Raw genomic sequence first — 144,179 nt, 5'->3', positions numbered from 1 at the left:
CCAAGACGAGCAGTGTAATGAAGAGGAAGCAGCAACGGCATGGATTGCCACCTCCTATTCTAACAGCCGATCAGCAGGGGTGCACTGATCAGATATTGATGACCTATCCTGATGATGGGGGGGGCTGTCATTTCAGTTTTTGCCTCAGGCAACAGAAAGGCTAGGTGCTGCCCTGGTTAGAGCCTTAGACACATACCGGAGTCCGAGTATTGACCTTGTGCATTGCCACCTCTGTGCCTGTATGAGGAGTAAGATATGAGGGGCCAGTATCGTAACTTCGCATCTTGGACTTGCTGCTTGTCTAAGCTTCTTAGGACAGCAGGAGAGCCTGTGTGGATGCGGTGAGTGGACCTGCAGCGCATTTTTCCTGACATCTCCACAACGGCACTACGTGGAGGATTACCCCGCTTTCTTCAGGGACAGGAAACAGCTTTCGAGCCCAGCCAATAAAGGGCTCCCTCCCTCTTACCTTGTCAGTTGTTTCCTGTCCCTCAGAAGGATCGGGATCTCGAGCACCAGCATTATTCTGCGCGGCCTTTGGTTTGTTGTCCCGGCGCTGCCGGAGGGCCGTCGCAGGGGAGAGGATCGCGGGACCCGACAGTTTGGTCCTTCCTTCCCTTGGTGAAACGTCAGCTGCGCTGGTCACCCCGGGCTGTTTCTCCACTTGCTATGGGAACCGGCGTCTCTGTGCGGCTTGAGGGGGCGTTCCTGGGCCTGGGCACGCCCCCATATTCCTCCAATAGCTGCGGCGCTTGCCTCTATGACACGGAGGATCGCGTCATCAGAAGGGGCCGGCGTGACGCATGGGGGGGAGCTTCATACATAAGGCGGAAGTACTAGCGGTCGGTGTTCTACCCAGATTTTCTGGTCCTGCAGCTTTTAAAGTGGTAGCCTTCACGAACGAACCGAGGATGCAAGCCGAAGATTACTCTCCCAAAAAGCCCACAGAATTCTCCAGGCCTTCTAGCCCGGTAAGCCTCCTCCCTACTCCATGTATGGGGGTATTTGTTTGTCAAAGCACTTGTATGTACTTGCACCCGGGTTTCTTCTGGTGGTGGTTCCTAAAAAAAAAAAAGGGAGATAAATAAATCTATTCTTGCTGTTTGTGTCTCATAGGGAAGAGAATCTTCTAAAAAGGAGCCATCCATCAGAAGAAAATGTGCTATGTGCAAAAAAATCGCTGTCTGGCTCTCATAAAAAATCTTTATGCCAAAAATGCTGCGACAAAGTGGTCTCAGAAGAAACCCCTTCCTTGGTGGAGACTCTGAGAAATATCATTAAAGAAGAAGTAGGGTCAGCGGTAGAAGCAACGCTATCTACCATACAGCCCAGACCTTCTACCTCTAGCACCCCCGTTGTGGAGCAAGATTCTGATTTGGATGAAGGACAAATTTCATCCGGTCCAGACTCTGATATTTTGGAAGACACCTATGGTCGACCCATGTGTTCTGTAGAAGAGACAGATGTCTTACTAAAAAATATCAGAGCTACGATTAATCTGGAAGAAGCGAAAGAGCCACTATCTGTGCAAGATCAGATGTTCGCAGTTCTAGGAGACAAGAAAAAACGTGTTTTTCCTGTCTACGCTAATATTAAGTCCTTAATCCAGAACTAAAATTTTCAAAAGGAAATATCCATTTAGGGAAGGGGACTCGGCAATTAGAGGAGCATATTGAATCCGGCACGTCTAGAGAAGACTTCCTTGCTTCAATCCCTATACTGAAGCAAGCTGCAAATTTTATCGCTGATGCCTCAGCAGATATAGTAAAATTATCGGCCAGAACAGCCGCCCTATCAAACGCTTCACGGAGAGCTATTTGGTTGCGTACCTGGTCAGGTGATACGGCGTCAAAGAATAAACTTTGTTCTCTACCGTGTGAAGGAGACAGAGTTTTTGGCACGGCTCTAGATGACATCCTGGAAAAAGCTTTGGATAGGAAAAAGGCTTTCCCACTGAATCAAAGTTTTTTTTACAAAAGACGTTCCTTTCGTCCCCAGAAACGTGGTAGATTTGACCAAAAAAAGAAAGATTCAGGACAGTCTTGGCAGTCTACCAGAGGTAAAGGGAGAGGGTTCTTGTTTAACCCCGACAAGTCCACCCGCACATCCTCCCAATGACGCCAGTAGGGGGAAGACTCAGGTTTTTCCACTCTGCCTGGGAGAACATTCAAGCTTGCCCCTGGGTACTAGAGGGGATAGAAAATGGATTCAGTCTGGAATTCAATCTTTATCCCCCAAACCGATATATGGAGAACATAAAACTAAAAGCGGAGAATCAAGAGGCTATGGACCTACAGATATCGCTCCTGCTGGAAAAGAGGGTCATCGTTCCAGTACCAGTGGAAGAACAAAAGGAAGGGTTTTATTCACCGATTTTTCTGATAAAAAAAACAAACGGCTCCTTCAGAGCAATTATAAACTTGAAAGCCCTGAACAAGTACATAGTGTACAAAAGGTTCAAGATGGAGTCAATAAAGTCCGTGACCAACCTCCTTCAGAAAGACTGTTTCATGGTAAAATTAGACCTGGCAGACGCCTATTACCATGTTCCAATCCGAGAGAAAGACCAGAAGTTTTTGAGGACGGCAGTATGGTTCAAAGGATCCCTATGTCACTACCAGTTCCAGGTTCTTCCATTTGGCCTCAGTTCAGCTTCAAGACTATTCACAAAGGTCATGACAGAAGTGGCAAAACATTTTCATCTGGCGGGGATCCTATTGATCCCATACTTGGACGATTTTTTGATTGCGGCTCCATCGAAAAACCTCTTGTTTTGTCATCTTCAGATTATACAGAAGACCCTGACCAACCTAGGATGGATGATCAACAAAGAAAAATCATGTCTACTTTCCTCAAAAAGAATGAAATTTTTGGGAGTTCTACTGGACTCAATACTGATGTATTCCTTCCTTCCAGAGCAAAAACAGGACACCTTGATTTCCAGCATCAAGAATTTCCGGAGACAGGAACGTCCCTCCCTCCGGAAAATAATGACAATCCTGGGTCTTATGACCAACAATTTCATCGGTAAAATGGGCCCAGCACCATACAAGAGAGCTCCAGTCCTTTCTTTTGGAGAGCTGGGACAAAAAACAAACTTCCTTAAACAAAAGAATAAAAATTCCATCTCGTATAAAAATATCCTAGTCTTGGTGGATGAATCGAACAAATCTTTCCCAAGGCGTGGCCTGAAAACCGAAATCAAGTAGTCATCGCTACAGATGCCAGCCAACACGGGTGGGGAGCCCACATGGGAGAACGGTTGCAGCAGGGTCTATGGGATTCTCACCTACGACAAGCCTTGAGAGAGTTGACCGCAGTATGGGAAGCCCTAAAAGCCTTTGCCCCTTTCATCCTCCTGAAGAATGTAAAGATCCTATCAGACAATTCAACGACTGTAGCCTACCTTAACAAGCAGGAGGGAATAAGGAGTCGCTCCCTTTCCTTGGTGACGGCGAAAATCCTAAGATGGGCAGAGAAAAACCTACTGTCTATATCCCATGTGAGGGGAAAAGAAAATTAAGTGGCGGACTTCCTCAGCAGAGACCGACTAAGGGCAGGAGAATGGACTCTGAACAAACAGGTCTTCAAGCAAATCTGTTCCAGATGGGGCACTCCAAGTGTCGACCTGTTTGCCACAAGGTAAAACACACAGGTCAGGGACTTTTTCTCCCTCTCAATCCTAGATAGCCCCTTGAGTGTGGACACCTTGTCAACACCTTGGCCCCAGCAACTACTCTATGCCTTTCCCCCCTTTCCCCTGATACAAAGGGTACTAGGAAAAATCATGGAAGAAAATGCCCAGATCATACTGATAACTCCGTTCTGGCCCAGAAGATCGTGGTTCCCAGTCCTAAAGAACCTTGCAGGGAAAGACTTTTGGATCCTCCCTTCCCAGCCGGATCTATTGTCTCAGGGCCCAGTTGTTCATCCCAGAGTCACCCAGCTTCACCCTGGAGGCTGAAAGGAGTATGCTAAGAGGGAAAGGTTTTTCAGAGGCAGTAATATCCACCCTTTTGCAAAGTAGAAAACCTGTTACATCAAGAATATATCTGAGAGCTTGGGAAGCCTTTCTGAAGTTTAGTGGCGGTAAATATGACCCTTCCAGAGAACTTCAGGTGGCGCTAATCTTGGACTTCCTTCAAGCGGGACTAGATAAGGGACTATCTGTAAGTACCCTAAAAGTCCAGGTAGCAGCTTTAAGTGCGTTTTTAAATACCAAGATATCAGACATAAATGTTATCAAAAGGTTCCTTAGGGGGGCAAGTAGAATCCGCCCAAAATTAAGATCTTCAGTTCCGCCCTGGGATTTAAATCTGGTACTATCCAGATTAATGTAGAAAACCCTTTGAACCTATAGCTGAAATCCCCTTGAGAACATTGACCCTCAAGACAGTTTTTTTGTTAGCCATCACCACAGCAAGAAGAGTAGGGGAGATTCAGGCCTTTTCCATCCTACCTCCTTATCTTAGGATTCTAGAGGATAGAATCATATTGAAACATGCTCCTGAATTTCTGCCTAAAGTTGTAACAAAGTTCCACTGTCAACAGGAAGTTACTCTTCCCTCCTTCTGTTCCCAGGCGTCCTCGGAGATGGAAAGACTATTTCATAACCTAGACGTTAGGAGATGCATCCTACAATATATGGAGGCCACAAAAGATCTAAGTAAATCAAACCAGCTACTCGTGCAATATCTGGATCTACATCGTGGACAGGCAGCTAGCAAGACTTCCATCTCAAGATGGATCAAGGCCTGCATTGTCCTAGCCTATGAAACAGAAGGGCTAGCCCCTCCACCCTTGTTGAGAGCACTCTCCACCAGGGCATTGGCCACATCCTGGGCTGAAGGGGCCTCGGCCTCGATAGAAGAAATATGTCGGGCAGCCACATGGTCCAATCCTGGCACCTTTTTTAAACATTACAGATTGGACGTCCTTTGGACGCAAAGTCCTGTCGGCAGTTGTCCCACCCTGATCATGTCTTCTATATTATTCCTTCACGTAGTGCCGTTGTGAAGGTGTCAGGAAAAGATAATAATTACTCTTACCGGTAATTGGATTTTCCTTTAGCCTCCACAATGGCACGAGGAATTCCCCCCCCCCCCAAAAAAAAAGAGGGGATAATTTTGAATATTTAACATTTTCATTTCCATTACGCTCAGGAGAATTAATCCTGATCTTGTATGTTGAACGATATTGTTATTGATATTATTTACTTCATTAAATTTGAATTGTTGCATCTATCTTTGAGTACTAGGTTACTAATCGACAAGGTAAGAGGGAGGGGGCCCTTTATTGGCTGGGCTAGAAAGCTGTTTCCTGTCCCTGAAGAAGGCGGGGTAATCCTCCACGTAGTGCCGTTGTGGAGGCTAAAGGAAAATCCAATTACCGGTAAGAGTAATTATTATCTTTATCATCTGGATGAGTATACTATGACTCAGTCTGTGTGAATCTGTTATAGTATGAGCCTGTGTTTCTTAGTCCCCTGTGGACTTGCTCGGCAAGCTGGCCAAGTAATACAGCTTCAATGGTCGTGTTATGGACTGGAGTTGGATGCAATGATCTGATTGTATGACCCTGTGCTGTCTCGGCTGGGGCCTAGTGAGAACTCAAGCCCTCTATCCTTCTTAGATCGTATGATTTCAGATTCTTCTAAATGAGCAACATAAACTAACAGCATTAACTGAGTTAATTACACTAACTCCATTGAGGCGTAGTATGCTGCTGTTGTGGTGGAAAAAGAAGACGGGCAGCTCCTAGTTACTCACCTCCTGCTTATTGCTATCTACACGTTGCTCTTGGAGTCTCATATTGATTTGTGGGTAGAGAGCCACCACTGGGACTGAGGACCTGAGAGAGTACTGTCTTGACTTTGGCCTACGTGTTCTAAAGTGTACTGCCGATGGTGACTTATCCCTTATTGAGGCCATGGTGGCCCATGTTGGCAGAACTTTGTGACTGAGAGGATTTGATTTATCGAGCATCAACCATGTATTATTTATTGGCGAAGGGCTGGTGATCCAGCCTGATCATTATATGCAGATATTACTAACATACAAACACACTAACCTGTTGTTCAATAGATTGACTCTGAGCAGTCATAGCCACTGTCTTTTAAATGGCGTTGATTGAACCACGCGGTGAAAGTTACTGCTCCTGCAGTTTGCCTGGGTACTCGGTATACCTTTAGTTGATTGGGATTAGACTTGAGGTCAGCACACATCATAGACACTCTCTATACTGCTTGTATTTTCTAGTAATTAATGTGTTTAGTACCATTTATATCTACTGCATGTAATTTTTTTTTTTTTTGTTTATACTATAATTTTGTTTCTATGTTTGGGTGTAAACGGAAAAGAGTAGCCAGAAACGGGTACATTTGGGCAAGATGCCACCTAAATCATACAGCAGAAGGTCGGGTGGGACAGTGTCACCAAAAGGGAAAGGGGTGAACAGTCCTCAAACTAAACTAGAGAAATATCTTAAATCCCCTCCCCCCAAGACTAAAGGGATGCAGAGGGCTCTAGTTCGGACGGAGGATAGAGAGGACCCCGAGGCTGGGGGACCCAGTAGTAATAAAAGTCCCAATAGTCATATGGAAATAATAGACAGGAAACTAGAAGATATACTGGAAGCTATAAAATCTACCAATCAAGCCTTAGGTTCTTTAACTGTTACAGTAGCTGCCCTACAGTCTGATAAATCCTTAATAAAGGATGATATTTCTAAAATACAGTCTCGAGGTAAAGATACGGAATCCGATTTTGTAGAAACAAAAACAGAATTGAGTAAACTGAAAAATATGGTAGTGGAGATGGATACGGAGCATAAAATATGTGACAAACTCATAGATCTGAAAGACAGATCTAGAAGAGGGAATCTCCGATTCATAGGTTTCCTAGAAGGGGTAGAAGAAAAAGATTCTGGAGGCTTCATTCAGAAATGGATAATAGACTCGTTAGGTATAGAACATTTCTCTCCGCTTTTCACAGTGGAACGCGCCCACAGGATTCCTAGTAAAATAAAAAATCCAGCTGGCGGCCCTGCTCAGGCCTTTTTAGCAAAAATGCTCTGTACAAAAGACAGAGATCTAGTGATGAGACGCAAGAGAGAAATAGGAGAAATATTATATAATGGTAACAGGATTGAAATTTATCCAGACTTTTCCAAACCTACACAAGATAAAAGAAAAGAGTATAGGGAATAGGGATATTAAAAAACTGTTAGCACCAGCTAATATTAAATTTGCCATGCCATACCCAGCTAAATTGAGGATTATATACAAAATACTCTGTATGTTTTTTTTCTGATTCAGCGAAGGCGCTAAGATGGCTAGACTCTAGGGGCATTGGAGATGGATGATGTACTTGAGATATATTGCGTATATTATGACTATGCTCGGATGTGGGTGGTGGAGACGGGGGGTGGAATTGGTGTTATGTAAGAGGTTTATGAAGATTATTTCTCCATGTGAACCAAGTAGGGGGGTGGGGGGAGCATCATAGTCGGTGGACTCAACCGGACAGCTATAAAACCTATGATAAATCAGGCTACTCCAATATTTATTTTTCATATCATAGGGATATTACATGGATTGTGCGGGGAATGGCGGACAAGATAAAAAAAATCGTAATCTATGATTTAGCGGCGAGGCATCTCCCCGCTATAGTAGGGTTGCTAGAAACACACTTTATTACTTAAAAAAATGCTCTCTATAAGAAAAAATGGGCTCAGTATGAATACCATTCTTGCCATTCGTCCTTTTCACGAGTGGTTAGTTTTTATATCCACAGAAACGTTGAGTATGAACCTCTAGACCAGCTTATAGATCAGGAAGGCAGGTTTATTTTCTTATATTGCCGTTGGAATCAAATGACATGTATTCTAGCTTTTGTATATATCCCCCCCTCCATTTTCATCATATGTTCTTATTAAACTGGCTTAATACATAGGTCACAGAGGTGGTTATGGGAGATTTCAACTGTGTTTTAAAGGATAACTGTCACATTTAGACCCTAATTTCAATTTTCATATATGTAGTTACTAATAACATGATATTCCAGAATCAGTTACTATTAGACTGACTTACCCCATATTTAATAAGATTCAGCCCTTAGCAACCAGTCTGCATAAAACTGCAATTTCACTATTCAGTTAAGAAGGCCGCCACTGCCCTCACCCTGAGGCTAATCCCGCCTGCCCTCACAACCCACAATGCATTGAGCTCCTCACATACACTAGCCAGTAACAATAGCCCCCCAAAAGTGTCAGTAACCAGAGCCCTCCCCTAAAGGGTTAATCTCCTGCAGCACAAAGGGGTCCTCTTACTACATGTTGCTTTCATTTATACACTGAGCAGACGGCAGATCTCCCTTCCCTGTTGTGCGCTGCTTCAACTCTGCATTCTCCAGCTCTGCTGAGTGAGGGAGCGTCTGCCAAGCGCATGGACAGGGAGAAGTGCACACAGCCCAGACACTGTTATCAGACCTGGCTTTAATCATTTACTTACAATCCCTGGCTGTCAGTAATGTGACCTTGCACGCAGCCTGCTTCTGCAAGCTCCGTCTATCAACAGATAGACGGACCATAGCTAGCAACCCTATTTTAACCCCTTAAGGACTCTGACCTACTTCACCTTAAGGACTTGGCCATTTTTTTGCAAATCTGACTAGTGTCACTTTAAGTGCTGATAACTTTAAAACGCTTTGACTTATCCAGGCCATTCTGAGATAGTTTTTTCGTCACATATTGTACTTCATGACAATAGTAAAATGAAGTTTAAAAAAAAACATTTTTATTTATAAAAAAAATACCAAATTTACCAAAAACTTGTAAAATAAAATTGCAAATTTCCAAGTTTCAATTTCTCTACTTCTATAATATATAGTAATACCTCCAAAAATAGTTATTACTTTACATTCCCCATATGTCTACTTCATGTTTGTATCATTTTGGGAATGATATTTTATTTTTTCGGGATGTTACAAGGCTTAGAAGTTTAGAAGCAAATCTTGAAATTTTTCTGAAATTTTCAAAAAACATTTTAGGGACCAGTTCAGTTTGCGAGGCTTACATAATAGAAACCACCCAAAAATGATCCCATTCTATAAACTACACCCCTCAAGGTATTTAAAACTGATTTTACAAACTTTTGTTAATCCTTTAGGTGTTCCACAAGAATTAATGGAAAATAGATACAATTTCAAAATTTCACTTTTTTGGCAGATTTTCCATTTTATAAAAAAAAAATTCCATTTAAAAAACAAGGGTTAACAGCCAAACCAAACTTTATATTTATGGCCCTGATTCTGTAGTTTACTGAAAAACCTCATATGTGGTCGTAAACCGCTGTATGGGCACACAGCAGGGCGCAGAAGGAAAGGAATGCCATACGGTTTTTGGAAGGCAGGTTTTGCTGGACTGTTTTTTTTGACACCATGTCCCCTTTAAAGCCCTCCTGATGCACCCCTAGAGTATAAACTCCAAAAAAGTGACCCCATTTTAGAAACTACGGGATAGGGTGGCAGTATTGTTGGTACTAATTTAGGGTACATATGATTTTTGGTTGCTCTATATTACACGTTTTGTGAGGCAAGGTAACAAGAAATAGCTGTTTTGGCACAGTTTTTATTTTTTTGTTATTTACAACATTCATCTGACAGGTTAGATCATGTGATATTTATATAGACCAGGTTGTCACGGATGCGGCGGTAACTAATATGTATACTTTTTCTTTATTTATGTAAGTTTTACACAATGATTTCTTTTTTGAAAAAAAATAATCATGTTTTAGTGTTTCCATAGTCTGAGAGCCCGAATTTTTTCAGTTTCTGGGCGATTACCTTGGGTAGGGTACGATTTTTGCGGGACGATATGACGGTTTTATTGGCACTATTTTGGGGTGTGTGTGACTTTTTGATCACTTGCTATTACACTTTTTGTGATGTAAGGTGACAAAAAATGGCTTTTTTTACACCGTTTTTATTTTTTATTTTTTTACGGTGTTCATCTAAGGGGTTAGGTCATGTGATATTTTTATAGAGCTGGTCAATACGGACGCGGAGATGCCTAATATGTATACTTTTATTTTATTTATGTAAGTTTTACACAATAACAGCTTTTTTAAAGTGTTTTACTGTCTCCATATTCTGAGCCATCTGAGTTTTGTTTATTTTTTGGGCGATTGTCTCAGGTAGGGGCTCATTTTTTGCAGGATGAGGTGACGGTTAGATTGGTACTATTTTGGTGGGCAAACGCCTTTTTGATCGCTTGCTGTTGTACTTTTTGTGATGTAAGGTGACAAAAAAATGGTTTATTTAGGCCTCGTTCACACTTGCGTTGTCCGGATCCATCGTGTACTCCATTTTCCGGAATTACACGCCGGATCCGGAAAAACGCAAGTGAACTGAAAGCATTTGAAGACGGATCAGTCTTCAAAATGCGTTCAGTGTTACTATGGCAGCCAGGACGCTATTAAAGTCCTGGTTGCCATAGTAGTAGTGGGGAGCGGGGGAGCAGTATACTTACCGTCCGTGCGGCTCCCGGGGCGCTCCAGAATGACGTCAGAGCGCCCCACGCGCATGGATGACGTGTCCATGCGATCACGTCATTCATGCGGGTGGGGCGCCCTGACGTCACTCTGGAGCGCCCCGGGAGCCGCATGGACGGTAAGTATACTGCTCCCCCACTCCCCACTACACTTTACCATGGCAAACAGGACTTTAGCGTCCTGGCAGCCATGGTAACCATTCAGAAAAAGCTAAACGTCGGATCCGGTAATGCGCCGAAACGACGTTTAGCTTAAGGCCGGATCCGGATTAATGCCTTTCAATGGGCATTAATTCCGGATCCGGCCTTGCGGCAAGTGTTCAGGATTTTGGGCCGGAGAAAAAAAAGCACAGCATGCTGCGGTATTTTCTCCGGGCAAAAAAACGTTCCGGTCTGGAACTGAAGACATCCTGATGCATCCTGAACGGATTTCTCTCCATTCAGAATGCATGGGGATAATCCTGATCAGGATTCTTCCGGCATAGAGCCCCGACGACGGAACTCTATGCCGGAACAGAGCAACGCAAGTGTGAAAGAGCCCTTAGCACAGTTTTTATTTTTTATGGTGTTCATCTGAGGGGTTAGGTCATGTCATATGTTTATAGAGCCAGTCGATACGGACGCGGCGATACCTAATATGTATACTATATTTTTCCCCCTATTTTTTACCAATTTTTTTTTTTTTACTTTATTTGGCGAAAATGACGTTTTTGTTTATTTTTACTTGAAACTTTTAGTTTTTTGGGGGGAAAACTTTTTTTTTCAACTTTTTTTTTCAACTTTTTTTTCACTTTATTTTTTGTCCCACTTTGGTACTTGAACTTTTGGGGGCCTAATCCTTTACAATGCATTCCAATACTTCTGTATTGGAATGCATTGGCTGTATGAGTAATACTGTGTGCATTACTCATACAGCTTCCAGCCTGTGAGATCCAGGGGCTGGATCTCACAGGCTCGTCATCGCGCTGCCTTTCATGCCATCGGGTCCCCCCTACAGCCGCATGGTCTGAATTGCCCTGCGGTTTTCGGCGCCCCCCGGCGTTGTGACAGGATGCCCGCTGAATGATTTCAGTGGACATCCTGTTCCTATTAACCCCCGCCATGCCACAATTTAGTTTTAAAGTTATGACGTGGGTCCTTAAAGACTCGGGAAACATGCCGGTAAGTCATAAGTTCTTAAGGGGTTAAGCACAGGTAAAAATAGGCAGTACAGGGAACAAAAATGTGGAATTAAGGGGTAATTGAATACACAGTGAAAAGTTGAAATAGGGCCACCAAGGAGATATTAATCATCACAATCCAATACTCAAAAAAAAAAAAATATACAACAGTTATCCTTTTAATAAGGAAAAGGACAGATTGTCTTCCTCTCCCCAAAGTAGTGCAACAACCGGAACCACTTCTCTTGTACGGAGACAAAACCGCCTACCCTTGTTATAGTAAATCATACAAGGCTATGTCCCGAATAGATCTAGCTTTAACTAGTACAGATTTTTTAGATATGATTAAAAAGATGACATATGAAGCCCATGGGATCTCTGATCATTCACCAGTATCACTTTTAATCTAAATGCCTGGTCTTAGGAATTTATTTACAGTGTTTTGACTTAATCCTCATTGGATTCAAGTAATAGGTGATCAGGAGAGTATGGGGAGAAAAATCTCAGACTTCTGGGAGCGGAATATTGGTTCAGCACATTTTCACTATGTCTGGGATGCTTTTAAGGCATTTTTGCAAGGGCAAACTCAGTAAACATTAAGGAAAAGAAAGTGTCCTTCTGTAAAACGGAGAATGCTCTAGAGGGAAATGTAAAGAGACTAGAGGCAGAAGTCCATAAAAATAATAGTGTGGATAGGTAACAATGGTTAATGTAAGCCCGGGAAAAACTACAACACTATTTATTTCAGAAAGCCCAACACAAGATCTTTTTCTCCGGGCAAAAAGCCTTTTGTGAAACAGGAAAGCCTGGTAGACTACTGTCTTCTATGATATCAAATCAACGAGGGCACAATAAAGTCAGATGTCTTAGATTAAGAAACAGGAATATAACGTCTAATCAAGATATCAATAAACTTGAATTCTCCAGACATTTCATAGCTGTATATCAGTCAGAATTGGATGAGGAGGATATAATAGGTCCCTATCTGGATGGTATTGCGTGCCCTGAGCTCTCCGAACTGGACAGGACTATATTAAATAACCCCATTTCTCTCATTGAATTACAGGAAGCATTAAAGAGTATTAAGGGGAGTTCTGCTCCCGGTAGAGATGGACTGCCATTTGAAATCTACAGATGTTTTGGGGACGAGATTCTCCCATTCCTGTTACAGGTACTAAATGCTTCTTGGAATTCAGGCAGCCTTCCCTCATAGTTTATGGAAGCCTCGATCGCCCTTATTTAAAAAAAAAGATAAAGACGGTATGGAGGTTGGCTCTTACCGCCCAATTTCACTATTAAACACTGACTATAAAATCTTAGCCAAACTCTTGGCTAACAGGCTTAAAAAGGTGATACATAAACTGGTCCATCCTAACCAGACAGGTTTTATCGCTGGGAGACAGACAAGATCTAAGAAATAAAGAGTATTCACTAATATTCAGTATGGGGGAGGGGGGGACTGCTCCATCCTATCCTTAGATGCGGCGAAAGCCTTTGAAAGGTTGGAGTGGCCCTTCCTGTGGCGGGTACTGGAGAGGATAAAATTAGGGACCAATTTTATTAAATGGGCCCATATTCTTTATCAGCTCCCCTCGGCCAGTATTAGTATCAATGGATTTAGTTCGAAGACAATTTATTTACATCATGGTACCAGGCAGGGATGCCCTCCGTTCTTTATTGTTATTTTCTCTCTTCCTGGAACCTTTAGCCTGTAAAATCAGGGCAGCAAAGACCATTGAAGGATTTGGAGGTAAAGGGATGGATGACAAGATTTGTCTATATGCGGACGATATTATAATTTTTTTGAAATTGGGATGGAGGGGCCTATCCTCCGTGATTGAAATTATTGACGATTATGGATCCCTGTCTGGGTATAAGATCAAATTTGCGGTGGGGCCCTGTCACATCTCGAGAGTACGGCGCTCTAGCTTTCTGACGTCGGGGAGCAAGGAGGAGATTCTGAGGATGCGGGGCGGTGCTGGGCTCCTTCACGCTGGACTCATCTCAGGGACAGGACAGATCTCAGGCTAATTTGCATATGCATCAAATCGTTTTTTTACACAATAAAAGCACACAGAGCTATGGGGACTGGGTATTGCGGATGTGCTAGCAACCCATGTGCTCAGCTATATGCACAAAATCCCGGTGACAGGTTCCCTTTAAGCTGTAGAAAGTCTTCAATCTTAGAAGAAATAGTGATACCCAAATATTCAAGTGCATCAGAGATCCTAAAATTGCTAAATAAATTCTCAGTAAGAGGTTCTAAGCTATCTAAGGGCAAAAGAATAGTTTTAGACCAATTAATATCAAGACCTGAAACTTCACCAAAAGAGTTAATAACTCGAATAACCCTCCAAGGAAATACACCTTGTAAGCATCTTATTAATATTCAACCTCGCCTTAGGGGATTTATACAAAAGCTTAACCATATTTATGAACTCAATACCAAATCCCATCTCCTCTAATACCCTCCAGAGGAATCTCCACTCCACCCTGTCAAAGGTCTTAGAGGCATCCAAGGACAGGATGGAGTGAGAGGCCCCCCGGGAGGACTGAATATTGGCAAAAAGACGGTGCAAATTATAATGAGTACCCTTATTGGGAATAAACCCATTTTGGTCAGGATGTATAATAGATAAAATGACTTTAGACAACCTAGTAGTAATCCTTGAAAAGAGCTTAACATCTGCATTAAGTAAAGAGATCGGCCTATATGAACCCATATCTAGAGGATCTTTGCCTTTTTTCAGTATTAATAAGAAATAATATAAAAAAACAAATATGAAAAAATAAATATAGTGATAAATATTCCACAATACGGGATATGATAGTACTGTAGGCAAGGTTGCGGTGATAGAGATAGGGCCTTTCCCTGATTCTCACCCTACTCTATGTAGCCCTGCCTACAGAACGGAATAGCCCCCCCAATAGGACTGATCCCGTGTTCTGGAACCTCCTACAAGCCCTTGGATGGCCCTGAAAATGGATTTTAGGGGGCAAACCTGGATAGGGTGCCTTAAAGCGGGTCTATTCAATGCTAAGTACATAAGAATAAATAAATGCTGAGTACATCAAGATGGATACATGCTGAATACATCACAATAAATATATGCTCAGTGCAATTACTGTCATGTCGGGTTCAATAGTTATATGCCAAAAGACATGCTTCCAATGATCATAACATTCAAAGTATAGGTCCCTTCTCCAAAACACGTTTCGCCCAATACATTGCATGGGCTTATCAGGGGACACACATGCAGTAAGTAATCCGACCTAGTGTCTAGCGATTTCTTTGCAACGCCAGTTAGTCATGAAACACTGATTCAACAAATAGACAACAGTGAGGAAGTTGGGCCAGTCAACCAGATCTCAAGTGCGGATAAATAATATACGTCCTCACATGAGGTGCAAAATAGATACTGCTCAGTCAATTATTGCCAGAGTAGAAGATACTTGCGTGCCCCTTATGTTTAACCAGAAGTGCTGGGAAAGATAGTCAGCCAGTATGGTTGTTGTTCGGTAGCATCAGTGGGCCGCTGCAGCATACTGTCTATGATGGAATAATAAAGACTTATAGTCAAAGGTATGTCAGGTGCACCAGGTGCGATTCAGATATCTGTAGCAAAATACCCACCTGCGTCACATGGTGGGTCTGTATAATAAAGTGACAGGAGGGTATAGCTTTGCACAATTTAAATGGGGCGCCAGATATACGTGGAGCATTTGTATTGGATGTTTGATAGGATGCTATCCTGAATACCAGGACTCACATCCTGCCCCCAACTATGACGTGGTGCAGATTACGCGCCGAACCAATCGGTCACATGATCGCGCTCACGCCCCCAGTGGTCATGCAGTGCGAACCATGTGATTGCACAAAGGTCACATGACCGACGCCACGAGCTAAGTACAATAGCACCGTACTGCTATGCTCATAAAGGTGTAGTTAAACAAATCACAGTGGAATTTATAGGGTTACGAAAAGTTTCAATATAGACATCACAGAGAAAAATGACTTTTCATATAAAACATAACTTTTACTGTTGTTAGTTAAAATAATACCCCTTCTTAGTATATATATTAGGCTACGTCAAATAATTAGACAAGGCCTTACTTGGACGTATCAGGATAATGTAGTCCGATGTAGAGAAAAATTTGCGGCAACTTACAGTTAGATGACTGTGGACCTGGCCAAACGGTAGAAAGAGTTGGTGGATAAGGGGAAGGGAACAATATCCCTAATACAACCCTCAATGTACCCCTGCCTACAGGCGGAGCACCCGCCCCGAAAGGGGCGACCCCACCTCTCGGTGGCTAAACCCTCACTGTCGCCTATTGATACCCTGCCTAAACGGATCAATGATGTTCGTCCCTTCTTTGGCAATATGTCCCGACGCGTTTCCCCAGACGTAGTCAAGGCTGGTTCATCAGGGGACTCAGGATAGTTGGTAAATTCTTGCAGGTTTCAATAGATAGATGCCCAACTGATAATAGTGGGCAAAGCTCTGATAGTTGCATAGCAGACCTCCTGGTGTAGTAAGGTGCATAGGTATTGCTCGATAGGTGATTCAAATACCTGGTTTTGGCGCCTAGATTTAAGCCCCGCCTCCTGGATAACCCAATTAGTGCCTGGGATTGAAAAAAACTCCACTTCCTGTCTTTGGAACGCACGCGGCACCAGGTGGAACGCACCTGTGCCTCCGAAACCGGAAGTGAGCCGGCATTCACTCACAACATCATATCCTGCCTGTGAAACGCATGCAGGGAGGTGGGAGGAGATAGGAAACGGCAGCTAGATGCTGTCACTATGATTGAAAAAGGGGGGAGGGGAGTAATAGTAGATATATAGTTCTTGGGCCACATGTTGATGAACTGTGCATCTTAAAACAATCATCCCATATGTATATATAAAAAGGGAGTTTATAGAGAGGCTGGATATAAACTGTAATAACATAAAATTATGTCAAAGGAACAGGCCCCCCATAATGATATATATAGCTGGACCAATTGCGGTCCGATATAAGGATAACCATAGCGCTGGCTACTGCATGAATAAAGTGAAGGAGACTAAATAAAACACCCAAAAGAAATCTGCTCATTTAGTCCCAGAAACACTGTTTTAAGGCGGTATATCCACTGGGCTTCCTTACGGAGAATCCTATTATCCCAGTCGCCACCCCTTGGTGACTGCCGTATAACTTCAATGACCTGGAATTTGAGTGTACTCACATCGCCATCATGTACCTCAAGCACATGACGTGCAATCGGTTTGTCTCTACGGTTCCTGACGTCACCTAGGTGTTCCCCAACTCGTCTCCTAAGTTCACGTTTGGTTTTTCCCACGTAACTCAGAGGGCAACTACAAGTACACAGGTAGACCACCCCTTGGGTGCGACAGTTAGCGAAGTCCCGTATAGTATATGTTATTCCGGTGGTAACACTAGTGAACACCTTTGATTTTAAAATAAATGGGCAGCAAACACCGTTTCCGCCACACTTAAAAGTACCCGTTGGTTTGGGATTAAGCCATGTGGTGGTTCCTGTTGGTCTTTGGTAGTGACTGTGCACCAATCTGTCCTTTAGGGAGCGTCCACGTCTATATGTGATCGCTGGTCTGGGGGGGAGCACATCCTTAATATCTGGATCGGTCAGGAGAACATCCCAAAATCTACTTAAGATACCCCTAACTTTCTGATTTTGGTGATCAAAAGTACCGATAATTCTGATGGTGTTATCTCCTTTTTTAATCATAAAGGTGTAGTTAGCATAAATAGGTCACATAGGGCACCTTTGTGATTAAATAAGACAGTATTAATAAGCAAGAGATAATAAACCAAAGAAAAAGAAACAAGAATAGGAAGGAGGAGGGGGAGGTTTTGGCCCATACGTTATGGCGGATTTAGTAAGACCCATCTACATGGCAAACCAGTTTTAGGGGGTAAAATTAAAAAAAGCTGAAAAAAATATATAGAGAGAGTGAGAATGCCCAGTTTGGGAAATGGGCACATATATCCAATTAACAGTAATTATAACTGGGACAGATATATAATCCACTCACTAGAATACTCGATGGCCGACTATAAAAAACATGAATAGTCAATATTCTCATTCAGACCAAAGGGCTAAATAGCATTTAACACATCAATCTATCTGAATTACTTTTGTTTTAGAATTTTGTCGAAGTTTCCTCCCCTGATAGTGTTTAATTGTCTTGATCATGGAGAATCGCAGTGTTCTAACATTGTAACATTACTGCATGTGTCCCCTGATGAGCCCATGTAATGTATTGGGCGAAACGCGTTGAAATGAAGGGACCTATACTTTGAATGTTATGATCATTGGAAGCAGAAGGTTTCTTTTGGCATATAACTATTGAATCTAACATGACAGTAATTGCACTAAGCATATATTTATTGTCATGTATTCGGCATGTATCCATCTTGATGTACTCAGCATTTATTTATTCTTTTGTACTCATTATTTTTGGCATTTATAGTAGGTCATTGAATAGACCTGCTTTAGGGCACCTTATCCAGGTTTGCCCCCAAAAATCCATTTTCAGGGCCATCCAAGGGCTTGTAGGAGGTTCCAGAACACGGGATCGCCCCTATCGGGACGGCTATTCCGTTCTGTAGGCAGGGCTACATAGCGTAGGGTGAGAATCAGGGAAAGGCCCTATCTCTATCACCGCAACCTTGCCTACAGTACTATCATATCCCGTATTGTGGAATATTTATCACTACAGGGAGTGCAGAATTATTAGGCAAGTTGTATTTTTGAGGATTCATTTTATTATTGAACAACAACCATGTTCTCAATGAACCCAAAAAACTCATTAATATCAAAGCTGAATATTTTTGGAAGTAGTTTTTAGTTTGTTTTTAGTTTTAGCTATTTTAACGGGATATCTGTGTGTGCAGGTGACTATTACTGTGCATAATTATTAGGCAACTTAACAAAAAACAAATATATACCCATTTCAATTATTTATTTTTACCAGTGAAACCAATATAACATCTCAACATTCACAAATATACATTTCTGACATTCAAAAACAAATCAGTGACCAATATAGCCACCTTTCTTTGCAAGGACACTCAAAAGCCTGCCATCCATGGATTCTGTCAGTGTTTTGATCTGTTCACCATCAACATTGCGTGCAGCAGCAACCACAGCCTCCCAGACACTGTTCAGAGAGGTGTACTGTTTTCCCTCCTTGTAAATCTCACATTTGATGATGGACCACAGGTTCTCAATGGGGTTCAGATCAGGTGAACAAGGAGGCCATGTAATTAGATTTTCTTCTTTTATACCCTTTCTTGCCAACCACGCTGTGGAGTACTTGGACGCGTGTGATGGAGCATTGTCCTGCATGAAAATCATGTTGTTCTTGAAGGATGCAGACTTCTTCCTGTACCACTGCTTGAAGAAGGTGTCTTCCAGAAACTGGCAGTAGGACTGGGAGTTGAGCTTGACTCCATCCTCAACCCGAAAAGGCCCCACAAGCTCATCTTTGATGATACCAGCCCAAACCAGTACTCCACCTCCACCTTGCTGGCGTCTGAGTCGGACTGGAGCTCTCTGCCCTTTACCAATCCAGCCACGGGCCCATCCATCTGGCCCATCAAGACTCACTCTCATTTCATCAGTCCATAAAACCTTAGAAAAATCAGTCTTGAGATATTTCTTGGCCCAGTCTTGACGTTTCAGCTTGTGTGTCTTGTTCAGTGGTGGTCGTCTTTCAGCCTTTCTTACCTTGGCCATGTCTCTGAGTATTGCACACCTTGTGCTTTTGGGCACTCCAGTGATGTTGCAGCTCTGAAATATGGCCAAACTGGTGGCAAGTGGCATCTTGGCAGCTGCACGCTTGACTTTTCTCAGTTCATGGGCAGTTATTTTGCGCCTTGGTTTTTCCACACGCTTCTTGCGACCCTGTTGACTATTTTGAATGAAACGCTTGATTGTTCGATGATCACGCTTCAGAAGCTTTGCAATTTTAAGAGTGCTGCATCCCTCTGCAAGATATCTCACTATTTTTGACTTTTCTGAGCCTGTCAAGTCCTTCTTTTGACCCATTTTGCCAAAGGAAAGGAAGTTGCCTAATAATTATGCACACCTGATATAGGGTGTTGATGTCATTAGACCACACCCCTTCTCATTACAGAGATGCACATCACCTAATATGCTTAATTGGTAGTAGGCTTTCGAGCCTATACAGCTTGGAGTAAGACAACATGCATAAAGAGGATGATGTGGTCAAAATACTCATTTGCCTAATAATTCTGCACTCCCTGTATATCTATTTTTTTATATTTGGTTTTATATACTTTTTTTATTTTGGCATTAATATTTTTGTTTTGGGTAATTTTAGTGTATATAATAAAGGCTACGTTTTAAATTAGGGGGGTACTCTGTGAATAGTCTATTTGGATTCATACCACCTGAGTATATCTACCCTCTGACGGGTTACTGCCTTAGCTGTGATTCCTCCCTAGAGATCACCCTTGCCAGCATTTTCCCTAGGCGACCTGATTCAGAGAATTATTTTTGTCCCCTAAAAAAAATCCTTTGCTGGGCCTTATCCAGAAGAAAGTCAGAAAAGGCCGGACTTGTCCTCTGCACAATCTCCCTAGTTTGTTCTGTGTTTTTACTGAAAAAACTCATCCATACTAGCTACCGCTGCTTCTTGCAAATCTCTCTCTTTCTTAGCATAGATTTTTCTTAAGTTAGAGATGTTACTAATAAACACCGCCCTCATAAAGGCCTTAAATGCATCCCATACCAAATGGGTCCTTGCTGACTTATAATTGGTATCCCCAAAAAATTCTATCTCCTGTTTAATCAATTCATGGTTATCCATTATAAAAATCCAATGAGGGTTTAGTCTAAATGGAGGTCTAACCCTATATTTGTTATCCAACATACATAACTCAATGGAGAGAGGTAAATCATCGGATAAAGACCTAGCCTCATATTTCATACACTTTATATATTTCAGATAGTTTTAATTTATCAAGGCTAAATCTATCCTAGACATCGACCTCCCAGATTTGCTAACACAGGAATATGCTCGTTTACCCTACCCTAAATATCCCCATATACCAGTATCCACAAAATCAGATTTCTGGCAAAAACGGGACAAGGGAGAACTTTGACGGGGATATACATACCAATAACACAGTTAAAATCCCCAGGGCATTCAGGCCACTGATCCATAAAAGTTAGTAAACAGTTAAGTACATAAAGAGAAAAATAGGGAGGAATGTAAATAAAAGCCAAAATGCATAATTTCCCATAAAGAAAAACAAATCCCTGCTTGTCGGTGGAGGAGGACCGGCAGACAAAATCAATCCCTTTATGAATTAATACTGTTACTCCTCTTGAATGGCTAGTGAAAGTGGAATGGTAAGTCTGCGCGGCCTAACCCCCACCGAGTTGAGGAATCTCCCCATTAAAATGGGTCGCCACTGAACTGACGATATCTGGAAGATGTCTCCGAACTCGATCGCAAACTGCCTGTCTTTTTAGTTTATCACCAAGACCCCGAACATTCCAGGTTAGGATTCTAACTGACATTAATCAGCAAACAAAAATGAAAAAAAAAAGAAAACAGTTCCTACCTCTTCCCCCCAGAATCTGGGAGACACATCGCAACCCACCCCACAAACTATATACCTCCCCCCCACCCCCAACCCACCAGCTCTTGATCCGCCACCATCTTAGGACAGATTTCTCAACTGAGACCACCTCTCCTCACCCCCCGCCCCCACCCAGTATCAAAGAAATGAGTATCAAAGAAATGAGTCCCAGTATAAAAAATTATCCGCAATTAAGCCGGATAGACAAATTATTATTTGATGTTTTTTTTCACGAAGTCATCCCTCAAACTCGGTATAAAGCCCCTTTTACACGTCGGCAATTTCGTTCTGCAAAACGGACCCATTCATTTCTATGAGGCCTCACGATGTGCGGCCCGGCTCCGGAAATGCAGACCCACACTTCCGGGTCCACATTTCCGTTCCCGAAAAAAATTGAACATGTCATATTCTTGTCCGCAATAGCGGACAAGAATAGGCATATTCTGTTGGTGCCGGCGATGTCTGGTCTGCAAAATGCGGAACGCACATTGGCGGTGTCGGTGTTTTGTAGATCAGCGGATCTGCAAAACACACACGGATGTGTGAATGGACCCTAACTACGTCTCTTTTCTTGAATGTCCTTAGAAAAATCAGGAAAAAAAAAAGACAGTCTATTTCCATTATACAGAATAGGGGGGCACTCCCTTGCCCTTCTCAAAATCATGTCCCTGTGGCGTGAAACAAAAATCTTCACCAAACGTATCCGCGGGTACCTTCCAGCAGTTGATTTACCCCCTGGAACCCGATGGGCCCTTTCCACAAAAAATAATGAAGAAAAATGCTTCCCTTCCAAACCTCTCCAAAATGAAATTATGTATCATATCAGCAGGATTGTCCTTTCCATGCTTTCTGGTAGGCCCACAATTTTGACGTTACATCGCCGAGACCGGTCTTCCAAATCGACCATCTTTTTTTTAAAGATGTTATCCTCAGATCTCAACATGGGGATTTCCATTTTAAACACTTTAGCTTCCTTCTCCAGGACCTCCACAGTATTTTCTATGGTAGTTACTCTATCCCGTATTTTGGAGACGTCATCTCTTATCAGAACCACATCGGTCTGGGTTGCCCCAAGTTTAATTGATATGTCTTTTATTAAAGGATAACTGTCACACTTAGACACTAATTTCAATTTTCATATATGTAGTTACTAATAACATGATATTCCAGAATCAGTTACTATTAGACTGACTTACCCCATATTTAATAAGATTCAGCCCTTAGCAACCAGTCTGCATAAAACTGCAATTTAACTATTCAGTTAAGATGGCCGCCACTGCCCTCACCCTGAGGCTAATCCCGCCTGCCCTCACTAGCCAGTAACAATAGCCCCCCAAAAGGGTCAGCAACCAGAGCCCTCTCCTCCAAAGGGTTAATCTCCTGCAGCACAAAGGGGTCCTCTTACCACATGTTGCTTTCATTTATACACTGAGCAGATGGCAGATCTCCCTTCCCTGGTCTGCGCTGCTTCAACTCTGCATTCTCCAGCTCTGCTGAGCGAGGGAGCGTCTGCCAAGCGCAGGGACAGGGAGAAGTGCACACAGCCCAGGCACTGTTATCAGCTGCCGGGGAGGACCTGGCTTTAATCATTTACTTACAGTCCCTGCTGTCTGTAATCTGACCTTGCACGTGCGTCCTCCGTCCTTCAACAGATAGACGGACCCTGCATAGCAACCGTAATTTAAGCACAGGTAAAAGTAGGCAGTACAGGGAACAAAACTGTGGAATTAAGGGGTAATTGAGTACACAGTGAAAAGTTTAAATAGGGCCACCAAGGAGATATTAATCCCCACAATCCAATACTCCAAAAAATAAAAAAACAGTTATCCTTTAACTCTCATTCAGTGGTGAGGATTCATCTTTGGACAAGACATTTACATCATCTCTCTCTATCCCCACCTTCTGGATGTAATGATCCAATACTTCGTCTATTCTAGATCCGCCTTTTCTTCTACATTTTATTTCCCTCTTTCCCTCCTTTCTTCTCTTTTTCTTCTCCTCTCCTTTTCCTCCTCTCTTTTTTTTTTCCTCTCCTCCCCTTCTTTCTTTTTTTTCTTTTCCTCTTTCTTCTTCCTTTTCTTCCGCTCCCCTTTTTTTACCTTATATTAATTAACAAGGGGGGAAATGCCATAAGAAATCTGATCAAAGATTACGATAACAGAAAGGAAAAAAAAGCAAAAAAAAGGGGAGAAGGCAAAATAAGTCCATCCAGAGTAGGACCAGATCCAGTCCGATAGTATATTCAAAGGAGTAACGAATAATACAGACGTTTGTTATGATGAAGCAGACAGAGGAGGGACGGAGAATAGACAGAAGGAAACACGAGAGAGGATGGATCAAACGAACAAGCCAGGGAGGACACAAAACAGCGTATCTCCAAACCTCAATCCTGGGAAACGCGGGAGTGGGAGGAACAGGGAGCGGAGAGGCAAAGGTGAACAGGCAGAGACCGGGGACGGGAGCCCTCCACGGAACGCCAGATGGAAGCAGGCAGTCGCTGCACAGAGACGGGGAGAGTTTTAAAAGGTCCGGACGTGTATCAAAATGTAACAGCGGTGAGGCCCTCGGGTCATTCAGAGTGGCAGATAGGTTACACGGCGTGGCAGGTGGAGCGTGAGGGGCGCAAAGTAGCGTGACTACATCATCGCGTCACCCCTAGAAAATTGCTCATCATGTTTTCAGGATGTAATGCGTATAGAAGCGCACTGTGACCTGAGGCTGTGCAACGTCAGCTCACAGTCTAGTGCGCCCCTATACACAGTGCTGTACAAATACCAGAGGCGTCTGCAGGAGGAGAAGAGCGATAAGTATTTTTTATATTTTTTTGTGGTCCTGTCACAAAAAAGGGGACCGAGGGGGTTCAGGAGGGTGCGGGCGTTGAAAAAGTTGCTGTGGGGCCAAGTCAGTTCTATTTACGCCACTGTGCATGTCATCAGAAAGACCGTAACCTGTTTCATTAATTCTTGTATCTAGTCATTACTGTGCTTGACTAGAGGATGATCTAATGCGTATAAAGCAACCCTGTGGAGAATGCTCGTGTCCCGTGAAATGACATCACTACCTCCACCAGACCATTCCACACGTTGAAAACTGGATAACACATCCTTTGTGTCCTGCAGGAACCTGGAGACCCTCTGAAAAAGAGACTGCAAGAGAAGATCAAGCCATTCACAGAGCCTCTCACTCAGGGATCTTATACCGGACATGATGGGTTGCTTGGTGGAGGGTTGAATTTGGGAAGGAATGCATGGCAGGGATTATCTGGTCATCAACACAAATGTACTTTCAGTAAGGACCTCCTAAGGCCAAACCCTCCACCACGAGAGACCACAATTCTCCCTGAAACTATTTGTGGGGTTTGAAGATAATCTACAATAAGCATCCACATACCTCAACAGTGACATGACCTGAGAATGGGGTCATCTAGGACTACCACAAGCCCTCGCCCACCCTTTTTATATCCTGTTACGGAAGATATGTTTGCAAAGGTATGTAGCCAATTGTATTTCTGTCCACTGTACAATTGAAAATAATAAACTTTGTAATATATTACACAAAAATACCTATTTCTCCACTTTTGACACTTCTGTCCTGCTCCTGATGATGCTGGAATAAGCCATCACTTTATGAATGGTGGGGCTCTAACCTCTTAGACCTCCACCGATCCTAAGGATGAAGGGTCCGCAGTACTAATATATTAAAACTGCAGCACATCTCCATTCAAGTGACTGAGATCTGCTGCAGTTTCCCGGAAGGCTTGGAGTGCTGCTGTGCAGGGAAAAACTGTGATGGGACACGTTCATTCTCAAAATTGGTCAGTTCCCCACTATCATAAAGTTACTTTATGAGATTGTAATACCCCTTTAACCCCCTAAAGGGGGAAGTTGTGCCTTTAAACATAGCTTGTGAGCGGGCATCATAGCTGTCAGGTGCCTGCTGTTTTACACAGCAAACTCCCAGAGGCAATGTCTGTGATTGGCAGTCAACTGCAACCATGACATCTGAGAGGGCTTTCCTCAGGAGCGTTGGGCTCCCCTGGTCTGAGATCTGCAAAGCAGTTCCCTTTCTGTGGCAGCCTCGGGCTTTCTGAATGCTTTGAGGCCTGCCACAGCAATGTTCCTTCCTGCAGCAGGGCTCCATAGGAACATAATGAAACTCCCATAGGCTGCAATGGTAAATCAATGCAGTCTATGGGACAAGTGATCCCTAGGAGTACTTTAAAAAAAGTGGGAAACAAAAGTTTTTAAAAATATAAAAAATAAACAATAAACTTCATCAGCACCCGTGTCCCAAAATGCTCATACTATTAAAATATAAATGTATTTATCTCCGACAGTAAAATGAAAAAAACAATCAAATGGCTGATTTGCCACTTTTTCATTGCTTCACTTCGCAAAAATTTTTATTAAAAGTGTCCAAAAAAATCACACACACTCCAAAATAGAATCAATAAAAACTGACAGATTTCTAAACAAAAAATTATTCTCTACACAGCTCTGTAGATGCTAATTTAAAAAAGTTATGGGGTCAGAATATGGGGATGCAAAAAAAATATATACATTTTTCGAATGTTTTTATTTTTTTAAGTATTAAAACAAGAAAAACGATGTACATGTGAGATCTGTGTAATCTTAGTGACCCTGAGAACAAAGGGAACAAGTCTGTTTTGCCGCATAGGGGAACGACATAACAACAAAACCCACTAGAACTGTGGCAAAATCAAGGTTTTTTTTCCCCAATTCCACCCCATTTGGAAAAAAAATTTTTTTTCAGCCCCCCATCACAGGGTATGGAATGGTAAATGAAGTCATTAGAAAGAACAACTTGTCCCACAAATATCAAGTCCTCACAAAGCAAATCAAAAAGACATATTTGAACAGGGGACCCCTCTCTATTAACCCCAAATGGCATAATAGGATTTCAGATATTTTTTATTAAATGCCTCCATTTTGGGCTTTAAGGACATTAAGGTTTCATCACAGACTGGCAGAATTGCCTTCGCCCCAGTCTATCGTTTCCCAATCGATGCTTGAAGACAAGATTAGGTTAAATGAAGGGAACAAGGATGATGACAAAATCTGGTAATAGAAATTCCACAAAACATGTCATTATGGTAATTTGTGAGGATAGGGTATGGCCATGATGACTGACAGACGTGTGGATGACCACACACACACACAGCTTTCCCTAACCATCCCCTACTTTGCTCCTATACACGGTGTTATACTAGGAGTTCAGTCCGGGGAACATCACTCAGGATCTCACCACATGGACTATTTTTTTTCTGCACGGAGCATGGCTACACACTGACGTTAGTGACGTGATCGCAACACACCCAACGGCTAGCGTTGGGCGAATCACCGAGCTCCCGTTCACGGGCAATGGGCGGAGGGATCTCTATTCCCAGAATGTGGATCCGGTGTAGGTGAAGGATGCAGCTGGGAATGTTGTGCGGTGGCGGCGGAGGCTCCCGGACTTGGTGATGTGCGTGCAGTAAGTATGGCCTGCTGCTTGTCGCCCCGCTACTTCCCTGCCTTTCGCTCGGCGCCCCATGGTTACACTTTACCTCAGGGCCATAGCTGTTGGTGAGCGGAGTGTGGGAGATGTCAGGCCCCGCCCCCGCCTGCTGCAGAGACAAGGCCCGGGTGTCAGGAGCGGTGTGTCTGCGCTGGCCGTGTCACTGAGGAGCATCCTCCTGACTGCGAGCATCAGCAGCCACATAGCTGTCAGCCCGGACTGCCCGAGGCTGCACTACTGCTCCTCTATACGTGTCTTATTATATCCTCTATATATAATAGTCATATGTGTCTTATATATCACCCCCAACTGCCCGAGACTGCACTACTTCTCATCTATATGTATCTTATTATATCCTCTATATATGTCATATGTGTCTTCTATATCACCACAACTGTCCTAGACTGCACTACTGCTCCTCTATACGTGTCTTATTATATCCCCTATATATAATATTCATATGTATTCTGTATCACCCCCAACTGCCCGAGACTGCACTACTGATCCTCTATACGTGTCTTATTATATCCCCTATATATAATATTCATATGTATTCTGTATCACCCCCAACTGCCCGAGGCTGCACTACTGCTCCTCCATACGTGTCTTATTATATCCTCTATATATAATAGCCATATGTGTCTTCTATATCACCCCCCAGCTGTCCGAGACTGCACTACTGCTCCTCTATACGTGTCTTATTATATCCTCTCTATATAATAGCCATATGTGTCTTATATATCACCCCCAACTGCCCGAGACTGCACTACTTCTCATCTATATGTATCTTATTATATCCTCTATATATGTCATATGTGTCTTCTATATCACCACAACTGTCCTAGACTGCACTACTGCTCCTCTATACGTGTCTTATTATATCCCCTATATATAATATTCATATGTATTCTGTATCACCCCCAACTGCCCGAGACTGCACTACTGCTCCTCTATACGTGTCTTATTATATCCCCTATATATAATAGTCATATGTGTCTTATATATCACCACAACTGTCCTAGACTGCACTACTGCTCCTCTATACGTGTCTTATTATATCCCCTATATATAATAGCCATATGTATTCTATATCGCCACAACTGTCCTAGACTGCACTACTGCTCCTCTATATGTGTCTTACCCTATATATAATAGTCATGTGTCTTCTATATCACCCCCAGCTGTCCGAGACTGCACTACTGCTCCTCTATACGTTTCTTCTTATATCCCCTATATATAATAGCCATATGTATTCTATATCACCCCAACTGTCCGAGACTGCACTACTGCTCCTTTATATGTCTAATTATATCCCCTATATATGTCATATGTGTATTCTATATCACCCCCAACTGTCCGAGACTGCACTGCTGCTCCTTTATATGTGTCTTATTATATCCCCTATATATAATATTCATATGTATTCTGTATTACCCACAACTGTCCGAGACTGCACTACTTCTCACCTATACATCTTATTTTATCCCCTATATATGTCATATGTATATTCTATATTACCATCCACAACTGTCCGAGACTGCACTACTTCTCCTCTATATGTGTCTTATATCCCCTATATATAATAGCCATGTGTGTATTCTATATCACCACAACTGTCCGAGACTGCACTACTTCTCTATATGTGTCATTATATCCCATATGTATATTCTATATATCACCCCCAACTGTCCGAGACTGCACTACTTCTCATCTATACATCTTATTATATCCCATATATATATATATATATATATATATATATATATATATATATATATATATATATTCATCATATGTGTCTTCTATATCACCCCAACTGTCCTAGACTGCACTACTTCTCCTCTATACTGGTGTATGGTTTTTATTATCATCTTTTTATGTTTTACAAGCTCCTCCTATTGATAAGTTATATGTATATTCCATAGCTAGTTGTGTATTATATAGACCTATACTATGTAATATAAATATATATATATATATATATATATATATATATATGTCATGCCGTCCCAAACAGCTATATGTACCCTAATTCTAGTTATAATGCCCCTAATTGTCCAAGTCATCCCTAGCTATAACTAGGTGTCTCATGTGCCGTACGCACCCACCTCCTGTATATAATGGTTATATGTGTGTCCGATAGCTCTGTCTTAGGCTACTTTCTCATCTGCGCTTTCCCTTTCCACTATTGAGACCCGTCATTGTCACAGTATTGTCCAGCCAAAATCCGGCAATTATGCTGGAAACCAATCTCATTGCAGTCAGTGGGGATTTGTCTGACAACACCGGGTACAGTGAGCCCCGGCGCGCTGTTCCTCTGCGGATTTCATTGCGATACTGTGTGATTATTTTTTTTAAAAAACTGATAAATTTAATTTGGCTTTTTTTTTTAGCAAACCTCTGCAGTACCCTTATGACCCCCCCCCCATGGTGCCCTCAGTGTATATAATACCCCCCAGTATAAATAAAGCTCGACATATTACCCCCAGTGTCTATAATGCCCCCATACGGTAATTTATTGGCTCCGTGTAGGCACAATTCATCTTGCCCACAGTCGCGTGAGACTTCGGAGAATTACTTCCGTATTCCCATCTGCGTATTTAAAAACAGTTTAAATTTGGAATCCAAAGTTGCTTTGCTGCCGAGGTCCCAGCCGGTACCAGGGCCCACCTCGGATTCCTGTTATAAACAGTTTTTCAATAAGCAGATAGGAATACCAAAGTAATTCGCCGAAGTCTTACGTGACTTTGGGCGTGGCGAAGTTTGGCTCCGCAGAGCCAATACATGTTAATGCCGTTTCCGTACAGCATTAAAAACGTTTTTTAACGAATCGACTTTGGATCTATGATCACTCATGCCTATATATAATGCCCCCACAAGCAGCCTTGGGAGCACCACGCTGGAGGCAGCAGGACTGGGAGCGAGCGTTCCCTCCTGTGCAAGTGCGACTATGCTGCTTCCTAAAGCCTGCCTGGTACTGTCCGCCCCTCCCCCTCTCTTAATGAGCCACCTGTCACCAGCTCACATTTGGTATTTTTGTGTGTTGACAACTGCTTTCATGTACGAGGCCAGGTTTCTGTTGTGTGGTCACAGGCTCGTGGCCGTGGACCCCCCTTCAACTTTGTCACTGGTCCAGCACTAGTGATGTGTGAGAGATGGAGATGGGCATAGCCTCGTGTATAGTGTCATGTGCTCTCCACCCTATGGTGTAAAACTACAACTCCCAGCATGAACAAAGCTGCACCTTAAACATGTGCTGCAGAAGCTGTCATTGCCTTTCATGTGTATTCCTCCTCCATGCTGTACTCACCAATCTAAGCACCATCTGCTGTATGTCATTCCTGGATATAACCGAACATATCATTTGTGAGATCAGATTTATAAAGTGACAGACCCTCCACTGCGGGTATCACAGAACAGGAGAAAATGCCATGCCGCAGGTGCCAAGGGAACAGAACAATTAGCCCATGTAACACTAGTCGTCCTGGCCCAACACGCACTGTGTGTAGTAATTATGCTGGGAAAATGGGAATACAATCGGGGACAGCGTCTCTTCAAAGTAATCTGTCTACTACTAAGTGCAAAGAGGAACCCCACCCGTCTTTTCTTTTTTTCACGTTTTTTTTCCAGAGCTGCGGACCGGAAGATCGGGGCCGCGTTCCGGAAATGCGAATGCGGCGAGCACATAGTGCTCTCCTCATCAATTCCTGCCCCATTGAGAATGAATGGATCCGCACCCGTTCTGGACATTGCGGAGCGGATGCGGACCCATTCCACGGACTTGTGAATGGACCCTTAGGGCTCATGCTCACGACCATGTCATTTTTTGCGGTCCGCAAATTGCGGATCCGCAAAAAAACAGATGCCGCCCGTGTGCCTTCTGAACAGGAGGCCCATTATAGAGATGCCTATTCTTGTCCGCAAAACGGACAAGAATGGGACATGAATCATAATTTTTGCGGGGTCACGGAACGGAGCAACGGACCCATTGAAATATACGGAATCAAAATATGGTCCGTATACGGAACTCAAATAACGTTCGTGTGCATGAGCCCTTAGGGTTCCTACACATGGGTGCAGGTTTACAAAGAAAAATTCATGAATTTCCGTGCGCAGTTCTATGTGCTTCCGCACCAGTGTCCGCACGTGTTGCACATGTTATGCGGTTTTGCAGCAGATCTCGCCCCTGCGTTGTAAATATTGGACAAACAGTTGACGTGCTGCAGATTTCAAGATCCACACAGCAGGTCAATTTTTACATTGCATGAAAAAGTGAAGTGTACATGAGATTTGTATCACTCTGCGCACAAGAATCCTGCGCAGAAGCCGCAGCGTGGGCAGGTACCTAAAGGAGTTGTCGGGCCTATGGGGTGCCCAGTTATGGGGTGGGTGGTGGGACACGGAATTTTTCATAAGGGGAATATTTGAAGTCCGTTTTGCCTTACTCTGCGTTGGAGCACTTTATGCCACATTTTTCAAATGTCGTGTTGTCTGATAAATTTGTCTTTACGTTCACATCTTTATTTCGGAAATCCAACAGCCTGATCTGGCGCAGATGTCGACCGGACAAAAAAAATAACTTACATGCGTATCCCCGAACATCACCACGTGTACACTCTATATATCTTCACAGAGGAACACAGTAATTTCACTAAGCACGTCCCATTTTGGGGTCGTTATATTGATGATATTTTAATTTTCTGGAAAGGCACTAAAGATGATTTCCAACAATTTGTAGCAATCCTCAATAATAATACAATAGGTCTTACATTTCCAGCTGAGATAGATGAAAGAAAGCTGAACTTTCTTGATCTGACTCTCACCCTGCAGCCTGATGGGAGTATACTGACAGAGGTATATAGGAGGTCTGTAGTCTTCCCCAAACCCTCTAGAGAGGGAGCGGAGCCTGAACGCCGCCAGACTGATGCAGTCTGAGCGGATCCGCATCCATTCAGACTGCATCAGGGCTGGACGGAGGCGTTCGGGTCCGCTCGTGAGCTCCTTCAAACGGAGCTCACGAGCGGACCGACGAACGCTAGTGTGAAAGTAGCCTAAATTGTAAAACCACTGGAATGGTATACGCCATTAGATGTGGATGTCCAAAGTTATATATTGGTAAAACGACACAGGAATTGAGGAGGCGTATTTCCAAACATCTGAGTGACATAAATATGGAGGCTGACACGCTCCTACCTAGACACATGCGAGGTGTACAGAAGGGAGATGCCAGCAGTCTTAAATTCTGGGGCAACATCTCATTAGGCCCCAGACAAGGGAATATTGATAAAAGATTACAGCAGGAGGAAGCCAGATGGATTCATCAACAGAACAGCCTAGCCCCTCAAGGATTAGGCTACTTTCACACTGGCGTTTTGGTTTCCGTTTCTGAGATCCGTTCAGGGCTCTCACAAGCGGTCCAAAACTGATCCGTTTTGCCCTAATGCATTCTGAATAGAAAAGGATCAGCTCAGAATGCATCAGTTTGCCTCCGATCAGTCACCATTCCTCTCTGGAGGCTGACACCAAAATGCTGCCCGCCGTGTCCGTAACAACCTGCTCTTTAAAATTACCACATGACCTAACCCCTCAGTTGAGCACCGTAAAAAAAAGATAAAATAAAAACGGTGTCAAAAAAGCAATTTTTCATCACCTTACATAACAAAAAGTGTAATAGCAAGCGATCAGAAAGTCATATGCACCCCAAAATAGTACCATGACTATGGAGACACTAAAACATGATATTTTTTTTTTTCTTGTTTAAAAAAAAAGTGTAAAACTGAAAAAGTATACATATTAGGTATCACCGTGTCCGTAACGACCTGCGTTATAAAAATATCACATGACCTAACCGCTCTTGTGAACACCATAAAAAATGAAAACTGTGTCATTTTGTTCTGGTATAGATACGATATCGGGATTTCCATTTTTTCGATACTGGGCTGCGCTGCTGCACAGTCTAGTATCAGAGAGCATGCCGCGCTGCTGTCAGCACGCTCATGTTCCCTCAGCAGCACAGGGAAGAAGGAAGCAGTCTCTCCCTCCCCCTGTGCCACGCTGCCAATAAAAAGAGAGTGGCGGGCGCACTGCACCACCAATGATAGGAGGACCTTTCATGGGTCCGGACTTTAAGTAGCAGGCTAAATAGAGTGGCGCCCAGGGATCTTTCTGCACTTACTATTATTCCTGGGCGCCGCTCCGTTCGCCCGCTGTGCCCAAGTTACCGTCTTCTGCTCCGTATGCTAATTACTACTATCAGAGTGATGGGGAGGAGACATCAGCTTCTCTCCTGGGCGTTCCTTCTCCCTGGCTGTAGCACTGTCCAAGGGAGAAGGAACGCCCAGGAGAGAAGCTGATGTCTCCTCCCTATTGCTCCAATAGTAGTATATAGCATACAGAGCAGGAGACGGTAATCGGGGCACATCGGGCGAACGGAGCGGCGCCCAGGAATAGTAGTAAGTGCAGGTAGATCCCTTGGCGCCGCTCTATGTAGTCTGCTAACTTAACAAATTCCAAACCCATGTAAGGTCGTTTTTAACTTTTAATACAGGAGGCGGGTGCCGGCAGCAGAATCACATAGCCGGCACCCTGCCTCTGACAGGGAGCTGCGATCAGTGCCAGTTAACCCCTCAGGTGTGGCCGCTGATCTGCTACCGGCACCCGCCTCCTGTATTAAAGGTTAATTATCATTGTTGGCACAGTGTGCACCCCTCCAGTATTAAAATCATTGGTGGTAGTGGCCACAGCGCCCCCTCTTCTTCTAATTGGTGGTGCAGTGGCAACTACTGATCGGGGCTGACGAATACAACGGGGCCCACAGCGGACAAACGGAGCGACGCCCAGAAAAAATAGTAAGTGCAGTTAGATCCCTGCACTATGTCCGACGTATCCTGATACTTAGTTTATAATGTTTGGACCCATGAAAGGTCCTCTAAGTGGGAATTTAGGCATATGTTAAAATATGGCAAAAAGTAGTCTGTCAGACTAATTGGAAAACTTGCTCAAAGTGCCTTTACATATGTCTGGGTCTAAGTTATGTAGAAAATACGTTTGAAATAAGGGGAAATCCAGTTAAATGACCCGATAGGCCGCAATATTTAAAGACATAAATAAAGTGGTGTATACGGTACTATTGCAGGTTTTCTGTCAAACCAACCATCCACACAGATGTTTTGGGCTGAAGTAAATAAGGTATTTTCTGCTGAAAATCTCCCAATGAATGCACTGGATATAAATCAAGCGCTTAAAGAATTAAACAAAGCCTATAAATGGTATATTAGATCCATATGGGAAATTACCAGTTTAGAACAGAGGTATGCGAATTAATATTACACAAAATTCGCACCAAGAGAATTCAGAGTTTATAAAAGGGTGGGAAGCAGTACTTACTGAAAATTCCCTCCGTATGTAATCCTACCTATTGAATTCCGAAAGAAAATCTCTAAAAAAATTCTCAACATTTGGAAAAAAAAAAGTGAAATAAAAAATTTCTGAACTCATTCAGAGTTCGAACATCTGGAAAACAGACTCCAACAGAACATAGAGAGTTTGCAAAGTGGAAAAAAAAAGAAAGGAAACATCGAAAATATAACCGTGACAAAAAGGATTTTGAAACCAGTCGTAGTTATATAAAAAATACTGGTAATAGAGTAGCTAACAATTATTCCAATAAACAAACGTACTATACTGATATATCGGAATCAGAAGCCTCAGAATTGGAAATAGGTGGATATAACTCTAAATCAGGAACGAAACGTAAAGCCAAAAATAAACCGGGCCCACCACAAAAAAAATACAATACCCATAGTTATTTAAAATGACAGTCATACAAATGTAACCGATGGCGGACAGGGTATACAGAATGGAGAGGGGATACCAATGCTCCCTTCTTCATCCTCCTCTGTCTTCTCGCTACCTCAGCAAGCATCCTTACCAACTACAACCATGACATTATCAACTCCTTTTTTTAATGCCAGGAATACAACTGAGGGACCGGGACAAATGGGGGTATCAACAACAAAAAACATAGTTACCCAGCAACAAGATACAGGAATGTAGATTATTAATATTATCCTAGATTCGGGACATGAAAGTCTGATACAGAAAGGTCTATCGTTTACGCCAATGCCATATTTTGATTGCTTTTCATGGGTTAAGGATGTTAATTTATTTGTGATAAAGTTAGCACTACATAAAGAATTAAATAATAAAGAGAGATCCCCAAGAGGTATATAAAAAAGAGGAAAGCAAAATAAAAGATTTACAAATAGAACAGTCAGGTGAATTTACCATACCGTCAGCACCATTCAGTACGTTAAAGGGGTATTCCCATCACAATGATCACTGTTAAATCTGTTAATGATTTGACAGTGATCATTTTTGTAAATACTATTTATTACCCAATTCCCACCCTTTTTGAGAAAATAAGTCCCCTCTTACCTGATTGTTGTCTTTCGTCTCCCCTGGTTACGGCCACCTCTCTTGTCGAATCCGGCCGGGCTGCGCAATGTCCTGAACGCGCACGCCGCCGCGCATGCGCCATGATGACTTCTTCCTGGCTAGTATAGTACAGAGCCGTGAACGCCGGCTCTGTACTATACAGGCCAGGAATAAGTCACCATGGCACATGCACGGCGGCGTGCGCGTTCATGATATTGCCCGGCCGGGAGAAAAACTTCAGTCTTCTGCGCAAGCACGGCCTGGCTGGGAGAAGACGTCAATCAAGCCCAGCCGAATCCAGGAAGTAAACGTCGCGCTGGACGCAGGCAAGTATGAAAACTGATGATGGGAATACCCCTTTAACTCTCCAATCTAAGTTTGCCCCGCCATTTACAAAATATGGAAATATACAAACATTTGTAAATTTAGTAACAGCTGATTTGGAACAGAAAAAAAACGACCGTAAGTGATAATTTAACCACTTAACATCCGGGCCATTTCGCCCTTCCTGACAGAGCCATTTTTTGCAAATCTGCCATGTGTCACTTTATGTGGTAATAACTTTAAAACGCTTTTACTTATCCAAGCCATTCTGAGATTTTTTTTTCTCATCACATATTGTACTTCATGACAGTGGTAAAATTAATTTAAAAAAATTCATTTTGAATTAGAAAAATAAATACCAAATTTCAATTTCTCTACTTTTATAATAGATAGTAATACCTCCAAAAATAGTTATTACTTTACATTCCACATATTTCTACTTCATGTTTGGTTCTTTTGTGAATGTAATTTTATTTTTTGGGGACGTTAGAAGGCTTAGAAGTTTAGACGCAAAATTTCCAAAACCCACTTTTTAAGGACCAGTTCAGGTCTGAAGTCACTTTGTGAGGCTTACATAATAGAAACCACCCAAAAATGACCCATTTTAGAAACTACACCCCTCAAGGTATTCAAAACAGATTTTACAAACGTTTAATTTCTTTTTTTTTTTTTTTTTGGCAAATTGTAATAAAAAAATTCCAGTAACAAATGAAAGGTTAATAGCCAAACAAAACTCAATATTTATTGCCCTGATTCTGTAGTTCACAGAAACATCCCCATATGTGGTCGTAAACTGCTGTATGTCCACCCGGCAGGGCGCAGTAGGAAAGGAACGCCATATGGTTTTTGGAAGGCAGATTTTGATGGACTGTTTTTTTTTTTTGACACCATGGCACATTTGAAGACCTCCTGATGCAACCCTAGAGTAGAAACTCCAAAAAAGTGAAACATTTTGGAAACTACGGGATAAAGTGGCAGTTTTGTTGGTACTATTTTAGGGTACATATGATTTTTGGTTGCTCTATATTACACTTTTTGTGAGGCAAGGTAACAGGTTTTTGCACAGTTTTTATAATTTTTTTATTTACAATGTTCATCTGACAGGTTAGATTATGTGCTATTTTTATAGAGCAGGTTGTTACAGACACGACAATACCAAATATGACTATTTTTTGGGGGTTGTTCGTTTCAGTTTTACACAATAAAGGAATTTTGAAAAAAATGTATTTTTTTGTCTCCACATTCTGAAAGCCATAGTTTTGTTTTGTTTCTTGGCGACTGTCTTATGTAGGGGCTAATTTTTTTTGGTATGAGATGACGGTTTGATTAGTACTATTTTAGGGTGCATATGACTTTTTTTGATCTCTTGGTATTACACTTATTGTGATGTAAGGTGACAAAAAATGGCTTTTTTTGGCACCGGTTTATTTTTATTTAATTTTTTATGGTGTTCATCTGAGAGGTTAGGTAATCATATGCCAATTCTGATGGGACTATACCGGCCTTACAGCTGCTACACAGACAGGATCCGTTGTGCATCTAATTTTTCCTTCCTTCTGACAGATCAGAAGAAAGGTCAAATAAATGATGTCAGCGAGGCGAAAAGGCAAAATAGTGGCCCAGTCATGAAGTGTGGAGGGTAGGAACAGCATGAGAAGTCCACAGAGTGCACCTATGACATAGTAGTGAGGTGGAAGCAGCATGAGGAGACCACGGAGTGGCCCAATGACAGAGTCTGGAGGTGGTGACAGTACGAGGAGGCTACCGAGTGGCACAATGATAGTCTGGAGGTGGCGGCAGCATCAGGAGGTTGTCATTGTTTTCATGTACTTCTTGTATATTTGTTATTTCATAATATATATTTTCCTCACACTTTCAGACGTCACACGACCTTACACAACTTCATTCAGTCCATACAGCAGAATGTCAAGCAGAAAGTCACCCATCATTTTTAGGGTACTTTCACACTAGCGTTTTTCTTTTCCGGCACTGAGTTCCGTCAAAAGGGCTTAATGCCGAAAAAGAACTGATCAGGTATATCCCCATGCATTCTTAATGGAGAGTAATACGTTCAGGATGCATAAGGATGTCTTCCGTTCAGTCATCTTGACTGATCAGGCAAAAGAGAAAACCGTTGGTTTTATCTCCAGCGAAAAAAACTGAAGACTTGCCTTGGGCGATTCATGGATCAAAAACCTGTTGTGAATTTTGCTTTTAAGCTCCTTGTTAGGCTACTTTCACACTTGCGCTTTCCCTTTTTACTATTGAGATCCGTCATAGGATCTCAATAGCAGGGGGAAACGCTTCAGTTTTTTTCCCCATCCTTTGTCAATGGGTCAGAACTGAAGGGAACAGAGTGCACCAGAATGCATTCCGTTCCAGTATTCATTGGGTTCCCACGATGCACACAAAAGCGCTGCATGCAGCTTTTCTGAGTGCGTCCTGGAATGCGGAGCAAGATGGATCCGTCATGACTTACAATGTAAGTCAATGGAGTTCGATCCGTTTTTTCTCTGACACAAAAGTAAACGGATCCGTTCCCCATTGACTTACAATGGTTTTAGAGACTGATCCGTCATGGCTATTTTAGAGATAATACTGCCTGTTCCGTTCATAACGGATGTAGACGGTTGTATTATCATGATCAGTGATGGCCAGTTGCCGTGTTCGTCCGCGAACACATGCAAGCTGCCATCTTAAATCACAAGTCTGACGAGGCACAGGTAAGTCCTTACCTGTGCCTGCGCCGCGAGCCAGTCTGAAACAAATGCGGTCACCGGGAGCAGGCAGTTCCGAGAACAGCCCGATGAAGGCCCCCGGTGGCTGTTCTCGGAACTGCCTGCTCCCGGTGACCGCATTTGTTGCAGACCGGCTCGCGGCGCAGGCACAGGTAGGGACTTGCTGATCCCCTGACGAATCCAGTAAAAACACAGATGTGATAGTAGCCTTAGAGAACAGCAAGTTGTGCAAAAAGTGCTAAAACATTGAACGGTTTAGAGAAGCTCACATTAAGTTCACCTGTAAAGGTTAGAGTGCATTTTAGGTTCATCCTGAAATTTCACCTACAAGCCAACTAGCCCTTTTTATGAGTAGTTGATATTCATCTCCTGCCATGAGGAAAGGAGTCGGCAGGTTTATGGAGGAGCTGTAACTTGGGAAAATTTTGAGAACTATTTGGGACTGAGCTGTGATGTGTCCACAGAGGAAATGATGTGCAAGGACATTAGAGACACTGGCGGTCATTTATCATGCTCGTCTGTTTTTTTAGAGTGTGATCAGACTGCGTAGTGGATTAGCCTGTAACTATTTTGCACAGTATAAAGAGTCGCACAGCAGATGATGAATTAGGCGTCAGGGCTCTGGTAGATTATGTGCAATGGGACTACTCATCTGTTGTCTCATGCATTAGGTGAAAAAATGCAGCAAAAAAGTTGCATATTAGATTAAAAAAAAAGTCACAACCATATACACATACGGTCTTGTCGCTTCTGTACAAATTGACCTGAAGTGCTGCTAAAATATATTTCTAATCAAGATTTTATTACAAGAAATGGGTCATTTTAATCCCAACAGCTTTTGTAATGTTTCAGTGCAAAACAAAACTGACAAAAAGTATTCTAATATTCACAGCTTGGTAAAGCCCATTGAGTCAGTGTTGTCGCCTTGTCATATGAACTTCACCTGTGACTAATAATGGATCAATTAGGTCTCGGGTGTGTATAAAAGAACCCCAGTACACTAGACCTTCACATCAACTGCAACTAGACCTCTGCAAACATGCCTAAGATTCACCCGGAGACTAAAGTGTTGATTATCAAGAGGCTGAAGACCAGATCCACTGCTGATGTGGCAGACACCTTCAATGTGTCTCAGCGTCAAGTTCAGAGGATAAAAAAAAGATTTGAAGAGACTGGAGACGTTTTGGACAAGGCCAGGTCAGGCTGACCCCGCAAGACAACTGCTCGAGAGGACTGTTTGTTGGCTCGAAAATCCAAGGCCAGCCCATTTTCCACTGCAGCAGAGCTCCACGAGACCTGGTCACCTGAAGTTCCTGTGTCAACTAGAACAGTTTGTCCGATTCTGTCTCGAAATGGCCTCCATGGTCGAATCGGTGCCCTCAAGCCAGCACTAAACAAAAGACAATTGAAGAACCGCGTGGCATTTGCAAAGGCCCACAGCCTGCTAAAAGGATGGACGCTGGAAAAGTGGCAGAAGGTGGATTTTTCAGATGAATCTTCTGTTGAATTACACTACAGTCGCCGCAAATATTGCAGGAGACCTACTGGAACCCGCGTGGATCCGAGATTTACCCAGAAAACAGTGAAGTTTGGTGGAGGCAAAATCATGGTCTGGGGTTACATCCAGTATGGGGGTGTGTGAGGGATCTGCAGGGTGGAAGGCAACACTAATAGTCTAAAATACCAAGAAATCTTAGCTACCTCTTATATTCCCAACCATAAAACCAAATTCTGCAGCAGGATGGTGCTCCATCGCATACTTCTATCTCCACATCAAAGTTCCTTAAGGCGAAGAAGATCAAGATGCTCCAGGATTGGCCAGCCCAGTCACCAGACATGAACATCATTGAGCATATGTGGTGTAGGATGAAAAAGGAAGCATGGAAGACGAAACCAAAGAATATTGATGAACTCTGGGAGGCATGCAAGACTGTTTTCTTTGCTATTCCTGATGACTTCATCAATAAATTGTATGAATTCTTGCCAAACCGCATGGATGCTGTCTTTCAAGTTAATGGAAGTCATACAAGATATTAAATTTGGATCTCACAGCACCACTACTTCATTTGCTGACATATTTTTGGATTTGCAGTAAAGTTGATAAATTTCTGTATAGGCGACAAAACTTTTGTCTTGCCAAAATTTGACCTTTCTGTCTTGATTAAATGATAAATTAGTTTCACTGAAAAAAGATTTATTTCAATGCATTAAACATCATTTGGGAGGGCTTTAGCTTTTCATATGAGCTATTTCTAACACCAATTGATTAATTAAAAGTCAGGTTAATAGCAGGAGTTTCTACAAAATAGAGAAGCGACAAGACTTTTGTCAGGGACTGTATATTTGTGAAAAGGGACTTGTCTACCAGAAGATGTGACTTTTTAAATAAAATAGTCTCACGGCCCCACACAAAGCTGACAAAAAACTATGCCATCCCGGGGTGGAGTAAAAATTTGAATGTTTTTGCGCCTAATTAAGGCGTAAAAAACAGGTACCTACATAAATAGGCCGAAAAATGCACACAAAAAAAAAAAAAATTGGTCTAAAACTGAACATTGTTGAGCAAGTTTAGTAAATGTGCTTAAAGAAATAAAAAATTAGACTAAAACCAGCCTTACGTGGTGCACATCAGACTGGGCTCAGCTGTAGTTGTCCACTCCTCTTTAGGTCCATGCTATGTTTGCCAGTTCGCAGGTGCAGCGCTGCCCCTGTGCTACTCATACAGCAACTCCCAGGACTCGGGAGCCCGGCCCTCCTCTTTACACCTCCCGCAGGACACTATCGCTCAGGCACCCCGCCCAAACTAACCAATAGCAAAGCTCCTTGCTGTAAGGAGCTCTGTTATTGGTTGTTACAGGCAGCATCGCTGTGCTGCCTGTGCCATTTGAAGTTGCACTTGGCCATGATCTGTATTAGATTGAAATTGAAGGCTTGCTGACCTCTGGTAATACATACATGCTCCATTCTCTGCTCTGTTTCACTACAAAATATTGTCCGAATCAAGTGTTGCAGCGTTCTTATGGAGGCTTTGAAAGAAGCAGATTGTTTTTTGAGCACTGGTGCCCCTTTTTTTCTTGCTTCATTGCCCTTGCATCACAGGGTCTGGGTGCTAGGGAAGATGCCCACCCAAGTATTACACATCAACTCACTGATCATACAAGGAATAGTTGTGTAGTAATTCAGCGTACAGTAGGCACAGAAATACCACAGTTATTGCTTAGCATTTCTTCTAAATCCTGACCTCAGTGCTCGTATTAAGAGAGTTTATTGTAATATGTGGTAGTTGTGCACACAAGCTGGAGCAGGCCGACATGTCACGGCTTGTTACTAGCCCATAGTTCTCCTTTACTCCACTGATGACTGAGAGGGGGTCCGGAGTGAGGGACTCTGGACTCACAGATGCCATGCAAAAATTACTATTGAAAGTAGCCTTTTGTGGCAGTGATCTATTATTTTTATTTTTTGTAATCCTCTACCATCCTCCTTACCATATTTCATATAAAGCATGAATGCTATAAAAATATAAACGGGTTGTCCAGTTATGGTACATTTTTAAATAAAGGCTCAGAATAGTATAAAATATTCCCCTTAGTGATGCTGCCCCACTCCCATTAGATAGTTCCCGGGTCACCTGAAAAGATTGGCTCAATTCTCACATTAGGCTACTTTCACACTAGCATTTTTTGCGGTTCCGTCATGGATCTGCAAAAACGCTTCCGTTACAATAATACAACCGAATGCATCCGTCGTGAACGGATCCGGTTGCATTATGTCTTCTATAGCCATGACGGATCCGTCATGAACACCATTGAAAGTCAATGGGGGATGGATCCAGTTTCTATTGTGTCAGAGAAAACAGATCTGTCCCCATTGACTTACATTGTGTGTCAGGACGGATCAGTCTTGCTCCGCATCACATTGCGGACAGAAAACCGCTGCTTGCAGCGTTATTCTGTCTGCAATGGGAGCGCAACTAAACGGAACAGAATGGATTTTGGTGCATTCAGTTTCATTCAGTTCAGTTTTGTCCCCATTGACAATGAATGGGGACAAAACTGAAGTGTTTTCCCCCGCTATTGAGATCCTACGACCGATCTTAATAGCGGAATTGAAAACGCTAGTGTTGACAGTAGCCTTACCTGTATGAACGGGACCAGGAAGTAGGAATCGGCAGGCACCCAGGAAGGGTTGGAATGGGATTGGGGGGGGTGAATATGACTCATTATTTTACACAGTTTTTAAGCCTTTTTTTTTTTTTTTTTTAAGAAAAGAAAAGCAAGACAACTCTTAACAGTATTACAATATAAGGTTATTTACTGTGGTGCTTGAAAGTGGGTGTAACCACATGGAGGACTGTTCATGATATTGGATAACCCCTTTAACAAATTTTCAAGCATCACTGTATCTACCATCACTTTCATAGCTAGGCAAAAAATAATAAAACATTTTGTGGCAGGATTTTTATAGGCCTAGAACAGGGGTCAGCAACTTTCGGCACTCCAGCTGCTGTGAATTCTGTGAATTGTAGTTTCAGCACAGCTGGAGTGCTGGTGGTTACTGATTCCTGGCCTAGAAGGAAACTCCAGTGTTAAATCCACGATGTCTGAGATCTAGCTTCCTACAGAACAAGGTATCAGAAATTGAAAGAAAGTGCTGACTACAGTGGAGTCTGCCTATTCCATTGCCTGGAACCTTACATTTAGCCACATGGGTTACGGTTTTATTTTTTTGGGAGGGGGAAAGGCCCAGGCGTTGTTCTGTTTATAAGGATTTACTCCTTTGAAAGTGGCTTTAAACACTTCAAAGCAGCAAAGCCTTTAATATCAGGCTGTTAGTGGTGTGTCAGCCAGGTGTAATGTTGAGTGGATGGGTACTTAACCCTTAGGATACCAGAGGTTTTTTGTTTTTGCGTTTTCATTTTTCTTCCTTGAGACATAACTTTTTTTATATTTCTGTTCACACAGTCCAATTTTTTTATTTATTTTTTAATTTTAGATCACCATATTTTGACCCCTAAACTTTTTTTAAAAGTTATATCTACTGAGCTGTGTGGAGGCTCATTTTTGTGGGAAAATCAGTATTTTTTTATCGATACCATTATTCCATTTTATAATTATTTTTTGGGGGGTAAGGGTACTTTCACACTTGCGGCAGGACGGATCCGACAGGCTGTTCACCCTGTCGGATCTGTCCTGCCGCTATTTCGCCGTGCCGCCGGACACTCGCTCCGTCCCCATTGACTATAATGGGGACGGGACGGCGCTCCGGCCCAGCACAGTAGTGCGCGGTGAGAGGCCGCCGGACTAAGAAGTCGGACATGCAGTACTTTTAGTCTGGTGGCCTCTCCCCGTGTTGTGCCGGAGCTCTGCCCCCCCATCCCCATTATAGTCAATGGGGACAGAGCGGCGGCACGGCGAAATAGCGGCAGGATGGATCCGACAGGGTGAACAGCCTGTCGGATCCGTCCTGCCGCTAGTGTGAAAGTAGCCTTAGAGAAGCAATGAAAAAATTTCAAATTGCCCATTTTGATAATTTTTTCCTTTACACCATTCATCGTATTGGAAAGATATTTTTATATTTTAATAGTAGGGGTGTTTTCGGTCGCGGTGATACTCATGATGTTTGTATTTTTTTGTTATTTATGTATTTTTTATTCTACGGAAAGGTGGGTGATTTTACATTTTAGATTTTACATTTTAAATTTTTTATATAGTAATTTTTATCTTATTTTTACTTTTTTGTAATGATTTTGAAGCTTGTATATGCATTTATTTTTTATTTCGAATAATCATGTATTTTTAAAATGCCTTAATTACTGTTGCTTATTTCTTATGTTGGCCTGCCACCTGGTGACCAAAATAAGAATTGCAGGTTCAATGCTCTCAGCCTCTTCACCGAGGCTTCCAGGTTTTTGACCCTTTTGATGCCGTGATCTCACTTGATCACAGTATCTAAAGGCTTTAATTACCGTGATTGGCATTATTGCTGGTTGTGGTAATTAGCCGCAGGTCTCTGCTGTTTGAAACAGCGGAGACCTGCCGGCGATGACGCCCGCTGCACGTGCGAGCGGGCGCCATGTTTGCCTATCGCTCCAGCATGTACATGTAAGGGTTAAAGAGGAGCTGTCGCCACAAAGTGCAATGGAATCTGCAGGCAGCATGTTACAGAGCAGGAGAAGCTGAGCAGACAGATATATATACGGTAGTTTACTGGGAAAAGATTCAGTAAAACCTGTAACTTACACATTTATATCTCTGCTTTCTCTACCTCCTGTGAAGTACTATCGGTACAGGGAGGGGGTGTTCTCAGTGACTGACAGCTATCTCTGTATACACACTTAGGCCCCTTTCACACGGGCGAGTTTTCCGTGCGGGTGCGATGCGTGCGGTGAACGCATTGCACCCGCACTGAATCCTGACCCATTCATTTCTATGGGGCTGTGCACACGAGCGGTGATTTTCACGCATCACTTGTGCGTTGCGTGAAAATCGCAGCATGCTCCTCTTTGTGCGTTTTTCACGTAACGCAGGCCCCATAGAAATTAATGGGGTTGCGTGAAAATCGCATGCATCCGCAAGCAAGTGCGGATGCGGTGCGATTTTCACGCATGGGTTCTAGGTGACAGTCTATTCACTGTATTATTTTCCCTTATAACATGGTTATAAGGGAAAATAGCATTCTGAATACAGAATGCTTAGTAGAATAGTGCTGGAAGGGTTAAAAAAAATAAAAAAGTTAACTCTCCTTATCCTCTTGATCGCGTAGTTCCCGGTCGGTCTCTTCTTTAGCTGTGGGCTAAATGACCTGTGGTGATGTCAGATCACATGCTCCAATCACATGGTCCATCACCATGGTGATGGAGCATGTGATCTGACATCACCACAGGTCCTTTAGCCCACAGCTAAAGAAGAGACCGACCGGGAACTACGCGATCAAGAGGATAGGGTGAGTTATTTTTTTTAACCCTTCCAGCACTATTATACTATGCATTCTGTATTCAGAATGCTATTATTTTCCCTTATAACCATGTACATAATACATAATACAATCTTCAGAACATCAATCCCAAGCCCGAACTTCTGTGAAGAAGTTCGGGTTTTGGTTCCAAACATGCGCGATTTTTCTCACGCGAGTGCAAAACGCATTACAATGTTTTGCACTCGCGCGGAAAAATTGCGCATTTTCACGCAACGCACCCCCCTCTTATCCGGGCAAAAAACATGACGCCCGTGTGAAAGAGGCCTAATACATACAGTGCTATCAGTCAATGATAAGACCTCCATCCTGTACCTATAGCTTTTCACAGGAGGTAAAAAAAGCAAAGATATGTATAAACAAATGTACAAATTACAGATTTTGCTGAATCTTTTCCCACAAAAATCGATATATCATTCCGTTCAGCTCTTTGACATGCTGCTTTCAGATTGCACTGCACTTTGTGGTGACAGCTCCTCTTTAACGAGAATCTGTAACCAGTGACCTCCTTATAAAACTATTTGCATAGACAGAGCTGTATGCAAAAAAAAAAAAGCTGTTTTCTTTTTGTTGATCCGAGGCTCTGGTCCGAGTTATAATACTTAACCTCTTAAGGACATAGGGCGTACAGGTACGCCCTTGTGCCCTGGTACTGGCAGTGATCGGAACCCGGTGCCTGCTCAAATCATTGAGCAGGCACCTAGGCTAAATGAGCAGGGGGGTCCCGTGACCCCCCCATGTCGGCGATCGCGGCAAACCGCAGGTCAATTCAGACCTGCGATTTCTGCAGTTTCTGATCCCCGCGGTCCCTGACCGCGGGGATCAGAAACTTTAGTATTCCTAAAATACATCTGTATCCCCCCCCCTGCACCCCTGTATCCCCCCCCCTGCACCGGTGGGAGGTGCAGGGGGAGGGTTGCGGGCGGTGCGGGAGGCGGGCGGTGCGGCAGGCGGGATCGCGATCCCCCGCCCGCCTCCCCTTGAATAATCGTTGGCGTCTAGTGGGTATACCAGGGTGCCAGCACATTGCTGGCACCCTCGTATAAACGGCTGACATCTGTGCTGCGATGTCAGCCGTTTAACCCTTTCCATACCGCGGTCCGTACGGACCGCTGTATGGAAAAGGTTAACAGCGCAGGGAGCTCCCTCCCTCTCCCATCGGGGGGCTGCTGTGCCTTTGCAGCCCCCTGAATGGAGAGGGAGAGAGCTCCCAGGCAGCCCCCCGAAGCCCCGTCCTTGCCCTTCCCCATCTGTGCAGTACTGACCACTACTGAGCAGACGGGGAAGGTTCCCATGGCAACAGGACGCCTTCTCAGGCGTCCTGCTGTCCATGGTGCTGAACAGATCTGTGCTAAAAGGCATAGATCTGTTCAGACAAAGTGTAAAATACAGTACAGTACAATATATATTGTTCTGTACTGTATTATACAGACATCAGACCCACTGGATCTTCAAGAACCAAGTGGGTCTGGGTCAAAAAGAAAGTGGAAAAAAAAGTGAAAATAAAGTAAAAATCAAAAAACACATTTATCACTCATTAAAAATAAAAAAAAATGAAATTCCCTACACATGTTTGGTATCGCCGCGTCCGTAACGACCTGATCTATAAAACGGTCATGTTACTTTACCCAAACGGTGAACGCCATAAAAATAAAAAATTTAAAACTATGATGAAATTGAAATTTTGCCCACCTTACTTCCCAAAAAAGGTAATAAAAGTGATAAAAAAAAAGTTGTATGTACGCCAAAATTGTAACAATCAAACCGTCATCTCATCCCGCAAAAATCATACCCTACCCAAGATAATCGCCCAAAAACTGAAAAAACTATGGCTCTTAGACTATGGAGACACTAAAACTTTTTTTTGTTTTAAAAATAAAATCATTGTGTAAAACTTACATAAATAAAAAAAATATTGTATACATATTAGGTATCGCCGCGTCCGTGACAACCTGCTCTATAAAATTACCACATGATCTAACCTGTCAGATGAATGTTGTAAATAACAAAAAAAAACGGTGCCAAAAAAGCTATTTCTTGTTACCTTGCCGCACAAAAAGTGTAATATAGAGCAACCAAAAATCATATGTACCCTAAACTAGTACCAACAAAACTGCCACCTTATCCCGTAGTTTCTAAAATGGGGTCACTTTTTTTGGAGTTTCTACTCTAGGGGTGCATCAGGGGGGGCTTCAAATGGGACATGGTGTCAATAAAACCAGTCCAGCAAAATCTGCCTTCCAAAAACCGTATGGCATTCCTTTCCTTCTGCGCCCTGTCGTGTGCCCGTACAGCAGTTTACGACCACATATGGGGTGTTTCTGTAAACTACAGAATCAGGGCCATAAATAATGAGTTTTGTTTGGCTGTTAACCCTTGCTTTGTAACTGGAAAAAAAATATTAAAATGGAAAATCTGCCAAAAAAAGTGAAATTTTGAAATTGTATCTCTATTTTCCATTAAATCTTGTGCAACACCTAAAGGGTTAATGAAGCTTGTAAAATCAGTTTTGAATACCTTGAGGGGTGTAGTTTCTTAGATGGGGTCACTTTTATGGAGTTTCTACTCTAGGGTTGCATCAGGGGGCTTCAAATTGGACATGGTGTCAAAAAACCAGTCCAGCAAAACCTGCCTTCCCAAAACCGTATGGCGCACCTTTCACTCTACGCCCCGCTGTGTGGCCGTACAGTAGTTTACGGCCACGTATGGGGTGTTTCTGTAAAAAAAAAATTTAAAAAAAATTTAAACGAAAGGGAAACCAGAGCACTTAAAACCCTCACTAACAATAGAGATATTGTGATAAAAAATGCAGACAAAGGAGGGGGAATTGTTATTATGAATTCCAGCTATTACGAAAAGGAAGCCCTACGTATCCTTGCAGATAAAGAGTATTATGATATCTTACTATATGACCCCACTCCAGAATACAAAAAGATACTGGGAACACTGATAGATGAGGGTTTCCATGCAGGTATTCTAAACAAGAAGGAAAAAAACTTTCTTAAGACCAACTATCCCTCTACCGCAAGATTCTATTTTCTGCCCAAAGTACACAAGTCCCTTACAGAACCTCCAGGGAGGCCCATCATCTCGGGCATAGTATCACTAACCACCAATCTTTCAGAATATGTAGATGGAATCCTGCAAAAATATGTTCTAAATCTACCGTCTTATCTACGAGACACTTCACACCTTCTGGCATTTTTGGAAACTCTAAAGTAGGAAAATCATTTCTTGTGGGCCACACTAGATGTATGCTCATTATACAGCAATATTCCACATAATTTAGGGCTTAGAGAAATAGAAAAAGTTCTTAACCTAGATACCCTGATGCCAATTACACAAAGATCATTCATATTAAAATCCATAGACTTTATCCTTAAACACAATTATTTTTCTTTCCAGAATACAATATACCAACAGAAAAAAGGTACGGCAATGGGGACTAAATTCGCGCCAGCTTACGCGAATTTATTTATGGGGGGATTTGAGAGAGATTTTGGACTTTTGACACATCCTAACATTCGGTTTTATAAGCGTTTTATCGACGACATTATTTTAATTTGGGATGGGGGAGAAAAGGAATTGACTTCTTATGTAGATAAAATAAATACCAACGAATGGAACCTCAAGTTTACTGTAGACCACCACAATATGGAGGCCATATTTTTAGATCTACATATAGAGATCATCAACAAAACCATAACCACAAAAACCAATTTTAAAAAAGTCGACACGAACAGTTATCTTAACTTTAAAAGCTGTCACCATCAGAGATGGAAAACTAATATTCCCTACGGCCAAATGAAAAGGATCCGTAGAAATTGCAGTGATGATACTACTATGAAAGAACAGCTAGACATTCTGAAAGAAAGATTTAAGGAGAAAGGCTATCCTAAGAAATTAATATCGGAATCTGAAGCTAGAATATTGAAAGAAAGCCAAAAAGAGAGCCTTACAAAAATTACAAAAAAAGAAACCCAACAAAAATACACGAATGTAGGCCTAACTACTAATTTCAATAATCGCCACGCAGATATTAGGAAGATAATCAATAAGCACTGGAAAATCCTATTGAAAGATCCAATTATGGAAAAAACAATCCCATCAGCTCCCATTTTAACGTTTCGCAGAGCAAAAACCCTAAAAAATATACTAGCACCCTCATGTCCCAAATTACTTCAGAAAACTAAACGAACAGACTATAAAGGTCCGATGAGCGATGTAGGGTCATCTAAATGTGGCTCAAAAAAGTGTAAGTGTTGTCCAATGATATATTATGGAAAAACACTGATCCTCTCGCCACCAAGAGAACCGATTCCCTTAAAACAAGTAATCAATTGTAATACTTCCTATGTTATTTATTTACTAGAGTGTCCCTGCAAGCTTTTATACGTGGGTCGTACTATACAGGCTCTGAGGGAGCGTATGAATGAACATCGCTCGAACATAAAACGGAAGGTGATCACACATAGTGTATCTAAACATTTTTCACTGTATCATGAGGGTGACTCTAAGGGCCTAAAAGTGACTCCGTTAGAATGGGTTCCACAGTCCTATCAGACACTATCAAGAAAAGAGATGTTCTGGATATATAAATTGAATACACTTTCACCATTTGGTCTAAATGAGGCCCTAGAATATGCTAATTACTAGCCTCTAGACCGAGAAAGTTAACATCTACCTGAGAAGATATTGTACGAGTTGTTTATACACCATTTCATACATTTTTTCTGAAGATATAAATGACATATAATTTTTACTTGATATTCTATATTCCATACACTTTGGAAAGGATTATATCTAATTATATTTACTATTGACTATTTATATGTATATTTCTTTATATTTTATATATTTTGGAAAAGATTATATTTAATTATATTGATATTGATTATTTATACACATTTTTATGTACGGATTTTTTATACTCATAATAGGTATATTTTCCTCCCCTCTGTGTTCCTCTACACCAATGTATCAACCACCCGTGCCCTTTTTTTTTTAATTTTTTTTTTTTTTTTTTTTTATATATTGTCTAGCATGATTTTTTTATATTTATATATATTGTCTAGCATGATTTTTTTTATTATATAAAGATTTTTTTACGATTTTTTACGATTTATAGTTATATATATTTTTATTTTTATATATCCATACATCCATTGCCCTCGTCATATTTATATTTTTGTTAAATTTATGAAATTATTATTATCAAATTATCATTTTATCTTCCCATATTTTTGTAGACTTATGAAATCATCTATACAATATAACTCCCCAAATCATGAAATTACTCTTATCAGGGGGCCCTATATATATATGTTTTTATATCTATCCATTACCCTGGCCATATTTATATATTTTTGGTAAAATCTTTTATATATTATATCTTCCCTTATTACATTATATTACTCTTTTCACCTATACAGCATAACTCCCCAAATCTTGAAACAACTTTTATTAGGGGTCCCTATATATAATTTTAAATAATCTGTTAGGAAGTAGATATATATATTTTTTAATCCTCTCCTCCCCCCAGATCCCATCAGCAGGCGACTGGCAGAAAGAGCTGGACGCCGACATTGCAAGGCGTCCCCCTCCCCCTTTCATCTTTCCCATTACCGGTGCGTTCCATTAGTTGGAGCGCACAGCGACAGGAAGTGACGTTCCCCTGAGCCGGCATGCGTTCCACAAAACCAGAAGTCGCGGCAGACACGCGATTTCCGGATTCTGGATGCGTTCCACCGACCGGAGGCGGTGTTTGAACGCGATTTCCCGCCCTTTTTCGTTCCCTGAGCGCGGGAACTTGAGACATTGGTGAGAGGAATCTATTTAACATGTAAGTTTATTTAATTTTATGTATTACTGAATACCTTGCTCCTGAGGAAGGGGTTTTGCATAACCCCGAAACGCGTTGAGCCCTATTAAAGTACTTGAAGAAACCTACCTTAAGAGTAAAGACACTAATTTTCCAATTGAGGACCGTGAGAAGCAGACTCGGCCGGGGGGGGTACTGTCTCAGGTAAACTTGTATTACACCTGTTTGGCAGCCCCCCAGTGAAGTGAGTAAAAACTGCCTTTTTTGATCTACTTGTTTTCTCAAGTGAATTACAGCGACCCAGGCCAGGGGGGTTCACTGTCCTAGGTAGTTGCGACACCTGACCTATGTGACAGCCCCCCCAGTGAAGTGAGTACCGTAGTTCACTTCAAAATATTAAACACTGATATTCATTTGTGCTTCTCTTACTTGGGGGGTTACTGTCACAGGTGCATTTATACCTGTCTGACAGCCCCCCACCGAAGTAAGTTATCATTTATTACTATTTACGGCTATCGCTGATTATTCGTCTTTTAGGGATATCGCTATATCCCATTGCGCTTTTGTACGTAGTTTTATGTTTGTGGGGATTAGGCGCCATCTATGTGTATCTAGAAGTTCTGAAGGTCACCAACATTATAGACCAAATTTTACACATAAATTCATCTTTTTGTGTTTCTGTAAACGGCAGAGTCAGGGCAATAAAGATAGTCTTGTTTGGCTGTTAACCCTTGCTTTGTTAGTGGAAAAAATTGGTTAAAATGGAAAATTAGGCAAAAAAAATGAAATTCTCAAATTTCATCCCCATTTGCCAATAACTCTTGTGCAACACCTAAAGGGTTAACAAAGTTTGTAAAATCAGTTTTGAATACCTTGAGGGGTGTAGTTTATAGAATGGGGTCATTTTTGGGTGGTTTCTATTATGTAAGCCTCGCAAAGTGACTTCAGAGCTGTAGTGGTCCCTAAAAATTGGGTTTTTGAAAATTTCAGAAAAATTTCAAGATTTGCTTCTAAACTTCTAAGCCTTGTAACATCCCCAAAAAATAAAATATCATTCCCAAAATAATTCAAACATGAAGTAGACATATGGGGAATGTAAAGTCATCACCATTTTTAGGGGTATTACTATGTGTTACAGAAGTAGAGAAACTGAAACTTTGAAATTTGCAAGTTTTTCCAAATTTTTGTTAAATTATTATTAAATATTTTTTTTTACTTCATTTTACCAGTGTCATGAAGTACAATATGTGACGAAAAAACAATCTCAGAACGGCCTGGATAAGTCAAAGCGTTTTAAAGTTATCAGCACTTAAAGTGACACTGGTCAGATTTGCAAAAAATGGCCTGGTCCTAAGGTGTAAAAAGGCTGTGTCCTTAAGGGGTTAATATGCAAATTAGGCATTTGGGCGTGACCATTGTTCTTCTTGCCCCTAAGCTCCACTCATTTCTGTGACCACCCCTCCCTCGCTGCATTGGTTGACAGGGCCAGGCAGTGTCAAAGCAGAGAGGAAGGGGCTCATTTGCATATTAAGAGTTGTCTCATCTTGAATGTTGGTTACATATCGCCAGGATATGCCACCGGTGTCCAATAGGTGTGGATCCCACTTCAGCTATCTCTGGCAGTCCCATAGAAGTGAATGGAGCGGTGGCCATGTTTGCGCAATGCGCTCAGTTTAGAGTGAGGTGCGGCCCGCTCTGCAGCGGTCGGGTTCTTCTCTGCGGCAGCGTCTCACTCCGACCTGAGTGAGACTCTGCCCCATCGGAAGCTTTAGTACAGTGTGGAGGCTTCGTGATCGTCACAACGGGGAGAAACCTCCCCAAGCAAAGAAGAGAAGTAACTAGCCAGACCTCTGTGCAAAAATCTTGGAGGACATTACAGCAGAATGGGGAGGACATATTTATAAGTGAAATTATGCCAACTAGAATATATCTCACTTTTTTGGTTTTGGCAACAGGTCCTCTTTAACCCCTTAAGGGCAGGATGTTTTTTTTTTTGCGTTTTTGTTTTGAGCTCCCTGCCTTCCCAGAGCCATAACTTTTTTCTTTATCTGTTCACATAGCCATATGAAGGATTGTTTTTTGCGGGACAAGTTGTACTTTCCAACGCCACCATTTAATATTCCATATGATGTAGTGGGAAGCTGGAAAAAAATCCCAAATGGGGTGAAATTTAAAAAAAAAAAAAAAAAAAGGAATTCCACCACAGTTTTTATTTTATTTTATTTTTTTATTATTATTTACGACGTTCGATGTACGATAAAACTGACTGGTTACTTCTATTCTTCAGGTCAGTACGAATCCAGCGATACCTTATTTGTATAGTTTTTCTTGCGTTTTGTGATAAAAAAAAATTAAAAGTGGGAGAAAAATCAGTTTTATTCTTTTGTCTCCATATTTTGACCCCTATAACTTTTTTGTACAGAGCTGTATGGGGGCTCATTTTTTGTGGACTTTTCATTGATGCCATTCTGGGGTGTGTATGACTTTTTGATCACTTTTTATTTAATTTCTTTTAGAAAATGAAGTGACCAAAAATGGCGAATCGGCCATTTGGACCCTTTTTTTCATTTTGCTGTTTGCCGTATGGGAACATATTTTTATACTCTGGGCGTTGACACCCATGTGTATTTTTTTATTTTTTTGTTTTTTACAGTTCTTTTATTTTTATTTTGGGAAAGGGTGGTGATTTGAATTTTTATGTTTATTTATTTCATCTGATTGCTTTTGTCATAGACTCTAATGCACTAGCATTGGAATCTATGATGATTTTACTACTTTCCTATGGAGCCCTATTACAGGCAAGGGCTCCATAGGAAATACTATGCAGCAGCCTCCTGTCATTCATAAAGACAGGGGCTGCTGCATACACGCTCCGGCTCCTCCGATCACCTCCAAACCAGAGCACAACCGAAAGCGAAAGCTTTCGGTTTTTTAGCGTGCTGAGATGCCATGGTCAGGATTGACCACAGCATCTGAGGGGTTAAATGTCCACGATCTGCATTACTGGCAGTTGCAGACATTAGCCACGGGTCTCTGCTAGAAGAAGCAGACAGCCACCCGCTTCTATGGCGTCCAGGAGCGGGCGCCATCTTTAAACACCCCCAGCGCCGTACATGTGAAGGGGTTAAATCGGTTATTTCTGACTTCAGTTGTACATAGGGAGTTGTTATCAGTGATTGATAGCATTCCCTTGTCTAGGGGCTCATGCACGCAGCCATAGCCATTTTTGCGATCTGCAAATATCAAGTCCACAAAATACTGATACGAGAGCCTGCCACTCTTTTTTTATTTATTTTTTAACTTATTTTTTTTAACTCCTTTACAAATAACCTATCCTTGTCCGCAAAACGAACATCACAAAAAAATAGACCATTGTCTTTTTGTGGAGCCACGGAACGGATATATGGCATTTTGCAGCCCCATTGAAGTGGATGGGGACAAAAACCACGGTTGTGTGCATGAACCCTAAGTGTATACAGGGACAACTGTCAGTCACCCTCCTTTCTGGTACCACGACTCTGCCCTCTCTACCTGGCTTCAGCCATGATGTATTGGTTTGGCTGCAGCAGTGACACTGCATATCACACTTGTGACCACTGCAGCCAATAAGGGTCTTGTGCCGTATACCACTGCTACAGCACATCACCACTGCAGACTGGCAAAGAGGACTCGGACAACCCCTTTAAAATGCTAATGAACAGTTTAGTTGCTAAAGGAATATGGCCATGTGTGTCTCACAGGGGTCGGTCTGTTAGTCATAGTATAATAAGTAAGGGATGGACATACAGGGGTCGGGCCGTTAGTCATAGTATAAGAGGTAAGGGATGGACATACAGGGGTCGGGCCGTTAGTCATAGTATAAGAGGTAAGGGATGGACATACAGGGGTCGGGCCGTTAGTCATAGTATTATAAGTAAGGGATGGACATACAGGGGTCAGGCCGTTAGTCATAGTATAATAAGTAAGGGATGGACATACAGGGGTCGGGCCGTTAGTCATAGTATAATAAGTAAGGGATGGACATACAGGGGTTGGACCGTTAGTCATAGTATGATAAGTAAGGGATGGACATACAGGGGTCGGACCGTTAGTCATAGTATAATAAGTAGGGAATGAACATAACCTGCAGTAGTAATGCAGGCTGCAAGAGAGAGAACTGAGTCGGGTCCGAAACACTTCAGCCCTCCAGTATAAGGGGCAGTGCCGCCAGTACACGGAGCAGGTTTACTTAGGGTTTCTCTCCAGCTTTCATTTTTAACAAAGAAAGCAATCGGATTTTTCATTATGTACAGAAAACAGGCTTTATGTCATAAGAAGAAAATAAAATCCGGAGCTGTGCGGTTGGTTAAAGTTAGGAACCCCAATGATTTGATAGTTATTCCCTATTCATTCCTATAAGAATTTCGTAGACAGCTGAGTACTGCGCTTCGCTATCTCTGGAACTCCCATAGAAATGAAAGAAGCGGTCACGCACATGTGTGATTGTTCGCTCCATTCATTTCATGAGAGCTGCACGGGGCCCCCGTTTTTGTGATCGGTGAGGGTCTCAGCAGTAGGACCCCTACCGATATAATTTTCCACTCTCCTGTGGATAGGGGACAACTTTAACTAACCGAAATACTCCTTTAAGTTACCGACTTGGATTTCCCCTGCCACTTGTATGTCTTTCCGCTTGTTTTCTGCTTTGCTTTAAAAAGTGTCGTTCATTTCCCTTTCTTCCACCAATCTCCATACACGTGCTGGCCTCTGTGTGTCGCACACCATATATTCTGTAGAGCACAGCGCATATTTTCTGATATGTTGGTCCCTTTGACAGCTTACCGAGATAAACCATAACTTGCTGCATCTGTACCTACATGGTTCTAGAGAGGGGCTCCCCTGTGGACGTAACCATAGATGTACCACTTGTTTGTGGGGGCCTGCTCCTGGGGGACATTGATTTATCTCTTTAACGTCTTCTTTTTTAGGCTTAACTAAACGCTGTTCATTGCCGGATGTGGCTCTGACCTTCACACACTCAGTTCTCCATTCACCTTTTTTTGCCGAGAAGACGAAAAACGGGTACAGACATGGCCGGCCATGTATCGCCTACGGTAATTTTGGAATAAATTAAATTTTTTTACAAATATATTATAACCATTGATTCTGTAATCCATGTAGTAGAAAGCTGCAGAGTGTTGCTGATCTCTTCAGTGAGTGACGGTGGAATGGGGGTTGTTTAAAGTGGCACTGTACTTTGGGGTCTGGGTGCTGATTTCCCCGCTGATCACAAGAAGAGAGAAGAGCTCACATAGCGCACTCTCTCTCCTTGCTGCAGATAAATGGAATTGAGACTGGCCCATAGACTTTCTGTTGAGTCTGTCTGGCTTCCATCTCAGTGAGGAGAGAGCTCTACTTGAGCGCTTCTCTCTCTTCGCTCTAATGATCAACAGGGGTTTTAGCACTCGGACCCCCACCAAAAGTTTTCTCAAAGCACAAGGACACGTTAAAGGGGTTGTCTTGCTTCAGTAAATGGCATTTATTGTGTAGACAAAGTTAATACAAGGCACTTACTAATGTATTGTGATTATCCATAGTGCCTCCCTTGCTGGCTTCATTTTTTTTATCACATTATACACTGCTCGTATCCAGGGGTTATGACCTCCCTGCATGTCCAGCAGTGCTGGCCATGCTTACACAATATAGGAAAAAGCATCGGCCCCTCTGGTGGCTGGGACCATGGGAGCTCACAGGCACGCATGCGCAGCAGCTCCCGTCTGGGCCTCCTTGTACCCGTGCTGCAGCGGTGGCCATAACCCCTGGATACGAGCAGTGTATAATGCGATGAAAAAATGAATAAATTAGGAGGCAATATGGACAATCACAATACATTAGTAAGTGCCTTGTATTAAAGGGGTATTCCCATCACAATGATCACTGTTAAATCTGTTAATGATTTGACAGTGATCATTTTTCTAAATACATTTTATTACCCTATTCCCACCCTTTTTGAGAAAATAAGTCTCCTCTTACCTGATGTTGTCTTTCGTCTCCCCTGGTTACGGCCACCTCTTCTGTTGAATCCCGCCGGGCCGTGCTTGCGCAGAAGACTGAAGATTCTCTCCCGGCCAGGCCGTGCAATTTCCTGAATGCGCACGCCACAGCACATGCCCCATGATGACATCTTCCTGGCCAGTATAGTACAGAGCCGTGAACGCGCACGCCGGGTCTGTACTGTACAGGCCAGGAATAAGTCACCATGGTGCATGCGCGTTCAGGAAATTGCGCTGCCTGGCCGGGAGAAAAACTTCAGTCTTCTGTGCAAGCACGGCCTGGCTGGGAGAAGACGTCACTCAAGCCCAGCCGAATCCAGGAAGTGGACGTCGTGCTGGACGAAGGTAAGTATTAAAACTGAAGATGGGAATAACCCTTTAACTTTCTCTACATAATAAATGCCATTTACTAAAGAGAGACCTCTCTTTTTAAAGATTGTACAGGATTAAAAAACATGGCTGCTTTATTCTATAAACAGCACTACAGGTTGTAGGTGGTATTGCAGCAGTTGAGTTTAGCTCAGGCTGTTTAGGGGGACCCCTCTATGACATTCATATAATGCAGATGGCCAGGACTTAAGGAACCTCTTAAGGGGTGGACCGTGGCCTATTTTGTGCTTGAGCATTTTTTTCATAACATAAATTTTTTTTGTATTCTCTATTGGTGCCAACATGGAAAATAGAAATGTTTTCTATATTATATAGGTTGGTACAATATCAAATCAATAGAGTTTTTATGTTTATTACTTCTGCTGAATAAAAAAAAGTTTTACCAAAATCAGAATAATTTTTGTGAGTCTGCATTCCAAGAACAACATTTTTATTTTTCTATTAAAGAGCTGTAAGGATATGTATGTGATAGACACTGAAAGTTAGCAGAGGTCTTACGGCAGTGTTCCTTAACTCCAGTCCACAGGGCCCACCTACCAGTCATGATTTGAGAATATCCCACAGAATAAATACCTGTGTGAGCATGCTGCATATTGGACGCAGCAAAAAAAATAAATATATACATGTGGTTTTCTGAAAACGCAAGCAGTTTTTGCAACAACATTAGGGTCTGTTTTCTTCCAGCAAAGGGAAAACGCACAACTACCTTAATGTAACTCTAATAATTAACAGACCTGCCAACATCTAAGTTTGCATGCAACACCTGTCACATGCTGTGCTGTAAAAGTCCGCACCGACACCCCAGTCAGACGGGACAATATTCCACTGCCATCAATCTACCTGTAATTACTCCCTATTCTATTGGGTACATGCCCGGGATACCATGCCTCTCTTGGGGTGGCACTTCCATGCATCCTGCCAGTCTCTGTTTCCAGCCTCTGGTGATGTCGTGTCGACCCATGTGATCATTACAGCAGTCGCATGTCGACACAACATGTCATTGGTGCCGGCTGGAAGATAAGAACCAACAGGGCCCCTGTAAACGTGAGGACGGGGGCCCCCATGAGACTGGTAGGTGAGTGTACTGTTCTCGTTATCAGCAGCTACGGATTTTGCTGTGGATATGCATGGGTAGTCTGCAGCAACAATGAACAAACTGGGAAATATCTGCAAAGGAAATTGACATGCTGCAGATTTAGAAATCTTCACCACAGGTCACTCTGTGCAGAATTTGTGTGCAAAACGTTGATGAAATGTATGCAATCTTGTCCACTTTGCTGCTCCTGTATTCCATGCACGGGTGCGCAGATCTGCATTGTTTCCAGTAAGTGTGGGTGTAATTGGACACTGTTCTGTAATGGATCCCACTAACAGTCATGTTGTTGTCTTTATTGTGATTTTTAGGTGATATTCAGAGATGTCGCCGTTTATTTTTCGGAGAAGGAATGGGATCTCCTGGAAGGGTGGCAGAAAGACCTGTACACTGGTGTCATTAAAGAAATTCATGGGATCTTAATCTCACTGGGTACTGTTCTTGTTTGTGACGTCATATAAAATATGGGACTTGTGAATTATTCTTTTTATTGGAATTCCGGCTACAATGTTTGACTTGAAAGGAATTGAGATGTACCATGTTTCTTCACTTTTTAAGACACACTTCTTGCCAAAAAGTGCCTGCGTCTTATCAACAGCAGTCACAGAGATCCAGCATGGCCAGACCCCCTGGTTGCTTCCTTCATGATCTAGCAGAGCGCACATACAGCAGTTTGCCTGATCAGTGAGAGCTCTGCGCCTTTACTCGCTTGTCTCTCTCTCCCTGCCGACACTGATCTGTGTGATCAACGGCAGCAGGAGAGCACATGGGGAGGAAGGTCCTACACTTTATTGACAGGAAATGAAAACTTCAAGTACAGCCTAATGACGACCTGTCATCAGTGGCGTATCTATCACGAGGCAAACAAGGCATTTGCCTAGGGCGGCACTTGCCAATGGGGCGGCAAAATGCCTTTTTTGCCCCCTTGTCCCATCAGTCTCATCTGCCTCCGGTATACTCAGAAGATCTGATGGTATATTCTAACCCCCAGGCGTTCCCATGGTGACGGGGACGCTTGCCTGGGGGTTAGAATATACCATCGGATCTGAGTTTTCACGCTCTCAGTGAGAGCGTGAAAACACAAATCTGATGGTATATTCTAACCCCCAGGCGTTCCCATGGTGACAGGGACGCTTGCCTGGGGGTTAGAATATACAGGGCCCCGCCGCTCACAGGAAAACATTTAAAAACGAATCAGTAACCTAAACTTTATTCATTAGTGATGTCTTTACTGTATACCTTACTCTGTCTTTCAGCTCCGGTAACAGCAGGCAGTGCGGGCGGGCGGCGCTCACTCACTGACGTCACGCGCCTGCGCCGCCTAGTGGGAGGAGCAGGCGCGTGACGTCAGTGAGTGAGCGCCGCCCGCCCGCACTGCCTGCTGTTACCGAAGCTGAAAGACAGAGTAAGGTATACAGTAAAGACATCACTAATGAATAAAGTTTAGGTTACTGATTTGTTTTTAAATGTTTTCCTGTGAGCGTCAGGGGGAGGAGGAAGGAATCTGTGGATGGCACAGTTTAGGGGAGGGGGGGAATCTGTGGATGGCACCGTTTAGGGGAGAGGGGGGGGGGGAGGAATCTGTGGATGGCACCGTTTAGGGGAGGGGGGGAATCTGTGGATGGCACCGTTTAGGGGAGGGGGGGAATCTGTGGATGGCACCGTTTCGGGGAGGGGGGGGGAATCTGTGGATGGCACCGTTTAGGGGAGGGGGGGGAATCTGTGGATGGCACCGTTTAGGGGAGAGGGGGGGGTCTGTGAATGGCACCGTTTAGGGAAGGGGGGGGGGTCTGTGGATGGCACCGTTTAGGGGAGGGGGGGGGGTCTGTGGATGGCACCGTTTAGGGGAGGGGGGGAATCTGTGGATGGCACCGTTTAGGGGAAGGGGGAATCTGTGGATGGCACCGTTTAGGGGAGAGGGGGAATCTGTGGATGGCACCGTTTAGGGGAGGGGGATCCGTGGATGGCACAGTTTAGAGGAGGGGGATATGTGGATGGCACTGTTTAGGGGCGGGGGATCCGTGGATGGCACTATTTAGGGGCGGGGGATCCGTGGATGGCACTATTTAGGGGAGAGGGATCCGTGGATGGCACTCTTTAGGGGGGGATCTGTGGATGGCACATAGGAAGGGGTGGGGTTTAGAGAGAAAGGGGTTTGGCCTTGACAGGAAGGGGTGGGTCAAATTTTTATAAGGGGGTGCCCAAGTTTAGTCTCGCCTAGGGCAGCACAAAACCAAGATACACCACTGCCTGTCATCTCCCCTGACATGCCTGTGTTAACAGCTTCATGCGTTCCCCATGTCATAACAAGTCTGGAGCATCTATTCTTATAGCTTTATGTTGTGCCATTCCTTTATTATGTCTACTAGAAGTTATAACTGAATAGCCAGCAGTCTGCAGTAAGGGTACAGAGGGGTGTTACCAGCTGGGGGGGTGTCCCTGCACGGTCTGACACCAGCAACACCGATTGGATAGAGTCAAGACTGTGCAGGGACACACCTCCAGCTGGTAACACCCCTCTGTACCCTTACTACACACTGATAGCAATTCAGTCATAACTTCTAGTAGAAATAGTAAAGGGATGGCACAACATAGAGCCATTAGAATAGATGCTCCAGAATTGTTGTTACATGGGGAATGTATGAAGCTATTAAAACGGGCAAATCAGGAGAAGGGACAGTGCTGTGTGTGTGTATGGCAGTGCTGTGTGTGTGTGTGTGTATGGCAGTGCTGTTTGTGTACCAGAACTGTTGTGCCACAGACAAATACTTATAATCTAGCAGAACAAGACGCATGGCAGAACACGACAGAGCAATGATAGGAGACACATTTATTTGCATATGTACTTTTAATGAAGTGACCACATGCACCACTGCTGGTTGTTACAATGGTCAGCAGATAACGCACTGAGGCCTCATTCAGACTCCCGTAGTGTTTTGCGGATGCCGGCCTGCACATGGCCGGCACTATCATACAAAAATGTCTATTCTGGTCCGCAAATGCGGACAAAAATAGGACATGTTTTATCTTTTTTTTTTTTTTTATGAATTACGCAAAATTGCAGAACGGGTGCGGACCCATTCACGGCCATGTGAATCGGACCTATGGGTAACGGGAGCTGACCAAACCTATACCCCCTCCTATGGTACAACCTAAAGTTACTGACCTTCACCCCTCCACTTCAGCAAACCACATTCCCTTCAAAGAGGACCTAGAAAATATTTTTCCTAATTTTCTGTTGTGTAAACCTGAGGGGCCTCTTATAAAGCGAAAAATCCAGTGTTCAAGCAATTCACTTTTCCTGTCTTCAAGGCTTTGTCATCCTAAATCCCAACAACTTCCTAAGGATACAGCCGGAAGAGGAGCCTTGTTGGAAAAGCCGCCAAGTCGTAGAAAGAAATGAAAACTTGAATATTGTTGGTTCTGGTGAGTCCATCTGTGACTTGTAATATTAGTAAAAAAGATTTTGGTGAAGATTTCTTTATACGTTGTCCCAGTTTTAATTTCCCCACATATTACTTTGTCAGACATTTTGCAGGTTACATGTGCTGACATTTGTTCTCTTGTCGTATCCTTTTAGAGTGTGGTATGGTGAATCCTGATATTTTATTAACTGTCAAGCTTGGTGAGAAGCAGCGAGTGATGAACTCTTATGAACAGGATGGCAGAGGGAGTGTGTCTTTTCCCAGTACAAGTAAGATACTTTATAAAATGTGTTAACATTTCTGTGGTGATCTCTGTTGTAGTCACGTTGTTTTTTCCCCTGCTACTATATTCTCTCCGAGAAGCAACGCATCAAAGGGACAATGCTTGTACAGAGTCGAGTCACCTAGTAAGCGCCGTGTGCAGCACAGACAGCAGCTAGATGGGCTGGGAGTTGGTCAGTAAGGTCCTGGTAGGTTGTTAAAGGTATCTGGAGCCATGCTGACTGCAATGCACCCCACAGCTGCTAGAGGGTGTGTGTATCTGGGGATCCATAGAGCGATTAAGGTGGTCCCACAGATGCTCAATTGGGTTCAAATTTAGGGAATTAGGGGCCAGGGTATTAGGGCTCTTTCACACCTGCGTTCTTTTCTTCCGGCATAGAGTTTCGTCGTCGGGGCTCTATGCCGGAAGAATCCTGATCAGTTTTATCCTAATGCATTCTGAATGGAGTGAAATCCGTTCAGGATGCATCAGGATGTCTTCAGTTCCGGAACGGAACGTTTTTTGGCCGGAGAAAATACCGCAGCATTCTGCGCTTTTTGCTCCGGCCAAAAATCCTGAAGACTTGCCGCAAGGCCGGATCCGGAATTAATGCCCATTGAAAGGCATTAATCCGGATCCGGCCTTAAGCTAAACGTCGTTTCGGCGCATTGCCGGATCCGACGTTTAGCTTTTTCTGAATGGTTACCATGGCTGCCGGGACGCTAAAGTCCTGGCAGCCATGGTAAAGTGTAGTGGGGAGCGGGGGAGCAGCATACTTGCCGTCCGTGCGGCTCCCGGGGCGCTCCAGAGTGACGTCAGGGCGCCCCACGCGCATGGATGACGTCATCGCATGGCACGTCATCCATGCGCATGGGGCGCTCTGACGTCATTCTGGAGCGCCCCGGGAGCCGCACGGACTGTAAGTATACTGCTCCCCCGCTCCCCACTACTACTATGGCAACCAGGACTTTAATAGCGTCCTGGGTGCCATAGTAACACTGAAAGCATTGGATCTGTCTTCAAATGCTTTCAGTACACTTGCGTTTTTCCGGATCCGGCGTGTAATTCCGGCAAGTGGAGTACACGCCGGATCCGGACAACGCAAGTGTGAAAGAGGCCTTACCTGGAAGCTTTAGTCATGCTCTTCCAGCCAGTGTTGGACATATTGAGCTGTGTAACTTGTTGCATTGTCTTGGTGGAAGATACCATCTGCCCCTGGGAAGACGATCAGCATGTATGGGTGCATGTGATCATACCCATATCGGTTAGGAGTGCCTTCAAAATGGATGAGTGTCCCCAGAGACACGAAAACATTCCCTAGACTTTAAGGCTAGGTCTACACGACGACATTTGTCGTGCGACAATTTTTATAATGGCAGTCTATGGTGTCGCACTGCAACATGTGACAGTCGCAGAAAATCCATTCGAGATGGATTTTTCTGCGACTGTCGCGTCGCAGTCGCAGCATGTCGCATGTTGCAGTGCGACACCATAGACTGCCATTATAAAAATTGTCGCGCGACATTAGTGCAACAAAATGTCGCGTGACAACTGTTGCGCCCTGTCGTGTAGACCTAGCCTTACACTGCCACCACCAGCTTGTGTTCTTCCAGCAGTGGTTGCAGGGTGTGTGTTCTCTGATATATCTTGCCTGACACGCCAACGTCCATCCATTCAATGAAGCAGAAAACATGACTCATCTCAGAAAAAAAACAGTTGCCAATCTGCAGAGGTCCAATTCTGACACTGCTGCGAAAAGTGAAGCCTTTTCTTCCGATGCAACGTCGTAAGCCGTTATTTTAGAGACACTTCTGGTAGCCCCCTCATTCATCTTGGTGTGGCTTATTCACAGTGGTGCAGTTTGTCCACTCACGATACACTTTCACCACAGCTGCACCTGATCTGTTCACAAACTGCACAGTTTCAGAAATACTGCCACCCATGACCCGAAAGCCAACAATCATCCCTTTTTGCAACTCTGATAGATCGCCCCTTTTATCCATGACTCGACTGTGTAAAATGTGACATTAGAAAAAACTATGAAAATTAGACGCTAAAATACAGTAGAGCCTACAAATCTTAGCATTGTTTGCACTTATCACATTATTAGATACTTCTGTCAGAAATGTTCGTTGTAATCTGATTGCGTGGATTTTTTTTGTCCGAACCTGCTGACCATCTAATTTGTATGGGGAACATCCAACTCTCCACTGACATCTGCTTGATGAGAATCGGGCACTTTCAACTGCTCGACCCTTTTCTTCTCGGGGAGATAAGCCATGGTCAGAGGAGTCTGGCAGCGGCTTCCTTTGACTCCTTCTGCTGAAAAACATGCTTACTCAGCTGAGCCGCATGGGTATGGGGGGATTGAGAATACTAGCTTTTGGTGGAACGAGAGTTCGGTGTGTATGGCCAGCCTTAAATAAATGTTGTTGAGACTTCTACTGATTAAGATTGGATTTATACGTCTGTGCTGGTCATGTTATCCCTCCCTATTAGGCAATAGTCACACGACTGTATGTGTTTTGCGGTCCGCAAATTTCCGATCCGCAAAAAAAACGGATGACGTCCATATGGCATCTGTTTTTTTTTTCGGATCCATTGTAACATGGCCTAGCCTTGTCTGCAAAACGGACTAGAATAGGACATTCGGATGCAGATAGCACATGGTGTGCTGTCTGCATTTTTTGCGAACCCATTGAAATGAATGGGTCTGCATCCTATCCGCAAAAAAAATGGAACGGACACGGAAGCAAAATACATTCGTGTGAATGTAACCTTAGGCTTCATGCACACGACCGTATTTTGTTTCCGTGTCCGTTCCGTTTTTTGTTTTTTTTTGCGGATAGGATGCGGACCCATTCATTTCAATGGGTCCGCAAAAAACACGGACAGCACACCATGTGCTGTCCGCATCAGTATGTCCGTTGCTCCGCAAAAAAAAATTGTGCATGTCCTATTTTTTTTTTCTAGTTTGAGGACAAGGATAGGCATTATTACAATGGATCCACACAAAAAACGTATCCGCAAAAAAAAAAAAAAAACACATACACATACGGACCGCAAAACACATACAGTTGTGTCTATGTAGCCTTACTCGAATGTGTCATGACCCAGCCATAGGTTAACTGATCTGAACGCATGGCTTCATAAATGTTTTATGATGCTGTGAACTTCTATGACATATCTGAGTAATGTAGGCAGATAATACGGTCAGCACACGGGTGTGTGATTCTCTAAGACTTAAGGGGTTGTCTCATCTCAGACATTGGTGGCAAATCGCTAGGATATGCCACCTTATGTCAGATAGGTGCAGGTCCCACCTCTGGAACCCACTGCTATCTCCAGAACAGGGCCCCCCAAAATGAAGGATAGTGTACCACCACCCTCCATTAGTTTCTGGAGTTCCAAAACTAGTCGAGCGTTGACTTGGCTTTATCATCTAGTAAACCTTATTTCTATACTACTGAGAGGTTATAAACTCTTATTACTAGGGATGAGCGAACTCGAACTGTATAGTTCGGGTTCGTACCGAATTTTGGGGTGTCCGTGACACGGACCCGAACCCGGACATTTTCGTAAAAGTCCGGGTTCGGGTTCGGTGTTCGTCGCTTTCTTCGCGCTTTTGTGACGCTTTCTTGGCGCTTTTTGAAAGGCTGCAAAGCAGCCAATCAACAAGCGTCATACTACTTGCCCCAAGAGGCCATCACAGCCATGCCTACTATTGGCATGGCTGTGATTGGCCAGAGCACCATGTGACCCAGCCTCTATTTAAGCTGGAGTCACATAGCGCCGCCCGTCACTCTGCTCTGATTAGCGTAGGGAGAGGTTGCGGCTGCGACAGTAGGGCGAGATTAGGCAGATTAACTCCTCCAAAGGACTTGATTAACTGATCGATCTGCAGCTGTGGATCATTGAGCTGCTGATCCTCAATTGCTCACTGTTTTTAGGCTGCCCAGACCGTTTGTCAGTCACATTTTTCTGGGGTGATCGGCGGCCATTTTGTGTCTTGTGGTGCGCCAGCACAAGCTGCGACCAAGTGCATTTAACCCTCAATGGTGTGGTTGTTTTTTGGCTAAAGCCTACATCAGGGTGAAGCTGTCACACCAAGTGCATTTAACCAGCAATAGTCTGTTTATTTTTTGGCCATATACTACATCAGGGGCAAGCTGCGCCTGTCACCAAGTGCATTTAACCCTCAATGGTGCGTTTGTTTTTTGGCTAAAGCCTACATCAGGGTGAAGCTGTCACACCAAGTGCATTTAACCAGCAATAGTCTGTTTATTTTTTGGCCATATACTACATCAGGGGCAAGCTGCGCCCGTCACCAAGTGCATTTAACCCTCAGTAGTGTGGTTGGTCAAGCTATCACACCAAGTGCATTTAACCAGCAATAGTCTGTTCATTTTTTGGCCATATACTAAATCAGGGGCAAGCTGCGCCCGTCACCAAGTGCATTTAACCAGCAATAGTCTGTTCATTTTTTGGCCATATACTACATCAGGGGCAAGCTGCGCCCGTCACCAAGTGCATTTAACCCTCAGTAGTGTGGTTGGTCAAGCTGTGACACCAAGTGCATTTAACCAGCAATAGTCTGTTCATTTTTTGGCCATATACTACATCAGGGGCAAGCTGCGCCCATCACCAAGTGCATTTAACCAGCAATAGTGTGGTTATTTTTTGGCCATATCCCAGTCTAATTCTGTCACTAAATCCATACCGGTCACCCAGCGCCTAAATACTAGGCCTCAAATTTATATCCCGCTAAATCTCTCGTTACCGCTGTCCTGTTGTGGCTGGGAAAGTTATTTAGTGTCCGTCAAAGCACATTTTTTGTTCTGGGTTGAAATACAATTCCCAATTTAGCAATTTAAAAATTTAGTGGTTTCTGCTGTATCAGAGCTATTTGAAATCTATCCCTAAAAGGGTATATAATATTCAAGGTGCACATAGGGTCATTCAGAATAACTTCACACACCCGCTACTGTGCATTTCCAAGTCTAATTCTGTCACTAAACCCATACCTGTCACCCAGCGCCTAAATACTAGGCCTCAAATTCATATCCAGCTAAATCTGTCGTTAGTGCTGTAGCTGGGCGAGTTATTTAGTGTCCGTTCAAGCACATTTCTTGTTCTGGGTTGAAATACAATTCCCAATTTAGCAATTTCATAATTTAGTGGTTTCTGCTATATCAGAGCTATTTGAAATCTATCCCTAAAAGGGTAGATCATATTGAAGGTGCACATAGGGACATTCAGAATAACTTCACACACCCGCTACTGTGCATTTCCAAGTCTAATTCTGTCACTAAACCCATACCTGTCACCCAGCGCCTAAATACTAGGCCTCAAATTTATATCCAGCTAAATCTGTCCTTAGTGCTGTAGCTGGGCGAGTTATTTAGTGTCCGTTCAAGCACATTTCTTGTTCTGGGTTGAAATACAATTCCCAATTTAGCAATTTCATAATTTAGTGGTTTCTGCTATATCAGAGCTATTTGAAATCTATCCCTAAAAGGGTAGATCATATTGAAGGTGCACATAGGGACATTCAGAATAACTTCACACACCCGCTACTGTGCATTTCCAAGTCTAATTCTGTCACTAAACCCATACCTGTCACCCAGCGCCTAAATACTAGGCCTCAAATTTATATCCAGCTAAATCTGTCCTTAGTGCTGTAGCTGGGCGAGTTATTTAGTGTCCGTTCAAGCACATTTCTTGTTCTGGGTTGAAATACAATTCCCAATTTAGCAATTTCATAATTTAGTGGTTTCTGCTATATCAGAGCTATTTGAAATCTATCCCTAAAAGGGTAGATCATATTGAAGGTGCACATAGGGACATTCAGAATAACTTCACACACCCGCTACTGTGCATTTCCAAGTCTAATTCTGTCACTAAACCCATACCTGTCACCCAGCGCCTAAATACTAGGCCTCAAATTTATATCCAGCTAAATCTGTCCTTAGTGCTGTAGCTGGGCGAGTTATTTAGTGTCCGTTCAAGCACATTTCTTGTTCTGGGTTGAAATACAATTCCCAATTTAGCAATTTCATAATTTAGTGGTTTCTGCTATATCAGAGCTATTTGAAATCTATCCCTAAAAGGGTAGATCATATTGAAGGTGCACATAGGGACATTCAGAATAACTTCACACACCCGCTACTGTGCATTTCCAAGTCTAATTCTGTCACTAAACCCATACCTGTCACCCAGCGCCTAAATACTAGGCCTCAAATTTATATCCAGCTAAATCTGTCCTTAGTGCTGTAGCTGGGCGAGTTATTTAGTGTCCGTTCAAGCACATTTCTTGTTCTGGGTTGAAATACAATTCCCAATTTAGCAATTTCATAATTTAGTGGTTTCTGCTATATCAGAGCTATTTGAAATCTATCCCTAAAAGGGTAGATCATATTGAAGGTGCACATAGGGACATTCAGAATAACTTCACACACCCGCTACTGTGCATTTCCAAGTCTAATTCTGTCACTAAACACATACCTGTCACCCAGCGCCTAAATACTAGGCCTCAAATTTATATCCAGCTAAATCTGTCCTTAGTGCTGTAGCTGGGCGAGTTATTTAGTGTCCGTTCAAGCACATTTCTTGTTCTGGGTTGAAATACAATTCCCAATTTAGCAATTTCATAATTTAGTGGTTTCTGCTATATCAGAGCTATTTGAAATCTATCCCTAAAAGGGTAGATCATATTGAAGGTGCACATAGGGACATTCAGAATAACTTCACACACCCGCTACTGTGCATTTCCAAGTCTAATTCTGTCACTAAACCCATACCTGTCACCCAGCGCCTAAATACTAGGCCTCAAATTTATATCCAGCTAAATCTGTCCTTAGTGCTGTAGCTGGGCGAGTTATTTAGTGTCCGTTCAAGCACATTTCTTGTTCTGGGTTGAAATACAATTCCCAATTTAGCAATTTCATAATTTAGTGGTTTCTGCTATATCAGAGCTATTTGAAATCTATCCCTAAAAGGGTATATAATATTCAAGGTGCACATTGGGTCATTCAGAATAACTTCACACACACCCGCTACTGTGTATTTCTAAGTCTAATTCTGTCACTAAACCCATACCTGTCACCCAGCGCCTAAATACTAGGCCTCAAATTTATATCCTGCTAAATCTCTCGTTAACGCTGTCCTGTTGTGGCTGGGAAAGTTATTTAGTGTCCGTCAAAGCACATTTTTTGTTCTGGGTTGAAATACAATTCCCAATTTAGCAATTTCATAATTTAGTGGTTTCTGCTATATCAGAGCTATTTGAAATCTATCCCTAAAAGGGTATATAATATTCAAGGTGCACATTGGGTCATTCAGAATAACTTCACACACACCCGCTACTGTGTATTTCTAAGTCTAATTCTGTCACTAAACCCATACCTGTCACCCAGCGCCTAAATACTAGGCCTCAAATTTATATCCTGCTAAATCTCTCGTTAACGCTGTCCTGTTGTGGCTGGGAAAGTTATTTAGTGTCCGTCAAAGCACATTTTTTGTTCTGGGTTGAAATACAATTCCCAATTTAGCAATTTCATAATTTAGTGGTTTCTGCTATATCAGAGCTATTTGAAATCTATCCCTAAAAGGGTATATAATATTCAAGGTGCACATTGGGTCATTCAGAATAACTTCACACACACACGCTTCTGTGCATTTCCAAGTCTAATTCTGTCACTAAATCCATACCGGTCACCCAGCGCCTAAATACTAGGCCTCAAATTTATATCCCGCTGAATTTGAATACAATACATTGTGCCAAATAATATATTTGTTGTTGTGGTGAACCATAACAATGAGAAAAACATCTAGTAAGGGACGCGGACGTGGACATGGTCGTGGTGGTGTTAGTGGACCCTCTGGTGCTGGGAGAGGACGTGGCCGTTCTGCCACATCCACACGTCCTAGTGTACCAACTACCTCAGGTCCCAGTAGCCGCCAGAATTTACAGCGATATATGGTGGGGCCCAATGCCGTTCTAAGGATGGTAAGGCCTGAGCAGGTACAGGCATTAGTCAATTGGGTGGCCGACAGTGGATCCAGCACGTTCACATTATCTCCCACCCAGTCTTCTGCAGAAAGCGCACAGATGGCGCCTGAAAACCAACCCCATCAGTCTGTCACATCACCCCCATGCATACCAGGGAAACTGTCTCAGCCTCAAGTTATGCAGCAGTCTCTTATGCTGTTTGAAGACTCCGCTGGCAGGGTTTCCCAAGGGCATCCACCTAGCCCTTCCCCAGCGGTGAAAGACATAGAATGCACTGACGCACAACCACTTATGTTTCCTGATGATGAGGACATGGGAATACCACCTCAGCATGTCTCTGATGATGACGAAACACAGGTGCCAACTGCTGCGTCTTTCTGCAGTGTGCAGACTGAACAGGAGGTCAGGGATCAAGACTGGGTGGAAGACGATGCAGGGGACGATGAGGTCCTAGACCCCACATGGAATGAAGGTCGTGCCACTGACTTTCACAGTTCGGAGGAAGAGGCAGTGGTGAGACCGAGCCAACAGCGTAGCAAAAGAGGGAGCAGTGGGCAAAAGCAGAACACCCGCCGCCAAGAGACTCCGCCTGCTACTGACCGCCGCCATCTGGGACCGAGCACCCCAAAGGCAGCTTCAAGGAGTTCCCTGGCATGGCACTTCTTCAAACAATGTGCTGACGACAAGACCCGAGTGGTTTGCACGCTGTGCCATCAGAGCCTGAAGCGAGGCATTAACGTTCTGAACCTGAGCACAACCTGCATGACCAGGCACCTGCATGCAAAGCATGAACTGCAGTGGAGTAAACACCTTAAAACCAAGGAAGTCACTCAGGCTCCCCCTGCTACCTCTTCTGCTGCTGCCGCCTCGGCCTATTCTGCTGCTGCCGCCTCGGCCTCTTCCTCCGCCTCTGGAGGAACGTTGGCACCTGCCGCCCAGCAAACAGGGGATGTACCACCAACACCACCACCACCACCTCCGTCACCAAGCGTCTCAACCATGTCACACGCCAGCGTTCAGCTCTCCATCTCACAAACATTTGATAGAAAGCGTAAATTCCCACCTAGCCACCCTCGATCCCTGGCCCTGAATGCCAGCATTTCTAAACTACTGGCCTATGAAATGCTGTCATTTAGGCTGGTGGACACAGACAGCTTCAAACAGCTCATGTCGCTTGCTGTCCCACAGTATGTTGTTCCCAGCCGGCACTACTTCTCCCAGAGAGCCGTGCCTTCCCTGCACAACCAAGTATCCGATAAAATCAAGTGTGCACTGCGCAACGCCATCTGTAGCAAGGTCCACCTAACCACAGATACGTGGACCAGTAAGCACGGCCAGGGACGCTATATCTCCCTAACTGCACACTGGGTAAATGTAGTGGCAGCTGGGCCCCAGGCGGAGAGCTGTTTGGCGCACGTCCTTCCGCCGCCAAGGATCGCAGGGCAACATTCTTTGCCTCCTGTTGCCACCTCCTCCTTCTCGGCTTCCTCCTCCTCTTCTTCCACCTGCTCATCCAGTCAGCCACACACCTTCACCACCAACTTCAGCACAGCCCGGGGTAAACGTCAGCAGGCCATTCTGAAACTCATATGTTTGGGGGACAGGCCCCACACCGCACAGGAGTTGTGGCGGGGTATTGAACAACAGACCGACGAGTAGTTGCTGCCGGTGAGCCTCAAGCCCGGCCTGGTGGTGTGTGATAATGGGTGAAATCTCGTTGCAGCTCTGGGACTAGCCAATTTGACGCACATCCCTTGCTTGGCGCATGTGCTGAATTTGGTGGTGCAGAAGTTCATTCACAACTACCCCGACATGTCAGAGCTGCTGCATAAAGTGCGGGCCGTCTGTTCGCGCTTCCGGCGTTCACATCCTGCTGCTGCTCGCCTGTCTGCGCTACAGCGTAACTTCGGCCTTCCCGCTCACCGCCTCATATGCGACGTGCCCACCAGGTGGAACTCCACCTTGCACATGCTGGACAGACTGTGCGAGCAGCAGCAGGCCATAGTGGAGTTTCAGCTGCAGCACGCACGGGTCAGTCGCACTACAGAACAGCACCACTTCACCACCAATGACTGGGCCTCCATGCGAGACCTGTGTGCCCTGTTGCGCTGTTTCGAGTACTCCACCAACATGGCCAGTGGCGATGACACCGTTATCAGCGTTACAATACCACTTCTATGTCTCCTTGAGAAAACACTTAGGGCGATGATGGAAGAGGAGGTGGCCCAGGAGGAGGAGGAGGAGGAGGAGGAAGAGGGGTCATTTTTAGCACTTTCAGGCCAGTCTCTTCGAAGTGACTCAGAGGGAGGTTTTTGGCAACAGCAGAGGCCAGGTACAAATGTGGCCAGCCAGGGCCCACTACTGGAGGACGAGGAGGACGAGGATGAGGAGGAGGTGGAGGAGGATGAGGATGAAGCATGGTCACAGCGGGGTGGCACCCAACGCAGCTCGGGTCCATCACTGGTGCGTGGCTGGGGGGAAAGGCAGGACGATGACGATACGCCTCCCACAGAGGACAGCTTGTCCTTATCCCTGGGCAGCCTGGCACACATGAGCGACTACATGCTGCAGTGCCTGCGCAACGACAGCAGAGTTGCCCACATTTTAACCTGTGCGGACTACTGGGTTGCCACCCTGCTGGATCCACGCTACAAAGACAATGTGCCCACCTTACTTCCTGCACTGGAGCGTGATAGGAAGATGCGCGAGTACAAGCGCACGTTGGTAGACGCGCTACTGAGAGCATTCCCAAATGTCACAGGGGAACAAGTGGAAGCCCAAGGCCAAGGCAGAGGAGGAGCAAGAGGTCGCCAAGGCAGCTGTGTCACGGCCAGCTCCTCTGAGGGCAGGGTTAGCATGGCAGAGATGTGGAAAACTTTTGTCAACACGCCACAGCTAACTGCACCACCACCTGATACGCAACGTGTTAGCAGGAGGCAACATTTCACTAACATGGTGGAACAGTACGTGTGCACACCCTTCCACGTACTGACTGATGGTTCGGCCCCATTCAACTTCTGGGTCTCTAAATTGTCCACGTGGCCAGAGCTAGCCTTTTATGCCTTGGAGGTGCTGGCCTGCCCGGCAGCCAGCGTTTTGTCTGAACGTGTATTCAGCACGGCAGGGGGCGTCATTACAGACAAACGCAGCCGCCTGTCTACAGCCAATGTGGACAAGCTGACGTTCATAAAAATGAACCAGGCATGGATCCCACAGGACCTGTCCGTCCCTTGTCCAGATTAGACATTAACTACCTCCCCATAACCATATATTATTGGACTCCAGGGCACTTCCTCATTCAATCCTATTTTTATTTTCATTTTACCATTATATTGCGAGGCTACCCAAAGTTGAATGAACCTCTCCTCTGCCTGTGTGCTAGGCCTAAATATATGCCAATGGACTGTTGCAGTGGTGGCTGACATGAAGCCTGATTCTCTGCTATGACATGCAGACTAATTCTCTGCTGACATGAAGCCAGATTGTCTGTTACGGGACCTCTCTCCTCTGCCTGTGTGCTAGGCCTAAATATATGCCAATGGACTGTTGCAGTGGTGGGTGACGTGAAGCCTCATTCTCTGCTATGACATGCAGACTGATTCTCTGCTGACATGAAGCCAGATCGTCTGTTACGGGACCTCTCTGCTCTGCCTGTGTGCTAGGCCTAAATATATGCCAATGGACTGTTGCAGTGGTGGGTGACGTGAAGCCTCATTCTCTGCTATGACATGCAGACTGATTCTCTGCTGACATGAAGCCAGATCGTCTGTTACGGGACCTCTCTGCTCTGCCTGTGTGCTAGGCCTAAATATATGCCAATGGACTGTTGCAGTGGTGGGTGACGTGAAGCCTCATTCTCTGCTATGACATGCAGACTGATTCTCTGCTGACATGAAGCCAGATTGTCTGTTACGGGACCTCTCTGCTCTGCCTGTGTGCTAGGCCTAAATATATGCCAATGGACTGTTGCAGTGGTGGGTGACGTGAAGCCTCATTCTCTGCTATGACATGCAGACTGATTCTCTGCTGTCATGAAGCCAGATTGTCTGTTACGGGACCTCTCTGCTCTGCCTGTGTGCTAGGCCTAAATATATGCCAATGGACTGTTGCAGTGGTGGGTGACGTGAAGCCTCATTCTCTGCTATGACATGCAGACTGATTCTCTGCTGACATGAAGCCAGATCGTCTGTTACGGGACCTCTCTGCTCTGCCTGTGTGCTAGGCCTAAATATATGCCAATGGACTGTTGCAGTGGTGGGTGACGTGAAGCCTCATTCTCTGCTATGACATGCAGACTGATTCTCTGCTGACATGAAGCCAGATTGTCTGTTACGGGACCTCTCTGCTCTGCCTGTGTGCTAGGCCTAAATATATGCCAATGGACTGTTGCAGTGGTGGCTGACGTGAAGCCTCATTCTCTGCTATGACATGCAGACTAATTCTCTGCTGACATGAAGCCAGATTGTCTGTTACGGGACCTCTCTCCTCTGCCTGTGTGTGTGCTGGGCCTAAATATATGCCAATGGACTGTTGCAGTGGTGGCTGACGTGAAGCCTCATTCTCTGCTATGACATGCAGACTGATTCTCTGCTGACATGAAGCCAGATTCTCTGTTACGGGACCTCTCTCCTCTGCCTGTGTGTGTGTGCTGGGCCTAAATATATGCCAATGGACTGTTGCAGTGGTGGCTGACGTGAAGCCTCATTCTCTGCTATGACATGCAGACTGATTCTCTGCTGACATGAAGCCAGATTCTCTGTTACGGGACCTCTCTCCTCTGCCTGTGTGTGTGCTGGGCCTAAATATATGCCAATGGACTGTTGCAGTGGTGGCTGACGTGAAGCCTCATTCTCTGCTATGACATGCAGACTAATTCTCTGCTGACATGAAGACAGATTCTCTGTTACGGGACCTCCCTCCTCTGCCTGGGTGCTGGGCCTAAATATATGCCAATGGACTGTTGCAGTGGTGGCTGACGTGAAGCCTCATTCTCTGCTATGACATGCAGACTAATTCTCTGCTGACATGAAGACAGATTCTCTGTTACGGGACCTCTCTCCTCTGCCTGGGTGCCGGGGCCTAAATATCTGAGAATGGACTGTTCCAGTGGTGGGTGACGGGAAGCCAGATTCTCTGCTATGGAACCTCTCTCCAATTGATTTTGGTTAATTTTTATTTATTTAATTTTAATTTTAATTCATTTCCCTATCCACATTTGTTTGCAGGGGATTTACCTACATGTTGCTGCCTTTTGCAGCCCTCTAGCTCTTTCCTGGGCTGTTTTACAGCCTTTTTAGTGCCGAAAAGTTCGGGTCCCCATTGACTTCAATGGGGTTCGGGTTCGGGACGAAGTTCGGATCGGGTTCGGATCCCGAACCCGAACATTTCCGGGATGTTCGGCCGAACTTCTCGAACCCGAACATCCAGGTGTTCGCTCAACTCTACTTATTACCCTTTATCCACCGGAGTTTTTTGTTTTTTTTTGTTTTTGCATTTTCATTTTTCTTTCCTATTTCCCATGAGCCATAACTTTTTTATTTTTCCGGTCACTGCTGTATGAGGGCTTATTTTTTTGCGGGACAAGTTGTTCATATTAATGCCAATGTTGTGTGAAGCGTTAAAATATTGGGGGAAAAGACAGAAAAAAGGATGCCTTTTTTTATAAAAAAAAATCAATAAAAAAATATTTGTAGCTCAAAATGAGTACAACGCAATAATAATAATAATAAAAAATTGTCCCCAAAGGTGTAAATAGCCTTTAAGAGCCCTGTTTACATAGCACAATCTGCTGCACAGGGATAATGATTTTAGGTGTCAGTGAGAGACACGAACACCCAATGAACAAGCATTGGGTGATTGCCAGCACCTTTCACACAGACCAGTTATTGGGAATGAGCGTTTTTTAGCAGTCTGTGTTAAAGTGCCATACGCCTCCCTTATTTAAATATAACTGAGCTTCTCTGTGTTGTAATAGCAGGCATAACCACTAGCAAGTATATGGAGAATCTGTTCTAATTTGGTAGAAGTCTCAACAACATGCAGGTAAGAGGAACATCTTGGACGGCAGAAATAAGAATTCATGTGATGATCACTGCTGCAAATATGCCACTATTTATTCTCCTTGGCAGGCAGGAGAGGAGTTATATAGCAGCAGAAACAACAATGAAAACTCAGGCTTTGGTTGAATATTTACCTCTAAATTCCTCTTTTTAGTTGAAGAATATGAAGGTTTATCTAATTTAGTTTTGACTTTTGAACAGGTAAATTTATTGACAGATTTGGAGAATACATGGCCATCAAGGATGAGACACCTCTTGAAGATTATACTGTTGTCTCAGATGTCGAATGCTTGGATGACATCGAGCAAAGTAAGTAATTGTATAGGCATTTACTAAAACTTTAAGGGGATTCCCAGTGTATATATATTGACCTGTCCTCAGGGTAACTCATGAATATCATATCAGTGGGAGTCGACAACCAGCACCCCCAAAATCAGCTGGTTTTATCAGCCACCGGTGCCAGAAACAACACAGTGGTCAAAGCTAGAAGCACTATGTAGTCGCAGTGCCAGCTTATGGCAGTTCTTCTTCCATTATGTTAGCTGAACTGCAGTAAGCCTGTGGCCACTACACAGTGGAGAAAGCTTTCTTTTTCTGTCTCTTTCCACTGTATTATTGCTGGTGGTTGCCAAAATGTGTTGATCTCTGGGGGTGTTGACCCCCACTAATCTGATACTGATGTCTATCCTGAGGATAGATCATCAGTATCTAGACACAGGCAGACCCCTTTAAATGGCAAGTGCAAATGCACAGCTACTTGGTAATAGCAGTGTCCGTCATCCACAGATCCCCCCCATAACAGTGTCCGTCATCCACAGATCCCCCACATAACAGTGTCAGTCATCCACAGATCCCCAGTAATAGTGCCATCCAGAGACCACCATTAGTTCCAAACCCACCAAACACACAGCACACCTTTTTGGTTAAAAATATTTTTTTTCTTATTTTCCTCCCCAAAACCTAGGTGCGTCTTATAGGGCGAAAAATACGGTATCCCATATCGCCACGTCCGAAAAGTTCAAACTATTAAAATATTTAAAAAATCTATGCGGTGAACGTTGGAACAGAAAACAAAATAAATAAAAACTGCGCAATTCGCCATTTTTTTAAATGCGGAATGCACGTGGCTTTTTTTTTTTTTCTTTTTCGTGTGGTATCGCAATACTTTTTTTATGGTATCGAAATCGAATCAAAAATTTGGTATCGCAACAACTCTAATCTAACCTGTCAGATGAATGTTGTAAAAAACAACAAATGAAAACGGTGCCAGAACAGCCATTTTTTAGTTACCTTGCCTCACAAAAAACTTTATATAGAGCGACAGAAAATCATATGTACCCCAAAATAATACCAATAAAACTGTCACCTTATCCCGTCATTTCGAAAATGGGGTCACTTTTTGGGAGTTTCTATTGTAGAGGTGCATGAGTGGGGGCTTCAAATGGGACATGGTGTCTAAAAACCTGTCCAACAAAAACTATATGGCGCTCCATTTCCTTCTGCTGTGTGCCCCTCCAGAAGTTTATCACCACATGTGGGGTATTTCTGTAAACTGCAGAATCAGGATAATAAACATTGAGTTTTGTTTGGCTGTTAACCCTTGTGATGCAGAAAAAAAAAAATGAAATTTAGAATAGAAATTTCTAAAGAGTTAACAAAGTTTGTAAAATCAGTTTTGAATAACTCGACGGGTGTAGTTTCTACAATGGGGTCATTTATGGGTTGTTTCTACTATATAAACCTCACAAAGTGATTTCAGAACTGAACTGGTCCTTTAAAAAGTGGGTTTTGGAAATTTTCTCAAAAATGTTAAGAATTGCTTCTAAAATTCTAAGCTTTCTAACGTCTTAAAAAAATAAAATGACATTTACAAAATGATGCCAACATAAAGTAGATATATGGGGAATATTAAGTGGAAAATATTGCGCTGTAGTATAACAATGGCTGGTTAAGGCCAGTATACATGTCTGTTCTGCACAACGTACGGACAAGTCCTGTGGGATCAGGGCTCCAGACAAAAAAAAAAAAATCTCAAGGAGCCATTGGCTCCTTAATCTGAAAAATTTAGGAGCCAAATTAATTTTTTAGTCGCCAAATGTAAAATACATATAATTATAATAAAAAATAAAAGACTTGTCTGGCTACAGTGCGGGGAAAGCGGACTGGGGTGACGTTACGCAGTCCGGCATGCTGCCCAGGTGTGGCATGGCACAGTAGGGCTCATCCCTTGCGGCTCTTCAGCGTACGGGGCCCCAGTGAACAATGAACAGACGCGTCCACTCTGGGGTTCACCTGAACCCCTAGTTCTTTGGTGTAAGAGCGGCTCAGTCAGCCCCAACTCCGGCCCCAGCTGGCTGAGCAAGGCCTACAGCTGAGCTCATAACCGGTAGTTATCCAGGCAGTTAAAGGGAAGGGCAGACTTCATGGGCCCCCTTGTAGGGAGGCTTCCAGTAGGGCCCCTTGGGTTTGTAGTAGGGGGGCTGTAGCCGGTAAGTGGGCACATAGTTTGGGAAGGGCGGATAGGGAGGGTGCATGATCAGAGTCCTGCAAGGAGCAGGTGGGCTTGCACGGCTGCCCCTTATATCAGCCTAACGTTACTTTAACGACCGGCAGCCCTGCAGCCTTAACACCTTCACTGCCAGCCACACCTGAGCCTCCCCAGCGTGGTGGCATCTCTGCATCGTAGGCTGTACAAATGGCAGAGTGCTCCCTCATACCGCTGCACGTGCGCCAACTGATGGAACTGGTCACAATCGCACTTATCAGGCTCACACCAGAAAAGGTTCCTCCCCCACTTCAGCATAAAATAGGAGATGCGCAGAGAAAGTTAGGTAGGCGGGGGGGGGGATACTGGGCAGTGGCAGCCATTAGCAAGTGGCGAGGTGATCATCAGTCATCTCACCACTTGCTAATGTTAAGTATGTAAAGGGTTAATAGGAGCCCCGCGCTGGTCAAGACACTAAAAAGCCAGTGAACCATATCTCTTTCAAAATGCTTAATAGGAGGGGGGAGGTTATCTCCTGGAGGTTATCTCCTCCTACTAAGCACACTATTGAAAGAGATATGGTTCAGCGTCGGGGATCCTATTAACCCTTTTATTCCCTTATTAAGAATGTTTGTGAGCCCAGGCAGGGAGCTCACACCGGCCCCCTGAGTGTTATCAGGGTTGTAAAGATAAGGATTAGCCTTTATCAGCTGCAGCGCAGGGGTGACTGTGACAGTTTGTGGATTGTTTGTATTCGCTTCTCAAGCTAACCTCTGTTCTATGGAGCAGTAGGCATGGAGCGGCTCCCTGTCTTCATGACTCTGAAGATCAAGCTGCTGCTGTGTTCAGCGCAGGGAGAATTGGGGGGGGGGGGGTGAGAGGAGCAGCCAATGGCAGGGCAGCCCGGGGATACTATCACCAATCGGCAGCCTCCTCTCTAATAACAGAGCTCTGTACTGTGCGGAGCTCTGTTATTGGATTGCCGCCTGCCTGCTGTATGAAATCCCGTTCTTCTTAAAGAGGCAGAGCAGCGGACGGTCTAGGCGCAAATGGCGACAAGACTACAAAGTCTTGTCGCCATTTTGCAATTCTAAGTCGCATTGGCGACCATTTTGGTCGCCATCTGGAGCCCTGGGTATCCATGTCTGGTTCATTTTAATGAACGTGAGGTTGTCCACATTGGCTGTGGACAGGCGGCTGCGCTTGTCTGTGATAACGCCCCTCTGCTGTGCTAAACACACATTTAGACAATACACTGGCTGCAGGGCAGGCCAGCACCTCCAAGTCGTAAAGGGCAAGCTCAGGCCATGTGCCCAATTTGGAGACCCAGAAGTTGAAGGGGGCAGACCCATCAGTCAGTACGTGTAGGCATGTGCACACATACTGCTCCACCATGTTGCTGAAATGCTGCCTCCTTTCCACATTTCGGCCATGCTAACCCTGCTTTCTGAGGTGCTGGTGGTGCCCCAGCTGCGTTGGCGACCTCTTCCTTCTCCTCTGCCTTCGCCTTGCGCTTCCACTGTGCCCCTGCTGTCAGGTGGGAATGCCACCAGCAGCGCGTCTACCAGCGTGCGCTTGTACACGCCCATCTTAAGATCACGCTCCAGTGACGGAATTAAGGACGGTATGTGGTTCTTGTAACGGGGATCCAGTAGTGTGGCCACCTAGTAATCAGCACAAGTTAGAATGTGGGCAACTTGGCAGTCGTCGTGGAGACACTGGAGCATGTAATCGCTCATGTGTGCCAGGCTGCTCAGAGGCAATGAAAAGCTGTCCTCTGTGGGAGGTGTATCGTCTGTGTTCTCTGTATCCCCCCAACCACGCACCAGTGATGGCCATGTGCCACCCTGCTGTGAACACTGTTCCTCCTCCTCATCCTTCACCTCGTCATCCTCCAGAACTGTGCCCTGTCGGGACAATTGTGTACCTGCCGTTTGTGGGTGTAGGAACCCACCCTCGGAGCCACTTGTGAATGACTGGCCGGAAACCCTCTGAAATGATCCCTCTTCCTCCTGTGCCACATCCTCTTCCATCATCACCAGAAACGTTTTTTCAAGGAGGCTTAGAACTGGGATAGTAACGCTGAGAGCGGCTTATCGGCACTGGCCATGTTGGTGGAGTACTCGAAACAGCGCAACATGGAACACAGGTCTCGCATGGAGGCCCAGTCATTGGTGGTCAAGTGGTGCTGTTCTGCAGAGCGACTCACCCGTGCGTGCTGCAGCTGAAACTCCACTATCACCTGCTGCTCGCACAGTCTGGCCAGCATGTGCAAGGTGGAGTTACACCTTTTGGGCACGTCCCATATGAGGCGGTGAGCTGGAAGGCCAAAGTTACGCTGCAGCGCTGACAGGCGAGCAGCAGCAGGATGAGAATGCTGAAAGCATGCACAGACGGCACACACTTTATGCAGCAGCTCTGACATATCAGGGTCATTTTTAAGGAACCTCTGCACCACCAAATTCAGCACATGCGCTAGGCAAGGGATGCGAGTCAAACCGGCTAGTCCCAGAGCTGCTATGAGATTTCACCCATTATCGCACACACCACCAGGCCAGGCTTGAGGCTGACTGGCACAAACCACTCATCTGTCTGTTGTTCAAGGCCCGTCCACAGCTCCTGCGCGGTGTGGGGTTTGTCCCCCAAACAGATAAGTTTTAAAACTGCCTGCTGTCGTTTACCCCTGGCTGTGCTGAAGTTGGTGGTGAAGATGTTACACTGACCGGATGAGGAGCCTGTAGTGGATGAGGAAGTGGAGTAGGAGGAGGAAGCAACAGGAGGCAAACTGAAGCGCCCTGCAATCCGCCTCAGGCCCAGCCGCCACTGCATTTACCCAGTGTGCTGTTATGGAGATATAACGTCCCTGACCGTGCTTACTGGTCCACGTATCCGTAGTGAGGTGCACCTTGCCACAGATGGCGTTGCACAGTGCACACCTGATTTTGTCCCCCACTTGGTTGTGCAGGTAAGGGATGGCACGCCTGGAAAAGTAGTGGCTGCTGGGCATGACGTACTGTGGGACAGCCACCGCCATAAGGCTTTTAACCCCTTAAGGACTCAGCCCTATTTCACCTTAAGGACTTGGCCATTTTTTGCAAATCTGACCAGTGTCCCTTTAAGTGCTCATAACTTTAAAACGCTTTGACTTACCCAGGCCGTTCTGAGATTGTTTTTTCGTCACATATTGTACTTCATGACACTGCTAAAATTGGGTCAAAAAAGTAAAATTTTTTGCACAAAAAAATAAAATTTTTACCATTTTTTTTTGAAAAATTAGCAAATTTCAAAGTTTCAGTTTCTCTACTTCTGTAATACATAGTAATACCCCCAAAAATTGTGATGGCTTTACATTCCCCATATGTCTACTTCATGTGTGTAGCATTTTGGGAATGATATTTTATTTTTTGGGGATGTTACAAGGCTTAGAAGTTTAGAAGCAAATTTTGAAATTTTTCAGAAATCTTCAAAATCCCACTTTTTATGGACCAGTTCAGGTTTGCAGTCATATTGTGAGGCTTAGATAATAGAAACCTCCCAAAAATGACCCTATTCTAATAACTACACCCCTCAAGGTATTCAAAACTGTTTTTCCAAACTTTATTAACCCTTTAGGTCTTCTACAAGAGTTAATGGCAGATGGAGAAACAATTTAGAAATTTCTATTTTTTGGAAAATTTTCCAATATAATCAATTTTTTCCAGGAGTAAAACAAGGGTTAACTGCCAAACAAAACTCAAAATGGGTTGCCCTGATTCTGTAGTTTGCAGAAACACCCCATATGTGGTCGTAAACTACTGTTTGGCCAAACGGGAGGACATAGAAGGAGGGGAGCACCATATGGGTTTTGGAAGGCAGATTTTGCAGGACTGGTTTTGTTTATACCATGTCCCATTTGAAGCCCCCTGTTGCACCCCTAGAATAGAAATTTCAAAAAAGTGACTCCATCTAAGAAAGTACACCCCTCAAGGTATTCAAAACTGGGTTTACAAACTTTGTTAACCCTTTAGGTGTTCCACAAGAGTTAATGGCAGATGGAGAAACAATTTAGAAATTTCTATTTTTTGGAAAATTTTCCAATATAATCAATTTTTTCCAGGAGTAAAACAAGGGTTAACTGCCAAACAAAACTCAAAATGGGTTGCCCTGATTCTGTAGTTTGCAGAAACACCCCATATGTGGTCGTAAACTACTGTTTGGCCAAACGGCAGGACATAGAAGGAGGGGAACGTCATATGGTTTTTGGAAGGCAGATTTTGCTGGACTGGTTTATTTACACCATGTACCCTTTCAAGCCCCCTGATGCACCCCTAGAGTAGAAACTCCATAAAAGTGACCCCATCTAGGAAACTACAGGATAAGGTGGTTGTTGTTTTGGGACTATTTTAGGGGTAAATATGATTTTTGGTTGCTCTATATTACTCTTTGTTGAGGCAATGTAACAAAAAAATTAAATTCTAAAAATGTTTCTACATTCGCTATTTAGTTTTGTGGAACACCTAAAGGGTTAACATAGTTTGTAAAGTAACTTTTGAATACCTTGAGGGGTGTAGTTTCTTAGATGGGGTCACTTTTTTGGAGTTTCTAGTCTAGGCTACATCAGGGGGGCTTCTAATGGGACATGGTGTCAAAAAAAAACTGTCCATCAAAATCTGCCTTCCAGAAACCGTATGGAGTTCCCTTCGTTCTATGCCCTGCCGTGCGGCTATATAGCCATTTACGACCACATATGGGGTGTTTCTGCAAACTACAGAATCAGGGCCATAAATATTGAGTTTTGTTTGGCTGTTAACCCTTGCTTTATTACCGGCAAAATGGATTTAAATTGAAATTTTGCCCAAAAATTTGTGTTTTGGCACAGTTTTTGTTTTATATTTTTAACACCGTTCATTCGAGGCGTTTGGTCAAATGTTATTTTTATAGCGACGACTTTTACGCACGCGACAATGCCCAATATGTATGGCTCTCAGACTTTGGAGACACTAAGCAGGCATCCTAAAAACTGCGGCCCTCCAGATGTTGTAAAACTACAATTCCCACCATGCCCTGCTGATGGCTGTAGGTTGTCTGGGCATGCTGGGAGTTATAGTTTTACAACATCTGGAGGGCCGCAGTTTGAGGATGCCTGCTCTAAAACTAATATTTTTTTGGGGGAAAAAAATTGTTTCTCTGTCTCCAAAGTCTAAGAGCCATAGTGTTTTATGTTCTCTAGTGGACTGTTGGGGATTATAAAAATTTAGTACTCCATGGAAGTGTGATACTCCCTGAAGCAATCGATAACGCAGAGGCCCGGATGATCGGGGCACGTGTCACATTGAGTGGTGGTGTCCTTCCGTATCCCCCTCTTGTGACACACTCTGCATCTTTTTTGGGTTCGTCCCTTCTTTCCAGTATGGGGGACCACACCTGGAAAGTGTTGGCCAGGGACGATCCGGGCGCCTCCTGTTCCCGAGGTACTCCGGCCTGCTCTTTCCCGGTCCGAAAAGATCAGGTCTTTGAGGACTGCCTCATAGAATTGGAGGAATGTCCCTGTGCTGCCAGCGCTTCGGGATAGTACAAAAGAGTTGTACATGGCAACCTGCACCAAGTAGACCGCAACTTTTTTGTACCATGCCCGGGTTTTGCGCATGGCATTATATGGCGTGAGGACTTGATCAGAGAGATCAACTCCTCCCATATACCGATTGTAGTCGACGATACAATCGGGCTTGAGGACCGTTGCCGTGGTACCTCGCACAGAGACTGGGGTGGTGCTGTTACCGTGGATTGTGGACAGCATAAGGACATCCCTCTTGTCCTTATACCTGACCAGCAACAGGTTTCCACTGGTAAGTGCACGGGTCTCACCCCTGGGGATAGGTACCTGGAGGGGGTGGGCAGGGAGGCCGCGCTGATTTTTCCGCACGGTCCCACAAGCGAACGTGGATCTGGCGGCAAGGGACCTGAACAAGGGAATGCTGGTATAAAAGTTATCCACGTACAAGTGGTAACCCTTATCCAGCAGTGGGTGCATAAGGTCCCACACGAGTTTCCCGCTAACACCCAGAGTGGGGGGACATTCTGGGGGTTGAATACGGGAATCTCGCCCCTCGTACACACGAAATTTGTAAGTGTACCCTGAGGTACTCTCACAAATTTTGTATAGCTTCACGCCATACCTCGCCCGCTTTGTGGGAATGTATTGGCGGAAACTGAGTCTCCCCTTGAACGCAACGAGAGACTCATCAACCGCGACCTCCCTTCCAGGTACGTAGGCCTGCTGAAATGTGGCCCCAAAGTGATCGATGACCGGCCGTATCTTATACAGCCGGTCATAGGCAGGATCACCTCGGGGTGGACATGCTGCATTATCGGAATAATGCAGACATTTCCGGATGGCCTCAAACCGGGGATGTGTCATGACCATACTGTACAGTGGGGTCTGGTATAGGACGTCCCCACTCCAGTATTGCCTGACACTGGGTTTTTGGACTAGACCCATATGCAGCACGAGGCCCCAAAATGTCCTCATTTCGGCTGCACTGACCGGCGTCCAGCCACCGGGTCTAGCCAAAAATGAGCCTGGGTTTTGAGCGACGAACTGTTGGGCGTACAGATTCGTCTGCTCCACCATCAAATTCACCAGTGGGTTACTGAAAAAAAAACTAAAAAAGTCTATTTCAGTAAACCCCACTGTGGGAATCTGGATTCCAGGATTGCCAGCGAAATCCGGAATCTCAGGCTCAAAGTCCACTGGGGGACACCAGCTAAGTTCATCGGCAGGGGGCTCCGGTGAACTTATTTGGTGGGCCGGGAAACCAGTACGAACCCCAGGGCGGCTCGTACTAGGGTGGGCCACAGGATCCCTAGCATGTGTGGCCCCTGGCTCCGCCTGGCGGCGTCTCCGCCGCCTTGGTGGCTCATCGTCATCCGATGATGATGAGGAGGATGCAGATGACAAAAGGAACGTGGGGTCATCCTCATCCTCACTGGGGCTCTCGGAGTCGGAGGCAATCTGGGCGTATGCCTCCTCGGCCGAGAACACCCAGCGGGCCATGGGTGTGTGTGTGTGCGTGTAGGTGTGCGTGTGTGGAAACCTTTATTATATGTGCGTGTGTGTGGGGGCAACGGGTGTTCGCGTACTAAAAAAAGGAAAATAAAGGGGTAAGTGTTAGGAAAAAAAAAAAAAAAAGTTCAAAGTTGCTGATCAGCGGTACAACGCTGATCAGCGGTGGGGCGGGCGATGCGCTAACAGTGGACGGACGCTAAAGTGCCGACCAGTCAGCGAACGCAGAAAAATAAAAAAAAAGTGGTGGTAAGGGGGCTAGTGGTGAGGGGGGGGGCTGGGGGAGGGCTGGTGGGGGGATGGGGGGGGGGGCTGGTGGTGGTGGGGGGCTGGTAGGGGGGGCTGGGGGAGGGCTGGTGGGGGGATGGGGGGGGGGTTGGTGGTGGTGGGGGGCTGGTAGGGGGCTGGTAGGGGGGGGCAAGTGGCAGGGGGGGCTCTGGGGTCTGATAGATGGATCAAAAAAGTTTTGTGTAAAAGTTCTTTTTTTTTTTTTTTTTTCCTAACTAACTTTTCCCTTCTTTCCCTTCCTAATGGTGCCTCTCCCTCACTGACCCTAACCTACCTGAGTGGCGATGGGTGCAGGAGGGTGATGGATGCCGATTAGGGGGACACAGGAGCTGGTGCTGGACGATGCTGCACGGTCAGGGTGCTGGACAGGAAGAGGAGGGGAGAGAGGAGCGCAGGAAGTTTGAATCTCGCGCCTCTCTCCCCTGCACCAATCAGCACCCTGGACAGCAGTGTTCAGCACCAGGGCCAGCACCGCCTCCTCAAATCCTCGGACTGCGATTAGTGGTGTAAAATTACGCCACCGATCGCAGTCTTTTTCCGGTTCATCGGGTCACAGCACACCCGAATGGACCGGAAACGCAGAAAACCGCAGGTCTGAATGGACCTGCGGTTTTCTGCGATCGTCTATACGGGGGGGGGGGGGGGGGGGGGGTCAAATGACCCCCCCCTGCGTTGTTACGGGATGCCGGCTGAATGATTTCAGCCGGCATCCCGTTCCGATTAACCCCCGCGGCGCCGGAATCGCGAATTAAAGCCATGACGTACCGGTACGTCATGGGTCCTTAAGGATTCGGGAAACATGCCGTACCGATACGTCATGGGTCCCTAAGGGGTTACAACTCTCTGCCTCATCCAGACGGAATGACGGCATTTCAAAGGCCAGTAATTTTGAAATGCTGGCATTCAGGGCCAGGGATCGCGGGTAGGTAGCCGGGGTACTTTCTCTTCCGCTCCAGTGTTTGGGAGATGGAGAGCTGAACGCTTCCGTGGGACATTGTGGAGAAGTTTGGTGACCCAGGTGGTGGTGGTGTTGCTTGCAGTCCCTTTGTTTGTGGGGTGGCAGGTGGCACTGTCACTCCAGAGGTGAATGAAGAGGCAGAGACTGCAGCAGAAGAGGAAGCAGGAGGAGCCAGAGACCTTTCTTGGTTTTTGAGGTGTCTACTCTACTACAGCTTGTGCTATGCACTTAGATGCCTGGTCATGCAGGTTGTGCTTAGGTTTAGAACATTTATGACTCGCCCCAGGCTCTAATTGCACAGCATGCAAACCACTCGTGTCTTGTCGTCAGCACATTGTCTGAAGAACTGCCACGCCAGGGAACTCCTTGGAGCCGGCTTTGGTGCGCTCGGTCCCTTGCTGAGGTGGGCAGTAGCAGGCGTACTGTCTAGGGGACGGACGCTCCGCTTTTGCACCCTGCTCCCTCTTCTGCTGTGCTGGTGGCTCTGTGCGACCACCGCCTCTTCCTCCGAACTACACAGGTCACTCGCATGACCTTGATTCCATGTGGGGTCGAGGACCTCATCATCCTCCACATCATCTTACACCCAGTCTTCACCCCTGCCCTTCTTGTCGGTCTGCACACTTTCTAAAGCCACAACAGTTGGCACCTGTGCTTCGTTATTATCCGAGACGTGCTGCGGTGGTCCTCCCATGTACTCATCTTAAAACATAAGTGGTTGGGCATCGGTGCACTCAATCTCTTCCACTTTTGGGGCAGAGCTAGGTGGATGGCCCTGGGAAACCCTGCTAGCAGAGTCATCAGAAAGCAGAAGAGACTGCTGCATGACTTGGGGCTTAGACTGCTTGGCTGATTTGCAAGAGGGTGAGGTGAAAAACTGATGGACATCGGCTGCAGGTGCCAACTCTGATCTTCAAGCAGGAGACTGGGTGGGAGACAATGTAAAGGAACTGGATCCACTGCCAGCAACCCAATCTACTATCGCCTGTGCTTGTTCAGGCCTCACCATTCGTAGAGCCGCATTAGACCCGACCAAATAACGCTGAAAGTTCTGACGCCTACTCGCACCTGAGGAAAGTGTTTCACTTGGGCGTGTAGCTGTCACAGATTGACCACATCCTCTCCCTGCAACAGGAGCTCCACCAGCAGCACCACGACCGGGGCCACGTCCGTTATTTGACGCTGTTCTCCTATTTCTCAAATTTAGGATCAGAATAGAACAGCAGCATCTAATACGTATATCTCACACTGACAGATGAAGCATAGGCCCCTGATTTAGGTTATTACCAAAAATGGGTGTTTTATAAAACCCAGAATATTATTGCAGTATATCAAGCTTGTATCTCACACTGAGAGATGCAGCATAGGCTGCAAAATTAAGTATTTTGCTCAAAATAGTAGTTTTTTTAATTACAGAATAAAACGCCAGTATCTAACGCGTGTACCACATACTGACAGATGCAGCAGAGGCAGAAAATTATTTATTATTATAAGTATTTCTAGCTTGTCTTTCACACTGACAAATGCTGCAAAGGCACCAGATGTAGGATATTGCCAAAAATTGGTGTTTTTTTAAACCCAAATTATTATTGCAGTATTTCAAGCTTGTATTTCACACTAAAAAATGCAGCTTAGGCCCCAGATGTAGGGTATTGCCAAAAATAGGTGCTTTTGAAACCCAGAAAATTATTGCAGTATTTCAAGATCGGATTTCACATTGACAAATGCTGCAAAGGCCCCAGATGTAGAGTCTTGCAAAAAATTAGTGATTTTTTTTAAACCCAGAAAATTATTGACTTATTGTAAGCTTCTATTTCACACTGACTAATGCTGCAAAGGGACCAGATGTTGTATATTGCCCCAAAAAAAATTAAACCCAGATTATTATTGCAGTATTTCAAGCATGGATTTGAATGTCACAAATGCACATATGCTGTGCTGGTGCACTGAGCTTGCATAAAATGGCTGCTGCTCACCTAACAGACGGATAAAAGTTCTTTTTCTGTGTCACTGGCCTCAGGGCAGGGTAAAAAGATTGTGCATTGCACCCACAAAACGAAATCTATGTAGATCGCGAAGTTAACAACTTCTTCTGATTAAAGATCCTTTCCTATTCTCTTCCTCACAGCAGCAGCATCCTCTCCCTACACTAGTAACAGCAGAGTGACGTGCAGCGCTACGTGACTCCAGCTTATATAGAGTCTGAGTCACATGCTGCACTGGCCAATCACAGCCATGCCATTAGTAGGCGTGGCTGTGATGGCTTCTAAGGGCACAGAGTTAAACGCTTGCTGATTGGCTGCTCTGCAGCCTTTCAAAAAGCGCCATTAACTCACCGAACACCGAACCTGAACTTTTACTGAAAAGTTCGGGTTCGGGGTCTAAAAATCCTAAAGTTCGGTACGAACCCGAACTTTATAGTTCGTGTTCGCTCAACCCTAACGTTGACCAATCTTCGATTATTTTTTCCCTTATTTTCTGATCTGAAAGCGGAAAGACCCTATTCCAAAAAGTTCTTAGACATGTGCGTGTGAATAGATATTTTGTATGTTTTTATATGTTTGAAATTGTGAGATGATTTTGGGGTGTTTTTAAAAGAAATATGATTTAGTCTAGATCAGCGAGCGAGTATATTTGTGCATATGTGATTTTTATTTTTATTTTTTTAAGGTTATATGTCATTATTTCTGTGTAAGGGCTTGTTCACATCACTGTTATGTATTCCGTTATGGCTTTGCGTTATAAAGTAAAATAACGAAATCCATAAGACAGAAATCAAAACGGAAACCTTTATTGGCATTCCGTTTTGATCCGTCTTAATAGAAGTCTATGGGCGAGCATAACTGATCCGTCTGGTTTCCGTTATGCTGGACAGAACTTTGTTTTCCGTCCAGCATAACGGAAACCAGATGGATCCATTATGCTTGCCCATATACTTCTATTATGACGGGTTAAAACGGAATGCCTCTAAAGGTTTCCGTTTTGATTTCTGTCTTATGGATTCCGTTATTTTCCGTTATAACAATGTTATAAGGGAAAGCCATAACAATACATAACGGTGATGTGAACAAGCCCTAGCCCATCTTGTTTAAGTTGCATGCATTAGTTGACTTGCTGTGTGGATTCCCTTTTCTTTTTATTCTTTAAATAATCGGCTGTCTTTTCCATGTGTGAATTCGGTATGATTCAATAGTGGCATGTGTTTAGATAACACAACCAGTAATTTTTTCACGGTCCGCAAAACGGGGTTCCGTTGTTCCGTGATCCGTGTCCGTTTTTTCTTCCGTGTGTCTCCCGTTATTTTTGGAGGATCACCAGACATGAAGGAAAGTTAAAAAAAAAAAAAGTCGTTTTGGTGTCTGCCTGGCCGTTTGACATTGACACAATATGGTGCAATTGCAAACGAATCCACTCCCCATTGACTTTCAATGTAAAGTCAGGAGTCCCTATCGGAGTTTTCTCCAATCCGATGGTATATTTTAACTTGAAGCGTCACCATAGGAACGCCTCTATGTTAAAATATACCATCGGATTTGAGTTACATTGTGAAAACTCAGATCCGACAGTATATTCTAACACAGAGACGTTCCTATGGTGATGGGAACGCTTCAAGTTAGAATATACTACGAACTGTGTACATGACTGCCCCCTGCCTGGCAGCATCCGATCTCTTACAGGGGGCTGTGATCCGCACAATTAACCCCTCAGGTGCCGGCAGACCCCATCCCTCCCCAGTTTTTAATTCATTGGTGGCCAGTGCGCCCCCCCCCCCTCCCTCTACTGTATTAATTTCATTGGTGGCCAGTGCGACCCCTCCTCCCTCCCTCTACTATATTAATTTCATGGGTGGCCAGTGAAGCCCCCCACAGCCCCCCCTCCCTCCCTCCCTCTACTGTATTAATTTAATTGGTGGCCAGTGAGGCCTTAGCAATATTAGAAGCATTATACTTACCTGCTGCGCTGTCTGTGACCAGCCGGGCGCTCCTCCTACTGGTAAGTGACTGACAGGTCTGTGTGGCGCATTGCTTAAAGCAGAGATCTGTCACTTACCAGTCGGAGGAGCGCCCGGCCGGTCACAGACAGCGCAGCAGGTAAGTATAATGCTTCTAATATTGCTAAGGCCGCACTGGCCACCAATGAAATTAATACAGTAGAGGGAGGGAGGGGAGGGGGGGGGGGGCGCACTGGCCACCAATGAAATTAATACACTAGAGGGGGGGGGGGGCCGCACTGGCCACCAAAAAAATTAAAACTGGGGGCTATGATACGCACAATTAACCCGTCAGGTGCATCACAGCCCCCTGTAAGAGATCGGGTGGTGCCAGGCAGCAGGGGGCAGTCATGTACAGAGTTCGTAGTATATTCTAACTTGAAGCGTACCCATCACTATGGGAACGACTCTGTGTTAGAATATACTGTCGGATCTGAGTTTTCACGAAGTGAACCGTTGTCCGTCAAAAAAATAGGACAGGTCCTATTTTTTTGACGTACAGGAAACACTGATCACGGACGCGGATGAACAACAGTGCAGTCAATGGGTCCGCAGAAAGTCACGTAAAACGGAACAACAGACACGGATGCACACAACGGTCGTGTGCATGAGGCCTTATTAGGACTCTTAGGACTATTGATCTGTTTTGCTGTGTTTGGCCAGTTGGTATATTTTGTGTGTAAAAGAATTTTGAGGTTTTCAAGAGCTATTAGTGCTTCTTCTAATTGAGTGTTGAAATGCTGTTGAGAGTTTTGCAGCCAGTGTAGAATGTCTACTTAACCCCTTCCCGACCAGCGCTGTATATGATCCCTTGTGCTTCTATTACATGGACTGTTGTTTGGTTTTAGGATCATGGTGGTGGACCCATGTTTCATCACCATTAATAATTTGAGAATAGAAGTCTCCTGTATTTTCTCTATGCATGTCTTAATTCTCTTGGCTAAATTGCTGGCGTCAACATTTGTGGCACCCACCTGGAACTGACCTTTGACATCATCAAAACATCATAAATTATACTGGAAACTGTTCCAACTTAAATGCCTAATTCAGACATGTCCAAACTGCGGCCCTCCAGCTGTTGCAAAACTGCAACTCCCAGCATGCCTGGATAGCTTACAGCTATTAGGGCATGCTGGGAGTTGTAGTTTTGCAACAGCTGGAGGGCCGCAGTTTGGACATGCCTGGCCTAATTCATGAGCTATAACAATGACTTGTTATCTCATCCAAAATAATGAGCTCCACTTTCCGGCACATTTCCTCTGAAACAGGTGTCATCTTCAATTGATTCCCTACCTCATTTAACCTCTTGGGGACACAGGTACGCCCTGATGTCCCGGTACTTAAGGACACAGGGAGTACATGTACGTCCTGTGTATTTCTGATCACCGCGGCGGGCGGTGATCGGAACAGAGTGCATGCTGAAATCATTCAGCAGGCACTCTGTGACAATGCCGAAGGGGGGTCCTGTGACCCCCCCCCCCCGTATCGGCGATTGCAGCAAACCGCAGTTCAACTCAGACCTGCGGTTTGCTGCGTTTCCGGGTTATTCAGGTCTCCAATCACCATCCTTAGATCCTGGGAGGTGGCAGTGACATCACCTCCCAGGATCGCTTCCTATTGGCTGCACGGGCGGGAGTTAACTTCCCCCACCTCTGCTCTCCTCCTCCTCCACACTGCATCCTGAAGCCATGGAGAGAGGAGCCTCATCAATCTTTGAGCCCAACACCCCTCATCTGTGCTCAGCACCCCCCATCTGAGCCACCACAGTGCCATCTGGCACTAAAAGGGTACCCAGGGACAGGTTTAGGGACAGCTTAGATTAGGCAGGGAGACTTAGGCTGGGTTCACACCTGAGCGTTTTACAGCGCGTTCCTACACGCTGTAAAATGCTCAACAAGGAGAAACCAATGCTTCCCTATGGGAATGGTTCTCACCTGGGCGTTTTACAGCGCGTACGATCGCGCTGTAAAACGTCCGACGCCCCAAGAAGTACATGAGCTTCTTTGGAGCGTCTTGTCGCGCGTTCCCGTACATAGACTTACGGGAACGCGCGCCAATGGGCGCTCGCTTGTCTCTGTATGCGCGATTGCAAACGCAGTTTTTTTTTTCAGCATCACCCTGATCGGGTGTCTGGGGTCCACAGCACACTCAGCTGTGTGACCCTAGACCCCCAGGGGTGCTGCACCTTCCCCCCCCCCCCCCGTTACACATTTTCTGGGGTGCAAGCGTCCGGCAACTGTTGGCGCATCGCCCTCCCCACTGCTGACCAGCTTCGGACCGTTGATCAGCGAGTTTGAATTATTATTTATTTTTATTTTTTTCAAATTTTTTGGGGGCTTTCATTTTTATTTTTTTTCCTGTTAGGTTTAGGGGTAAGTGTACGCGAACACCCGTCCCCCCACACACACACGCACACTAAATAAAGTTTTCCACACACGCGCATGCGCACACACACACTCCACTATGGCCCGCCGGACGTTCTCAGTCGAGGAGGCATACACCCTGCTTGTCTCCGAATCCGAGAGCCCCAGTGAGGACGAGGATAACCATCATCATGGGGGCCAGGCAGAGCAAGGGGACCCCCATGCCAGGGACCCTGTGGCCCAAACTAGTACGAGCAGCTCTGGGGCTCGTACTAGTTTTCCGGCCCACCAGATAGGTCCACCTGAGCCCCTCTACCGGTGAACTTACCTGGTGGCCAACCAGGAATCCAGATTCCCACAGTGGGCTTCACTGAATATGACTATTTTTTTTAATTTATTTTTTAAGTGACCACTTTGTGAATTTGATGGTGAAGCAAACTAACTTGTACGCCCAACAGTTCGTTGCTCAACACCCGGGCTCCTTTTTGGCTAGGTCCGGTGGCTGGACTCCGGTCAGTGCAGCCAAGATGAGGAAATTTTGGGGCGTCGTGCTGCACATGGGCCTAGTCAAAAAACCCAGTGTCAGGCAGTACTGTAGTGGGGACGTCCTCTACCAGACCCCACTCTACTGTATGGCCATGACACGTTCCCGTTTTGAGGCCATTCGGAAATGCCTGCATTATGTAGATAATGCAGCTTGTTCCCCCGAGGTGATCGTGCCTATGACCGCCTGTACAAAATCAGGCCGGTGATCGATCACTTCGGGGCCACATTTTTGGAGGCCTATGTACCTGGAAGGGAGGTCGCTGTTGATGAGTGTCTCATTGCTTTCAAGGGGAGACTCATTTTCCGCCAGTATGTTCCCTCTAAGCGGGTGAGGTATGGCGTGAATCTGTACAAACTTTGAGAGTACCTCAGGGTACACTTACAAGTTTCGTGTGTACGAGGGGCGAGATTCCAGTATTGAACCCCCAGAATGTCCCCCCACTCTGGGTGTTAGCGGGAAACTTGTGTGGGACCTTATGCACCCACTGATAGATAAGGGCTAGTATCCCCTTGTTCCAGTCCCTCACCGCCAGATCCACATCCGCTTGTGGGACCGTGCAGAAAAATCAACGCGGCCTCCCTACCTATCCCTAGGGGTGAGACCCGTGCCCTTACCAGTGGAAACCTGTTGCTGGTCAGATATAAGGACAAGAGGGATGTCCTTGTACTGTCCATAATTCACGGTAACAGCATCACCCCTGTCCCTGTGCGAGGTACTGTGGCAACTTTCCTCAAGCCCGATTGTATAGTCGACTACAATCGGTATATGGGAGGAGTTGATCTTTCTGATCAAGTCCTCAAGCCATACTACGCCATGCGCAAAACCCGAGCATGGTACAAAAAAGTTGCGGTCTACTTGGCACAGGTTGCCTTGTACAACTCTTTTGTGCTGTCCCACAGCTCTCGCAACACAGTGAGATTCCTGCAGTTCTATGAGGCAGTCCTCAAGGACCTGATCTTTTCTGACCGGGAAAGAGCAGGCCGGAGTACCTTGGGAACTGGAGGCGCCTGGATCATCCCTGGCCAACACTTTCCAGGTGTGGTCCCCCATACTGGAAAGAAGAGACGGTCCCAAAAAAGTGCAGTGTGTGTCATAGGAGGGGGATACAGAAGGACACCACCACTCAGTATGACACGTTCTCTGATCATCCGGGCCTTTGCATTGACGGTTGCTTAAGGGAGTACCACACTTCCATGGAGTACAAAATTTATAATCCCCTTCCAATTTTTATTCTATTTAGTCACAGACAATCGCACAAAAAAAAAAAAATATAGCTCTCCGACTTTGGAGACACTAAGGCCCCATGCACACTGGCGTGTTTCACAGCCGTGTGCGGGCCGTGGAACCGCGGCCTGGATCCCTCCTGAGAGCAGGAGCGCACGGCGTCATTGGTTGCTATGACGCCGTGCGCTCCCTGCTGCCGGCACAGTACAGTAATACACTGGTATGATCTATACCAGTGTATTACTGTACTGTGCCGGCAGCAGGGAGCGCACGGCGTCATAGCAACCAATGACGCCGTGCGCTCCTGCTCTCAGGAGGGATCCAGGCCGCGGTTCCACGGCCCGCACACGGCTGTGAAACACGGCAGTGTGCATGGGGCCTTAAACAATTTTTTTTTTTTAAATAAATAAAAAAGTAGACATATTAGGTATTGCCGCGTCCGTACGAACCTGAAACTATAAAAAATACCCCATGACCTAACGCAGTCAAAAATACCCCATGAACACAGTCAAAAAAATGTAATAAAAACGGTGTAAAAAATCAATTTTTTTGTCACCTTACATCACAAAAAGTGTAATAGCAAGCGATCAAAAAGTCATATGCACCCCAAAATAGTGCCAATAAAACCATCCTCTCATCCTGTAAAAAATGAGCCCCTACCTAAGACAATCGGCTAAAAACAAAAAAAAAAAAAGGTGCCAAAACAGCTTTTTGGGGGCAAATTTTCTATTTTAATCCAATTTTCCAAGTAACAAAGCAAGGGTTAACAGCCAAACAAAACTCAATATTTATTGCCCTGATTCTGCAGTTTACAGAAGCACCCCATATGTGGTTGTAAACTTCTGTATGACCAAACGGCAGAGCGCAGAAGGAAATGAACGCCATATGGTTTTTGGAAGGCAGATTTTTCTGGACTGGTTTATTTACACCATGTCCCATTTGAAGCCCCCCTGATGCACCACTGGAGTAGAAACTTCATGAAAGTGACCCCATCTAAGAAACTTCACCCCTCAAGGTATTCAAAACGGATTTTTACAAACTGGCAAATGGAGATGAAATTTCCGAATTTCTATTTTTTTGGAACCTTGCCTCACAAAAATGTAATGTAGAGCAACAAAAAAATCATATGTACCCTAAAAATAGTCCCAACAAAACTGCCACCTTATCCCGTAGTTTCCAAAATGGGGTCACTTTTATGGAGTTTCTACTCTAGGGGTGCATCAGGGGGGCTTCAAATGGGACATGGTGTAAATCAGTGTTTCCCAACCAGTGTGCCTCCAGCTGTTGCAAAACTACAACTCCCAGCATGCCCGGACAGCCTTTGGCTATGCGTGCATGCTGGGAGTTGTAGTTTTGCAACAGCTGGAGGCACACTGGTTGGAAAACACTGGTGTAAATAAACCAGTCCAGCAAACTCTGCCTTCCAAAAACCACATGGCGCTCCTTTCATTCTACGCCCTGCCATGTCCCCGTACAGTAGTTTACGACCACATATGGGGTGTTTCTGTAAACTGCTGAATCAGGGCAAAAAATAGAGTTTGTTTGGCTGTTAACCCTTGCTTTGTTACTTGGAAAATTGGATTAAAATGGAAAATTTGCCAAAAATTTTAAATTCTGAAATTTTTATCTCCATTTGCCATTAACTCTTGTGGAACACCAAAAGGGTTAACAAAGTTTGTAAAATCATTTTTGAATACCTTGAGGGGTGTAGTTTCTACAATGGGGTCATTTTTGGGTGGTTTCTATTATGTAAGCCTCACAAAGTGAATTCAGACCTGAACTGGTCCTTTAAAAGTGGGTTTCAGAAAAATTTCAAGATTTTCTTCTAAGCCTTGTAACGTGTTAAAAATAAATAAATAAATGGAATTCACAAAATGATCCAAACATGAAGTAGACATATGGGGAATGTAAAGTAATAACTATTTTTTGAGGTATTACTATGTATCATAGAAGTAGAGAAATTGAAACTTGGAAATCTGCAAGTTTTTGGTAAATTTGGCTTTTTTTTTTTATAAATAAAAATGAATTATTTTTTACTCCATTTTACCAGTGTCATGAAGTACAATATGTGAAGAAAAAACAATCTCATAATGGGCTGGATAAGTAAAAGTGTTTTTTAAAGTTGTTCACACAGAAAGTGACACTGGTCAGATTTGCAAAAAATGGCCTGGACCTGAAGGTGAAAATTAGCCCGGTCCATAAAGGGTTAAACTGCTTGGCCCAAAACTTTACTTGGTAGTAGGAAGTTGCATCATCTTCATATAGAGCAATCATCCTTTCATGGATTTCTTTAGGCTCCTTTGCTTCCTTCCATAGAGCTACTTCCGTTACAATAATACAATTGCATGCATCCGTCATGAACGGATCCGATTGTATTATGTCTTCTATAGCCATGATGGATCCGTCATGAACTCCATTGAAAGTCAATGGGGGATGGATCCGTTTTCGATTGTATCGGAGAAAACTGATCCGTTCTTATTGACTTACATTGTGTGTCAGGACTTCTCCGTTTTGGCTCCGCTTCGTCAGGCGAACACCAAAACGCTGCCTGCAGCATTTTGGTGTCCGCCTTCATAGCGAAATGGTGACTGAACTGAGACAAACTGATGCATTCTGAGCGGATCCTTTTCAATTAAGAATGCATTGGGGCAAAACTGATCAGTTTTGGACCGCTTGTGAGAGCCCATGACGGATCTCGCAAACGGAAAGCCAAAGCATTAGTGTGAAAGTAGCCTAAACTGGCACTGTATTGCACTTGCCATCCTGTCACTTCCAGTGCTTTCATGAGTCTGAACTGCTACTGTGTGTGTTGCATGTCCAGACATCTCACAACTTGCACAGACAAGCTCAGCTCTCGAACACTGACAGAACATGCTGGCGTAGGTAACTTATGGCTGTGCTTGCTCCTCCTCCCATTGGTTGCTTGATGCACATGGAGGTTACTAGGAGCAGCACACCATATGTGCGGCGTTTGCGCTCCTGAACATAGAAGCCCAACGGCTTAGGTAGGTTTAGCGTAAGACCCGCCTGACCTGAGACCACTTTGGCGTTCGGTAGGCGGGCTTAGATGTGTTTTGATCAAAATATATTGACTAAGTGTCTCAGATATTATCATATCAGAGTGAGGACTTTGTCCATATATAGTGCTTGCATCTACTTTACTAAGTGCATTATTATCCTATTTCTGTGGTTTTCGTAGATAACTTATTGAACGCATAGCACAACATAATTATATATATATATATATATATATATATATATATATATATATATATATATATATATATATATATATATATATACAGTGGCGGAAATAATTATTTGACCCCTCACTGATTTTGTAAGTTTGTCCAATGACAAAGAAATGAAAAGTCTCAGAACAGTATCATTTCAATGGTAGGTTTATTGTAACAGTGGCAGATAGCACATCAAAAGGAAAATCGAAAAAATAACTTTAAATAAAAGATAGCAACTGATTTGCATTTCATTGAGTGAAATAAGTATTTGAACCCTCTAACAAAAAAAGACTTAATACTTGGTGGAAAAACCCTTGTTTGCAAGCACAGAGGTCAAACGTTTCTTGTAATTGATGACCAAGTTTGCGCACATTTTAGGAGGAATGTTGGTCCACTCCTCTTTGCAGATCATCTCTAAATCCCTAAGGTTTCAAGGCTGTCTCTGTGCAACTCTGAGCTTGAGCTCCCTCCATAGGTTTTCGATTGGATTAAGGTCCGGAGACTGACTAGGCCACTCCATGACCTTAATGTGCTTCTTCTTGAGCCACTCCTTTGTTGCCTTTGCTGTATGTTTTGGGTCATTGTCGTGCTGGAACACCCATCCACGACCCATTTTCAGTTTCCTGGCAGAGGGAAGGAGGTTGTCGCTCAGGATTTCACGATACATGGCTCCGTCCATTTTCCCGTTTATGCGAATAAGTTGTCCTGTGCCCTTAGCAGAAAAACACCCCCAAAGCAAAATGTTTCCACCCCCATGCTTGACGGTGGGGACGGTGTTTTGGGGGTCATAGGCAGCATTTTTCTTCCTCCAAACACAGCGAGTTGAGTTAATGCCAAAGAGCTCTATTTTGGTCTCATCAGACCACAGCACCTTCTCCCAGTCACTCTCTGAATCATTCAGGTGTTCATTGGCAAACTTCAGACGGGCCTGCACATGTGCCTTCCTGAGCAGGGGGACCTTGCGAGCCCTGCAGGATTTTAATCCATTGCGGTGTAATGTGTTTCCAATGGTTTTCTTGGTGACTGTGGTCCCTGCTAATTTGAGGTCATTAACTAACTCCTCCCGTGTAGTTCTAGGATGCTTTTTCACCTTTCTCAGAACTATTGACACCCCACGAGGTGAGATCTTGCGTGGAGCCCCAGAGCGAGGTCGATTGATGGTCATTTTGTGCTCCTTCCATTTTCGAACAATCGCACCAACAGTTGTCACCTTCTCTCCCAGCTTCTTGCTAATGGTTTTGTAGCCCATTCCAGCCTTGTGCAGGTCTACAATTTTGTCTCTGACATCCTTGGACAGCTCTTTGGTCTTTCCCATGTTGGAGAGTTTGGAGTCTGCTTGATTGATTGATTCTGTGGACAGGTGTCTTTTATACAGGTGACTAGTTAAGACAGGTGTCCTTAATGAGGGTGACTAATTGAGTAGAAGTGTCTAACCACTCTGTGGGAGCCAGAACTCTTAATGGTTGGTAGGGGTTCAAATACTTATTTCACTCAATGAAATGCAAATCAGTTGCTATCTTTTATTTAAAGTTATTTTTTCGATTTTCCTTTTGATGTGCTATCTGCCACTGTTACAATAAACCTACCATTGAAATGATACTGTTCTGAGACTTTTCATTTCTTTGTCATTGGACAAACTTACAAAATCAGTGAGGGGTCAAATAATTATTTCCGCCACTGTATATATATATATTTTTTTTATCTCTCACAGGTTTTCCTTCAACTCCACCTGTTGCTCGCAGGGTTAACTTTCAAGAACAGCCATCCAACAACTCCTTGCAAATAGAAGGCAAGCACAGTGTCAAATATGAGGCTGGTGAGTTATTTTCCCTGCAGTAAAGCTATTTGACATTGTGGATGTTTGGTCCAAAACATTCCTTATTCCGTATTCTTAAAATATCAGGCTACATGTAAAAAAAAATAAAAAATATGTCGAAAGTGTACAATACAGATTTAGAATTTCCTTTTTTGACACAGACTTCTCTTTTCCTCCTACTAAAAGGACACAGAGCATCTACCTCTGGTATTAATAAAACTAATATGGTTGCGGTTCCACAAAAGCTCATAATCAAGAAACCCTACAACATTTGTGAAAAAAATGTTATTTTGAAAGGTAAGTGCTGAGGCGAATGTAGCATTTCTTCTCTCCTGTCTAATTTGCTTGTCCCTTGAACAAATTTGGAAGAAACCAAATCTCGTTAGTAACCTAATGTAGAATGTATTGCAGATTGTCTAGAAACATGCTGTTTGCTCGGCTCTGTTCCTAACTCCTATAGACTTCAGTGCTTAGCTACCTCTGATTGAGTTTCAGTGGGAAAAGTGGCAGCTGACGGCTGCTTTGATTTGACAGATGGGTGTTTCTGGACACTCTTTCTCGCATTAGGTGTGTATACACATATGTACAGATTGTATAATTTGTTTTATACTGTTTTCCCCTTTTGTGTGTCTTGAAAATCCAAGAAAAATTTCTGTTTCAAAGAAAGACACATATGTACAGAAAACAAACATATTTCAGCACTCCCCTGAGACTTGCTACTGACGGGGTAAGACTGTTCCTTAGTACATACGGCCGCAAATACCCACTCCGAAACTGAGTAACAGCACTGATAATACCAACGATTTCAACGTGCACATAATTTTATTCTTTTAGTTGAAGGATTACCTCTGTACAGACTGATCACCTGTACAAGCAGGTTAACACACAGTCCAAAAGACTATTTTATAGGAAGCAAATTAAAGGTACCTGTTATTTACATGCTTCAAGTTTGCTGAATCGACGGATCCAGCACTATTTATATATATTCTATATATATTTTATCCAATATATTTATCTAATAAACCGTTAATATTATAGTTGTATCGACAACTATCTATATACCCAGTCATCTGAGTGCCCTCCTTTATTTTATTCTTTCCTAACATATATATAACTGGCAATAGGTACTGCCATTTGGAGAGAGCACCAACCCGTGTATTGCAGACAGTTGAGCCTCTGTGACCTTTTATCTACCATATTTCAGCACTTGTTCCCTTAAAGGGGTTGTCCGGGTTCAGAGCTGAACCCGGACATACCTCCATTTTCACCCAGGCAGCCCCCCTGACAGGAGCATCGGAGCAGTTCATGCTCCGATGCTCTCCTTTGCCCTGCGCTAAATTGCACAGGGCAAAGGCATTTTTAGGAGTTCCGGTGACGTACCGGGGCTCTCCATGGGGCTGACAGGAACCCCGGTGACGTCACCGGCACTGATGGGCGGGATTTAGCTCTGCCCTAGCCAGTAAAACGGTTCGGGCAGAGCTAAAGCCCGCCCCTCAGAGCGGGTGACGTCACCGAACACACTGCCGGGCGGAAGTTACCGCCCGGCAGTCTGTTATTGAAAACAAAAGAGCCCGTGCCCTGCGCGGTTTAGCGCAGGGCACGGGAGCGCATCGGAGCATGAGATGCTCCGATGCTAGGCTCAGGGGGGCTGCCGGGGTGAAAATAAGGGTATGTCCGGGTTCAGCTCTGAACCCGGACAACCCCTTTAACCCCTTCAGGACCTTGCAATTTAGAAGTTTCGTTTTTCACATAGTTGTATGAGGGCTTGTTTTTTTTAGGGTCAAATTGTACTTTCTAATGGCACCATTTACTATTAACAAGCAATGTAGTGGGAAGCTGGGAAAAAATTCCAAATGGTGTGGCGCAATTCTGGCACAGTTTTATGAGTTTTGTTTTCTACAGCGTTTCCTATGCGGTAAAACTGATCCATTCACTTTGTCTGGATCTATATGATTACAAAGATACTACTTTTAAATAGTTTTTCTTGTGTTTAATACTGAAAAAAATGTGTAACTATGGAAAAAAAATTTCTTTAGAATTTTTTTATATATATATATATATATATAATAATAATAATTATATAAAGGGCCTAATGACATTCAATTGTTAGATTGCCACTTCCATGTATCAATTATATTAAATCCATTGATAAATAGAAGATTCAATATATTCCAATATAATGCTGCCACCTGCAGGCCTACATTGGAATATACCTAAGCAAGGCATTGAAGCCTCCAGGCTCCGGCCTTTTACATCACACAAACGTCTCCACCAGTCGCTGCATTTGGTAGCCGTTCCAGGCTAAAGAGAACAGCACTTCCAGATTTTTTACTCTTAGATGCCATGGTCACATTTGATCACGACATCTGAGCAGTTAAATTATGCGATCAGCAGAAATCCGGTGGCTATGATGCTCGCAAGCAGGCGTCCTTTTTAAAAACCGTACTTCTACTGTGCATGTACAGCAGAGGTCTGGAAAGAGTTAAAGCGAGTCTTTTATCGGGAAATGTAGTGTTAAATCAGAAACAATACCATGTAGTGCTAGATCAGCTAAATGTAATGATATCTTTCACTTAGAGATCTGTTCATTCCAGAGAAAAGTACTTTCTCGTGCATGGCATTGGGGGACACAGCACCATGGGTATATGCCCAGCTGCCACTAGGAGGCTGACACTAGAAACAAAAAAGTGTTGGCTCCACCCAGGTGGGCTATACTCCTCTGCCAGAGCCAAAAGAACCCAGTCTAGTTCTAGTGTCCATAGGAGGCAGACATGACCTGCTATTCTTTTTTCGCAGGTCATCCTGCTAATTTTATTTTTTCTTTTCTCTTTTTTTTTTCTTTACAGGTGGCAGGGGTGGCTCCATCGTGCTCCACCTTAGTTGCCCCCCTGCGGGCGCGTACTCAGGTACCCGGCGGCCACCCAGTCCCCACGTGACCTGCTTCCGCAGTGGATTTCCGGCGGACCCACGGCTCCCGTGTTGAGTCCGCCGAATGGGTGGTCAAGCTGCGCCTGAAAACATCGGAAGGTGAGTATGGCGCTCCCCTACTCCCTTTTCCCCGTTAGGTGTCTTTCCTGACAGCCTTTTGTGACCTGGCCCTTTCCTTGCCTACCATGTTCTGGGGGTCATCCTGGAGCCTCTGTAATTCGGGGGCTCACTCTCTGGGGGTCATCTCTCTGTGTCCCCTCTCCTGGGTCAGGGATCCCTGCATTGGGGGCGCACCTTTTTTTATGGAGCCTGCCCCTTTAAGACGGCCAATCTAGGCCTTCTCCTGCTTTCCCCTACCTCCTTCTCCCATGGCGCTGTGTCCCCTCCTCTACTGCCTCCGGCAGTGCTCTTTTTATCACTACAGGCCCCGGCTTTGCTTCGGCCTAGCCCGCGGTCACGTGGCTTCCCGGGCTTTTTCTCCTGCGTCCCTCCCCTCTGTGGGTGGCGCTTTTGGAGGTCCTTATCTCGCCCAATCCAGCGCCAGCGCGGGCTGCTGGGGGGGGGGGGGGGCGTTTTTTCTTCTGAACGGCCGGTTCCTCCTGCTCCTGTCTCTACTCGTCGCCATCTTGCTCTCTCCTGCGATCGGCTTCCTGGGACACAGCACCATTGGTAGTGGTAGGCAGCCTTTTCTGGCTGACTTTTTTCTTTTCAGGCCCCCACTCCCTCCGCCGCCATTTCCACTCATTACGCCTGCTCTGTGTGTAATAGGAAGTTCCCATGCGGCCAACCTACTTCCCTCTGTGTGCAGTGCCTCAACCCCAGGCCCGCCCAGTCCGCCCCTGCGGCCCCCCCTTTGTCGGTCCTCCCGGAAAGGGCTGCTACCCTGTCCCTGTCCCAGGCCATAGGTAGCCTTGCCAGCCTCTCCCAGTCCCTGGCGCAGTCCCTGGACAGTCTTCCTGCCGCCTCTGGCAGGGGCCCTCCCGCTGGTGATGCGCCTGGCGACAGTTCCCGTTCTCGCTCTGGCACGCGGTCCCGCAAGCGACCACGTACGGTCTCGGCTGGGTCCCACTCCTCCTCAGCTACCCTGGATCACTCCCCGGTCAGGTCTGAGTCGGGCGAAATTTCTTCTTCAGCCGCTTCCGCCGCTCCTGGGGACTCCTCCGCTTCAGATTCTGAATCTGAGCGGTGCTCGGCGATGTCGGCAGCCATACAGGATCTCATCAAGGCTGTTCGGGACGCGCTCCATGTGCAGGACGTTCCTTCTTCCTCCTCCCTGGAGTCAGTGTCCTTCCGCCGTTCTAAACGGTCCACGGTGGTCTTCCTGAATCACGAGGATCTGGACGCGCTCCTCGCTAAGGAGTGGCGTCACCCTGATCGGCGCCTCCATCTTACCAAGGCCTTCGATGTCCCTTACCCCTTCTCAGAGGACTCTGTCAATCTCTGGACGGTTCCCCCTCTGGTGGACCCTCAGGTTGCTCGCCTGGCGAAGGATACTACGCTTCCCCTGGCTGATGCGGCTTCCTTGTCGGATCCCGCTGACAAACGGGTCGACTCCTTGGCCAAGTCCGTTTTCATCGCGGCAGGCGCCGCCATCCGCCCCGCGTTTGCCACCTCCTGGGTGGCCAAGGCATGCGCTATCTGGGCGAAGCAGCTTCTCCGTGCTTTACCTGCAGACTCTGACCAGGGGGATTTGGCAGTGCTTGCCTCTCATCTGGCTTCATTCTTGGGCGGCGGACTCCGCCTCCAAGAAAGCTCTGATTTCTCTTCCCTTTCTTGGTGGAAAGCTTTTTGGGAAGCGCTTGGAGGAGCTCATTTCGGAGGCCACTGGAGGTAAGAGTTCTCTTCTTCCCCAGAATCAGCCTCGCCGCCGTCGCTTCCCTGGGTCGTCCTCCTGGGCGCAGTCCTTTCGGGCCCCTCCCGCCCGATCTGATAAGAAGTCCTCCAGGCCTTCCTTTAAGTCCAAGCCCTCTTGGCATGCCAAGCCCAAACCTGCTTGCCCCCAGTCCACTAAGCCTCGTTCCGCATGACTCGAACTCCGTCAAGGTGGGAGGTCGCCTGCTCGCCTTTCGGGATGTCTGGCAAGCGAGTGTAGAAGACGCTTGGGTTCTCGAGGTGGTCTCCTCTGGATACAGAATCGAATTCACCGACCTTCCACCCGGTCGGTTCTTCCTGACGTCTTCGGGGTTTCTACTCGAACCTGTTCACTGTTCCCAAGAAGGACCGTTCGCTCCGTCCTATCCTGAATCTAAAGGCGCTCAATCACTTCGTCAGGGTCCGTCATTTTCGCATGGAGTCCCTCCGATCTGTGATCGCCTCCCTGGAGTTGGGCGAGTTCCTGTCGTCAATCGACATTCAGGACGCCTATCTCCACGTCCCCATCGCTCTCCCCCACCAAAAGTTCCTTCGCTTCGCGGTGGGTTCTCTTCATTTCCAATTTGAAGCCTTGCCCTTCGGTCTGGCCTCCGCTCTGAGGGTTTTCACCAAGGTGTTAGCCCCCTGTTAGCGGTTTTTCTAGGCAAGTTTGTGGTTGTTATATTATGAGGCTTCAGACCTCATACCCGTGACTATTTCCCGGTGCAACGAATATCCCATTTGCTTCTGATCAGAGAGATAAGACAGCCCTGACTCAACATAGGTTGTCAATATCTGAAATCTTTATTCTCCCAGCACATAGTTTATAGGGTTTGTTGGGGGTGGGAACATAGTGTCCTTCCAGATTCAATTGGACCAATCCTCCTAGAATTCAGCAGGCCTGGGAAATATGTGTTTGCCAATATACAGTTGAAACTTTGCTAAACAATGCTGACATCTGCTATATACAATACATGAAAGGGTTATTTTACATTGAACAGGTTTCTCTCTCCATGCTAACAAGTTAAATAGGAAATCGCAGGTTCCTGTGAGGTGAGGTGTTAAATAGCCCTTTGGTCAGGAAGGCTGCTGTTGTGTCCCGGACTGGCAGGGTGTGATATGTTAATGCGAGGTACTGTATTTCCATAAGAGATGAGGCTTGTATAATATATGTGTCTAATCTGTAATGTATCAAAAGTAAGATTATGAAAATCCCTTTCAATCCAACCATTGATCCCAACTTTTATATATATATATATAAAAACGGGATCACTGTATGTTTTCCTCCATCTAAGGCTGTGTGTGTGTGTGTGTGTGTATATGTATGTATATATATATATATATATATATATATCTAAATATGTGTGTGTGTGTGTGTGTGTGTGACCCATGAAGACACTAAAGACTATGAAGGAGATGAAAAAAACCTTCTGTGTAATTTGGCGCACAGTAGGAAAAAATCTCCTGCATAGTGAAAAGAGAGAAGAAAGAAAAGTAAGAAAAAACATAAGGCATGCAAGTTCTACACATAGATAGGATATTCGGGTTAGACCTTTTACTGGGCTAACCCCGCCCTCTATGGCACATGGCTGCCCAGTAAAGTTGCAGATATGCAGGTACATTCCACCTTATGCCTTGACCAATAGAAATTCTTTTTAGACCTGGAAGGTATACATTCGCACATTTCCTGAGAGTGCCGGTGGGTGGCGCTCAAACACTCACCATCAACCAGCACATGCGCAAATGCTCCCAAATGAATCAGCCCTTTTTTTAAACAAATGTGGCCTTAATCGGACAGCATCTATTTAATCTGGCACAAAGATGCTACTAACCCACAGTGAATCTCTGTTAGACATGGTTCCGAAAGGGGGGATCAGTCCCTGAGGAAGGTCTTTTAAAACAGAGTCGACCAAGAAAGGTGATATAGCATTCACATGGACACCAGTCTCACCAACCAATGTTTCATGTTGGGGCGCCTATGGTTCAGTGAGACTGGCATCAGCGTGCCATACCCCACCGTTGCTGATGAGGACCCGCTGGTAGCTTTCACTAAGAACATTGCTCTCAGAGCTAGCAGCCATTAGATCCCTCTCAAACCAACGGTGGCGGCTTTCACATGGGTAGCAGGAACCAGAGTGCTGATCTATAGACCTACATACCATTCCTAAGCCAAAAAGAAAGTCTACCATAGTCATCCTATGCTTAATAAAACTTTACACGACAGTTCCCTCCTCTCTGCAATATGTCCCCTGTGTTCTTTGAGTCTCTTGCTGAATCTTCGGTTTCCTCAGCTTGCCCTCGTCGATTGTGGTGCTCCTTGGGTGTTATTGCCTCCATGATGATGCTCCGTCCTTCGGTTCGATTCTTCAGGGAGTTGACTCTGAGCCCTGATGTGGTAAGGTGCGACGTGGCGATGAACGTTTAGTTGGACATCGATTCCATCAAAGACATAGGTTGATCCGTGGTGTATCTGGGAGCTGCGATGAGGATGTGATTATCTGCACGTGACTGGGCCATCCGATCGATCAAACAGCAGGAGCATCTCACCAGGATATATATGATAAAGAGAAAAACAACAACATGAGGATATATACTCCTATTTCCTTCAACCAGTTACCTATGGAAAACAGGAAATCTCTAAAACCACCCAAAGCTGTGAAAGGATTCTGTCTCTCATTAATAATAGCACTATCTATGCCCTGAATTACAGTGACCTGATCTATATGGGCCTGGACTTTATCCCTGGTATCTGCAGTCCTCTCCTATAAACTCACAGAAACCCCCCCTTAGAAGCTAAAAGATAATCCAGTGCCATCTTTTCCTCTAAGATGAGGGTTGGGTTGGTGCACCTGTTGGCAAGGGAAACAAAAGCGAAATATCATCATAATCAATGTTTTTATTTTTTCAATCAGTTTGGTCATATATTCCTCTTGTATCTGCTGCAAGTATCTAGGCATCAGAATTAATGGACTCATTGTCCATGGGGCTGGGAAAGGTCTGCCCATACTACTCCTCCTTTTTAGCATAGACCATTTAGGGTCTTTGCTCATCCCTTGAATCTTTGATGCCCTTGCATATATTGTTCTACTGGGCTGTGCAGACTGTACATGCTCAGACAAAACCTGTTCCCCAGGTTCTGGGAAACCAGAAACTGTGGTAGAGTCAAGTGTTCGCATATCTCATCATCTGATTCTGTTGTTAATTTTGGGGGTGGGACAGGAGTTGGAATCACAAAGGGGTTTTCACTTTTGCTGTCTTGTATTTGAACTGCACAAGTCAGTCCAAAACTTTTGCACATAGCCATGCTTGGCCACAAGTATTTATATACATTTTACTCCAATGAGGGTCTCCTTATCAACCCAAGGATCTGTATAAAATGGACCTAAACACCTCTGGGCAAACATTTTTTAGACTTTCCCCCAATTCATTTTTAGGAGACAGTTTCACCATAGAGATTTGCAGCAGACTCAGGGTACATGATTTTCAGTTCCAAATTTTAAAATTGTTTCTTTATGGGATCCTTCTTACCATAAGAATTGCCCATTTTTTTTTTTTATTTTTTTTTTTTTTTTTTAGCTAAAATATACAGTGAGATCAGCTGAATTTGAAGGTTTATCTAAGGATAATTATGTTTGTGTTCAGTGCGAAAATACTTACTGATAAACCTTATGCTTATCAGTTTATGTGTTTTTTTTTTTTTTTTTATCCTATTTCTTCTAATTCAGGTTCATAACTACTCCTGAATTTATGGCAGATTTTAACTATTCTGGATGGTATTACTTCTAATTCAGGCTCATATTACTCCTGAATCTATGGCAGATTTTTAAACTATTGATGGCCAATTTTATACCTTCAATTTCAGCATGAACTCGCATACAATCTATACATAATCTATACACAGTCTATACAGTAAATTCAACCTTATACATATATATAACGACTAAAAATGCTTAAGCAACTATACAGCTATATACAAGTTTAGCAAAGGATATTCGTTGCACACAATACTGTTTTTCAAATTAGGGAATACAGACCCCATTTTTTCTTCAGGAATATCAGATTCCTGCGGGATTTCAGATCCCTCTATTACTTTAGGAATATCAGATTCCTCTGGGATTTCAGATCCCTCTATTACTTTAGGAATATCAGATTCCTGGGAGACGCTTATCAGAAGCGCTTACCGGGTTCAAATAATCCACTCTTACAGTATAGGGCAGTAATAATATATATCTTAAATATAGAATCACTTACCCGATACTGCTTAGGTGGATCCCACCTTCTGACACCAAACTGTTAGCGGTTTTTCTAGGCAGGTTTGTGGTTGTTATATTATGAGGCTTCAGACCTCATACCCGTGACTATTTCCCGGTGCAACGAATATCCCATTTGCTTCTGATCAGAGAGATAAGACAGCCCTGACTCAACATAGGTTGTCAATATCTGAAATCTTTATTCTCCCAGCACATAGTTTATAGGGTTTGTTGGGGGTGGGAACATAGTGTCCTTCCAGATTCAATTGGACCAATCCTCAGAACTCAGCAGGCCTGGGAAATATGTGTTTGTCAATATACAGTTGAAACTTTGCTAAACAATGCTGACATCTGCTATATACAATACATGAAAGGGTTATTTTACATTGAACAGGTTTCTCTCTCCATGCTAACAAGTTAAATAGGAAATCGCAGGTTCCTGTGAGGTGAGGTGTTAAATAGCCCTTTGGTCAGGAAGGCTGCTGTTGTGTCCCGGACTGGCAGGGTGTGATATGTTAATGCGAGGTACTGTATTTCCATAAGAGATGAGGCTTGTATAATATATGTGTCTAATCTGTAATGTATCAAAAGTAAGATTATGAAAATCCCTTTCACCCCCCTCGTGGCCCTTCTTCGTGCCAGGGGGGTCGCCTTGGTACCTTACCTGGACGACCTTCTGATTCGGGCTCCGTCTTCGGAGGACAACCTGTCCAGCCTGAGCATCACCCTCTCGGCTCTTGCCCAGTTCGGGTGGATTATCAACCACTCCAAGTCCTCCTTCGTCCCACGCCAGAGGATGCCTTTTCTGGGCATGCTCTTCGACACTCGTCTCGGGCGGGTGTTCCTTCCCCCAGAGAAGGTCTCTTCTCTTCAGGCGGGGGTGCATCTTCTCCGCGGCCCGTCCTCTCTGGCTATCAGGACATGTATGCGCGTCCTGGGGAGGATGATGGCCTCATTCGAAGCCATTCCCTATTCCCAATTCCACTCCCGGGACCTGCAGTTGTTCATCCTATCCAGGTGGGACAAGTCCCCGGCGGGTCTCGATCGCCTTGTCCGTCTCCCCCCTCAGATTCGCCAGGATCTCTCCTGGTGGTTACTTCCTCGGACGGTGTCCCTGGGCCGGTCCTTCCTCCCTCCCAGTTGGCGGGTGATCGCGACGGACGCCAGTCTCTTGGGTTGGGGAGCGGTATTCGAGTCTCTCACGGTCCATGGTCTTTGGTCTGTTCAGGAGTCTTCCCTGCAGATCAATGTTCTCGAACTCAGGGCAATTTTCCTAGCGCTGTCGCACTGGACCTCACGTCAACGCGGTCTCCCGATCCGGATTCAGACTGACAATTCCACCGCCGTGGCTTACCTGAACCATCAAGGGGGCACCAGGAGTGTGATGGCCCTGCAGGAAGCCTCCCAGATCCTGCTGTGGGCGGAGAAACACGTTCTCGTCCTCTCCGCCGTTCACATTCCCGGGGTCGACAACTGGGCGGCAGACTTCCTCAGTCGTCAGCTCGTCGACCCGGGCGAATGGTCTCTCCACCCGGAGGTGTTTCTTCAACTTTGTCACCGATGGGGAACTCCGGACGTGGATCTCTTCGCGTCTCGCCTAAATCACAGGCTTCCGCACTACGCCGCGCGGTCCAGAGACCCTCAGGCTCTTGCGGTCGATGCTCTAGTTCTGCCCTGGTCTCAGTTCGACCTTCTGTATCTCTTTCCGCCCATCCCTCTCCTGCCTCGAGTGCTCAAGCGTCTCAAGGCAGCCCGGGTGCCGGCGATCCTGGTGGCTCCAGATTGGCCCCGCAGAGCGTGGTACGCAGATCTAGTGTTTCTGCTCGCTGACGTTCTGTGGCGTCTTCCTCTGCGCCGCAATCTCCTTTCGCAAGGTCCTCTGTTCCACCCGAATTTACCGCAGCTTCGTTTGACGACGTGGCTGTTGAGACCGCGGTCCTGAAGGCCCGTGGCCTCTCGGACTCGGTCATTCGGACCATGCTTCATGCTCGTAAACCCCAGTCGGCCCGTATTTACTACCGGACCTGGAGAGCGTACTTCGCCTGGTGTGAGTCTGGGAGTTGTCGTCCTCTCTTTTTCCAGGCTGGTTTTGAGAAGGGTCTTCGCCTGGCTTCCCTCAGAGGGCAGATCTCAGCCCTCTCGGTCCTTTTTCAGCGTCCTGTGGCCTCGCGGGCTCAGGTTCTGACTTTTTACAGGGTGTTGCTCGTCGAGCCCCTCCCTTTCGTTTTCCGGTGGAACCGTGGGACCTGAATCTTGTACTTGGCGCCCTTCAGTCTTCTCCATTTGAGCCTTTGGCAGAGATTTCTCTGTCATTTGTCTCGTTTAAGGTGGCCTTCCTTGTGGCGGTCACCTCCATCCGCCGGGTCTCCGAACTGGCGGCGCTTTCTTGCCGGTCGCCTTTCCTGGTGTTCCATCAGGACAAGGTAGTGTTGCGCCCCGTTCCTTCTTTTCTTCCTAAGGTTGTCTCCTCTTTTCACATCAATGAGGAGATTGTCCTTTCTTCCTTCTGCCCTAATCCTTCGCACCCTAGGGAGAGATCTCTCCATTGCCTTGATGTTGTTCGGGCTCTCCATTGGTACCTTCGCCTCACGGAACCTTTACGTCGTTCGGACTCTCTTTTCGTGGTCCCCGCGGGCCCTCGTAGGGGTTTGCCTGCCTCTAAGGCCACCATCTCTCGCTGGGTTTGATCGGCTGTCAAGGAGGCCTATGTCGCAAGGGGCCGTGCTCCCCCTTCCAGGTTGACTGCTCATTCGACTAGGGCAGTTGGGGCTTCCTGGGCGGTGCGTCATCAGGCCTCTGCTGCTCAGGTTTGCCGGGCCGCCACCTGGTCGTCAGTTCACACTTTTTCTAAGTTTTACCATATTCATTCCTTGGCCTCTGCTGACGCCAGCCTGGGGCGTAAGGTTCTACAGGCGGCTGTGATTTAGATTGGCAATACGTTCTTCTTTCCTCCCTCAGGGACTGCTTTGGGACGTCCCATGGTGCTGTGTCCCCCAATGCCATGCACGAGAAAAATTGATTTTTCGTACTCTCCGTAAAATCCTTTTCTCGTAGTAGGCATTGGGGGACATAGATCCCACCCTTTCTGTGCTTTTCTTGTTGGTGGTCCCGGCGTTTGGTTGTGGTTGTCGGGTTCCCCAGTTTGAGACTTGTTGGCGTTTAATTTTATTGTTTTGTTCAGGTGTGGCGCTCCTACTGCTTTTGTACTGACTGAGTTCTTTTGGCTCTGGCAGAGGGGTATAGCCCACCTGGGTGGAGCCAACACTTTTTTGTTTCTAGTGTCAGCCTTCTAGTGGCAGCTGGGCATATACCCATGGTGCTGTGTCCCCCAATGCCTACTATGAGTAAAGGATTTTACGGAGAGTACAAAAAAATCCATTTTTTAATCCAAGTGCCAATGAGCAGATAAGTGCACTGAGGGCGGGTCCCAATCACTATCCAGACCCTTCCTTGTTTTGATTGAACGGGACAGACCAGATGACTATGGCCTTATTCGCACAGTCAGTGTTTGGTCAGTGATTTTCATCAGTGATTTTGAGCCAAAACCAAGTGTGGGTCCAAAACACAGAACAGGTGCAGATCTTTCCCTTCTACCTTATGTCTGTGTAGGATCCACTCCTGGTTTTTGCTCACAATCACTGATGGAAATCACTGACCAAACACTGACTGTATGAATGAAGCCTATGCAGGATCCTGGCCCCATCAGTGAAACGTGGGAGGGGCCTGCAGAGGAAGGCCTGCTGATTTGCACAATAATCAAAGTACCATATTTTTCGACCCATAAAACGCACCTAGGTTTTAGAGGACAATAAGAAAAAAAAAATTCATTAGACCTCAGCTCACAGCCCCAATGTGAATGACCCCCAATATAAATAAGACCTCCCTATTCAAACCTCAGATGAGTCCCCCATTGCCTCTCATATTAGCCCCCATGCCACAGAGCACATAAAAAAAAAAAATAATCCACTTACCTCTCCTGCTCCGGACGCCACGCTCTTCACCTCCAGCGTTCTCTCTCTTCTTCCTGCCGCTGGCTGTGCTGTGACCTGACGTGCACAGCGTGAGGTCACGGAGCGACCACACGCTGTGCGCAGCCACAGCACCAGGAAGCGGCGAGTACAGAGCCTTCACCGCTTCCCAGTCCTCCGGTACTAATGAGAGTTTCCATAATGGGAACGGTAATTTTCTCTGGAACAGTAAAAGGTATAATTTCATTAATCTGAGCCAGCCCTGCAAGGTGTTGTGTCTGACGATAGATTTTCTTTAATCTCACGCATCCCTTTTTTGTCTTGCAATTAAAACTATAAAAAATATAATCTCGTTCTCCCACGAAATTATACATGTGTCCCCTCCTCCTTTTTACTATCCAGACATCTGGAGCAGCGGCTTCCGCTGTCTGCAGTAGGATAAAAAGATAGTTAAGCCACACCTTCTTCCTAAGCCACACCCCCTCGTCTGTCACAGAGGGAGGAGGGAACTCATTTAGCAGGAAAGGAATCCCTGTTTTCTCTCCTGTAATTTTACAAGACTGTTTGTGTCGGCGCCTTGCAGAGAATGCTGTAGACTGACCAACAAGGGCAATGGTATTTGTTGTGTATTTTAGCATTCGTTTCTTGGTTTAATAAGTAGTTCCATTGACTTCTCACTCGCACTTCATTTCTCCTTGTAGAGTTTCCCAGCATTGAACCTGTTACACTGAGAATGAAATCAAAAGAGCCTCCGGGTAACAGTGAAAACATTTGTTTGGATGGAAGGGATGTAATAAACTACACCGTTGGTAAGGGCTCAGGGCTTTTATTTTGGTTTTCTGTATAAAATTGTGTTTTCTCAGTAATAATGTTGGCAGCTTTATTTTAGAGGACATGTCCTTTTTTAGGCAGTAGTTTCTTTGGTTAAACCTTCCACCTCCCAGGATGCTCTGTTAACAATCATTTGGTGTAGATTTTTATACATGATCATCATTTTCAGCAACTGTGGTGGTCAGCCCTTTTAAAAATTTGTACGGCATTTTTTTTATTGCCGATTTATGTACTTTTCTAGTATTGTTGAGTATCCTTATTTTTTCAGGCCACACAAGGACTGCTCATGTGCAGGAGACCTCTTTAAAGTGCAACTTTCATTCCCCAAAAAGACTACACTGCATGGTATTAAACATGAAGGAGGCATTTGTAATTAGTTGTTCTGTCCTTTCCCCAAATCGACAGTACCTGGGACCATTGCCCTCCTGAAATGTTGCTGAATCTGTCTTCTCACACTCAGTTGCATACTGGGCCCACTGGTATTAAACAAAATATGACAAAGAAAGGGAGAACATTTTTTATTTAATAAAAAGGAAAATAACATGAAAAAGTAAGCGTTTATAAAACCTATAGCACACGTAGGTATAAATGAAATGTAATTCTCCAGGAAATTCACTGCCGAACAGGCACAATACCTTGTAGGGCTAGCTTTATTAAATGTAATGTTACCTTTCACTTAGGGATCTGTTGCTTCGTTCTGGAGAAAAAGTACTTGTAATCCATATGCAAATTAGCAGTTAAAGAGGGACTGTCACCTCTCCTGTCACTTCCATTCCCCATGTAATAACGGATCTGGAGCATCTGTTCTTATTACTGTGTTGTGCTATTCCTTTATTATTCCTGCAAGAAGTTTACAAATAAATTGCCAGCAGAGCATTCTGCAGTAAAGGTGCTGCTGGGTGTTACCAGTAGCAGGTGTGTCTGACTCTGTCCAATTGGTGCTGCTGGTGTCAGAGCAGGGACACACCTCCAAATGGTAACTTCCAACTGTACCCTTAGGCCTCTTGCACACGAACGTTAGTTTTTTTCCGTTTTTTGCGTTCTGTATATGGATTGTATATGGAACCATTAATTTCAATGGATCCGCAAAAAAAACTGAAGGTACTTCGTATGCCTTTCGTTTCCGTATTTCCGTTCCGAGATAGAACATGTCCTATTATTGAAAAGAAAGGGCTGGGCACTCTCTGTATCTGGAGTCAATGGTACTTTAATTCAATAATAAAATACAATATATCACTATTAATCACAATGTTAAAAGTTATATTACAATATACATAGATAATACAAAAGTCTGGCCAGACTAAAAAGTACCTACAAACACTTGTTCAACCACTCAATTCCTGAACACAATGGTTTTCTTGTAGACCAATCTTCAGATTGCATATGAATTTCCAAATAAAATTCGGATATATAGTCACAAGACATTATTCTGATTGACTGTTGATCGGAGCCGCCTACGTGTACCTGGTATGTGAGTAGACAAAACAAGCACTTAGCGATGCAAATATAATCGACAGATATGGTTTGATGTCATATTAGTGACTAAAGAGACTAATTATACTTACAGCGAAAACTGGACAAGTATATATTGAAAGGGTGTTGGACATTGGATCGAATTTTCGGATCGAATATCTGATATATTTTTTCTTGCGATTTATATATCCGAATATTTTTCCCTTGTGATTATATATTCAAATTTTTTCTTGTGATCCGAATCTTTTTTGTGACTACATATCCGAATTTTATTTGGAAATTCATATGCAATCTGAAGATTGGTCTACAAGAAAACCATTGTGTTCAGCAATTGAGTGGTTGAACAAGTGTTTGTAGGTACTTTTTAGTCTGGCCAGACTTTTGTATTATCTATGTATATTGTAATATAACTTTTAACATTGTGATTAATATTGATATATTGTATTTTATTATTGAATTAAAGTACCATTGACTCCTGATACAGAGAGTGCCCAGCCCTTTCTTTTCAATATTGTTTAGCTTATAGATTGGGTGAATCTGTTGGCTGAGAGCACCCATCCTGCGTCACCCCACACAGTAGTGCGACCTAATACTTGACCAATCCATGTCCTATTATTGTCCGCATAACGGACAAGGATAGTACTGTTCTATCAGGGGCCAGCTGTTCTGTTTTGCAAAAAATGGAATGCACACGGACGTCATCCGTATTTTTTGCGGATCTGTGTTTTGCGGATCCCAAAATGCTGAAAAAGCCATCCGGTCGTGTGCAAGAGGCCTTACTGCAAGCTGCTGGCAATTCATTCATAAACTTATAGTAGAAATAACAGAGGAATGACACAACATAGAGTCATAAGAAAAGATGCCCCCGAATTGTTAGTACACCAGACAGGTCCTCTTTAAAGGTGTTCTCCGGGAATTAAGAAAATGAAAATACTTAAATATTACTTTATTATAAATATGTTCCCTAATACCTTTTAATTAGGTATAATGGCTCGTTTTGTCTGGAGAGCAGTTACCAGGGGAAATAAAATGGCCACCCTCCTATTAGTACAGGCAAAACCTGTCCTAATTACACACTACCTCATCCTCTTATGATCCTGAATACAGTTTATTATGATCTTTAGCTGAATCTCTGTAGGAATGGAGTTCATGAGAAGACATGAAGTACAGAGAGGATAGACAGGACAGACTGTGGTAATGGAGAGTGAATACAAGAGCTGCTGCTCATCAGCCACATCCCCACCCTCTTCTCTGTACTTTATGTCTCTCTCCATTCCTACAGAGATTCAGCTGAATATCATATTAAACTGTAATTATTATTGATAATATGGTATTTTCGATTGCTGAGTTGATATGTTTAGGGTACAAATGTATATGTCTTTATGAAATGGAAATAAAAAGATTTATAAAAAAAAAAAAAACTGTATTCAGGCTCATACTCCCTGACAAATAGAGTAGAGAGGAGTCTGAGCCAGCTCTTTACCTCAGTGATGTGAAGTAACTTGTCCTTCCTGTGTGATTAGGACAGGTTTTATGTGTACTAATAGGACGGCGGCCATTTTATTTCTCTTAATGATTGCTCCCTAGACAAAACAAGCCAATATACCTGAGGAAAGGTATTTGGGAATATACACTGACCAAAAATATAAACACAATACTTTCTGTTTTGTTCCCATTTTGCATGAGCTGAACTCAAAGATCTGAGACATTTTTAACATACACAAAAGACCTATTACTCTCAAATATTGTTCACAAATCTGTCTAAATGTGTGTTATTAAGCACTTCTCCTTTGCCGAGATAATCCGTCCCACCTCACAGGTGTGGCATATCAAGGTGCTGATTAGACAGCATGAATATTGCACAGGTGTCCTTAGACTTCCCACAACGAGAGTCCACTCTGAAATGTGCAGTTTGATCACACAGCACAATGCCACAGATGTCGCAATGTTTGAGGGAGCGTGCAATTTGCATGCTGACTGCAGGAATGTCTACCAGAGCTGTTGTCCGTGCAATGAATGTTCATTTCTCTACCATAAGCCGTCTCCAAAGGAGTTTCAGAGAATTTGGCAGTACATCCAACTGGCCTCACAACCGCAGACCACGTGTAACCACACCAGCCCAGGACCTTCACATCCAGCTTGTTCACCTCCATGATTGTCTGAGACCAGCCACCCGGACAGCTGCAGCAACAATCGGTTTGCATAACCAAAGAATTTCTGCACAAACTGTCAGAAACCATCTCAGGGAAGCTTATCTGCATGCTCGTCGTCCTCATCGGGGTCTGGACCTGACTGCAGTTCGTCTTCATAACCGACTTGAGTGGGCAAATGCTCACATTCGATGGCATCTGCCATGTTTGAGAGGCGATCTGTTCACGGATGAGTCCCGGTTTCCACTGTTCAGGGCAGATGGCAGACAGCGTGTGTGGCGTTGTGTAGGTGAGCGGTTTGCTGACGTCAATGTTGTGGATCGAGTGGCCCATGGTGGCGGTGGGGTAATGGTATGGGCAGGCGTATGTTATGGACAACGAACACAGGTGCATTTTATTGATGGCATTTTGAATGCACAGAGATACCGTGACGAGATCCTGAGGCCCATTGTTGTCCCATTTATCCACGACCATCACCTCATGTTGCAGCATGATAATGCACGGCCCCATGTTGTAAGGATCTGTACACAATTCCTGTCAGCACCTTGATATGCCACACCTGTGAGGTGGGATGGATTATCTCAGCAAAGGAGAAGTGCTCACTAACACAGATTTAGGCCTCATGCACACGACCGTGCCGTTTTTTACTGTCCGCAAAAAACGGAAGCCGCCCGTGTGCCTTCCGCAATTTGCGGAACGGAATGGGCGTCAATATATGCCTATTCTTGTCCGCAAAGCGCGGACAAGAATTGGACATTTTATATTTTTTTAGCGGGGCCGCGGAACGGAGCAACGGATGCGGACAGCACACTGAGTGCTGTCTGCATCTTTTGCGGCCCCATTGAAGTGAATGGGTCCACATCCGAGCCGCCAAAACGTCGGTGCGGATGCGGACCCAAACAACGGTCGTGTGCATGAGGCCTTAGACAAATTTGTGAACAGTGTTTGAGAGTAATATTTAAATATTTTCATTTTCTTAATTCCTGGAGAACCCCTTTAAAGAGAACCTGTTACCACAGAGTGTAATGCAATATGAAAGCAGCATGTTATAGAGCAGGATAAGCTGAGCGGATTGATATATATTTTTGTGTGAAAAGATTAAATAAAACTTGTAGTTTTTACATTTACATCAGCAACCTTCGGCACTCCAGCTGTTCTGATACTACAACTCCCAGAATCCTCCTTTCACGTCTATGGGAGTTAGAAGAACTGCTGAGTAAGTCTGCAGGCTGGGAGTTCTAGTTTCACAGCAGCTGGAGTGCCGAAGGTTGCTGATCCCTGACCTATCTGTACAGGAGGGAAGTGTTCTCAATGACTTACAGCTATCTCTGTATGTACACTTATACACACAATGCTATCAATCACTGATAACCCCTTCCTCCCTGTACTGAGAGCTCTTCACAGGAGGTGGATACAGCAAATATATAAATGTATAAATTACAGGTTTTACTGAATCTTTTCCCACAAGATATACAGTCGGGTCCATAAATATTAGGACATCGCACAATTCTAACATTTTTGGCTCTATACACCACCACAATGGATTTGAAATGAAACTAACAAGATGTGCTTTAACTGCAGACTGTCAGCTTTAATTTGAGGGTATTTGAGGGTATTCCCTCATTATCCTAATTACAATGAGCAGATAAAAGGTCCAGAGTTTATTTACAGTGTGCTATTTGCATTTGAAATCTGTTGCTGTCAACTCTCAAGATGAGATTCAAAGAGCTGTCACTATCAGTGAAGCAAGCCATCATTAGGCTGAAAAACCTAAACAAACCCATCAGAGAGATAGCAAAAACATTAGGCGTGGCCAAAACAACTGTTTGAAACATTCTTAAAAAGAAGGAACGCACCGGTGAGCTCAGCAACACCGGAAGACCACGGAAAACAACTGTGGTGGATGACCGAAGAATTCTTTCCCTGGTGAAGAAAACACTCTTCACAACAGTTGGCCAGATAAAGAACATTCTCCAGGAGGTAGGTGTATGTGTGTCAAAGTCAACAATCAAGAGAAGACTTTACCAGAGTGAATACAGAGGGTTCACCACAAGATGTAAACCATTGGTGAGCCTCAAAAACAGGAAGGCCAGATTAGAGTTTGCCAAACGACATCTAAAAAAGCCTTCACAGTTCTGGAACAACATCCTACTCAGGATCCTAAGCATACCACCTCATCAGTGAAGCATGATGGTGGTAGTGTCATGGCGTGGGCATGTGTGGCTGCCAATGGAACTGGTTCTCTATTTATTGATGATGTGACTGCTCACAAAAGCAGCAGGATGAAGTGTTTCGGGCAATATTATCTGCTCATATTCAGCCAAATGTTTCAGAACTCATTGGAAGGCGCTTCACAGTGCAGAAGGACAATGACTCAAAGCATACTGCAAAAGCAACCAAAGAGTTTTTTAAGGGAAAGAAGTGGAATGTTATGCAATGGCCAAGTCAATCACCTGACCTAAATCCGATTGAGCATGCATTTCACTTGCTGAAGACAAAACTAAAGGGAAAATGCCCCAAGAACAAGCAGGAACTGAAGACAGTTGCAGTAGAGGCCTGGCAGAGCATAACCAGGGATGAAACTAAATATTAAAAAGTGAAAGTTTGATTTATGATTATTATTCTGTCCCATTACTTTTGGTTCCTTAACAAGTGGGAGGCACATATGCAAACTGTTGTAATTCCTACACCAGTCACCTGATTTGGATGTAAATACCCTCAAATTAAAGCTGACAATCTGCAGTTAAAGCACATCTTGTTCGTTTCATTTCAAATCCATTGTGGTGGTGTATAGAGCCAAAAATCATAGAATTGTGACGATGTCCCAATATTTATGGACCTGGCTGTATATCAGTCTGCTCAGCTTCTGCTGCTCTAGAACATGATACCTGCAGATTGCACTGCATTTTGTGGAGACAGGTTCCTCTTTAAGATTCATTCATAAACTTTTAGTAAAAAAAACTGAGGGATGGTACAACATAGAGCCATAGAAATAGATGCTCCAGAATTGTTATTACATGGGAATTGCAAGTAGTTACTAAGACAGACATGTCAGGAGTGGTGACAGGTCCTCTTTAAGTGCACAGAGGACAGGCCCAAGACACTCTGTGTACTCCTGCTCCTAATCTGCCAGACTCTCCTTTTGATTCACAGGGCCAGGAAAGATAACTGTGCAAGAACATGGCCCTGTTAATCAAGAAAGAGATGGAGGAGCTGCAAGAGGTAGCAGGTGTGCAAACTTAAATTCTCATTTGCATATGAATACTTTTTATTCAGAATGAAGCAACAAATCCCTAAGTGAAAGGTATCACATCCAGCTGAACTAGCCCTACAAAACCTTGTGCCTGGTTTTACAGTGAAGTTCCTGGTGACAGATACCGCAATGTTTCAAAAATATAGATTAGCTCACTGGGCTATACTTTCAACTCCAATATTCTGTAATGTTAAGAGTTATCCCATTCAGGACATTTATGGCATATCAGTAGGATATGCCATAAATTTCTTATAGGTGCAAGTCCCACCTCTGATAATATCACGTCTTGTTGACTTGATGTTACCACCGCAGCAGCCGGGTGAATGTATAACATCCAGGTGAACTGGAGAAGCAGCACAGGCTCTGCCATGTAAGTAATGATCAGTTCTTTATTGCAGGTGGATCTCATTTGTTATCTGATTTCCTCTTTAAACAAGTTTTCAGGGTCTAACATATTGATGACCCATCTACAGGATAGGTTGTCAATATCAATCAATGAGATTAGTGGGGGTTCGACACCCCCCACTATCACCTGTTAGCCGAAGCTACAGTTTCAGAAGTAAACAATATATAAAGCCAGAGCATCAGCTCAGCTCCCATTCTCTTGAATAGCAGCAAGTGAATGGGTCAATGATCCGCATGCGACGGCCCTACAGTCGGTGTCCGTGCATGGGCTCCCCCCAGCACACATTGATGTACAAGAGCCCTTACTTTGTAATTTCTGATCTTGTCTGTACTTGTGTCCCCTGATTTGTAAAGTCCTGTGAAATGTATTGGAGCTTTGTAAAGATTATGATTATTATTTATTGCTATCAATGTCAAACAATTCTAGAATAACATTTTTCCTCTTTCTTCTCCCCAAAAGACGATGAATTGATTATAGAGAGCCAACGCAGCACTGAAAAATTCAACCTAAGAAATATTCCTTCAAAAAACAGAGTGAAAATTCAGTACAACATGAAAACCAGTGGATACTGCCAAAGATTAGTCAGGTGGCCAGTAGGTCAGAAGGAGGCACTTACACAGAGAGGTTTCGGGGCAAGCTCTCCCAAGGAGCTGGAGAGGACCTTTAACTGCACTGAATGTGGAAAGAAGTTTTTAAGAATAAATGATCTTAGGCTTCATCAAGGAACCCACAAAATGAAAATAAAACAGTACAACGGCTCAATGGTTCAGTTCAGACCCCAGCAGAGGGTTGAATCCGGTCTAAAACCTCCTGTCGATGACAAGTTTCCCCACGCCATCTCCATTAAAAACGTATCTGTGGCAAAGTCTTTAACGTGCGTTGTCTATGGGAAGAATATCAACTCGGGCCTTCCCGTCTCACATACACACAAGACGTTTGCGAGGGAGAGGCGATTTGTCTGTAGGTTTTGCGGTAAACGGTTTCAGAATAATAGTAATCTTATCGGACATGAAAGGATACACACAGGGGAAAAGCCTTTTGAATGCCCAGAGTGTGGAAAGAGCTTTAGCCAGAAGGCAAATCTTACCACACACCAGAGGCTGCACACCGGAGAACGACCCTTTGTATGCATTACCTGTGGCAAAGGCTTTGCGCAAAAGATAAACCTCTTAACACACGAGCAAACCCATACAAAAAAAAAAAAGAAGACAGATGGCAAGCTGGTCCTAATAAACTAATCCAATATCTCACATCAGGTTGTGATTGACCACAGATCGGCCGGGATAACCATAAAGTGCCTGGGAATCACTTATTCCTGTTCACTAAGTCGACTTATTTTTAAATGCACACTACACAGTTTTTGTCGTTGACTCGCAGGCTGATTTTACTGTTTAATCTAGTATTTTTTTGACAGGTGCTACTCCAAGAAGAAAAGATACATAAAAAAAAAAAAAAGTACCTCAGACGTGAGAAGTATTTTAGAGATTTCTAAAATATGAATCATTCGTTCCAATGTTTTTCTAGCCTTATGTTGTAAGAAAGTATATATAAATGTCGTAACTAATTTGTATATAACAGTTGAGTTATCTAGAGCTCAGTGTCAGGGCTGGAAATCTTGACCATTTCTTCACTAGTAATTTTTCAGGGGTTAAAAAAAAAATTAATAAAAAAAAAAAGACTTTCTGTATATACAACAGTATATTCTCCTCCTCCAACTTCCCCCTCCAAACTACGAAACCTCAATGATGCATTTTTTAGTTTTCCAGTAGGTTTATTGTGTTTAAGCCTGGGGGGGAAGGTAAGAAAAGACATTTTCTCTATTTTTAAAAAGGAAAAAAATGACTGCAACTTATAGACTTGGTCGGGGAAATGTTTTTGTTCTGTTATTTATTGCGTAGTATATCTTTTTGATGCACAATTCTCCATCGGCTCGTTTTGGTAACAGGTTTTACTCTATACACATTAAACATCCAGCTATAACCTCCAGCCGTACCTTCTAGTGCAGTAGTGCTCCTGATTTGTGCTTCTATGTAGGCAATGTTGACAGATGTTACATAAACCTCCATGTTTTAATGGTGTGTCCTTTTTTTTTTTTTTTGCCATCTAAGTCTACCGGGCTTGAAGACCGTGTTTGAAACCGCTTTGCTGTTTATTTTATTCCAAGTTGATTTTTATTTTTATTTTTCAAATTAACAACTTTATACTACTGGGTCTGATTATTTATAATCATTATGGATTTTAATTAGTTTTTTATTGAGCATCTTTGGTTCTCTAAATTGTTCAGATATCCTTGTAGTGTGGCTCTTATAAATGTGTTGAATTCTATAGTAGATACCGCTCCTGCTAACAATTTTAACTGTTCTGAAAAATGTCAAGGTTTTTGTGACCGTTTCTTTTTACCTTGTTTAGATGGTAAAATTACGCCCGTTCGGCAACCAATAGTCAGTAAATTTAACAGGTTAACTTCAATTTTAACTAAGTAAAGGGTTTCTGTTGGGAATATGTATTACCATGTGTGACTATGGGGGTCTAGATCCCAGGATTCCCCACCAATCTGCATAGCAAAGAGGCAGCAGAGAGCGTTTATCTTGTACGTGCGGCTGTGCTTGGTACTGCAGCCTGAGCCCAATCTACTCCAACATGGTAGAGCAGGTTTACCAGGCACAGCCACATGTACATACCTGACAGTCCTCCTGTATAACATTCAATAGGCCAAAATAGTCACTGGAGTGTTGCAACGCCTGATCAATGGGTGGGTCTCAGGAATCACACCAACACTCTTCATACATTGATAGACCTTCCTGTGGGTAGAACATTAATTTATATTCTCAGAAAACACTTTTGATGCTGCAGGACTTGACCGTTTGGTGTCCTGAATTGTTATTCAGGGTTCCTTCTTCCAGTTTTGAGATTTCTTTTTCCATGATGCTTTGCACGCTGGACAGTTTAGGAGATAACTGCACTTTGTTGACTTCCTCTCTCTCCTCCGAGTGAGTGAAGGGGTGGAGGTAATTGTCACTTCTGGTGTATAGTGATAGCTGTGATTGTGGTCAATGGGGACATTTTTTGTGGCTAAAAGAAGCCATGACAAAAATCTCCCAAACAGCATGTAATATACATTGCACCTCAGCCTTTTTATTAGAGGATGATTGAGAAACAGTTTGTAACATTAAGGAGGTAACGGAGCTGAGTAGGTCTAGAGGCTCTCACTAATGTATCTTGTGTCAGTACATACCAAGGCCAGAAATATCCCATCCATACAGAGCAAGTAGCCTTGCATTGTCACATATGCATTTTCCTCTGACTGATGGTGAATATAAGTCAGAGAAAAAAGTAAAACGGGTTCTCAGGCTGCAGTTGGTCAGAAATGATTGTTACAGTACAGCGGACATAATGCTCTTATCAGAGGATTCATCTGCTGTCGACGGTCTTGTTTTCTCAGAAGGGCCCCCTAACAATACACTGATAACTTGATGCCCACTACTGAACCCCCCCAGAGGTCAGCTGTAATCCACTCGAAACCCAGTTCTCCAGCAGCATTGTGCAGTTCCTATACAATCAGTAGGTTGCATGTATAATGCACAGGTGTCCCAGGTCCTCCATACTGAGAAATGCACTTTGTAGCAGCCTTGGCTAATAGATGTGGGTCTTGAACAGGTAGACCACCCTCAGTTAACTCATTAACTAATGGCTTCTCAAAACCAGACATTCCTCTTTAAGGACCACCAGATATTTAGATCCATGGGAAACACAAGGAAGGAGCTCGAGAATCAATGCACATTGTGTTTGGTTGACTTTATTATGTTTGGTTTTTTTTTTTTTAAAGATTTTCTTTCTACTCTAGTGTGTAAAAAGTGACTCATGTTTGCACAAAAGACTCAACGTTTGTATTGGGAACGTAAGGGACACGTGTGTCCAGCAGTCGCATATCACCGTACTGACGTGGTTTCTGTTGCTCTATGCAGTCTGCAGTCCATAATGGTTCCTTGTATAGAAACCTTTTGGTTCAACAGAAGAACAAAGCTGCTCTTATACCATAACTGTTGGTTTTCGTCGGTATTCACAGATTCAATACGTACAGCTTCTCAAGTATATATTAAGGGAAAAGCGTCCTTGGTCTGTTCATCCTCGAGCGGTAGAGGATAGGGATAGAAGCTCTGTATAAAAATAAATAAAAAAAGGACAGTAAAAATCAAAAAAATAAAGATAAAAGCTTTACGTGGAAAAGGTGGTTGCAGTGACAATGAGTTTATCTTGTGTGATTCATATAGACAAGTCGCAGTGGCTGCACTGTAGTTCTGACATCCTCTGTATTATTTTTTTTCGATTTGTCTCTTGAAAGAAAAATTCACAGTTTTTTTATTTGAGCTTTATGTTACTGTTGTATTACTCTTGTTTTACTGTATCACTTGTTTTCTGTTACAATAATCCTATTTTCCTGATCCTTTCTACTCAAGGAAAGTAAGTGAACTTTTATCCTGAGTTACATTTACTCTCGCTGATCTTGTGTATCGATGCTGATTGATTGTTATACACTTCTCATGCCAGTAGTCTGCCATATTGAGATCCTTTGTGCGCCTCCTTCAAACTCTTGGGTGGAACTTTGAGGAAATTGTAGACGTTGAAGGAGTGTTCATTTTAGCTGCTGAACTGTAGGTCACCTGTCTTCATGTGTTAAAGGGAAACCGTGGCTTTCCTTACTGTTACCTGGTATAATCTACATTTGTCTGTCAAGTTACATGAACCCTGCTAATTTTAGGCTAATAAAGATGCAGTCCCCCTCACCCCTTCAATGCCAGTAAGGAGTAGATGAACAGAATCCTTGATTATTTACTGTATTAGCAGGTCCTATTAATTCACTGGTCTAACGAAAACCATAGAGGAGTATTTGCCCCATATGGTCGAGGCTAATATCTGGCGATAATTCCATAGCATTAATGCCAATGTGCTTTAAAAGGACGCCAAACCTATAGTATATTGTTGTTCATGCAATCCCATTTAGTCAAGAGGCTTAAGACCCTACTACACTGCACAATTTCAGGGCAGTTGTAGGGAATACAAACTCTTGTTCCAGATAATAGACTTATAATTGAGTAGCCGATGAACCAGCAAGGGCAGATCAACATCTTTCATTAGGACGAAAGATAAGCGATTATCAGCAGCACGTCTTCCTGTGTAATTGGGGATGTGTTGCTGATAATGAATAGAAAAGAATGAGGGAGGAACAACTGCGGTAGCAATCATTTCTCCCACATTCAGTGTGGATCATCCAGTGTAATCAGGCCGGTACAAACGATCGCTGATGGATGTGTAATAGTCCATCTGTGCTTACACTGCCCAAAGATCAGGCAGTGTAATGCCACCCTTACTGTAGGGCCCCGAACTCGCACTGCTCAAAGATCAGGCATTGTAATGCCACCCTTACTGTAGGCCCCCGAACTCACACTGCCCAAAGATCAGGCAGTGTAATGCCACCCTTACTGTAGGGCCCTGAAACTGCATGACTGAGCTTGTCTAAAGGAAAAGCCTGCGGGTACAGCTTTGCCAAAACAATAAGGTGACACATGCAGTCCCTATGGGTCAGTATTAAGTGGCCTTAGACTCTCTATAAGGCAGTGCTTTTTCTCATAGACAAAATGCTTTTAAGGGCGATAATTACCTCAGTGGTTCAGTGTCAGTTGGAACTCTTTTTACATAAAATAAAAAATACACTGTGTGCTCATACTACTGTATGGGCGCCAGAACTGTACCATGGTCATGCATGGGCCCTTAGATCAATAGATGACACAGAGGTAGGTGAGCGCAGAATCCTGACCTGCAGTCTGGTAACTCTCTGCCACATGTTCACTACCAGTGCTTTGCCCCCGCAGAGATATTTCTGTATATCTGTGTCTGATATGATCAGCATTTATATCTGTTTTGTACTTCAGGTTTCAGGCGCCGTTAGTTTTCTATTGAGGATTGTTGTATGTATGTTTCCTTCTACACTCCAGAAGAGAACATGGTTGTAACTCCCTGGGTTTTCTGTTGAATAGTTTTTTTGGGGGGGTAGTTGACATCTTTTCCACCGCCTTATTGGAGAATTGCAGCTGTTACGATAGTGTCGGTGCCTTTTGCAGTCCCTAGAGAGCCCATACACTTTTCCAAACCCTCCATTTTTTGTGGGATCTTATTTCTAATGTGTATAGGATGGGGTGTCCTGATTCTCCTTTTGGGGGGGAAAAAAATATAATGATCTGGCATGTTAAATTTAAACATGATCAATACTTTGCTCCCACAGAGACATCTGGCAGCATCTTATTCTTTTATTCAAATTTTGAACACATGCAGGCTTGACTATATAGAGCAAGCATATGTACAGTATGAAGATGTTGGCTGACAGCTGGCGAGGGTGTATGGGCACTCAAGATGTAGTTGTATATTTTTTTCTTAGAGCTAAGGCCACATCACCCATATATTTCTTTCCATTGTTCTGCTCCGTTAGAGGAGCAGATAGGGCACATAACTGATCTGAACGGAGCTGAACAGACTTAATTAATTACAATGAAGTCCTGTTCAGTTTCTGTTTTGAGTCCTGTTTTTATTTTTATTGGGTGAAAAAGTCTTTCTCGAAGGACTTTTTCTGGTCTGTGTAACAGAATCTGTGGTTGAGGCCCCGAATGGAGCCTCCATTGTAGATCTGAACTCCCCCTAAGCTAACCAGCTCTGCTGTCAGTTGTATTGAAACCGACAGATCTACACCATGGGTCATCTCTTTCCAAGTGTTACATTTATTGTTCATTACTTTGAATGCCAAATTTATCGATGTGAAACGGGTGTTAAAGAGCTAACATGAGTGTAGACCTCAGATTTTCATTGGCGGATTTTGAGGGGATGTTCTTTATAGCCATGATGATCTCCTCAGTCTGATTGGTGGGATTTTCAACCTTGCTTAATCTTATAGTTTTTTCGCTAATCTGCACCAGATATAGATCTCCCAAAACGTACATTGTGTACCTGTTAGGAGAAAAGCGGGCATGGCGACCAGATTTTCAGCTATTGAAGCATTTGACAGTTTTGCTTACTAATATGTTGACTATTACATTGGATATGATATTATTTGTGGTGTATTAAATGTTTGGCTACATTAATTGCACAGGGGATTGACAGCCCCTGTCCGTATCCCATAATAGGGCCTCTGGGTGATAAAGGGGGTGGGGTGGTTGTCTGCTGTTTTCATGAAACCACCACATGAGGCTGGCATGATAATCCCCATATTCAAATTTATTCTCCTTGCGAGTGTCACATTGTGTGATGGAACCATTTCATATGACACTTTCTCCTGTATATGAAAATGCCTCATTTGTCCTCCATTTGCATTGATTTTTACTAGTTATTTCATTTTGAAGCAGTCTTTAGTCTTGTATGTTTCTTGTTTTATGTTATATTTCATCAGGGTTAGTTAACACTAAATTACTACTAATTTTAAACTTTGTCTGCCCTGTTTTTAAAGCACTATTTAATATGCATTTGAAATTGAAATTCGATGTCTGAATTTAAATGATTCTTTTACATTTCGGAACGTCGAGTACAGCAAATGCAGGTTAAGTTATAATATTTTAGGTAATTTCCCACTCCCTTTTTGCTTTTCTGCTTTGGAAGCCTCCTGATATGTTACTGTACCCAGTTAAAATGAGAATATTGAAGCCAAATATTATATATGCAAGGTCTTTACTGTTTTCCACGCATTTTTTTTTTTATTGTGAAAAAAGAAAATGGTTCTTACAACTGTTTTTGTATTTGTCTGTCAGTGTTGTGTGTAACATGCATCGCTCTTCAACACGTGTTACGCATGTTACTTGGTTTTTTGTGCGTCTGAAATGGATAGAACCTAAGGTACTTCTAGATGAAGATTGTTAGCTGTTACTGTAACCTTCCCATTTAGAATGAGTGCTTCTTAGGAGTTGAGTTTGTATATGTGATTCTTTATGGTTGTCATAAATCCTGTAATATCTTCCAATAAACTCCTGTTTTGTTACCTATTACCTCTCTGTTCTCTCTCTTTCATACAATGGAGGACTAATGTTCACAGGTGAAGATGGCTACTACATTTTTTATCCCTAGTGTAAGATGTGAATGGGCAGAGCGTAACACAGGGATGCAAAGGACACCAAAGAGAATCCCTGTCTCATGTCTCCCTTACCCATACCCGGAAGTAGGCAAGATACAGTGCATCCGTTTTGGCTGATATGTTCCTTCAGCTACAGTACTTAAAGAAGCATTTGAGAAAAGAAAATGACCCCTTCTCCCTCTTCTTGTAAAGTATCTCTTCTGAGCACTGGTAAATGTAATTCTCTTACTGGGCATTTAGCTCTGGTCCGCAATTACATCACGTTACACACAGTAACAACAAAACTTTAATGGGAAACTTTTAGGAATGCATAGAGACTGAATTCTGGTCCTCAGAGCAGGTGCTGTAGGACTTAGCCAGATTGGGTTTGCTCAGGTGATGTAATCACAGATAGGAACAAAGGGGGGAATTTATCATGAAGGGAATTTTTGAAGTCAGTTTGATGCTCCCTACTGGAGGGAGATTGTGGCTTTTTAAAAATAGTCTGTGATAAATCTGGATTTAAACTAATTAACATAGCTAACCATACCCACTTTCCTACCCAAATTCCAAAACTGAAGTGATGGGAAAATGCAAAAACTCTACTGACCTAAAAAAGCTGCAAGCCAGAATTCTTGAGTGAAGGTATGATAAATCAGGGCCAAAGTTTTAATTAACCACTTTATGGCCTGGTACGAGAATTACAATCTAAATATATTTGGATAAAGGATGGTTAGGGGAACAGCTTGGGCGAAGCGTAATGAGAGTTGAGGACTATCGGTGTACATGCACGATGCTTGATCAGTAGCAGGGCCCGGCTATTTTCTAACAATGCCGACCACCACATCCAAGGGATTTGCAGAGAGAAGAGGCCCTCTCTCATCCCATCAGCTCCCTGTAATGCGTTCACTGCAATAACAAGAAAAAGTTGCTTCCTTTTCTGTATCCTGCTTCCCAAAAAGCAAACAAAACCTTATGTTACCTCAAAATAGAGCAAACAATAATGTCGGCTCGTCCTGCAAAGTAGTAGCCATAAGAAAAAAATATATGCTTCTCAGAAAATGGCTTTACTGGTACCTAGAGGCTGTTTTAAAGCAACATCGTGCCTGTAAACCAATATATCAAAATCTGCACTGCAAAAGCCCGAAAGTTGGTCTTTCCATTCTGAAACCTGCAGTGTATCCAAACAGCAGTTTACCTCCACATTTATAGTATTTCAGTACTCGGAAGAACCTGCCTAACATTTTAAGGGTGTGGTGTGTTTCAGGCACAAAATGGGAATAACCTATTGGGCACTGAAATGCCATATCTGTGGAAAACTTGACATTTTCTTCTTTGCATGTTCACCTGTTCACTAGTTTCTGCAAAACACCTGTATTAAAATGCTCACTCCACCCTTTGATAAAAGAGGGGTGTAATTTCCAAAGTGGGCTCACTTATTGGGGGTTTCCACTGTATGGGTACCTCGGGGGCTCTGCAAATGTTAGGTAGTTCCTGAAAACCATTCCGGCAAAATCCATGCTCCAAAAGCCAAATGGTGCTGCTGCCCTTTTGAACATTTATGGAATTTCCATACCCAGTAGAGCCTGCCTATCAATTCAAGTAGTGTGGTCTGAGTCTCTGATGGCTTCAGCCTCGCACAACATTGAGTAATGACAAGCCATAGCTGGGAAGACTTGTGATTTTGTACAGTCTGCAAATTGCTTATTGTGTCAAAATGCTCACTCCATGCCTTAATACCTTGAGGGCAAAGTTTCCAAAATGGAGTCACTTCTCTGGTGTTTCATTTATTTCACCCCAGAGCATCTACAGTTTTCAGCACAAGTGGTATAAATCACCACATTGGGCCTCAAGCATGGGCCTCTCAATCCAGTTCAAGCAAATGAATAGGGCCACATGTAGAGTGTTTCTAAAACCTGGAAACACTGCCTAGTAAGAGCTGAATTTAATTTTGTACCATCTACTGTGCATACATTTTTGAATAACATGTCTGGGGTCAAAATACTCACACCACCTCTTAATGAATACCTTGAGGGGTGTATTTTCCAAAATTGGATAACTTTTCTGGAGTTCCATTTATTATTTCACCCCATAGCCTCTAAAACTGTTAGCTCAAGGCGTGTAAATCACCACATTGGGTTTTAAAATATGTATGGGGCTCTTTTACACCTGAGCCCTCTCATACATTCGGGCAAAAGAATAGGGTCACATGTAGGGTGTTTCTAAAATCAGGAAACATGGCATAAGAGATCTGACTTTTTGCACTGGGCACAAGATATTAGGCACTAAAATGGCATATCTGTGCAAGTTTGACTTTCCACCATCTGCATGTGAATACATTTTTGCTAAACTCCTGTGGAGTCAAAATGCTCAGTACACCCTTTGGTAAATTTTGTGAGGGTTTTGGTTTCTAAAATTAGGTCACTTCTTGGGGGTTTCTTTTTTTATTTCATCTCGGAGCCTCTGCAGTTTTCAGCCAGTGCTGTATAAATCACCAAATTAGGCTTTAAACGCTCATGGTGATCTTTCTCTTAAGAGCCAAAACGGCAAAACTAACAGTATGCCCAAACAGCAGTTTACAACCACATATGGGGTGTTACCATATTCAGGGGACAATGGTTATAAAACTGTGGGTCCTTTTTCTCCTGTTACCCCTTGTAAAAATAAAAATGGGCTAAAGCAACAATGCACTGGAAAAATTTCACTTCTCATTTTCATAGCCAAGTGTTTCTGAATTCTATGAAACGCCTGTGGGGTCAAAGCACTCACTACACCCCACACTAAATTCCTTGAGGCGTGTAGTTTATAAAATGGGGTCACTTTCAGGGGTTTCCACTGTAGGGATACCTCAAAGTATCTTCAAATGCAACCTGGTGCTCAAAAACCATTCCAGCAAAATCTACCCTCCAGAATCCATATGGCGCTCCTTCCCTTCTGAGCTCTGCAGTGTGCTCATACAGCTGCTCACAAGCACAGATGGGGTGTTTCTGTAAACTGCAGAATCAGAGTAATACATATTGAGGTTTGTTTTGCTGTTAACTAGGGATGAGCCTGTTGCGCTTCGGATCCTAGATCCGAAGTTGCTTCACTCAAAACTTCGGTTTAATGCTGTACAGTGATTTGTCTCCTACTAGGCGAAGTGAGTTATTCCCGAAGTCTAAACTGAAAAAACATTTTAAAACGTTTTCCGTTGTCGGCATTGGTACCGAGGTACCATTTGGTACCAAAGCAGACTTCAGATACCTGTTTCAAATTGGTTTTTCAGTTTTATAATCAAATACCGAAGTCTTGTGAGACTTCAGGAATAACTCACTTCTCCTTGTTATAGACCATTCATTTTATAATGCTGTACAGAAACGAATTGCGTACAGCATTAAACTGGAGTTTTGACAGAATCGACTGTGGAGGGGGGAGGGCTGCTTTAGATGATGCTATCTCCTGTTTGGTAGCAGCTAGAAACATGCAAATACTCTTGTTTGAAAGCTGACATTCCATGACAGCATTTGTCCAAGCAACAGAGGAGAAATCACTGTTGGAAATTTAGTCGGAAATAATTGCATCGGAAATAAACCTGCTTTTTACTTTCACTTTCAGCCGTATTTACAGCATCCCGATTTCTAGCAGTGATATCTTCCCATTTACTGAACATATTGCTATTATTCTGGTATTTTTTGAAAGCTTTCAAACAATATAAAGCCCATATCTCTAGCTGGTACCAAACCAGAGATATGAGCAGTTAAAGCAGCTGTCAGTCTGGAGTAGAATGAGAGAGCAGCTGCAAAGCTGATAGGCTGCAGGGGGAGAGAAAAATATAGAAATATATAGAAATGTGAATTTGTTATTTTTAGCATACAGTGAACGCCATAAATAAATTCCACAAAATAATGTTAAAATTGCTGTTTTTTAACCCCTTAAGGACATAGGACGTACCGGTACGCCCTATTTCCCGAGTCCTTAAGGACACAGGACGTACCGGTACGTCCTGACTTAAAATCGGGATTCCGGCGCACGGGGTTAATCGGGACGCCGGCTGAAATCATTCAGCCGGCATCCCGTAACAACGCAGGGGGGGGGTCATTTGACCCCCCCTTGTCGGCGATCGCAGCAAACCGCAGGTCAATTCAGACCTGCGGTTTGCTGCGCTTTCTGCAGTTTCTGATCCCCGCGGTCCCTGACCGCGGGGATCAGAAACTTTAGAGTGCCTAAATTAGATTTTCACCACCCACCCCCCCTGCACCCCTGCACGATTTGATGGCGGCGGGTGGTGCAGGGGGGGTGTCGCAGGCAGTGGGGGTGTTGCGGGAGGCGGGCGGTGCGGCAGGCGGGATCGCAATCCCCCGCCCGCTTCCCCTTGAATAATCGTTGGCGTCTAGTGGGTATACCAGGGTGCCAGCACATTGCTGGCACCCTGGTATAAACGGCTGACATCTGTGCAGATGTCAGCCGTTTAACCCTTTCCATACCGCGGTCCGTACGGACCGCTGTATGGAAAAGGTTAACTGTCATCGGTCAGGGAGCTCCCTCCCTCTCCGATCGGGGGGCTGCTGTGCCTTTGCAGCCCCCCGATGGAGAGGGAGAGAGCCCCCAGGCAGCCCCCCGAAGCCCCGTCCTCACCCTTCCCCGTCTGCGAAGTTGTGGCAGACGGGGAAGGTTCCCATGGCAACAGGACGCCTGCTCAGGCGTCCTGCTGTCCATGGTGCTGAACAGATCTATGCTGAAAGCATAGATCTGTTCAGTGTAAGTAAAATACAGTACAGAAACCTATATAGGGTTCTGTACTGTATTATGCAGACATCAGACCCACTGGATCTCCAAGAACCAAGTGGGTCTGGGTCAAAAAAAAAGTTAAGATAAAAAAAAAACATTTATCACTGAATAAAAAATAAAATACACTACACATATTAGGTATCGCCGCGTCCGTAATGACCTGATCTATAAAACGGTCATGTTACTTTCCCCGCACGGTGAACGCCATAAAAAAAAAAAAACTATGAGAAAATAGAAATTTTGCCCACCTTACTTCCCAAAAAAGGTAATAAAAGTGATCAAAAAAGTCTAATGTACGCCAAAATAGTACCAATCAAACCGTCAACTCATCCCGCAAAAAATTAGACCCTACTCAAGATAATCGCCCAAAAACTGAAAAAACTATGGCTCTTAGACTATGGAAACACTAAAAGATTATTTTTTGTTTCAAAAATAAAATCATTGTGTAAAACTTACATAAATAAAAATAAAGTATACATATTAGGTATCGCCGCGTCCGTATCGACAGGCTCTATAAATATATCACATGACCTAACCCCTCAGGTAACCACCGTAAAAAATAAAAACGGCGTAAAAAAAGCAATTTTTTTGCCATCTTACGTCACAAAAAGTGTAATAGCAAGCGATCAAAAAGTCATATGCACCCCAAAATAGTGCCAATCAAACCGTCATCTCATCCCGCAAAAAATTAGACCCTACTCAAGATAATCGCCCAAAAACTGAAAAAAACTATGGCTCTTAGACTATGGAGACACTAAACAATGTTTTGGTTTTAAAAATGAAGTTATTGTATAAAACTTACATAAATAAAATAAAAAAATTATACATATTGGGTATCGCCGCGTCCGTAATAACCTGCTCTATAAAATTACCACATGATCTAACCTGTCAGATGAATGTTGTAAATAACAAAAAAAAAAAACGTGCCAAAAAAGCTATTTCTTGTTACCTTGCCGCACAAAAAGTGTAAAATAGAGCAACCAAAAATCATATGTACCCTAAACTAGTACCAACAATACTGCCACCCTATTCCGTATTTTCTAAAATGGGGTCACTGTTTTGGAGTTTCTACTCTAGGGGTGCATCAGGGGGGCTTCAAATGGGACATGGTGTCAAAAAAACAGTCCAGCAAAATCTGCCTTCCAAAATCTGCCCGTCTGCCACAACTTCGCAGACGGGGAAGGGTGAGGACGGGGCTTCGGGGGGCTGCCTGGGGGCTCTCTCCCTCTCCATCGGGGGGCTGCAAAGGCTATTTCTTGTTACCTTGCCGCACAAAAAGTGTAAAATAGAGCAACCAAAAATCATATGTACCCTAAACTAGTACCAACAATACTGCCACCCTATTCCGTATTTTCTAAAATGGGGTCACTGTTTTGGAGTTTCTACTCTAGGGGTGCATCAGGGGGGCTTCAAATGGGACATGGTGTCAAAAAAACAGTCCAGCAAAATCTGCCTTCCAAAAACCGTATGGCATTCCTTTCCTTCTGCGCCCTGCCGTGTGCCCGTACAGCAGTTTACGACCACATATGGGGTGTTTCTGTAAACTACAGAATCAGGGCCATAAATAATGAGTTTTTGTTTGGCTGTTAACCCTTGCTTTGTAACTGGAAAAAAAATATTAAACTGGAAAATCTGCCAAAAATGTGAAATTTTGAAATTGTATCTCTATTTTCCATTAAATCTTGTGCATCACCTAAAGGGTTAACAAAGTTTGTAAAATCAGTTTTGAATACCTTGAGGGGTGTAGTTTCTTAGATGGGGTCACTTTTATGGAGTTTCTACTCTAGGGGTGCATCAGGGGGCTTCAAATGGGACATGGTGTAAAAAAAACTATCCAGCAATATCTGGCTTCCAAAAACCATACGGCGCACCTTTCACTCTACGCCCGCTGTGTGGCCGTACAGTAGTTTACGGCCACATATAGGGTGTTTCTGTAAACAGCAGAGTCAGGGCAATAAAGATAGTCTTGTTTGGCTGTTAACCCTTGCTTTGTTAGTGGAAAAAATGGGTTAAAATTGAAAATTAGGCAAAAAAATGAAATTCTCAAATTTCATCCCCATTTGCCAATAACTCTTGTGCAACACCTAAAGGGTTAACGAAGTTTGTAAAATCAGTTTTTTGAATACCTTGAGGGGTGTAGTTTATAGAATGGGGTCATTTTTGGGCGGTTTCTATTATGTAAGCCTCGCAAAGTGACTTCAGAGCTGTAGTGGTCCCTAAAAATTGTTTTTTTGTAAATTTCAAAAAAAATTCAAGATTTGCTTCTTAACTTCTAAGCCTTGTAACATCCCCAAAAAATAAAATATCATTCCCAAAATAATTCAAACATGAAGTAGACATATGGGGAATGTTAAGTCATCACAATTTTTGGGGGTATTACTATGTATTACAGAAGTAGAGAAACTGAAACTTTGAAATTTGCTAATTTTTCCAAATTTTGGGTAAATTAGGTATTTTATTATGCAAAAAAATTAATTTTTTTGACTTTATTTTACCAGTGTCATGAAGTACAATATGTGACGAAAAAACAATCTCAGAATGGCCTGGATAAGTCAGTGTTTTAAAGTTATCAGCACTTAAAGTGACACTGGTCAGATTTGCAAAAAATGGCCTGGTCCTTAAGGTGAAATAGGGCCGTGTCCTTAAGGGGTTAATCTTTCCCCTAGAAATAAATAAAAGTTATTTAATATGCAATATATACCCCAAAATGGTTGCTAAAAAACCTACAACTAATGCCGCAAAAAAATTATATAATTTTTAGAAAAAAAAATTAAAAGTTAAAAGGGGGAAAATATTATTGGTCCTTAAGGCTAAAATTAATGATATAACTAAGGGGTTAAAAATGCAATAGTGTCCCATGAGTTGTGCGATTTACTGCAGACACACAAAAAACTACAATAAAAAAGTGAAATTTTTGGGAGGGTTTTTCCATTTTGACGTGACTGTTAGGGGTTTTATGAGATCTTTTTACTGACATCAGTATCTGATTGGTGGGAGTGCTTTGTGAGCAGCGAGAAGGCTGAAGTGCTTATGCACGCGCCGGTGCCTTCTCAAACAGCTTATTGGCAGGGTTCCTGGGTGTCATACCCCCACCTTTCAGACATTTATGAATTATCCACAGGATAGGCCATCAGTAAAAATATCTCTGAAAACCCTTTTAATTCAAGTGGAACATATAATGGGTTAATAAAGCTTATAAAATCAGTTTTGGATAATTTGAGAGGTGTAGTTTGTAAAATGTGGTCACTTTTGGGTGGTTTATATGATGTACCGTAAGTCCTTCAAAGTGAGTTCATAGCTGAATTGGTTCTTTTAAAGGGAATCTGTCACCAGTTTGCTGCCCTCACAGCCCCGACTCATGCCAATGAGTCCTCATATTCATGAGTTGACAGATTTCCTCTCCCCCTCCTTGATTGGCAATTTTTTTTTCCAACTGAATCAGCAGCGGGTGGGTAGGAAAAACCAAGAGCTCATAAATATTCGAGACTTCCCATTATGCACTGGCGCTGTCAATACAAGATTTTGGCTAAAAGGCTGGCTCAGCTAAAGAAAGTGTCCCAGCATTTTTCTGAGAGGATCTGTTATTAGTTTATGTTGCCCTTGGTTAGGAAACCATAAAACTGGTGACAGATTTGCTTTAAAAAGTCAGTTTTGGAAATTTTCTTTAAAAATTGCTACTAAAATTCTAAGCCTTCTAACGTTCTAAAAACATAAAATGACATTTACACATTTACAAAATAATGCCAAGATAAAGTAGACATATGGTAAATGCTAATAACTATTTAATCAGGTATCACTATCTGTCTTAAAAGCAGAGAAATGTAAATTTTGTAAACTTTTTTTCTACATTTTTAATTTTTAATTTTTTATGTAAAACATCAACTCAATTTTACCAATAACATGCACATCCAAAGTCACAGGTGTCCATCCATAAAGCTCACATACAAGCAGCAAACCAAATATGGCAGCACACTGTTATATATGCAAACAATAGAACTAGGGATTAGAGATTATTCTGGATTACAGTGCTTCTATACCTACTTTACATGAAAAATGGAAGCTCTTTGTGCACATTTATGATCAAATGTGTGTCAGGGCCATCTACCAACATCAAGGTGGCTGCTGCAGATGGGTACCTAACACTAACAGAACTGCCTCTGCTGGACTCCCTCTGCCTTTTGATCTGAGCCCCTGCAGGGAAATCGCAGGGCTGCGATCGATTACCATGACAGCCTGAGGCCTGCTGAAGGTTCCCAGGCCTGTCATAGTAACTTGCCTGTAAAGTTGTGCACAAGGCAAAGCTTCACAGGTAATTAAAACTCGCATAAACCATAATAGTTATCTATTATGGTCTATGGGACAAGGAATCAGAAGATCGCAGTTTATAGCCCCCTAAGGGTAAGAAGTAAGTAAAAAAAAAAAATATATATATATATATATATATATATATATATATATATATATATTATTTTTTTTTTTTTTAAATTAAAAGATGCCTTTTTAAATACTTAGAAGTTTCAGAACAGTGGAGAAAGACTTCCTATCTTTTCATTCAGTTTGGGGGTAGAAATAAAGGGGATAAAGTTTTCTCCAGAACCCTTCATAGGTGGTTAGTGGGGGGCCATCTCCTTAGCATACACTGCTGCAGACACATCCCCTCCGTCAGGATTCGGGGCTCACTCCACTAGATCCATGTCAGCTTCCTGGGCCAAAAAAGCGAATGCTATTATAGAACACATTTGTAGGGCAGCTGCCTGGAGCTCACCTGGTACATTTTTCGCACACTATAGACTGGACCTGACCTGTAATGACCTTTTTGTCCTTTGGAAAAAAGGTGTTACAGGCTGCTATCCCTACGTAGGTACTATTCTAATCTTTTCTCTCAAGGGTGCTGTCATGAGCGTAAAAGAAAATATTGAATTATAGTTACCGGTAATCGCTTTTCAATGAGCCTATGACAGCACCTGGGATTTATTCCCTCCCTGTAGTATGATTTGCAATTTGTATTTGTAAAAAAAAAAACTAAAATGGACAAATGTAAAAAAAATAATAATAATATAGTAAAAGGAATCTATTAAAAAACAATTTAAATAAAAATGTAAAAAAAATATAAGTAGTAATGGAGTAGGATGAGTTCTTGCTATTAACTGAGGTGGTAGGGGATGAGTCCCCTTTTTAAAGCTCTCCATGGTAGATCCTGTTTCCTGTCCTGGATTGGAGGCGGTCTCTCAAGGGTATTGTCATTGGCTCATGGAAAAGCGATTACTAACTAGTGTAATCCAATATTTTTGTAATCTTGTCCCCTCAAAAAACGTAATAGCAATGATCAAAAAGTTGTGTGATATCAATAAAAACTACAGTTCTTCTCGCAAAAAAAAACAAGCCCCCGTATAGCTCTGTAGATGGAAATATAAAAAGGTTATGATTGTCAGAAAATGGCGATGTAAAGAAAACTTTTTAAATTGTTTTAGATTTTTTTCTACAGTCATAAAATAACTATACAAATTTAGTATCGTCATAACTGTATTGACTCGCAGAATAAGGACGTGATGTCATTTTTAGTGCACAGGGAACATCGTAATATCAAAACCAAAAAAACATTGTCGGAATTGTGAGGTTTTTTTTCAATTTTACCCCACAAAGATTTTTCTTTCTCGTTTTCCAATACACGACATGTTAACCTGTCATGTGGATATTTGGTTATAATTTAACTAATTATATACAATCATTAACTACTAAAAAGTACCTTAGATGTATTCACTTACTGGTGTGACAGATGGTTACCTCATAATATACACACAAAGATGCCACATGCTAATGAGCTGATTTTAGTCCAGCGTGATGTCATTGAGTCCAGCATATATTTAATTCAGAGCTATAGCCACTCCCCTGCCCACCTGCTGCTGATTCATATGGAAAATAACTGTCAATCAGCAGCAGGTGGGCGGGGAGAGTCAGGAGCTCATAAATATTCATGACTCATCATTATCAGCTGGAGCTTTTCAATACAAGATGTTGGCAGATTGACTGGGTCAATTAAAGAAAGTGACCCAGCATTTTGCTAAGAGAATCAGTCACTTATTTATGTTGCCCTTAGTTAGGACACCATAAAACTGGTGACAGGTTCTCTTTAAATGGTGCCATTAAAAATATGTCCTGCCCCGCAGAAAATAAGCCCTCCTATGGCTATGTGAATGAAAAATTTAAGTTATGGCTGGCTGATTGGAATGTAGGGAGGAAAAATCAAAAATGCAAAAATGAAAATAGGTCCAGTCTTTAAGGGGTTAAAGGGGTTTTCTAGTTTGCATCACCATTCTGTAAAATAATCATTTATGAGGGTAGTCGAAATTTAGTAATGTATTTATTTTACCTTTTATTGCTCCTATCCTTTGGAAAGACCAAGTCAGAATCCTGATCTTAAGGGCTCATGCACACAAACGTATTTTCTTTCCATGTTCGTTCTGTTTTTGTTTTGTTTTTTGTGTGGACTGTGTGCAGAACCATTCATTTCAATGGGTCTGCCAAAAAAAATTTTGTTATTCCGTGTGCATTCCGTATCTTATGTCCGTTCTGCAAAAAAATAGAACCTGTCCTATTATTGTCCACATTAAAGACAAGGATAGTACTGTTTTGTTAGGGGCCAGCTGTTCTATTAAGAAAAATACAGAATTTCCACAGAAGTCATCTGTATTATATCAGATTTTTGCAGACCACAAAATGCATACGGTCGTGTGCATGAGCCCTAAGCCTGGTGCTATGCTATGGACGAATGGATTTCGAAGCTATGGTAGGACCTGAAGAGAGCTAAATGTACTCAAGACATCCCAGAAAGGTTGATAACCTGAAACACATTTGCAGAGAGGAATGATCCAGAATACCTCCTCAACATTGTGCAAATGTTTTTTTGCAGCTATAGTAAATGCTTGGTGGAGGTGATTACTGGTAAAAGGGTATCTAACTTTTTAAATGTAAGGGTTCACTTAGTTTTACTCCTTGCACTGTGGATCTTTACTCAATTCAATACATGAATGCTACAGCACTTTCTATGCTAGTAGTTTAGTTAAATTGTATATGTCTATACTTGTGACGTAGAAATCCAAGCTCCTAATTGGTGTCTGCAGGAAATCAGAATTGTATCATTCCACTCTGTGGGCGAGATTTATCATCTCCCTGAGCCAGTTTTCCGGTGGAAAAGTTGCAAACACATTTTTTACACCGCTCTTGCCACTTTCTGAAAAGGGAGCGTGGCAGAGAGAGGGGGCCAGCAGGACCAACATATTTATCTTCATTTGTCTCAGTTTTCCTGGCGCAAATGAAGACAGAAATTTGCGACAGCTCCGAGGTGTTGTAGATTTCAATTTGATGCACGGACTGCCAGAGGATGTGCCTAATTCATGACGAGGAGTCTATAAGTGTGATATAGATAACATTTAGACCAAATGTTCTTAGTAAGGGCTCATGCACACAAACGTATTGTTCTTCCGTTTCCGTTCCGTTTTCGTTCCGTTTTTTTTTTAGAGGTCAGTATGCGAAACCATTCATTTCACTGTGGCTTGCAAAAAAACGGAAATTACTTGGTGTGTATTCTGTGTCTGTACGTCTGCATGTCCTTCTCTTGTCCACAAAAAATAATGCAACACAGACGTCACACAGATATCATCAGTTTTTTCTTGCAGATCCGTGTTTTGTGGACCACAAAATACATAGTTGTGTGCATGAGCCCTAATACTGAAATCCAGGTAATTCTAAAAGGTTTGCCTGCTTTTTTATTGCAACTGTATATGCATTGACTTGATTTATCTGTATTATTTATATTTGTGTGTGTTAATATTTTTCTCTAGGGGCTTCAGTACCAATTACTAGTTTTCCATAGGGTTATGGTCAAATTTACAATATTTTCAGCTTGCAGTGCTCGTCTAGGAGCCAGTTATAGCTACTTGAGAGACCACTGTATTTTATTTTTGAATTTCATGTTTAACTAAATCTCAAAACAGTGTACCTCTGGGTACTACAACATCAGCTATAATAAATGCTATGGAGAATAATGGAATAAAATATCTGAGTTTGTGGAGAGGGTTGGTTCAATAGGCATCAGGTCCCTATAATGGCTTCTTACCCTTTAAAGTGGTTGTTTGTCTTCAGCAAGTGGCATTTATCATGTAGAGAAAGTTAATACAAGGCACTTACTAATGCATTGTGATTGTCCATATTGCTATAAGTGCTATTTGCTAAAGTGACACAACCCCTTTAGGCTTCCTACCCTCTTGCACCACATGAATTTATTACATAATAGTGTCATTTATCTATTAATCTCGGCAAAAGTGTGTGAATCATGTTTTAAAAGGTCAAAAGTGTGAACAGGAAAATGTGGATGGTGCAAAAATATTCATCTCTATATCAGTACAAAAGTTTTGATAATGTTATTGCTACAGATGAGCGATCTTTTTGAAATTCATTTTAAATTTCATTCTAAGAAATCAGCTAACAGATTCGATTCAGATACAAATACATACAAATTCAACCTGAATCAAAAGTTTTCAGATTGCCCTGAAAAGTTGTGTATGGTAGTCTGAGATCTCTTAAAACTATATTCAACCCTATCACAGTGGAATTTATAGGGTTACGAAAAGTTTCAATATAGACATCACAGAGAAAAATGACTTTTCATATAAAACATAACTTTTACTATCGTTGGTTAAAATAATACCCCTTCTTAGTATATATTAGGCTACGTCAAATAATTAGACAAGGCCTTACTTGGACGTATCAGGATAATGAAGTCCGATGTATAGAAAAATTTGTGGCAACTTACAGTTAGATGACTGTGGACCTGGCCAAATGGTAGATAGAGATGTGGTGGATAAGGGGAAGGAAACAATATCCCTAATACTACAACCCTCAATGTGCCCCTGCCTACAGGCGGAGCACCCGCCCCGAAAGGGGCAACCCCACCTCTCGGTGGCTAAACCCTCACTGTCGCCTATTGATACCCTGCCTAAACGGATCGATGCTGTTCGTCCCTTCTTTGGCAATTTGTCCCGACGCGTTTCCCCAGACGTAATCAAGGCTGGTTCATCAGGGGACTCAGGATAGTTGGTAGGTTCTTGCAGGTTTCAATAGATATATGCCCAACTGATAATAGTGGGCAAAGCTCTGATAATTGCATAGCAGACCTCCTGGTATAGTAAGGTACCCTATGTTCAACCCTATTCAAGCACTTTAACACCAAGACAGCATTAGTTACCCCTTCAGGACCCTGCCATTTTTCACCTTAAGGACCAGGCCATTTTTTGCAAATCTGACATGTCACTTTATGTGGTGATAACTTTAAAACGCTTAGAAGCAAATCTTGAAATTTTTCATAAAATTTCCAAAACCCACTTTTTAAGGACCAGTTCAAGTCTGAAGTCACTTTGTTAGGCTTACATAATAGAAACCACCCATAAATGTCCCCATTTTAGAAACTACACCACTCAAGGTATTCAAAATAGATTTTACAAACTTCTTTTTTAACCGTTTAGGTGTTCCACAAGAATCAAAGGAAAATGGAGATGAAATGTCATATTTAACTTTATTGGCAGATTTTCCATTTTAATCAATTTTTTCCAGTAACAAACAAAACTCAATATTTATTTATTACCCTGATTCTGTAGTTTACAGAAACACCCCATATGTGGTCGCAAACTGCTGTACGGGCACACATCAGGACACAGAAGGAAAGGAATGCCATATGGTTTTTGGAAGGCAGATTTCACTGGGATAATTTTAAGTTGCCATGTAGAGATGGCCTTAAGGTTGTTTCGCGGCAAACTTTGCTTGTTCGTGATTTGCAGA

General features: G+C 43.7%; 1 protein-coding gene across 1 annotated transcript; it reads left to right on the top strand.

The window, feature by feature from the left end:
* Window positions 1-26,756: 26,756 nt before the first annotated feature.
* LOC122928849 (zinc finger protein 252-like) lies at window positions 26,757-129,580 on the top strand. The gene is made up of 10 exons (XM_044282117.1): window positions 26,757-26,839; window positions 56,125-56,250; window positions 58,984-59,104; window positions 61,985-62,098; window positions 62,253-62,366; window positions 76,631-76,738; window positions 100,275-100,379; window positions 100,566-100,676; window positions 114,078-114,185; window positions 121,949-129,580. The coding sequence occupies exons 2-10, from the start codon at window positions 56,227-56,229 to the stop codon at window positions 122,725-122,727; spliced, it is 1,584 nt and encodes a 527-aa protein (XP_044138052.1). The 5' UTR covers window positions 26,757-26,839; window positions 56,125-56,226; the 3' UTR covers window positions 122,728-129,580.
* The last annotated feature ends 14,599 nt before the right edge of the window (window positions 129,581-144,179 follow it).

The sequence above is a fragment of the Bufo gargarizans genome, chromosome 2, assembly GCF_014858855.1.
Source record: "Bufo gargarizans isolate SCDJY-AF-19 chromosome 2, ASM1485885v1, whole genome shotgun sequence".
In the NCBI taxonomy this organism is placed as follows: domain Eukaryota; kingdom Metazoa; phylum Chordata; class Amphibia; order Anura; family Bufonidae; genus Bufo; species Bufo gargarizans.
The sequence above is the reverse complement of the archived record's forward strand: the minus strand, read 5'-3'. Positions and strand labels throughout refer to the sequence as shown.

Coding starts and splice junctions, on each gene's coding strand:
- LOC122928849 (XM_044282117.1), top strand. CDS start 56,227: ATGGCCGGCCATGTATCGCCTACG. Junction 62,367..76,630: donor TGTGTCTTTTCCCAGTACAA/GTAAGATACTTT, acceptor ACTTTTGAACAG/GTAAATTTATTGACAGATTT. Junction 76,739..100,274: donor CTTGGATGACATCGAGCAAA/GTAAGTAATTGT, acceptor TATCTCTCACAG/GTTTTCCTTCAACTCCACCT.